General features: G+C 40.0%; 1 protein-coding gene across 1 annotated transcript; it reads right to left on the bottom strand.

The window, feature by feature from the left end:
* Positions 1 to 30,644: 30,644 nt before the first annotated feature.
* LOC134529174 (clavesin-2) lies at positions 30,645 to 129,959 on the bottom strand. The gene is made up of 7 exons (XM_063363000.1): positions 129,814 to 129,959; positions 102,498 to 102,654; positions 65,255 to 65,414; positions 50,078 to 50,333; positions 41,931 to 42,041; positions 35,970 to 36,075; positions 30,645 to 31,449 (listed from the first exon to the last, which is right to left on the bottom strand). Exons 2-7 carry the CDS (start codon positions 102,634 to 102,636, stop codon positions 31,298 to 31,300), a joined length of 924 nt encoding a protein of 307 aa, XP_063219070.1. The 5' UTR covers positions 102,637 to 102,654; positions 129,814 to 129,959; the 3' UTR covers positions 30,645 to 31,297.
* Positions 129,960 to 144,179: the final 14,220 nt, after the last annotated feature.

Raw genomic sequence — 144,179 nt, 5'->3', positions numbered from 1 at the left:
AAACACTATAGTTTTTCAAAAACAAAAGAGAAACTTAATAACCCCCACAAATGATGACAGCACAAAAATATTGAACCCAAAAAAATTCAGTACAACAGTCAAAACGAGACGACAAAACGAAAAGACGAAACAAAACACAACAGTTTTCTAGAACAGAAACAAGCGACGTTTCGGGAACTGCTATCTGCTCCCGTCCTCAGGCAGAGACGCACATGGTGCGAAAACACAGGTGTGACTCTTTCAAAGATAATACCTTGAACTTAGAGTGTCGTTGTAAGTCTCTGGGTTGAGACATCACCCTTGTGCCTAACGTTTCGGCGTGACTTGTTGCAGCCATTTTCAAGGGCGAACAAGAGTGAAAAGTCAATAGTCAAGAATTTAGCAGGTTTTAGTTTGCTGAATCAACTTATATTTTCAAAGTTTTTGAGGTAAAACATGTAGCTATTCAGTTGTTAGTTGACCTTGAAGATATCTGCAACAAGCCACGCCGAAACGTCAGGCCAACCATCATTTCCACAAACGTGACCTCAACATAGAATCCAGGAAGTAGCTATAATTACTCCACATAACAGTGAACAAGAAGTAGGAATTTTTTAATTTACATACCACAATAATTTTTGTCATATACGCATTACTAGAGACCTGTAAAATTCACTATTTTAAATCCCTAAAGGTAGAGACCGGAAAAATTCGCGAATTCATTTCGCGATAGGCTAAAATACAAACAGTTATACCACAGTGCTGCCTCTGTTATTGGCTCACAACTCACCTGGATGACTCAACTGAAGGTTTATCGAATCACAGACTGCTACGTTGGAACGTTTCACATGACAGCAGCCAATGAGTGGGTGGCATTTGACCGAGTGTACGTAGAACTATGGAGTTCATCCTGGAGGTCATTGAACCCGCGAATTTTTCCTGTCCCTACCTAAAGGATAGACTCCATGATCCTCTATGCACTCGTGCAAATTACATCTGCTGATTGGTTACAGACTCGTAACACCTGTTGACTGGAATGATCGTGATTCGCTAATTCTTCTGTTAAAGATTTTTCATTGGCCCAGAGTCCTTCAGATAAACTGTGGCCCAATCACTAAAGCAAAATAATGTCAAAAGTATTTGGACACCATCCTATCGCGAAATGAATCCGCGAATTTTACAGGTCTCTACACATTACATCACAGTAAACAAAAAGAAATCATGATTTCCAAACATACAACTATTACTCAATACATACTACTAAATATTTATAAAGATAAAATAACTTTTATCAAAGCGATTAATAACTTGTGTCATAGAATATAATTGCAGTAAAAATATTTTTGTCTCCCCTGATGGTATGTTAAATTTATTCTTTCATTCAAATCAAAATTTTGAACTAATTAATTTACATATAATTTTGTCGAATAACACACCCTAAAATCTATATTTTAAATACAAAATAAAACACGACCCGATTTTCATGTGAAAAATAATTAATGACCAACTTCGGAATGACTAAAGCTTTGGATTTTAAATTCATTGAATCAAGTATTCATGCCTAAACAATGTTGGTAATATGAATTATTGGCAGTGGAAAATTTTAACCTAAACTTTGCTGTGGGTAGATTTTTTTGCATTAAAAGAATTTAATCTGGATTGAATATTTGAAATCTCATTAAATTTAATACGAAAGATTTATAAACCAAACCTTTATTTAAATAACATACTTAATTATACAATACATTAAAAATAAAATAAATTGTTTGCGTAATATGTATTGAAATGTTAACCAATTTTATGACCCGTGGTTTATCAAATAGATCAATAAACATTTTATCTAAAAATGAAATATATTTTTATAATTTATAAATCTTTATAGGATTATAAAATAGCGAACACCCAAAGCTTCATATTAACAAATAAATTTTAGCCCTAAGTAATTAAGAACCTACAAACTATATCTGATTGGATAGAAATGTAGGTCAGGCGCCAAATTGCAGAGTGCAGTGCCTGGTACCGAAAGCCATCTTGGATTATTACGTCACGGGGCCATAGTGTATGACTTTAAAAATTGACTTTGATCGCAGCCACCATTTGGGATCATGTCGTATTGTTTTCTGACATCACAATCGCCATCTTGGTTTCGTCTGCTGGAGGCCACCATATTGTTTAATTGAGCTGGAGGCCACCATTTGGATGACATAATGTCCAATTGTTTTCTTCTGCTGGATGCCGACATCTTTGTTTCTACTGTTTATTCCTAGATTGCGCCACCATCGCTTTGTCTCAAGCACATAAGGTTGATGTTCCATTATCTACCAGTGTTGTTATGACTCTTATAGACATATTAACTTAATTTTTTATTCAAAATTCGAACCATGAAAGGTTGGCTCTCTGGTATAGAAAACTTACGCCTTTCATCACATGGCCATCGAGACATATACCAGAATAAGAATGAAATAAGGTAAATATGAAATAACACATATTTCGACTTGTAATTTTTTTTCTACAAAGCAATAATAGCAGCACCAGTTGGAAGCCAAGCTGCAATCATTGATCATGACTTGACATGACCTCGCTTCCGATGTATTTTGTATCAACACTTAAATTTAATATGTCTATAGTGTCTTAACATCACTGGTAGATAATGGTATCTACATCGAACTCATGAGCATGAGACAGAGCGATGCTGGCGCACTTTAGGCTCAAATAGTAAAAACAAAGATGTCGGCATTCAGCATAAGAAAACAGTACATATGGCGGACATTAATTCATCCAATATGGCGACTGTGACATAGAAACAATTTGGCGGAATTTAAGATGGCGGCAGTAATTAAATAATTCAAAATGTTGGAATCCAATATGTCGGCCGGGGTCAATGTCAAGGTTCAAAGTCAATGTCATCCAAGATGGGTGACATGCATGATGTCACGATTCAAGATGGCGGTTGGCACTAGTCACCACACCCGGCACCCTGGTACCGTAGCTACATTTTTATACTATTCTGTTTTTTTTTGCTTAACAATATTATCACGAACTAATATTTGTTGAGAAAATACATAGTTAATCAAAGCACAGGTTCTATACTATTCAACAAGGATATACAATAAATAATTAAAGTGATAAACAAAGTTACATGTAAAAAAAATATAAATTTCAAAAATTATACATTTCACGTATAAATAAATAATATATTATCGTTTACAAATAACAAATGATAAACTAGAGATAGGTGGTGCATTAACTACACCCTGGACTCCCATTCCGGTCCACAGTTCCTTAGCTCGGTTCCGGTGGTTTCCCTCTAGCACTGCAGGCGATCGAGGGTACGACGGTTTCTCCTCACTCATCACCAATCTGTGTTGTCGAGCCTTACGGCCGCGTTTATAATCTACGCAAGGCGGAATAGCGCAACGAAAGCATTGTTTAACTTATACATGACATGCCCCTTTGCTTGCGTTTTCGACGGCCATATTTGAAGAGAAGTGTTCCGAAAACTTAAAACCGCAGACGTTATGTGCTCAGAAGCACACGAAGATATATTTTTATTACATACATCATGTTAACACATGTTAAACTCAAACACAGTGATAGAAAATATTTTTGAAAATCAATATATTGAAAATTTCTTCAGTTTTCGTCATTAATACATGATAACCCGCGATAAAAATATGTTTCCTAGGAATGGTGACGTCTTGTGTGCTTTATTGCTTTATAAACGACTGTGACGTTCTTGCGTTCGTTGTGTGTTGCACTGTTGCGTCGTTGCGTAGTTTATAAACCCAGCCAAAGGGCCCCACCACATTTGCGCAGTCTCGTCTGTCTTTTGTGTCGAAGCTGAAGGTGCAGATGCGGATATGGCATTTGATTGGTTCACGTGACCTGTGACGTCAAGTGGTGATGGTACATTCGCGCGGAGCGGATATCTGACCAGAGCTGGCTGGCAGATCAGACAGCACCATCTGCATGTGACATCATGAACAATATTCGCTCGTGAAAAGCGTTATGAGTATAAACAATTAGTAAACTCACGTAATTTTTTTTCATAACAAAAGTTCTAATTTTAGATATTTTTTATCAGTTCTCCTTGGGCACTAGTTTCTTGTATTTGTATCGCTTTGAAACGGTAAACTAAGTACCCATCAATGCAAAAAAAAGTGTACTCACGAACAAAGTAAAATTAAAAAAAAATCGGTATGGAAATTTCCCTATCACTACCAGAAGCGAAGCGTCCACGAGAGCTGTGGAAGCGGCGCTTCCCTTCCCTCAATCAGTGAAAAAAAAAAAAAAAAAAAAAAAAAGGTTCATTTTTATATTAACTGGAAGATGTTATCAGCAAATAAAGTGGCTTCGGCAGTGTAGGTGCGTGTTGCACTCTGAGCACTGCGCCCATCCAAAGCCACTGGAAGCCAGGGTGTCCACAAGGAAAAAATATTTCGTACCAACTTAGGCGAGAAAAAAGGTACTAGATTTGAAAAAAAAAAAAAGTGCTAAATAATTTTTTTGTTATGGTTTTAACAATTTTGGAAGTTATTATGACATTGCAATGCTCGAACTTAAATATCATACCACACACACATACATTCCTTAGTTTTTAAAAATAATTACGCTTAATAATAAAACATATTGGAGTTACTGTAATGTTATTATATTAAAGAAAAAAGTACTAGATTTGAGCGTAAATGTACTAGACCACTAAAAAACTTATAAAAGTACTAGATCTAGTCAGGGCCGCAACTAGGGGGGAGCAAGCGGGGCATACGCCCCGGGCGCAAAGCTGTGGGGGCGCCGAAATCGCTTGCATTGTAATTCCTACTACAACTAGTAACTGGTAAAAAGTTTTTTTAACTTGCATGCCAGTAATGTCTAATTTGATTTACAATTAAACGTCACAACATATTTAATGAACAAGTCTAGTGATTATACGGACTACTTTATGGACATAGTGGGTTCATGCATGGAAGGTACAGTAGCACAGAAACTGTTACATGTAGGTATGGAAGATGCTTAAATAGCACCATTTTTCCGTGGGAGGGCCCCCGGACCCCCCGCTTTATTGGTTTGGTATGTGCAAAAAAAGAGGGGGGGGGGGGGGGCGCATGAATCCATTCATGCCCCGGGTGCCAGAGACTCTAGTTGCGGCCCTGGATCTAGTCATAGGCGTGCCTACAAGGGGGGGGGGGGCGGCAGGTGTACCATGGCCCCCCTTAATGTAATCACTCAGATCGGCATTTTCTCTAATGCGTTCGTTAATATTCGTATATTCCTGGCACTGTGACACTCAAACTGTTTTTCAGTGTTACAGCGTGCTAATTAACAATATTTTTAAACATTTTATCGTTCTGGAAATACAGCCGCCTTAGTTTATTTAAAACACGAGGTCCCTTAAAATGGCCAAGCAAAAAAAAAAATTTAAGAGGTTTGTTAAAGTTCTGTTGTCTGAATTACTGTGTTTGCATTCACTAAAAAGAAGTTCATTTCAAGGTAGATCTGGACCAAGCTATTGGAAAATTCGAGGGGAAAAAATGTGTAAGTACCCTTTAAACATTTGTCTATGGAAAAAATACATATTTTCAAGATTGTTAAAATTATACGGATATAAATGTTAACTAGTAAACATATCTTGTTGATACTGCACAAAAATATAAACACGGCAATGAGTGAATGTATTTAGGCTATTTAACATTCTAAATTCAGCTTCTGATTTAAAAATTTAGCAGGCCCCCCCCCCCCCTAATGGAAAAGTCTGGGCACGCCTATCGTACGAAAGTACTAACTATGGACACCCTGCTGGAAGCTGCTGCCTGCTAAGAATCCGCTAGTAACTGCGCGCGCGGCTGGACTGGTGTCTCTATCTAGGTACGAGACAAGGAACTACGAACTAGACTGGTGCGGTGCCGGTGGAACGGCTTCACCTGCAACGTCCAGTTTTGCAAAAAACAGTGTAAGAACCACGTGTGAAATGTTAACGAGAGAACATTAGGCCTACACACATTATTATTTTAAGGTTAACGAATGAATAGCGGATATTTTATAATATTCTTCACGGGTGCCCACAAGGGGGGGAGGGGGGGGGGCTACCGACGCAGACTGCGTCATTAAAATTTCAGGGGGTGGGGGTCGTTAAAAGACGAGAAAAATGTATATATTATTTACATAATTATAGCTTCTAATGTGAAAATACGTTTCTGGTGCTTTGATAATTGAAAAGGATCTTGTAAATCAAATTGGCAACCCCGCACTTTCCTCAACAAAAGCAGTTTGGCATCTGTCGGTTCAGGATGGAAATATTACCTGATATGACTAAAATTATTATTAGAAAATCAGTTTTAATCAATGCAAAATGTGATAAAATATAATACTAAAAAAGTATAAGATTATAAAATAATTGAGTAAATCATTGAGAAAATGGCATACAAATTTCGGGGGGGGGGGGGGGTATCATTAGGTTAGGGGGGGGGGAAGTCATAGTGTTTGGGGAGGGGGTGGGCACCTCTGTATTCTTAAACGTTTTTATTCTTAAATTAAACAGCGGTGTTCTATAAAACTGCTAACCTTTTTATTTTAATTAACGAATAATGTCTGCGTAGTGTGACGGCTATACCGCATGCAGGACGCTGCGGTGGTGAACAATTCCACGCCAGAATAATGGCAAGCATAGGCGTGCCCAGATATTTCCATTAGGGGGGGGGGGCTTCTAAATTTTTAAATCAGAAGCTGAATTTAGATTGTTAAATAGCCGAAATACATTCACTCATTGACTTGTTTATATTTTTGTGCAGTATGCAGTATCAACGAGATATGTTTACTAGTTAATATTTATATCCATATAATTTTAACAATCTTCAAAATATGTTTTTTTTTCCCATAGAAAATGTTTAAGGGTACTTACACATTTTCCCCCCTCGAATTTTCCAATAGCTTGGTCCAGATCTAACTTGAAATGAACTTCTTTTTAGTGAATGCAATAACAGCAATTCAGACAACAGAACTTTAACAAACTTCTTAAAATATTTTCCCCCCCTTTGAAATACATACATTATCGTAAAAAAAATTAAATCAAAATTCTAGATGACACAGACGACACTCAAAAGGTACATGTTTTTAAAATCACAATAGCTTGTCGCGGCCTCGTCTCTGGTGAAGATGTGGAGACGGGGTGGACGTCGCTCGGTCGTTCAGTTGTTGTGTTGTTTGCCCGGCGCCAGCTCTTGGGTAGAGCAGCCTCACACTCTGAGGCGGGAGTGGACCGTTCGGCCCAGTGCAGCTGACCGAGGACGTGCTGACAAGGAGTGGCTAGCAGGAAGATTGGGTGTAGAAGAGAGGATGCCCGCGGTCTCACACAGAGTCGCTAGCGGAAAGGATGGAAGTTGGAGAGAGGGATGCCCGCGGTCTCACTAAGAGTCGCTAGCAGAGGATTGCCCGCGGTCTCACGAAGAGTCGCTAGCGGATGGGTGGGCCGAGAGAGGTATAATGAGAGAGAGAGAGAGAGAAGGAAGCCCGCAGTCTCACTAAGAGTCGCTAGCAGAGGATTGCCCGCGGTCTCACAAGGAGTCGCTAGCGGATAGGTGCGAGAGAATGAGAGAGAGAAGGAAAGAGAGTAGGAAAGCCCGCGGCCTCACGAAGAGTCGCTAGCTGAGGAAAGGAAGATGAGGAATTCAAGCCAATGATACCACTTTTGACTGAGGTAATATTTATTCTCCCAGATTGGCTGGGAGAGAGGAAAGCTCTCAAAGATAATTATTCTCCCAGATTGGCTGGGAGATGAGAGCTGTCTAGGCTTGTTAGCCCGCACAATTTATACAAGTTTCTTCTAGAACCATCTGTGTTAAAGTTTTACATATTTCTATCTTCTTTGCCTGATGATGATCTTTTGCATTTTACAATATTATTTCCACATCTACAAAACATACTTCCAGTATACACTTAATAATCTACCTAAATATTTACAATAATAACATATATAAAATAACTATGATACATTGTCTCTTTTTATTTACACTGCCATCTGGTGACGAGTGGTAGCACTACCAGGGCCATGGCTGGAGTGTTGCGCCGCGGACAGGACTGTGACCCGGGTTTTTTATTTAATAAAGAGGAGGTACGACGTCAAGCTTGAATTTTCAACTGACCTTGTTTTACAATGAATGATTGTTCAATCCATCACATTTTAAAAACTTTAAAAAATATTTTGATTAGGTGGTGATATATTGTACTCAAGTATTTTCAAGTTAACTCAAAGCACTGATTACCAACACAAATTTTAACAAACCTGCAAAATATTCTTATTTACATGGTAATACATTCTACTTAATTATGTTCAAATTAACATAAAGGTCTTATTAAAAACACACATTTTAACAAACCTGCAAAAGATTGTTGTGTCCTATATTTGTCCTCGGCCTCTCTCTGCAACCAACATGGCCGCTGCGCCAAGAAAGCCGTATCCCAACAGGCTTCTCTACACCAGCCGTGGGATATAGGCTACGAGTGGTGCCGCGAACATATCATAGATGGCAGCACGCATCTTTTGAACGGTTATAGCAGTGCATATAGATTTATTAATGACTGTATAATATAAAATGTGTGTCAGTGCTATATATGTTATAAGTAAATAATATCCTAGTGTGTGAATTACTGGGGAGGGCACAGGATGGCCTGTTTTTCTGTATTGGGGAAAGATTGTCGCTTTGTCAGTGACCAATGTCTGAAGGAGCTGTATTTAAGCTAGGTCGAAATGTGCCTAGCGAGAGTAAGATGTACCTTTCTTTCTTTCAGCTCACCTGGCTGGCTGGCAGCCTGGGGGAAACGACGAAGTCGCCCCCTAAAAACCAGTCATGACCAAACACCCAAATGCGGACAAAAATGTCCAAGTGCCCGCCCTTGCTTAGTAGATATTTTCTACTCTTCCAACTCTTCTTCCTGAGCCATCCTTCTATTCCCGTAGCCAACCCGCATGTAATTAATGCATGAAATTTTGCATCCCGCATGTAAGTGCCCAGGGTTTTCCCTGTGTCTATGCAGGTTTTACCTGGGCCCAACTTATCTAGTTTTAGTCTAGAATAGTCAGTGAGGGGAGTTAGTCATGGCGCCAATCGCTGCCATGGCTGGCCAATCCCCCTCCTAGCACACGATGCATGTTCCCTTTTCTGCATGGTACCCCCTGCATGATTAGAGCGTATAGGCTTCGGCCTGAGACGCACTTAGAGTCTCTCCCTAACCCGGACCCCTCCCAAACACACTTAGTTTTAACTTAGGTTAGGAAAAAAAAAAAAAAAAAAATCGCCTAGCGAGAGATCCCTACCCCAGAAAAATCTGGGGGAAATAAAGCAGATAGTTGGAAATTGGGTTATTGCTTTCTGCTCATCTCTCCCCTTCCTTCCTCTGGAGCGGCCCTTGGGTGCTCGTTCTAGATCCCCTCCCCTGGAGCGGCCCTTGGGTGCTCGCTCTAGATCCCGTCCCCTGGAGCGGCCCTTGAGTGCTCGCTCTAGGAGCCCAATTTCCCCGCCCCTTGGAGCGGCCTTCGCGTGCTCGCTCTAAGGCACCAACTACCGCCCCTTGCTCGCACTGTACCTGACCACACCCCTTCTCTACCCCTGGCCCAGCAAAAGGGCAGGATAGTGACAATATCTGTGAGTCAAGGAGCAGCTGCCAGCCTACCAGAGGGCCTTTCGCCCCACCTCAAGTCACTCCATCACCCGACGCTGTTGCCGGGACACGTCAAGATTTTCATTTACATGGTAATAAATTCTACGAAATTACGCTAACGCAAACGTTGTCTCAAAGTTCTGATTACAATCACAAACACAAATACTAAAAACCTGCAAAGTATCCTATTTTTTTTCAAACAATTTCTAAATTAAATAGACTCAACAAATTGAGAACAGTTTTGATTACAAAAATAAATTTTTAGAAACATTATACTGTATTTAATTACGTTCAAGTTAACCCAAAGTTATGGTAACGAACACGCAAAAAAGTCAAGATAACTTTCTCTCAATAGCTTGGAACTATCTATCATAATTTTAAGTTGTTTTCCAATGAACAGAAATATAATGATATCCAGGCAATTGTAAGTTAAACAAACTGGCAAGCATTTTTATTTATCTAGCAATACTTGCACAGTTTGAGTGTCACAGTGCCAGGAATATACGAATATTAACGAACGCATTAGAGAAAATGCCGATCTGAGTGATTACATTTGGGGGGGGGGGGGGGCATGGCCCACTTGCCCCCCCCCCTTTGTATGCACGCCTATAAGGCATAGCGGTACTGTATTTAATTCGTTGGTCAGGTTTATTGTCTTGAGTTGTTTTTCGTAGAGTGAATGTTTAATAAATACCACGAAAGGTAATGGAAAATAAAATATTAAATATATTTAATATTTAGTTACACCTGTCACTGTTCAAGCAGTGCGTTCATTACTTCTGGAACTATTAAGCAAAGTATAATGTTATTTATATAAATTTTCTCTTTATTATGTATTTCAGAGTATATTATACTCTATGTAACTTGGATGTCCAGGTCCGATCTCAAGACACAATGCTAGCATGCTTAGGGCTTGGATGGTTGATCACCGTGTTGGAATGTTGGAGGTCACCAGCAAGGCGGGGGACAACAACGGAAGCAACGGTACATGTGACTGGACTGGAGGGTGGTCCTAGCGGAATAAATTGAGGTCAACACCCTAGACACAGCAGTCAACACATAGTCGTGTGGGTATAGAGCTGCTGCTACAAATTCAAGCAAATGCTGTTCGTTCCAACTGCAAAGTACGCGGAAGTAACGCCCGGATTCCGCCGTGTGCACTACGTCACCGAGGATGGTTACTTCCAACTAGAGGTCTGCAACTTCGGTCATCACTGCACCAGTGATTGTGACGAGGAGGCTCCGGACATCATCGAGACATCCTGCAACAAGGTAGATTGTGTCATCTATTATCTAAGACCTGACAGTACATTACCGGCTTAGTCTCGTCTCGACCACCATGACGAAATGTGTAAACCTCCAAGGCTTCTCTAGTCAGTATGGATTTATTATCAAGGAACTTAGCATTGCAGATGAAGAAGGAAATGTAATAACACATTATGTGTGGTAATTATTTTTAGCCGAAGTGATAATTTAATAAAACACGTAAAAATTAACTTTAAGGTATTTTTTTCTAATGTGTCAACAAATCAATGATAGGATGGATTTGTATGTAGAACTAGAAGTATACCACATCTCTTGAAGAACACTGCATGGTATATAATGAAAGACTCTTGGGCTCAAGAAACTATACTATAGGTGGAAAGGATGATGCGGTTCCTAAGATTAAACGAAAGGAACTTTGTTGATTTTTTTTTCTGTATACTACGATGATTTAATTGTGTTTGGGATGAAGGATTAAATAATAAAACTGGACACACAGGCTTTTAAAGAAAACGAGAATGGAACTAACCATGTCTACAAAACAATAGAGAATAATGTGAAGCTCACAAGATCATAGATTGTGGTAAATCTCTGACAACTGAAATGCGGAAACGATATCATAAAATGAGTGATATTGACGTCGTCTGGCCGACGACCACCCCAGAGCCCGACCTGCACCCGCCAGTATACGCTCCCGCTAACGGAACACACCCCTGGCCATGGCCCACCCGAGTCAGGCGACCCGAACAGCAATTAAAGACAAAGCCGCGGAAACCTGAGTAGACAAGAGAAGAACCGTACCCATTCCTCCTGAAACATTAAATGAGGATTTTAGCGACAATAAAATCTCTTCCAGACACACCCGTTTGGAGTCTAGCGTAATGAGGTCACGCCTGGCGCGAGAGAGGCCGAGCCTCCCTCGGACGCCATGCCAGTTCGGCAGTTCAGCGCAGCTCATGGACCGGGGCGGACCTACGTCCCACGGAGAGGCAACATCCTTTGTCTACATTGAAAGTAACGTCCGGTAAATATAGTCACTAATTAACAAAACCCCTTTTATTACTTAACCTCTCCGTGAGTACCCGGTCCCTTTTTTCGGTCCAGGACCTAATCCGGCCGCATCAACTTAAGGACACCCCGCACCACACTTGGTCAACGGGGCTGCTCTTCAGCATACGGCACGGGCCGTCTCCCGCAACGTACAGAACTTTATTTAAGGTCACGCGCACGGCGCTGACCACAAACCCGCAAGGGAACTTGGAAAAACTTAATTGCGGTGCGTGTTTCACCACAGTGGGCACAACACCCGCGCCGAGACATTTGCATACGGGATTGGCCGTCTCCAATCGCCCGCCCCCTTAATTCAGTGTATTTTTGTATCCCGTATTTTGTACTGCTAACTTACGTTACCCGAGTAACGAGTGCCACGTAACTTGTGCGCGCCCCCTTAATCCAGTGTATTTTTGTATCCCGTATTTTGTATTGCTAACTTACGTTATCCGAGTAACGAGTGCCACGTAACCTGTACGCGCCCCCTTAATTCAGTGTATTTTGTGTCCCGCCTTTGTGTTACGAAATTACGTTACCTGCGTACCCAGTGAGACGTCTGAGACATAACAGCATCCGAGGCCACGTAACGCGGAACACAAACAATACGGCGCCACGGAATAACAAGTAAAACCCCCCGGGGACCTCTGTAGAGTGTTGTATTGTGTACGACTCGCTCCTCTGAATAAAAGGTACGACACCGCCACCTCAACTCCACGTCTCTTATTTAAAATCATCTCACGCAACACCGCCGCCGGCCCTAGTGGGCCACGCAGGGGCACATACATCCACGACCCCAAATTCACGACTAGAAACGAGCTAGTCTGGCGCCCACCCGGACAACACAGATCAAGAACCGCCTTTTCCCACTAGGAGCCACACCGGGACTCGAGCCCGAGACCCCGGACGACGGCAATATTGATGCAGCTCATGATAATATTGATGACAGCTACGATGATGATGATGATAACTTTGCGTCTGTGATAGTGACACGGATGCGTGGATTTTATGACTAATAATAACAAATATGTAAAGAAGATGGAAGCCGTAGGACATGAGACCAATTGTTCATCGATAGACAATCCAAATGATTGAAGAATAGACTAAAACTTCTACTTGGTTCGCGAAATGCTGAAAATTTATACGTCCTCAAAGAAACATGAACTAAGAAATTCGAGGTTTATATAATAAAACCTACTTTTTTAGTGTACATAAAGTATATAAAATATTTACGTACCTGGTTCTTCGTTTACCATGTATATTTTGCATTTTAAAATATGAATTTATTAAAGAAAAATGACTGAAATGTTGTGTGTTAGAAACCATAAGTCCGTCTATAACTGGTGTGATTTATAATACTGTGAAATTTTGAGGATAGTATGACCAATAGGATGTTAATATGATGATGTGACATTGGCTTGCTACTTCGCTTGAATGAAATTTAAATGTTAACTTTGTGATGAAATCTGCAAGTGCGTGCATTGCGTGTCCATTTCATATGTCGAATTTGCTTCCAAATGTGCTGCCTTTTTCGTTGAGTGGGCTTATATTTTTAATGTAGTTTTGACTCGAGTATTATTGTTGATGGTTCTTGATTTGACTAGCGTATTATTCCATCCTGTGCATGTATATAAGCGAGTCCTAGACAGCAGGATGCTCAGTTTGTTACTGACGTTATCGGTGTAAGGATCGCCTAGTTTGTTTCTTCTGGTGCATAAGTCGCATAATTACCTGTTCTTGTGAACTCGATGGCATCTTTACCGACTTTAACATCGAACTTGATGGAGGATGTACCATCGTCTACAGGAACCCTAACGTCAACGGCGACGAGGAAGGAGCAGATCTCGACGGCAACGCCACTGACAACACTGGAGGAGACTTCAACAGTCGTGGTACCACCAGCAGAAGAGAATTTAATGCCGGTGGTGCTGGCTACACAGGAAAACACGACGAACTTCGTTTCAGCCTATATGGAGACTTCAATGGCTGGTGATTCAACAACTAACGGACATCGGTGTTGTTACTGTGACAAGATTTTCACAAACAACAGCAATGCTCGACGACACGAAAAGAGAGAATGTGTCAAGAACCTTTATCGTAAAATGATTGTTTGTGAGAAATGCCATAAGCAGTTTGCCAGAAAAGATAATATGAAAACGCACATGAAGACATGCAAAGGTCCTGCTGTTCGGCAGAAAGTAAAGGTTTCTATTCAACAACGATGCATTGATGTTCATAAGAGTATGCCTGGAGATGTCGCAACTGCGGCAACATCAGTATCTGGATCGGGTCTGAAAGGCTCGTCTTCATCAGCAAGGTATCCTTGCAGCTACTGCGATATGTCGTTCACTTTTTCTCATGTAGCACGAAGACATGAGAGGAGTAAATGCAAGAAGAATCCATCTCGCATGAAGTTCCGCTGTGATGAGTGTCATGAATGGTTTACACGTATTGATAGTTTGCGACGGCATGTGAAAAAAATGCAACGGTAAAGTCAGTGTGTCTACTGAAGAAGTACCTGTAGAAATTTCGACTCCTCGCTTTAGATTGGAGACTCGTAAGCGTACAAGCAAGAAAACCAATGTGCAGCAAACCGATTGATATAACGTCTGGACATGAAAATAAACCTAATACTGTGTTCGGTGCATTACAAGTGAATGATAATGGGTTCTACTTGGCGCAGTCTGCATTTCGTGGAAAATTGAAAGATTACTATTATCTAAATACGTTAGGTGAGTCAAAAGACATTTGTATTTTTCTTGATGATATCAGAGAGGACATAATCAATCAGCTTACTGATGATGTAGCAACAAACGGTCCATCAAAAATATAACTTGTGGTTGGACTGTATATATGGAAAGCCGTATCCATTCGAAGACGAAGTGAGGAAGTGTGCATTCAAGACATCGGCTGCAGTAATTTACAGTTCTGACGATGTGAAGCAAACTGTTAAAAACGGTATCCAGAAACTCTGTCAAGAAGAGGAGGACTATGTCTGTAAAGGTTCTGGTTGGTCTCTGTCTAGTATAAACCGATTGGAGCTAAGAATTAGTCATTTCACGCCTATGCAGGGCTTTCGCAAGTGATCCTGTAGTAAAATATAGATTTTGTAATAAAACTTATTTTGTGAAAGAATTTGCGATGTTTTATTTACGAACCTGTCACTATTGTGTTAAATTGTTGTTATATTTATTTTTTCTTCACCATCCAGAATCGTACCAAGGACCTAAGTCGATCTAATTAATCATTTTATTGGTTGCAAAATTTATTTAATGAGTTTTGAACTTTTTCCTGAATTTCTAGCATTGAAATTACGAATTTCCAAGATGGCGGACATGATGGCTTATAAGATGATGGTAGTAGAGGATTTTAAGCCTCTTTAAGAATTTTGAAAATGGTTTATTGAAATTATTATTTTTTTACATAAAATTAAACATTATTGCATGGATCGAGTATCGAACCAAGGACAGGAACTGATCGAATCAATATGTAAATTAATGAGTGATTTATTTAATGAATTATGGATTTTTTTCTAGCTAAATAATTACATTATTCCAAGATGGCGGCCAAATTTCAAGATGGCTGGTGTCACAGTAATAAATGATTACTGCACTCTAGCGGATAAGAACTAAACTAACATGGCGTCAGCGTACTCTCGCCGACGATACAATGATGATGGCTTCCAGCATCGAAGACAAGATGGCGGACATGACATCATACTACCTGACGATAAATATACTATGAACAAAGTGGTGGGAGTCAGTCTGCCAGCAGCCACCAAGAGGGAAGGATCGGACGCCATTTTTATTTTTGCACTCGTCTGGTTCGAACCAAGGACTCATATTTTTATTAAAATTTTATTAATTGAGTGGCTAGCTCAAAGGATTATTAAACCGCTTTTAGGATTTTGGGTTTTTTCTAAGGCAAAACGACTTTTGAGGTTTTTCGAAATCCTAATTTTCCCTCGAAACGGGAATTTTTCCCTCGAAAACGGGAAATTTTTCCTCAAAACGGGAAATTTTGAGTTATTTTGAGTCATTTTTAAGGAATTTTAGGGAATTTTTGAGTCCAAGATGGCCGCCGATGACGTCATCCAAGATGGCCGCCGGATCCTGGATCCTGCGCCTGTCCCAGAATCGGCTATATCCATCTACTGCACAAAGCTTGCGCAGGGAAGGACAGCCGTAGTCGGTCTGTAAGTCTACAATTACAACTGACGCATCACACAACTTGCTCAGCCATTTCTTCTGTTCAGGTCCGGCAACGTAGATTATTTCGTTTTGAACTAGTAAATCTTCAATAGTGTTTTTCACTTGGTGGTACGGAATTTTTCCTTCGTCCCACTCTAGTCCGTGATAATATTTACATAGCCATTCATTCGACCGTTTACTTTTTTCATCTAGTAGTTTCCACGGATATGGAGGTCGTAAAGTGCGTGTTCGAGTCTTGTCTCCGGAGGTGACGCTAATTTCCTTGAGCACGAATCCATTTTGACTCTGGAAACCTTGCAGGTTGCAGTACATCTTGTCGCTAGCAATGCTCGGTCGTAACTAACTTATTATCGAAAACGAAACAGTATTTATGTCAGAATTTTCACAAGTTTGTCTCGACAATTGTACGATGCAAGCCGCTCATGAAATACAGTTACCTGTTGGCTCTTACGAAATTGACGACATTGCAAATTACATCAGGGATATGTTACCACAGGATGTAGACTATCAACTGCGTGGAAATCCAAACACTCAAAAAAGCATTCTAACCTGCAGTGAAAATGTCGACTTTACGAAACCTGGCACCATAGGTACGATGCTCGGATTCGAATCAAAGGTGTATGATACAGGAAGAACGTACGAATCTACGCGCGCAGTAAACATTTTGCCTGTGAATGTCATAAGAATAAACTGTAATTTGGCAAGTGGAACGTATCTCAACGGAAGACTAAGCAACATACTGCACGAGTTTTCGCCGATGGTCCCGCCAGGATATAAACTGGTAGAAGTACCGCAAAGTATAATTTACGTTCCAGTCGTCGTGAAGTGCGCACACGAAGTCGTCGTCAGAATCGTTGACCAGCGAGGACGATTGGTGAATTTTCAAGACGAAGAAATTTCATTACGTCTGCACTTGAAGCATTGGGCATAAAGTTCGTAACACCGAACAGTTATAAAAGAAATCGTATTGGCGTGAATAAGAACAGTTCTCTACCAGACATCGGTGCCTTAACACCTGACAACATAAAGTATCTTCTTAGTATTGGAAAAGTGCCGAATAAATATGGAAGACGAAATCCTCAATGTGGAAGATCCGGTCATTTTTGATGACAGCATTACGAAAATGGATTTGCACGATTACCAGCCTTTCCTGCTCGGACTGTACGCACTACCATCGGAAGTACGCATTGCTGTACAGCACCAAGATATTTGTACTTTGCCTTCGCAGTCATTTCTACGTATAAGAGGCACGCTGACAAAAGCGGATGGTACGCACCCGACAACGACATCAATATCCTGCAATGGTATTCTTCACCTAATCGAGCGCATTACTTATGTACTCAATGGCGTCGAGGTAGACCAGACGAGAGATGTAGGCATAACATCTACTATGAAAAATTACCTTTCGCTCACGCCAAATGAACTGTCTGCTGCAAAGATGGCTGGTTGGGCTCTCGAGGATGAATTTAAGCTTCCGGTTTATGCCGAAGGGAAGTTCGAAGTTTGTGTTCCTCTGTCCATGCTTCTTGGATTCGCTGAGGACTACAAGCATATAATCATTAATTTGAAACAAGAGCTCGTACTGCTTCTAGCCAACACGCACATTAATGCAATTGTCGCCGCTGCAGAAAACCCTCAAGATGTCTCGCTAACACTACAGTCTATCGAGTGGATGCTGCCCCACATCCAAGTGAGCACCGTTGAACGAGTCAAGATGTTGAAGAACATAGAAAATGGCAAGAACTTCGATGTGCCATTCCGATCCTGGAGCCTGGAAACTTATCCTGGCTTGCCTCATAGTCAGCGTATTAATTGGATAGTAAAGTCCAGCTTCGCTACGGAAAAACCAAGATACATCATCGTCGGTCTTCAGACCGGAAGACAGCTCAATGCAGGAGTGAGTCGCTCTGTATTCGATAACTGTCAAATACGCAATGTAAAAATATTTTTAAACAGCGAAAGTTATCCGTACTTAGACATGAACAAGGACTTTGAAAGTGGAAGATTTCTTCTCGCATATCAAATGTATGCCAAGTTTCAGCAAGCTTACTATTGGCGGAGACAGTCACCGATAGTGATTCCCGACAGTTTCAAGAACAAGGCTCCGTTAATGGTGTTTGACGTTTCCAAACAGGATGATCGAATAAATTCAAACATAATCGACTGTAGGATCGAGATAACGACTAGCGGAAATATTCCGCCAAACACCTATGCTTTTTGTCTGATACTTCACGATCGGCTTGCATCGTACAATAGTCGAGACAAACTTGTGAAAATTCTGACATAAATACTGTTTCGTTTTCGATAATAAGTTAGTTACGACCGAGCATTGCTAGCGACAAGATGTACTGCAACCTGCAAGGTTTCCATAGTCAAAATGGATTCGTGCTCAAGGAAATTAGCGTCACCTCCGGAGACAAGACTCAAACACGCACTTTCCGACCTCCGTATCCGTGGAAACTACTAGATGAAAAAAGTAAACGGTCGAATGAATGGCTATGTAAATATTATCACGGAATAGAGTGGGACGAAGGAAAAATTCCGTACCACCAAGTGAAAAACACTATTGAAGATTTACTAGTTCAAAACGAAATAATCTACGTTGCCGGACCTGAACAGAAGAAATGGCTGAGCAAGTTGTGTGATGCGTCAGTTGTAATTGTAGACTTACAGACCGACTACGGCTGTCCTTCCCTGCGCAAGCTTTGTGCAATATACGACGTGTAGCCACGTGACAAGTTTGAACGTGTCTGTGCCTGTACAAACTCGCAGTTAATGCAGAAATGGCACGCACAGTGTTAGTAGGAGCTTGCATATATATATAAATGACGTACCTACGTACGTGCCTTCAGTTGTCGTTCGACCTACAAGAAGATGTTTACGTTTCATCCTGCTAACGTGTACGTGAGCGCAAGACCTAGCTTCAGCAGTGTCGAGTACAGCTACTGGGATTCCGGGTATCTACGTACATATACAGAAACCTGTGATGGAGGCGCTCAGCATTGGCGGTTTGTGCACTTTCCTGTGTCCTACGAACCGACTCAGCAGCTGGTAGATTGTTGCGAACCTGGAAACTGTGCCGTCTATCACATTAGACCACACACAATCCTTCCTGCTAGCATCGCTGAGGTAGTCGCCTCGTCTGCACGTGCAACACCAAACATGGACGTGTTGCAACCTGTTGCGACCTGTGATGCTTCTACGCAGACTTCCAAACGGTGTGCGTCTCGTCGTCGCAGTTCAGGCAGTGAATCTGTCCCAACTAGCACTGAGCCTAAGCCCAGGCGTAGACGTGGTCACAGACGTCACCGACCATGTCTTGTCGGAGTTGTCGACGTCGCAGAAGATGACCAGCTGGAAACCTGTGTTCCTGATCCCGTGACCGGCGAACCAGTTGGAACTGGAGTCAAAGAAACAGTTGGAACCGGAGTCAACGAACCAGTTGGAACCGGAGTCGACGAGTCAGTTCGTGCGGCATTAAAGACTTTGCTTGTGAAAATGCTTGATTCCTTAACCTAATATGTATTTTTGTACTTTTTATAAATAAATGTGTAAAACTTGAACTCGTGTGTTTTATATTTATACATTTTTTTTAGATACCTAATAGGAAAGAAATAATTTTAAATACAGACAATGTTTTGACTAATGTAGTATACCAGTAGACCACAGGTATATAAGCGAGGTTCAGACGACTGGACCCGCAGTTCACCTCTGGCCGCGGTGCAGTACGGACGTGCTCTCTCCAGTAAGTTTCGTGTGATTTAGTTATGTCGACCGGAATAGACTGTTTACCGTCAGCAGCGGGGACCTCGTTGGCAGCAACGTTGATGGAGTCGGAGATCCTGATACCGACTGCAGAGGAGACCACGACAGCGGTGGAGATCCCGATACCTGCTGCAGAGGAGACAACGATACGTGCTGTTCCATCATCAGCTGAAGTTTCACCATCTGCATTCCAGACTTCAATTAATGAAGAGCGTACAGCGCATCAATGCGAATATTGTGACGCATCTTTTACAAAACCTACGAATGCGCGCAGACATGAAAGAAGCAGTTGTCCGAATAATTTACTGAAAAGAATACAATTTCAGTGCAATAAGTGCTGTAAACTAATTTCACATCTCGACAGCTTACATCGTCATTATAAAAATTGCTCCGAGAAAGCTAATTGCGAGTATAATGAACATGAATATTGTTTTGACTCATGTGTTGAACAAGCTAATGAGCATATATAAGTGAGACCCTGGTGATATGAACTTCAGTCTGTCTCTGGCTGCGGTGATGAACGGCTCGGATAGTTAGACTTGTATAACATAATGGACCAGTATCTAGCTATTCTTGAGAACTCGATGGCATCATTACCAGTATCAACACCAACCTGGATCGAAGGTCTACCATCATCAGTGCAGAGCACGATGACAACGTCGTCTACAGCTACACCTGCTCTCTCAGCACAGCTGGAGATTTCGACGTGTGCAACATCTTCCGCAGAGCAGACCTCAAAGGCTTCAGAAGTTAACATGTCAGCAGTGTTACAATGGTTGTCAACAATTCCAGTGCCATTGATAAAGGAAGGTGCATCCAACGGTGTTCCATCGCCCGACTGTACGTACTGCGAGAAGATCAAAAACCTGAAATTACATGATTATGTAATACACGATTGTAATAATAACTCTGAGCGCATTAAATATCAGTGCAACAGGTGTTCCGGCAAGTTTATACACTATGGGAGATTAAAAAGACACCTCAGGAATTGTCATAGACTGGGTGTACATTCATCAGATTCAAGCTGTATATTTTGTAACAAAACATTAGCAACTATTCGAGGTGCAAAACAACACGAAATATATCACTGTCCTTTTAATGAAGTCGATAATTCGGCTTTGTGTGAAAATTGCGGTGTACCAATATGTAGACCTGATAGACTGAATAGACATTTCAAGTCATGTAAAGGACTTAGTCCGTTCATTAAGAAGACTGTTTGAATCTAGGAATCCACAAAACTTTAGTAATTTGTATTTTTTTGTACTTGTAGTAGTGTAGTATGTATGTAATAAAAGTTTTTTTAATAGAACTTGCGGTGTTTTTATTTTCTCAAACCTGTCACTTTAGTGGTACTTTTTTAAAATTAAAGTTGCTTTTTATAACCAGGAATCGAACCAAGGACCTAATTCGATCTAATCAATCAGTATATAGATTACAAATTTATTTAATGAATTTTGAACTTTTTCCCGAATCTCTAGCATTAAAATTACGCATTTCCAAGATGGTGGTGGTCTTGATGTCTGATAGGATGATGGTCGTAGAGGATTTAAAGTCTATTTACGAATGTTGAACATGGTTTATTGAAATTATTATTTTTTTACATAAAATTAAACATTATTGCATCGATCAGGTATCGAACCGAGGACAGGAATCGATCTAATCAATATGTAAATTAATGAGTGATTTATTTAATGAATTTTGGAACTTTTCCCGAATTTCTAGCTAAATAATTATGGATTTTCAAGATGGCGGCCAAATGACAAGATGGCGGGTGTCACAGTAATAATAAATGATTACTGCACTCTAGCGGGTAAGAATTAAACTAACATGGCGTCAGCGCACTCTAGCCGACGATACAATGATGATGGCTTCCAGCAGACGAAGACAAGATGGCGGACATGACATCATGTTACCTGACGATATATAAGAAAGGCAAAAAGTGGTGGGGGGAGCAGTCTGCCAGCACCCACCACGGGGGAAGTATCGGTCGCCATTTTTATTTTTTTGCCCTCACCGGGTTCGAACCGAGGACTCCGAGTTCCGTGTCGTTAATGTATGATTTTTAAATATTTTTTATTACATTTTTATTAATTGATTTTTTTTATAAATTTTAATTTTTTTTCATTAAAATCGGATAATAAATAAAAAAGTTAAATATGGCGACCGTAATGGAAATTGCAACGGTGACGTCATAATTCAAAATGGCGGTCATGGTATCCTTATATTCCTAAAAATGGCTTACCGGAGGCTGTAGACATGGATGCTTAAGCCGTTTTTAGGAATTTGGGTTCTTTCTAGGGCAAAACGGCTTTTGAGGATTTTAGAAATCCTGATTTTTGAATTGTGGAATTTTTTGAGATTTTTTGGCGGAATTTTTTTCCAAAAAAATGTAAATTTTGGCGATTTTTGAGGAATTTTGGGCAATTTTCGCCCAATTTTGGCGAATTTTGAGGGTCAAAGGTCAATGTTCTACTTGTCCCGTTACGCGGTGTCCCGTTACACTCATACAAGATGGTCGCCGTGACGTCAGAGATGAACGTGACCTCAGAGATGTGGCTCGGCACCGGCACAACGCTCCGGACCCTGGCGCAGGACATACATTCCTATACTACTATATATATATGATGCAATATTTTACTTACTTAACCGTCGGTTGTCAGGGATTTGTGATTTTCGGTCACAAGATTGCATTTCATTTCAACTAGTGACCTGGAGTTAAAACATAAAACATTTGTATGTTGCTTATTTATTTAATTTATTTTTAAGATAATAAACATAATTTACTCATGTCGTTCGAGTATTAGGACTGTCTGGAGGTGTTTAACTTATGGTAGTTTTCCGTCGCCCCCAGAAGGAATTCTTCGATTATGGTAGTCTTCCAGTATGGCAGTATTCCAGTATGGTAGTCTTCCAGTATGGCAGTCTTCCAGTATTGTAGTCTTCCAGTATGGCAGTCTTCCAGTATGGCAGTCTTCCATCGCCCCATCTCCCCCGTCAAAACAGGAGGAAAAGTACCATATTTTTATTTTTCCAGATCGCGGCTATAAGTATACAGTGCTTCTTCCTATAACCCATTTTTGGAAACATTTGTTTCTATTAGTGCGCGTTCTGTTGAGTTGATTTATGACTGGAACTACAGAAAGTAACAATCAGAAGCGCTATCTGTAGCCTTTTAAGTTAACCTAAGAAACAGCTAGGGGGTTAACAGCGCTACCTAGCGACGTATTCTATACACTATGTCGAGAGCAAAGCAGCTATACTCATTCCATGGAGTGTATAAGGAAATATGGTAGTATTCCGCCTGGTCCTTTGAACATATGGCAGATTTCTGTTATGGTACTTATCCGCCTTTTTCGAAGAGGTCAGGCGGAATACTTTCATTATGGTAGACTTCCGATATGGCAGTCTTCCGCGCCCCCGTCACCCTCCACACTATCGACCTCCCCCCTCCCTCAGCCAACCGCCTATAAAAGTTCGCAGAACCTCCCGCTCCCTCTGCCACCCGCCTGGTCCAGTTCGCAGAACCTCCCCCCTCCCTCTGCCACCCGCCTGGTCCAGTTCGCAGAACCTCCCCCCTCCCTCTGCCACCCGCCTGGTCCAGTTCGCAGAACCTCCCTCCTCCCTCTGCCACCCATCTGGTCCACTTCGCAGAACCTCCCTCCTCCCATTGCCCCCCAACTGGTCCACTTCGCAGAACCTCCCCCCTCCCTCTGCCGCCCGCCTGGTCCACTTCGCAGAACCTCCCCCCTCCCTCTGCCGCCCGCCTGGTCCAGTTCGCAGAACCTCCCCCCTCCCTCTGCCGCCCGCCTGGTCCACTTCGCAGAACCTCCCCCCTCCCTCTGCCGCCCGCCTGGTCCACTTCGCAGAACCTCCCCCCTCCCTCTGCCGCCCGCCTGGTCCACTTCGCAGAACCTCCCCCCTCCCTCTGCCGCCCGCCTGGTCCACTTCGCAGAACCTCCCCCCTCCCTCTGCCACCCACCTGGTCCACTTCGCAGAACCTCCCTTCTCCCTCTGCCACCTGCCTGGTCCAGTTCGCAGACGACACCTGCCTCCTAGCCTCCTCCGTCTCAGAGCAGTTGCTCGGGGATCGGTTCAATCGTGGCCTTATTATTACCATATTGCAGTACTCGTATTTTAAATGGTAGTTGTGCAAAATTTCATCAAGAAGTAACCAAAACTTTTTTTTTGGGCGGGGGGGGGGGGGGGGGGGAAAGGGTATATATATATTTTTTTTAGTAATATTATGTAGGCTGGGATTTTTCACCAAGCTCGCAATGAAACTTTAAATTCGTACAAAATACATACAAACAAAAATAAACTTTCTTTATATTTATGTATGTATACATATTCACTTATATCCAATTAAATATTTCGAATATGTTTATAAGATTTAATTTTTTTGTAAGTAAAAAAAAATGTTATATTCCTACTTAGTGTAAAATAACCAAACCAACGGACTGGGCTGTGTATTTACAGTTGTTATTATTATAACATCAACTTAAACAATCACAAGTAATATTATGATTTTCTTTAACTATGGTGTTAAAATGTAATAATGAGTCATATACGAAAATTTAAAAATTACAGTTGTATCGTACGGAGTTTTTTCCGGGTGGTTCCGGTCTTCAACCACGCATACCTACTTCTGCACTGTTAACCACAGCTCGCTCATTGATACCCAAATACCATGTTACTAAATATGTAATACTAAAATTGTAATGTAGTTTTTAAGTTGCGATCATTTCTTTGTGTAACTATTAAAATTTATAAAATCTTTTTCAGAACAATTTTGCTATCATAGAGATTTATTTAGCACACCAATAAGCTAGATATATGTCCCCCGGTGTTCATATAAGCAAATATATATGTATGTGTGTGTGTGCGTGTGCGTTTGTTAATGCCGCCACACGCCGAATGACGCCACATGACGACTTCGGCATCAACAGGCCTGAAGAATTTCAACTTTTAACTACAAAAATTACTTCGAGCTTTAAATAACATTGTAATTGTTACAACCAAACATCCCAGGAACTTTCCAGCCATAATGAATAACTACAACTGAAGAAAACCTCGAAAAGAAGTACATTTAAAATAGTTAAATAATCTGATCTCAAATGCGCAAACGCTGTAGGATCAGGCCTCGCCGCCAGAATGCGCTGCACAACGTGTCTCCCGTCTTTTTGACGACTTTCCTATTTGTCCTACAACAATATTTGCTGATATTTATCTGGGAAGCCTAAGATGTACATCAAGTTCTGTCCCTGCCCGAACACGCCCGAATATTCACCTTCGGCCAACCTCGGGGTTATTTATATATATTTCTCTGTTTATTTTAATGTAGCTATACTAACCTTACTAACCGTCCATAGTGTTTTAAAGCGTTTTAATGTAACTAACCTAACCGACCACTTTTAATATTTGAATTCATTTTTCCCGCGCAAAAATAAAACAAATCCCGAGGTTGGCCGAAGGTGAATATTCGGGCGTGTTCAAGCAGGGACAGAACTTGATGTACATCTTAGGCTTCCCATATTTATCTAGTGCCTCCGTTTGCGCTTAGAAAAAAAACAGTTTTTTAATACTTTTTAACGTCATGCACTTTCTATCCCGTTAAGGCGGAATTACAAAAGTCCGTCCGTCAACTGCTATCAACAGTCAGTGTTTATATCTAAGAGGCTTGTTTCGATGTGTTTTTACTATTTATATCGTGTTTTGTACGTATTGTATTAGCATATCCTCGGAAAAATTCAGAGTCGTGATTGAATTGTTTGTATATTAGTTTTAAGAACAGCAAATTTACTATACACAACATCTGAACGACCTAATACAAAACACCACATGCCTGTATTCTTGTAAAAATTGACTGCCGCAGCTAAAACCACAGATACTTATAATCCATTCACCTGTCCGTAAAAAGTATGAGTTTGCCAATATTTTGACGGGTCAATTCAATAGGTTTTTATTGGTATTTTTTTTGCATTTGGTACATTCACAGTTTTAGTAGACATGCCAGCACTCAGTGCTCTTTTGTCTAGTTTTTCAATAATACATTTTTTGGGTACATTACTTACAATCAATATTGTTTGCAGTTTTACATTGAAGAAAAAAAAAAAAAACATTGTTACTGTTCGATGTATGGAATGTTTCGGGCCCTCCAATTGGCTGCAGGTATCGTGACCGACGGACGGTGGCGACGCGCTGTTGTAATTCCGCCTTTACTGAATTGTTGGCTCCATAGATGGCAGTGTAGTCGGTAACTGTACGCGGCCTTGGCGGTTGCTAGCGGGCTCGGGGAAACCCGACTCGAAAAGAAAAAAAATAAGGAGGAGGTGATGGATTCGGGAGAACAGGTATGCATCCCTCGTTATATTGTGGTTTCTTCGGCGAATGTCCGCCGTCTCTGCACACGGCACGGCGCGAAGATCCGGCGCGTCTCCGCACAGCGCGACCAAAAAAAAAGAGAAGACTGTTAACTCTCACGGCAAACAAACGAGCGACTCGCGGCGCTCCTCCGCGGATGACGTCACGGCTGGCTGAGGTATCGAGGGGTGTGACATCCGCGTGGCTCCACCTCCAACTTCTTACCGCTGATGTGTGGGCAACGGGAGACCTAAGATTTACATAAAGTTTGGACCCTGCCCGAACTTACCCGAACAATTCACCTTCGGCCAACCTAGGGTTTATTTTCATTTTAATGTAGCTATGCTAACCTAACTAACCGTCCATAGTGTTTTAAAGTGTTTTAATGTAGCTTACCTAACCGACCACTCTTAATATTTGAATTCATTTTTTCCCGCGCAAAAATAAAACAAATCCCGAAGTTGGCCGAAGGTGAATTATTCGGGCGTGTTCGGGCAGGGTCCAAACTTTATGTGCATCTTAGGTCTCCCTTGGGCAACGACCACCTCAGAGGAAGCCAGCGAATAAAAGGTGGGCTCGTGCTGTTGGCTGGTAAAACGCATAAGACGTTTCTCACGGTACAAAGAAATACCTACCGCCTTAATTGAGGCATGGTTATTTGGCTCAAGTCGTGAAAAACCATATTTGTTCCTAGAAAATAATCTAAAACATTCTTCCATAAAGTAGTTTAAAAAATATATAATATTTTAGAAACCGATATGCACTACATGTACAGAATTGGAGGTATGATAGGGTAAAAACCGGTATTGAGAAATGTTTGGCTATTAAATATGAAAATACCAAATAACATTTAATCATACATCACTAGTATAAAAAAATCTTTTTTATGGCTTCACATAAAGAATCTTAAAGAGGTTTTCCTGAAAATCACAATATTTCGGGATGAAATGAAGAAGGATTGGGGTATAGTTTCTTATAGAAACTGAGGCAACATGTAGTCCTACATATATAAGCCACCTAAAGCCCAAATTAATTTTAAGGGTGATATTCGCGCTTAGAAACCTTTGTTAGAAATTGTTTTTCGGCAACTCTTTACGTACAATAAAATTACTATTCCAGGAGATTTTCACCCTATTACCAAGCTTTTAATTATACCTCCTTCCATTTATCACACAGACAAAATTAGTGCCATTCGATGTTGTATATATATATTTGATGCCCTTTTAATTGAGAACTATTACCTAACGAAAAAAAAAATTCATGTTGTAGCAACTGCCTAGGAAGTATCGTTTCTGCTTACAGAGAAAGCTAAGTTTCAGTTGCAATCATACACTTGGGACGTAACCAATACTTCCTAGGTGCAAGTTTAGCGTTTATCGCACAACGCCGTATAAGAGCAGCATTATAAAATGGTATCGCGATAAACGAAGAGCTGTGTATTTGCTGAAAGCAACAATTTGTACAGTAAATGACTATCGATAGTCTTACTTCGCAGTGTACCAATCTTTTAATCACAACTTTCTTCAATCATATATTATTTTTTTGGCACGCTTTCATGATTTCATATAATTTATAACTTTTTTTTTCGCCTAGGACAATATAAATAAGTGATGCACGGTATAGAGTTAACTACTAGACCCGTTAAATTTATTTCAACTAAAATATTTGCTTTTATAATTATGAAAATCTGACTGTATGCATATAATCACACTTAATTACTTCTGTTAGAAGTAAAAAAATTTGTTCAAACAAATTTTAATAAATTATAAAATTGCTTTAAGTGTTTTTAGGAAAAATAAAACGCAGATATTTTAGATGAAATAAATTTAAATAATAACATATAATTTTAAGGATGGAATTAAGTTAAGTATTATAGGTATTCCGCATAGTTTGTAAATACAGATAAAGGCTTAAGAAGAACGTAATTGCTACCAATGTTTTTGTAGGTTCATGACTAGATGGCAATCACTTCGATTATCATGAATTTTAAGTCACTCTGGAGGTCACGTGGAAGCCATGTATACTGCTAGAGGAAGCCCGTGTAACGTTTAGATAAATAAATCTGCTTCTGAAGTAATTTTTTTAAATAAACTTACTTTTAAAATAAAATATTTTTTTATTTAATCAAAAAAGCTGTTAAATGGTTTCCGATATGTATTTGTTTGGTTAGAAAAACCCTTTGAAGGCTGTCTGTGAAATGTGATTTGCACGTCACAACGATTCTTAAGCTTATGAATTTCTTACGCGTCTATAAGTCTTGATGCTTGGTGCTCACTTCTCCTGAACCTTCGGCAATTTTCGGGTGGGTCCACAGAATGATCTGATCCAACCGAGGAGATGCCTCGGCAGGGCGTACACATCGTGTAACATGTACTAATACCATGCCTAGTTGGAGGTTTCATTGTTTTTCTTCTTTCCTTAAAGCCCTGTCACACGATGTAAGCTTACTTGCGAGGTCTTCCATGGCAGATGCTATGGATAGTTCTATGAAAGAATTAGCAGAGAGCTGGCTGTTTTCATGGAAGTTTTTGTAATCTGCCATGTTCTAATTTCTGTGGAAGGTTTCGTACAAAATGAAAATTTTATCCAATTAGAATTAAGTTGTAGTGTGCCCTTAGTGTTAAAAAGTGTTATTTATTTTATATTGTTATTTATTATATATTGTTTTGAAAAGCGGCGAACATGTGTCTATTCATATTGTAGCAGTTACAGCATTATGCAAAAATTTCAGCAATCAGATGCAATCATATGATTGGCTCTCGTCATGTGGTTGAAACTTGCAAATGCTCGCCCAATTCCGATCTTTTTTGGATGTAAATTAGGGTATCCAAAGTGAATTTTAAAATAATCAATTGGTTGGACCGTTTGTATGTGCATTTAGTGAAATAATGAGCCTAGGCCTATATTTATATTAAAAATACGCGATAAAAACGTAGTTTAGGCCTTTATAGTTTTAATATGTGATGGATTAGTAACAAACGTATTTAACTGCATTTAAATAAAATTGCAACGTGAGTGTCATTCCAACTCATGATATTCGCGTGTTCGTGAGAATTGGTAATTTTTCGTTCGTCTCGTAACTTTACATTTTACATAAAAAAGTGCGATGGCTGACCAGTCCGCGAGATAAGCAAGCAATGCATGCGAACCTTCCATGCATGGCTAATCCCAGCATGCCGTGACTAACTCCCCGATATTAACTCTGTAGTAAAGCTATGCAGGTAAAACCTGCACGGACACGGGGAAAACCGTGGGCACATTCATGCAGGCTGCAATTCGCATGCATTAGTATCGCAGGAGAATACAGGAGAGAGATGGTGGTCAGGATTAAGTGTTGGGGGGGGGGGGGGGCAGAAAAAAGTCTGTAAGGTGGTTGTGGGGGTAATATGACGCTATGTCCGCCCTCGTTCTGTATTATTAGAGACCTTTAAAATTCGCGATTTCAAATCCTTAAAGGATAGACTCCATGATCCTCTATGCACTCGTGCAAATTACATCTGCTGATTGGTTACCGACTCGTAACACCTGTTGACTGGAATGATCGTGATTCGCTAATTCACAGTTAAAGATTTTTCATTGGCCCAGAGTCCTTCAGATAAACTGTGGCCCAATCACTGAACCAAAATAATGTCAAAAGTATTTGCACTCTATCATATCGCGAAATGAATCCGCGAATTTTACAGGTCTCTATGTATTATACTTGCGTGGTTCTGTAACCAGGGACGCAAGCGCCCCTGGCGGTGCGCAGCTACGCTCACCACCTGCCCGGTCTCCAGCTGCAGCTGAACACTAAAGCCCGTGTCACACGACGGAAGGTTTCGTACAGGCTCCGCTAGGCGTACAGGCTTCGGCCTGAGACGCAAACAGGTCCCTTCCTAACCTGGACCCCTCCAAAACACATTTAGTTTTAATTAGGTTAGGGATAAAAATCTAATCGACGCCCTTCGACAACCTACGGACTTGGTCGACATCTCACAGGTGTTTGACTCCAGCTGCCATCTAGCCTTTTATTTCACTGATTATGAACCGATTGCGCGATTACAATATACCAAAATGTATTTTTTTTTTGCTGGCATTGAGAAGATTTTTAATTTTTAATTTTTTAGGTTCGCCCAACTAAGTATTACGTTATTTAAACTGTCTCCTTGCTTGGGTTTTACACGTTTGCCCAGCACACTCACGTTGCTGTCCTGTTCAGTCGCTGGGGAAAACTTCATCTCTGTCAGTCCAAGTCGTAAAGTTCTACAGCAGATATCTACGATCTTACATGCTTCTTATTCCATTGTGCCCATTGTGTATACATCTGTTACGGCTTACGTTTATGATTTCATAAATCTACGTCAGGAATTAGTCAAAGAAAACACAGAATAAAACATAGCGTACTGTTTATTGCAAGTTTTTGTGATTCGTTTATAGAAGCGTACAAGTGGTTTGGAGTACATACATGCACTGGTATGACTTACTGGTTTTAAGTTTTTCATTAAATACTTAGTAATAAGCAAAATTTATGCAAAATCTTACCAATAAAAATGGCGCATCGTTCAAAAAGAAAATACATTCAAACATATGACCACGTTAAAAATGACTTTTCTACGCGTACACGTCTTTCAACGTATTGGTTATTTTATCTTTACAAATATTTAAAATAAAATATTTTTAATGTAATATACTGGCTTTCTGAAACATATATGCATGTTTTACTCCATTTTCATTTTCTTTTTTTGTTGAAACCAAGTTATACTTCAAAGTGCAAATACTATAATATCTCAACCTAGTGTAATAAAAAGATTATAAAAACAAAGTGAATCACTTCTTAAATCAATATTGGCCTTAGGCCACACGAACATTCAGAACCTTCGTTCTCAACGAAAGAGTCTATAAAGAGAGCAAAAAAATAAAAATAAAAAACGAACTGAGCGCTTATCCATCGAGGAAGTAGGATAGCCCATTATCAATGTCATTACAATAACAGAGGGATTCCAAATAAAATGTAACGTAAGCGCTCCTTCATTTTCAACTCTTTAGTCGATAACCAGTTGTTTAAAAGAACCCTCGAGCCCAAACAGATCGTCGTAATTCTTTGGTTTTCCCGGTCGCCTCGATTCGTCAGTTTTAATATCTTCTTGCTCCTTGAACCAATCGGTGTATTCCTCCATCTTCTTAACCCACTTCTCTGTGAACACACACAAAATACAAATAACCAAACAATGTTATGACATGTACCTAATAAATGTCATCGATTAGTTATTTAAATATTTTGATAGCTTAGTAGTAACACCATTTAGAGCCATGCATACAAATTATACATAATTGTATTGTATTTATTTTCGAGTTAAGGTCACATTAAAAAAAATACTAAACATGTCTGTACATTTTACACTTGTTAATTGCATTCTAAATAAATGTACCGACATGTAGTATGTATGAAATACAAGTTATAAGTTATATGTAGAGACCTGCAAAATTCGCGGATTTTTTTCGGTGATAGGCTAGAATTCAAACACATATACCTCTTAGATAATTTTGCTATTGGCTTACTGTTCATCTGGACGAATCTTAACCAGTTATAAACCCTCAACCAAAGAAGGATCGAATCACAGACAAACCAGCTGAGACGACTTACAAGTCGGCAGCCAATGAACTTGCGTTATGTGCCCGAGTGTACAGGGGTATGTGCAGTCCATCCTGAAGGCCATCGAAACCGCGAATTTTGCAGGTCTCTAGTTACAAGGAAGCTGGGCGTTACAGACGGTGCGTTATGTGAGCCAGCTTAACAACGCAATCGTCGCCCGAGTGGGAGTCACCGCGCCCCTGACAGAGCAAGGCACTATAGGAGAAGGTATGTAGCCGGCGGAGTGTTTGCGCGTGACGTCATCATCGTTTAACGGCCGCCACTTCTCCAAATAAACTAATTAATGAACTAAAAGTAAATACTCTCGCTCTTTCAGCTAAACGCAAGTCAGTAACACAGGCTTTCAAGAAATGTGTTGCGCCGTAAAGTTAAATTTTATTGACGTGACAACGTCTAATAAATCGATGAACGCCAGCTGCACGCACGAAAAAGTGTGCCGTTACGCACATTGTCCCGTTACGCTGTGTCCCGTTACGCTCATTGTACGCTTGCGCCGCATCTATTTCTCTTCCACTCGATTAGAACAACCATCGATTTGACTTTTTCGAGGCACATTAAACTTGAAACACTCCCATTCGTTTCCTACTTTTCCTATCATCGTCCTATCCTTAACAGAATAACACAGAATGGAAGAAGTTAAATAGCAAACATGTATAAAAGTTATAGTTAAAATAATCTGTTCGTTACAGTAATAAACATATTTGAATGAATGAGTGCAAATAAAAGTAAATTTGTCAATTAAATTGTAGATTTAATTTCACTCCTTCTTTGTATCCATACAAAATAGTGATAATTCAATAAAAATGATTCAATTTTATTCATAAAAGTATGCAATAATTTCATCAATGTTTTGTTATGACGTCACGTTAAACTATCGTCCGTAAACCGACTTTACAGACAACCAATTTTTTTGACGTGACAACGTCTAATAAACCGATGAACGCCGGCTGCACGCACGAAAAAGTGTCCCGTAACGCACATTTCCCCACTACGATGTGTCCCATTACGCTCATTGTACGCTTGCACCGCATCTATCTCTCTTCTACTCGATTGGAACAACCATCGATTTGACTTTTCAATCATGTTTTCGTCGTTTGAATTATTAATATTATTTAATTTAACGATCGTCCACCGATTTTCAGCACAATCGGTACGGTTATTTAAAAGTAATGTTGAATTTGAAATAAATTTTTGTACAAACAATGGTGTTTTACAGTTACAGATAATAATTCAAATTACACCCGGGATCTTTTGCACAATGTTTTTTAAAAATATTGTAACACATTATAAATAGGTTTGGTGTATTTGGGATGCGTATTTATTATAAAATCGTATTATAGAAACGAAATAATATTATTCCCCTACTGTGCTGTCGTCTACAGTGACGAACGCGAACCGAACGAATCGTGCTATCTATCCGCGACTATTTCGTCGACTGTTCATAAAGTGAAGTGACAAGTTAATGTGGTTTTCATTGCTTATTACAACAACAATTTCGGCAATAAAGGTTAATTATTCTTGCATTTTAAAAATTTGATTAATAATATAATTTCAAGTATTTTTTCTTTTATGATTAAAATAAATATGATTCAATTTTATTTATAAAAGTATGTTTTGTTATGATGTCACGTTAAACTATCGTCCGTAAACCAACTTTACAGACAACCAATTTTATTTATATATTACTTTTTTAAAATTACGGTCATGAGTGTTAATAATTATACTCAACGGTATAGCAATAACTCGAACTTGATTTTAACTTTTTTTTAATCGGTTTAATTAATAAGCAGATGTAAAATATAAAAAAATTAAGCTATTTTATTGTTTTCTATAGTTTCCACAATGTAGTGAGCTTTTTTTTTGCTTTAAATTTTCAACAAAATTTTTAATTAAACACTGAATGTCAAATGACACTGGTATGAATGATAAGTAATCTTACATTAACATGTTGTTCACTGTTCGTATTATCGCTCTATTTAAGTGACGTTAGCGCCAGTTGTAGAGAGCATAAACTTCATGACGGCCTTCTTCTGTCCAACGTCATCAGCTAACATGCATCATACAAATTTAAATTTGACTGAAATTTACTGAAATATTTTGGTACAGATATTTTTAAATAATCCTCCGTTCACTTTATTGGTATATATATTGAACTATTTTCAATTATGGCCGCTATCACGTGATTGCGAAATTATTGGTTTGGCGTCATGGCTATGATTCGGATACCCCAATTCGTGGGTTTATATAATGTGCTGGAATATAAGACGGGAAGCTCAATCAGACAGTTCACAGGCGGTGGTTCAAGTGCCGTCATCCTCCTGAGTTGGCCTGACAGCAATGCAGCCAGCTCATCTTCAGTGTCTTGCGGGACGTATACCAGCCAGGCGTTTGGCATCGCAGTCTCGACAATTGAGTGCCGAAGAGAAGACTGGCAGAAATTCTCTCCAACAAAACTGTTCTGAATCGGTTGATATAATTTTATTTATTTTCATTATTCGCAAAGAAAGATCCATGGAAATATATTGCACATTTCATTAAAATTGTCCACTCATAATATGCATCAAATGTGATATGAAAGCTCTCTCGTTCTCTGATGTGTCCAGTTTTTTATTTTTCAAGTTTTTTTTTTTGCGAACTGAAATTTGTACAAGTATCAAATTTTTTTTATGACCTGTAAATATTTACTTTAAGCCTCAGTGCTGTTTATGATATTTTGATATTAATGACATCAATTTGAACATGATAAGCGTTTACAAAGAAAAATGAACACTCAGAAAAAAGTGCCTTTTTAGTTAAAATTCATATGCATAAATATAAGCATAAACGCACAAAGGTTCGTCACATTTACAGCAGTGTTATTATTAAAACAAAATTTTCTCATAACGTGTATAATCACAGATATCGATTGACATACATAACATTTATAGTTAAATACCTTGAGTTTTAAATTTTTTAAGAGTACTATCACTACTTTTTAATAATAGTGTAAAAAAATTAATTTGATATGCTATAAATACATATTTTTAAAGATGTTTAATTTAAAATGTACTTTAAGTCTAAAAATAAATAATCATGCAGCAATTTTTTATTTTTGTATTGTAACTATAAATCCTCAAAATTTATTTTAAATTTAGTAGGTAATATTTTACCTCATGGACATAGGTTTAAGTATTTTATAATATAAAGTATTATACTCTCAATGATAAATGTCGTATCCATCCTGTTATCATTTTAATCGTGAAGTAATCACGTCTTCACTCAGCGTTATTACTAGAGAATATGTAATATATATTTAAAAGTAGTGTTATGTACACTGTGAAACTATATACAATATGTTGAAAATAAATACATTATTTTTAAACACAATCAATATCTTATTTTTATGATAGTATCGAAAGTTGCTACAGTATTATTTAAATATATTTTGTTAAATAATATATGCTAGTGCTCAAAATATGTTAATGTTAGTCAATAAACATTATAATAACAACAAATAAATCAAAGAAAACAAAATACACGCTCCTATGATACACTTTTACACCTGTCAGCCAGAGAACCAGAGTAAACGATATAATTACTAACGTCAAACTTAAAGTGTGTTTACGACGGTTGAATTTTCACTAAAGTAAAGCCATGTACTTCTCGTTACAGAACCACTTAAGTTATATATATGTAATGATTTTTTAAAACTGAGTAATAATTTTACATATTATTTGTTCGTAGGCTTTCACGGCCATTGTCTGAAGTAGCTTGGCTTCTGGGTTGTAGATGTGACCTTGGCCAATAATTCACCGACGTTTCGGTCGAAATTGCAGTCGCCATCATCAGGGAGCAGTTACCTACCTCAACCGAAACGTCGGTGAATTATTCGCCAAGGACACGGCTACAACCCAGAAGCCAAGCTACTTCTTTACATATAATTTACCTGAAAAAAAGTGGGGGAAAAGTAAGCAAAAAAAGTTGATTTCAGGATATGTTGAGAAATTTTAAATAAAACTATAAAAAATAAAATTAAAAAATATTTAAAATTATTAAAAAATTAATTAAACATTAATTTATACCATGGATCGCATCCAGCGGGCCGGCGTAGCCCCCGTATTCTTCAGGAAGTATATCCTTGGGCACGTACTGGTATAGCGACTCGTAGCCGTCGGGATGAACAAATATCTGCAACAAATATTTCACAAAATTTAAACTACAACATAAACAAAGAAAAATTAACTTTCGAACGATGTTCACTGATCGGTTTATCATGAACTTTCACCTGCGAAGTGATGTGCTAGAAAACTCCACAAAAGATCAGAATTCGAAACTACAATTTTGTAAATTTACATTTAGGCCATCTACAGTGCATTTTTTTAACTGGTCATAATTGCTACGAAGTTGAATGGTCTTACAACTTAAAAAAAAAAAATAAAAAAAAATAAACATTTTAACCTTTGCTTATAAAAGCAGTTAGTAAAAAACATACTAAAAGATATATAAAAATTATTAATCATGTACCTATTAAATTTATATTTAGTCCCTGTATCTTATTACCGTACCAGTTTCGAACAATTGTTCTTACTAAGTAGCATTAAAAAAGTGAATATATACTTTAGCACAATTATTTTCAATAACGCTCCTTAACGGTGCATACTGTAGATTATAAAACTAACACATAACACTGTACTGTATTTAAAATGTAAGTGATAACTGACATGAAACGTTATATAGTTTATTTTAAGTTCTGGGTTGAATTAATAAACCTCGTGCATCCAATTAACTTTATACAGCGTGCTCACATTTATGTATTGTGGCGATTAAATTCTCTTCCTGGGGTTTATTTAGTGCAGTAAGTTTAATATTACGTTTCACGACAAGATCCAACCTAATACTACCTTACATAAACATGAATTATGTTAATAAATCCTGTCTCACTACATAATGATTGCAGACCATCGCTAAGATATTTAAAAAATGTGCGATTAAAATCCACAATATTAGTAAATAATAGTATGTCCGACACAAGGTCTAGGGTTAGATTGAGAATGGGATCAGCTATATTATATTGTGACGTCATGACGGCCATCTTGATTGGTGATGTCATCGTTGTACTTTTCGTTACGGTCACCATATTTTATTCTGAATTGTCTCCGTGTGTCCCTGATTATTCCTGCCAATATTTTGTTGATTTCTCCAAGTGCTCCTAGTCATTCATAGCGAGACTTCTGTTGGTTTTGTCCATGTGATCCTGATTATTCCTGGCAAGACATCTGCTGATATTATCCGAGTGTTTCTGGTTATTCCTAAGACAACAACTATCCCTGCCTGTAATTTTTTTCTGTAACGAGACAAGCAATTTTATTCAGAGTTTCGCTTACTTAGTAAATTCCTGTTACAAAATCAGCACTTACAGTATATTTTTTATCAGGTAAACTTCAGACAAATATATTGAAAATTCAGATAATTACTTTGCCATAAAACAACTGAAGAACGCTATCATGCAATTTGAATTTCCTTCTCCTTGATGTCTAGTGAAGCCCTCCTTCTCTTGCGATCGTTAGTGAGCATCCTGCATCCTACACAAAAAATAAATAATATTTACCTTTAAGTTACGTGTGGCAAAATCTGTTGGCAAGATTCGGAACTACTTGCGACACGTTTCTTGTATGAGATAAATTAACTCTCGCTGACGAAATATTAAAAATTCTATTTAAGTAATTGTTCCAATTTAAAATTCTCAGTTGGCATCTAGTATTCGTTTCGGAAGGAAAGATGGATCATGGTCCATTTCCTGAAACTGTAACGAAATAACACAGGTGTAAGTTCTGCAGAAAAGAATTTATCTTGAGAAAGAATGCTAGACAACACGAGAAGAAGACGGTGTTTAAAACAAGCTACGACAATTATAAGTTGTGTTCGGTGTATTAAGTTGTTTATACGAAGAGAGATCTTAATAAAACATGGCAGAACATGTAAAGTCAAGCCCTCTTACAAGATAAGAGGACAATGATGGAGATACTATTCTAAAAAAGAGTGTGCTGCATGACGACTATAATTTTCCTTCTCTTAAAAACCGTGATTATGAGCATAGCTTTCCTGTTCTCGACAAAGAACTTAAATTGAAGGATGTTGATGATTTAAGGAAGACTGCAGACAATGGATGTATCATTACAATGAAAAGTGAGAATACATTCAAGTCGAATTCAGGTAGATCCTCTTTACTTTGGACAAATTATGGACACTTAAAAATGAGCTTTTAGACGATTAAGAAGCTAACGATTTCGAATTCTTACAGTAATCCAGGTGAAGACAATGACTTCTACGATGATGGCGACAGAGACTCTGAAACTGGCGACAAGACCAAAGATTGTGATGAAGCACCTAAAGCTGGCAAGAGGGAAGACTGTGATGAAACCCTGAGACCGAAATGATGGATACGATGTGATAAAATAAATTATTCTGATCAAGCTTACGATGATGACTCGGATGATAGTGATCTTAAAAATATTAACAACAAATATTCAGGAAGATGACGATAGCAGAAGAAATTGATTATACATAATTAGAAGATCCTAACATGTTGGTCCATCGCCTGAGACTACTGATGGCAACGATTAATGGAGGAAACTACTCGCTCAACAAAGAAGTAGGCTTCATACTCACAGAACTTAATGAAGCTGGCTACAGACAATAAAGACTTGTTTCACTTGCATTCTATAAAATTGAAAAATAAATTATGTTTTTAATTTAAAAAGGGGTTGTTTTATTTCTCGAAATCTGTTTTCTATCTAAGACTGAGTTCTTGTAATATAACTTCCTTATTTGATTGAACTTCCAAATGTGCTTCCTTTTTTGATTGTGCTTCCAAATATGCTTCTTTTTTTAAATTTTGTTTCAGTTTCTGCTTCCTTTTCGTTTATTGTCCTTACGATTTTGCTTCCTTTTTTCTTGTGATTCCTTTTTTATTGTGCTTTCTTATTTATTGTTCTTCCTTATCGTTGATTGTGCTTCCAATTGTGCTTACTTTTCATTGATTGTGGCTTGTTGAGTTTGTACTCAGGACATGATTGGTATAGTGGTTCGGAGATGCCTGGTCTAAACACCTGACATTGAACATGGCCTGTTTAAAATGTTCGTCGAGTATCGTCGGTAATTACCTCTTGGTTCGGAGACGCTTGGTGCATGACTTTGTACATGACCTGTTTAAAATGTTCGCCAAGTATCGAAAAAAGAGGGTATCGCAGTTCCGATTCACTTGGACTTTATGAAGATTTCTGTTTCTTATTATTCGTGGTGATGTCTTTTTTTGTGGCATATTGTCTGGGTTCGACTCTGGTATATGCACTATAAAATTTTTCGGGGCGAAAATGTTACTTTGGCAGGCTAGTGTTCTACTCTCTTTCCGTTTTTCGTTCTTTGAAACCATTACAACATGTACTTTTCATGTACTGGATTATGATTTGACCCATGTTTTTGCGTATTGTCGCGATGGTCGGTGCGTTGCGTGCCTCGAGCGAGCAGTTGGACTTCCAAACGCAGCTTCTGCTAGCTTGCAACTCTCGCACGTAGGGTCAATGTTATTTGCAGTTGCCAGTAGATGTGCTTCGTCCGGGCAGACTCTGTCCATGGCCTTTAGAAGTTTAAATAACTTTATGGTTAACGAGCTTCACATGTATTGAAAGTTATTTTGTACGCAAGGCAGAAATAAAATACAATGTTGTTATTTGGGTACTGAACACGTAGTCCTTACCACATAGGTGACTGGCACTTGCGTGTGTTTGTGTGCTAACTACTTTCTCCCCTGACTTGTTTTTTCACGTGATATTGATAGTTTTTTTTTATATTTTGTATCCCAGAATTTAGAATGTTAAGTATATAATTTATCAAATTAACTAACTCTTTACTGCCCAGTATCAAAATACGGACAGGAATCTTTCGAATTATTCAGTAAATTAGTTGCTGATTTTTTGATAAATTTTGGAGTTTTTTTCTAAATTTCTAGGTCAGTAAATACGAATTTACAAGATGGCAGCGATTATGTCATAATCAGCTTACTGGAGACTGTTAGATGAGTAACTTTAGCAGTTTTTAGGATTTTAAACATGATTTATTAAATAAGTGGTTTTTACCTAGAATAAACATTTGTGCATCGGTCAAGGATCGAAGCAAGCACTGTAATCGATTGAATCAATCATTATATTACTGGGTGATTTTTTGATGATTTTAAGAGTTTTTTCCCCAAATTTATAGCTAAAAAATTATAGAATTTCAAGACGGCAACCAAGATGGTCGACAAGACATGGCATCTGGCAATAAATAATTACTGCACTCTAGCAGGTAAAAATTAAACTAATATGGCAGCAGCACCTTCTAACAGACGAAAAAATACGTCGGATTCACGATGGCAGCCTCCAGAAGAAGAAAACAAGATGGCCGCAATGACGCCATACTGGCTGATGTAATATGTATCTGCCTTGAAATTAGTGGTGGGCGGTCAGTCTGCCGGAGGCTTCTGTGGAGGAAGGATACGTCACCATTTTTAATCGAATGACCTCGTCGGGTCATATCCTAGTAATATTTATCAAATTTATGATCAGAATTAATTAAGTATCTTTTTTATAAATTTAAAATTTTTTCCCAATTTTCTAGCTTAAAATTGCGAAATTTCAAGATGGTGGCCATACCGAAAAGTGTAACATTATAGAATCCAAGATGGTGGAAAGTTCTAGAATTCAAATTGGCGGCTGAGGTCAAGTAATTCAAAATGTCCTGCGTGAAATAATAATTCAATATGGCGACCGTAACGAATAGTGCAACGATGACATAATCATTAAAGATTTCTGCTGTGACGTCACAACCCAATATGACGGACCTCATCCTCAATCCTGACCGTGTACCCTGTTTTTGGACATATTATTATATAAGTTACGTATCACTCACAATTATTAAAGTATTCAATTGTATTCCATACTGTTTACCATTTCATAAAGTTTCTTAAAAGAGATTTTAAATTCAATGAAAAATTTTTTAAAATAAACTCAATTTCATTTTCAAATGTGTACTTTTTTAAGACAACAAAAATTAAATATTAATAACAAATATGAAGAAATTTGTTTAAAAAAGGCAGATACAAATGAATAAAATATCTACAAAAATATGTTCAAAAACCAAAATAGAAAAGGTAGGACATAAAACACAATAGTGTTAAAAAGGTTATTTCAAATAGTATTAAATAATTTTGTCAATTTTGTTTAAGTATTGATGTAAAAACTTTCTTATGATTGGTTTTTAAAGAAAAATAAATGTCTGCCAACCAATCTGAATGTTTTTATAGGCTTACCAGGATTTGCCAAAAGTGTCACTCTACAACTAAGTGAATTATTTTTCTAGTTAATAATGTGCAAACCTCGTTGACAGGGAGATCAATAAAGGTAAATTAACGCACATGAATTCACAAATCAAGAACAATGTCGGTAACAACATGCCACTGGTTTTGACACGGAGTATCCCAGCGCTTGGCTGGAGCTATTTCGGCAAGGTAGGATCCTGTCGAATATGGGTCCAGCGTTTTACCAGCGTTATTCGAATACGAATATATCGATAAACACCCACAAGTCTGGTAAACATCGGTTTAAACCTTTTAAGAAACGCGTGTGTGTAAAAATAACAGCACTATGAAAAGAGTCATTACAAAGGCAGTTCTCTTGCGTCTGGCAGCGAGACAAACATTCTTGTACAATGCCCATTAATAGAGACCGGAAAAATTCGTGTATTCGTTTAACGATATGCTAGAATCCAAACAACTGTACCTTTATATTGCTTCTGCGATTGGCTTACAGTTTATCTGAAGGATTTTGAGCCAATGGAAAACTTTCAACCAAAAAAGTATCGAATCACAAGCGTCCCAGTTGACACGTGTCACGAGTCAGTAGCCAATGAGCAGGTGGCATTTGTCTGAGTGTGTTGGAGATTGTAGAGTCTATCCTAGAAGTCATCGAAAGCGCGAATTTTTCCGGTCTCTACCCATTAATATTTACCCGTTTGCGAATTTTTTCCTTGAGGAAGGGTTTCGCAAAGTTGATGATGGTGTCCACGAGGGGCGACACGTTCACAACGTGAACTTCCTTCAGTTTGACTGGATACGCTTCCTGCAACAACAGTAGTGACACTTGTCACACAGTACACATTTGTTTATCGTCATGCATAGTTAAAAAAATCAAATATTTCTAATCCATCGCCTAGTTAACTTTAGAATTAAAGCAAATTGTATTCATATCAAAAAAAAAAATTCCGTTTACACTTGTTCTCATCTTTCAATAGAATAAATAGAATATTTTATGTAGTAAATTTGTTTCATTTTTCAGGAACACTAAAAAATCGATTATTTTGGTTTACGCTAGGAGCATAGTTTTTTGAAAATACTATATAAAATATTAAAAAGTATAATGTGAGAATAATTAATACAATAAAATATAATTATTAGCTTGTTTTATTGTTTGATTCTGAGCGTGTAGACCTGGGATAACACCAGTGAAAGCCGCGACGCACCTAAAATTCTCACGGCAGAGTGATTCCACGATGATTTAACAATGCCTTCCGCTCTATGTAGGCGAACGTTCCAGCCAAGGCCCAGTATTGTACCGGGGAAGGAAAAATTTTCCACAGTCAGAAATTTCCTTACCCTGCCAGCAATGGACCCAGAACGTTTGGCCTATTACCCAGGAATCCTAGTGAATAGACCGAATAACTGGACATTACAATTACATTACTTGAGGGACAGCTTCGAACCAGACGCCCTGTGGCGCCCTGTGCGACTTGAGTGGTGTCAAGTTAGAGCTCTTTGGAGGGCGGAGTGGAGATCTGATGTGTTCACAGATGAGAGCCGTTTCTGTCTCGGTGCCAGCGATGGGCGTAGGTTGGCAAGAAGGAGGCCAGGCGAGCGCTCGAAACCAAGCTGTCTGCGGCGTCACAACACTGGACCTGCACCAGGAGTTATGGTCTGGGGGGCGATTTCCTTCGACAGCAGGAGCGCGCTCGTCATTGTCCCAAGAACCACGACAGCGGCTTCTTATGTCAGACTGGTGATTGAACCTGTTGTGCAGCCATTCATTCACAGTATTCGTGAGGGTATTTTCCAACATGACAACGCTCGTCTTCATACCGCTGCTGTCAGCCAACATGCCCAACAGAGTGTCGACCAGTTGCCTTGGCTTGGGAGATCACCAGACCATTCCCCCCTTTGAGCACGTGTGGGACATTATGGGAAGACACATCCAGTGTTATCCGATACCAGCATTAACTGCTGCAGTCACCGAGCGTGCCCAACAGAGTGCTGACCAGCTGCTTTGGCTGGGAGATCACCAGACCATTCCCCCCTTTGAGCACGTGTGGGACATTATGGGAAGACACATCCAGTGTTATCCGATACCAGCATTAACTGCTGCAGTCACCGAGCGTGCCCAACAGAGTGCTGACCAGCTGCTTTGGCTGGGAGATCACCAGACCATTCCCCCCTTTGAGCACGTGTGGGACATTATGGGAAGACACATCCAGTGTTATCCGATACCAGCATTAACTGCTGCAGTCACCGAGCGTGCCCAACAGAGTGCTGACCAGCTGCTTTGGCTGGGAGATCACCAGACCATTCCCCCCTTTGAGCACGTGTGGGACATTATGGGAAGACACATCCAGTGTTATCCGATACCAGCATTAACTGCTGCAGTCACCGAGCGTGCCCAACAGAGTGCTGACCAGCTGCTTTGGCTGGGAGATCACCAGACCATTCCCCCCTTTGAGCACGTGTGGGACATTATGGGAAGACACATCCAGTGTTATCCGATACCAGCATTAACTGCTGCAGTCACCGAGCGTGCCCAACAGAGTGCTGACCAGCTGCCTTGGCCTGGGAGATCACCAGACCATTCCCCCCTTTGAGCACGTGTGGGACATTATGGAAAGACACATCCAGTGTCGTCCAATACCAGCATTAACCGCTGCTAACTTGACTGACCAAGTGCAACAGACATGGAACTCCATCCCACATAATGACATACGGTACCTGTACGACACAATGCATGCACGTTTGCAAGCTTGCATTGAATATCGTTGTGACTTCTGCGGTTATTAATGTTCCACCATGTCACATGAATTTTCGCGCATTCTTAAACCTGTGACTTGGAATTTTAATGAAATAATATGTTGCCTCGAAAATTGCTTTGCCTAAATAGCATTCCTCTAAACTAATGTCTTGTTGGGATTTTATTTTCCGGCAATATATTTAGTGAACAAATGAAAATATGAAATTAAAAACGACTTCATTAAAAAATATGTACCATAAAAGTTTTTTAATAAACTTTATACAAGTTTTTGTGTTTTAGATACACTTTTTAGTAAATTTCAATGTGTTTTTCAGAAATTATATATTTTCAAATACAACTTGAACTTTTAGGTAATAAGTCTGATATTCCAAGTTACAATTATCAGAAACAACACGGACTATAACATTACACACACTTATAAATCGGCAAACCTTTGAACCAACAAATTTATTAACAGAAATGTTTTGTTTTTAATTATTAATCTATTCAAACACGAAAAATTAATCTATGAATCAGAATCGAAGCAATGAATTCTGAAGAAAAAATACAATGTTAAAATTCCAGTTAACATTACAATTTACATAATAAATGTTTTCCCGTAAATTATTCAGCTTTGGGTGTTACCCACCAAGGCGTAAGAAGTGGAAGCTTTAAATTAACAAGTGGATTCATAACCCAAGGCATTTGTAACATAATAACATTATTTGAAGCTTGCAGAGAACAAGAAAACAAGGCAAGTAGCAGTACCACTTTATGCTACCTTCTTACCATACATACATTATTTACTCTTATTCAGGACACTATAAAAAATGTGCCAATTAATAGTAATGAAATAACTCAACGAAACAGTTACGATTCAAGTAGAATAACAAGTGCGCATCAGAACCTTTCGCGATAAATTGATGTCAATTTCAGTAGCATTTCTAGAAATGTAGTTTAGTAAAAAAAATAACAGTCAAAAGCGATTACACAATAAACTCGAAGCTGAACGCCATTCACATTTATATGTACAAAATTCTTAATTTAAAGCTAAAGCTAATTTAAAGTAAAAATTGTCAACAAAAGAAAAAAACTCAAATTATTCCTGCCAATATTATTTATTATTCTATCATAACTCGCTTACGTGAGTGTACACATATACACTAATTTATCCAGGAAGATTGGTAGCAATAAATTACTTACGTCTACAAGAAATAAAAAAAAAATAAGCTAACGTCAGTCCGTCGAAAAAAGAAATATCCTCACGTCGAGAACTCTTTCCAAGCAGACGTATGTCGAATTGGGGGAGTCAATATTTACCAGTGAAATTAGACCTACATCAGCACACGTTTCTAGTGGCGACAGCTGGGGAAACTAACGTGCTTTAGATTAAGCTGCAGTCATTGCCAAGTTCGTCTAAAGAAATGCGCTCTACAAAAATGAGTGCAAAACTTGTGAGAAGAAAATCACAAAAGTATTGCTGAAGCAGCAAGTAATGGCGAACTTCATGTTACTTCCCCCAGGGCTTCCAAAATATAATAGAATAAATTACATTATAGCTTTTAGCTGTGTCAGAAGGGCTGTTTATAATGCCTAACCAAATAAAATTACGCAAAGCTAATATTTTTTCGTTAATGACTCCTTTGATACGTTGTTTTCAACATTACTACTGTATTAGTTACGATTACAAGTGACTAAAATACTATTGCAGAAAATCATGCAACACATATGTCCATTATTCAAGTAAGCATATGAATTTTTTCTCAAAAAAAAACGTGTTTATGTAGTTAAGTACGTATACCCTATAACATTCAACAGTCGTGATGGTAGGAGTATTAAAGGGAAAGCATTGTGCTTTTCGTAAGGTGGGCATGAATTTACAATTCTAAGTGTAAATAAGGTCGATAAGTGGAGACAGTAGGTAATTATTTTGATTTGGTATTAGGAAAATAGTCTCATCATAGTGTGTGTTCAAACGGGACGATTAGTTCATGTGAAAAAAAGGTTTGTATATTTGGTCCACAAAATTAGCCTACGTTAACTCTAAGAATACTCAATTTTAATTTTTATTTTACCCTTTATTACTTTCTTAATTTTGAGAGGTTACATTTTTTTCATGCAACTTCTCTCTTCGGGATCCGTTTTATACAAATATATTTTAAATAAATTTCCAAAGAATCAATGGTAATTTTCGAAGTCCACCATTACTTGCTGCTTCAGCAATACTTTTGTGATTTTCTTCTAACAAGTTTTGCACTAATTTTTGTAGAGCGCATTTCTTTAGACGAACTTGGCAATGACTACAACTTAATCTAAAGCACACAGTAAAATATTTATTAAAATTTGAATTTTTAAAGCATTGCTTTAACTGGAAAACCTCATTTTTGAACTTTCACTTTGAACTGTGACTGTACCAATTGTAACAACGCATTGAAAGTCGGGTATTGAAACCTATGATCAGATCAAGAAGAAAGGTCTGTGTTTGTTCGCAAATATGGACGTATGTGGCGGAAGATCTTGCTGCAAAGAAGGGCACCCTGACCTATAACTAAGAAGGGGAGCAATATGCCACCGCTCATGTCTCTAATTTAACCAGTTAATTTATCTGACACATACCTAGTATTATAAGCTTCATATGTAATCTCAGCCACCCCCTTACCTTTTCCCACCTCATCTGATCATTTTCACACAGCACTTGACATTTTACTTAATTTTGGAGAAAATAATCTCTCTTCAAGTGTATTATAATTGCTATAAAACGAAGGATATTTGGGGCATTATTCACATGGTTCCTATTTCAGTTCCACTTCTTATATTAAAGGACATTGCACTTCAGAGTATGTATGGACAAACGTCTCTCAGTTTTCAACACATCATCGCACTGAAAGAAAGAAATAGTTGACCTTGATAACTTTTCTTTTAATTCAACGAAATATTTTTTTTTTCGTGTTCCTAAATATGTAATGGAAATTTACCTTGCAGCGTGGGGGTATCCAGTTAAGCATACCACCAGGGTGCATCCATGCGCCACCAAACACTCCTACTGATTATCCTACTCATGCAAGCGAAGTGTATGGGGGCACAAGAAAATCGTGTGTGGGGTCTTTGCTAGAAAAGACAGTTAAGCAGAAAGTGATAAATCATAAATACAAATAAAGAACATGAGTCGCACTCAACAACGTTATAATTTCGCAAACTTAACACATATACATACACTGTCAACGGATTCGATGCCAGCTAGAGGCATGTGCGTAGCAAATACAAATTAGCATACATTTAATGAAGTTTATTCCCTTCACAATGATTTTCACTCCTTATGTCTTTACTGAGTCCTTACTTATGGAAAAAACTAGGGTGAACCTTGTGCCCAATGTACTCTGATTCAACAAACAAACTACTACTGCGTATCTCTTACAATCGTACGAAACAACAAGCAACAAGCAACAAGTTAATATTCTTTCTCTCTCTCCGTTACAAGTTGAATTTCCTAGGCATGCCCTGGATCATGCAGTATAAAACAGTCGCCTCTGACAATGGGGATAGACATTTTCTCAATTTCTGTGCGAAATTATTACTCAGTTACCACACACTATAAGAGAGGAGAGAAACCAATATTCAAGTATACGTGCGTACGCATTACGTTACGGCCCGGAGGCGAGCGAAGACCAAAATCATAGTGAACATTATGTCATTACACACGTGATTCACAAGACGTACGTTGCTGTTAACAACTTTAGGAACTGACTCAATATACATACAGACTATACGAGCGGTCCAAACACGTGTAGGGGCAAGGAATTATGTACTACAAAATAAACCAACACCTAATATAACGTTAATTGTGCACTCCTCGAAAAAAACATATTAAATATCTATTACTCATAGAGAGCGTAGTCCCGCGGACAGAAATGCAAGCCCAAGAGAGAAGCGAGGGATCGGTTACATGGTTTGTTACAGCTACAATTTTCAGTGGGTCTCGTCATGGTGACATTCACTGCCAAGGCCAGGTAAGCGTAATACAGAGAAGTGCTCAAACAAAATATGCTAGATCACGGGGGGTATGCCTTAACCAAATGGCTCCGGTCGGGGGTACAGCTGGGAGGAAAAGAAAGAGGGCAAAATCGAGGCAAAACGATGCGTAAAATTACGTCATACGGAGCTGAAAGCTCTTATGAAAAAAAAAATACAAAGGCGGCATCGGGCACTTAACGTGCTTACTTCTAAACCAAAAGCAATCAAAGCGTGGTCTGGATGCCGTTGAAATAAGTTAAGAGTCCACTGCCGACAATGCAAGTCGCGCAGCAACTAAAATCAAAACCACATGCAGGAGGGAGTAAGCAAATGCTTCCAGCAGAAAGAAGAAACAAAAGAAAATATTACACAGAAAATAAATTAAGTGAAGGTCAAAGTCAAAAGGGATGGCTACATGAAAATCAAGGCTGGCAAGCATATTTAATATTTACGTTACTCGCACGGCCATCGTGTGCACACACTAACTCCGTCTCCTGAAGAATTTTACCTAGACGAGCTGCCCCTCGACCGGGCCAGAGACGACCTGCTTCCACCAAGAGAGACCCACGAAATAGACAATTAAAAGTTATACGCGCTCATTTATACTATTCGCTAGATGGCGTTGCAGTCGCTACAATTGAGGAGAGGCTAGGGGGAAAGAAAGGGAAGGGGAAATTGGCACCTTGAGGCGGAGAGGGGTTAAGAGGGGAGAAGGAAAGGAAGGCTGCGGCACGGAGATGACGTCACAGAAGCGCGGCGGGCGCTTCAACCTCTATTGATAAATTATAAAAATAAGAAATGATGGTGTGCCTGACGTTTCGACATGCCTTGTTGCAGTAATCTTCAATGTCAATTAACAACTGAATGCCCAGTGTCTTGGCACAGATATGATTAGTCCCTGTGGGCTGCCATGATGGGAAGAGGACGCGGCCAATCAAGATGAGTCTGCTCGTGTGTGAATAATCATATACATGTGAATAATGTACCAGAAAACCAAACCTTCTGTTGTTAATCGTCCTTGAAGATAACTGCAACAAGTCATGCCAAAACATCGGGCACACCATATTTTCCGTGAACGTGGCCTCAACTCAGAAAACACGAAGCAGTCAGTGACTGTGGCCACAAAATCCTACTATCTACAAACAAATATGGTACATTTCCTAGCATTGCTGTGTGTAAACAAATTTAAGATATATAGCAAGGTTTCATTGGTATTTTTATGTACAAACGTATACGTTAGTAACTTCCATGATATGTTTAGGAAATTGACTGAAATTTGTTTAAGGCCGGGTTTATGAACTACGCAAGGAATGTAACTACGCAACAACGCAACACGCAACAAACGCAATTAAATCACAGTCGTTTATGAAGCACGGAAGTCGCAAGACGTCAAGAAACCTATAAATTAAAATTCGAAAACTGTATAAAATAAATTACTACCACAGGCTTATTTTTAGACTTCAAATTTGCAATGAAACAAAAATATTCTCAATAATTGGATTTAAAATGGTCTTTTTTGAGTTCACTGTGTTAAAGTTTAACAAGTGTAAAAATGATGTATATATAATTTTAAAAAATGTGGTTTCCAATGAACGCATCTACCTGCACCTTAAAAATATTTCTGAACACTTCTCTTCAAATATGGCCGTCAGAAGTGCAAGACAAATCTCAAGAAAGCATAGAGTTAAACATTACTTGCATTTTGTTATTGCTAAAGACGTGGATTTTTCGCATATTCGTTTAACTTCAGGCTAAAATACAAAGCCTTTATATTCTATACCAACATAAATATTTTCCTCTTGTCAATCGACAGTTACAGATTTGCTTACTTCTCTCCTAGCTGGGCATCGTTGGCTCATATTTGTAGAGGCGCGTATCCAAATAACTGCGGTCCTAACAAGAACACAGTGCATGAAAGGAAAGATTTTCTTTCTAACTTGCCACCAAATGAACTAGCGAAATTCCCCTACCTCTATATATTGTGTCTTACGTAGTTTATGACCCTGACCTTAAAGTTAAGTGCCGACGATTTCGACGGTTGGCTACGGTTTTGTTTCACTCACGGATTGGAAAAAGTGAAAAGCTATTGAGCGCACCTGCACACAGACCAGGAACTTTTTGACGATGGTAGGCGTGAACTTGGCGAAGTGCGCAGGCGTGGCCACCGAGGCGTCCAGGATGTACACGTCACCCGCCACTCCGGTCACCTCCTCCCGCAGCCGTATGTCGCCAATCATGAGCACCAGCTTCATGCCGTCCGCCACGTTTGGGTGCAGCACGTCTTTGTTGGCGGCTTGCATCACGATCACCCTCCGGCCTTCGAGCGTCAGCCCCGGCAGCGGCGGGATCCTCCTGTTACATCAGCAGTTGTTAGACCACATACACATCAGCTTCACGATCACCCTCCGGCCTTCGAGCGTCAGTCCCGGCAGCGGCGGGATCCTCCTGTTACATCAGCAGTTGTTAGACCACATACACATCTGCTTCACATTCACCCTCCGGCCTTCGAGCGTCAGCCCCGGCAGCGGCGGGATCCTCCTGTTACATCAGCAGTTGTTAGACCACATACACATCTGCTTCACGATCACCCTCCGGCCTTCGAGCGTCAGCCCCGGCAGCGGCGGGATCCTCCTGTTACATCAGCAGTTGTTAGACCACATACACATCTGCTTCACGATCACCCTCCGGCCTTCGAGCGTCAGCTCCGGCAGCGGCGGGATCCTCCTGTTACATCAGCAGTTGTTAGACCACATACACATCTGCTTCACGATCACACTCCGGCCTTCGAGCGTCAGCCCCGGCAGCGGCGGGATCCTCCTGTTACATCAGCAGTTGTTAGACCACATACACATCTGCTTCACGATCACACACCGGCCTTCGAGCGTCAGCCCCGGCAGCGGCGGGATCCTCCTGTTACATCAGCAGTTGTTAGACCACATACACATCTGCTTCACGATCACCCTCCGGCCTTCGAGCGTCAGCCCCGGCAGCGGCGGGATCCTCCTGTTACATCAGCAGTTGTTAGACCACATACACATCTGCTTCACGATCACACACCGGCCTTCGAGCCTCAGCCCCGGCAGCGGCGGGATCCTCCTGTTACATCAGCAGTTGTTAGACCACATACACATCTGCTTCACGATCACCCTCCGGCCTTCGAGCGTCAGCCCCGGCAGCGGCGGGATCCTCCTGTTACATCAGCAGTTGTTAGACCACATACACATCTGCTTCACGATCACACTCCGGCCTTCGAGCGTCAGCCCCGGCAGCGGCGGGATCCTCCTGTTACATCAGCAGTTGTTAGACCACATACACATCAGCTTCACGATCACCCTCCGGCCTTCGAGCGTCAGTCCCGGCAGCGGCGGGATCCTCCTGTTACATCAGCAGTTGTTAGACCACATACACATCTGCTTCACGATCACCCTCCGGCCTTCGAGCGTCAGCCCCGGCAGCGGCGGGATCCTCCTGTTACATCAGCAGTTGTTAGACCACATACACATCTGCTTCACGATCACCCTCCGGCCTTCGAGCGTCAGCCCCGGCAGCGGCGGGATCCTCCTGTTACATCAGCAGTTGTTAGACCACATACACATCTGCTTCACGATCACCCTCCGGCCTTCGAGCGTCAGCTCCGGCAGCGGCGGGATCCTCCTGTTACATCAGCAGTTGTTAGACCACATACACATCTGCTTCACGATCACACTCCGGCCTTCGAGCGTCAGCCCCGGCAGCGGCGGGATCCTCCTGTTACATCAGCAGTTGTTAGACCACATACACATCTGCTTCACGATCACCCTCCGGCCTTCGAGCGTCAGCCCCGGCAGCGGCGGGATCCTCCTGTTACATCAGCAGTTGTTAGACCACATACACATCTGCTTCACGATCACACACCGGCCTTCGAGCCTCAGCCCCGGCAGCGGCGGGATCCTCCTGTTACATCAGCAGTTGTTAGACCACATACACATCTGCTTCACGATCACCCTCCGGCCTTCGAGCGTCAGCCCCGGCAGCGGCGGGATCCTCCTGTTACATCAGCAGTTGTTAGACCACATACACATCTGCTTCACGATCACACTCCGGCCTTCGAGCGTCAGCCCCGGCAGCGGCGGGATCCTCCTGTTACATCAGCAGTTGTTAGACACACGTACACATCTGCTTCACGATCACCCTCCGACCTTTGAGCATCAGCTCCGGCAGCGGCGGGATCCTCCTGTTACATCAGCAGTTGTTAGATACACGTACACATCTGCTTCACGATCACCCTCCGGCCTTCGAGCGTCAGCCCCGGCAGCGGCGGGATCCTCCTGTTACATAAGCAGTTGTTAGAGGCACATACACATCTGCTTCACGATCACCCTCCGGCCTTCAAGCGTCAGCCCCGGCAGCGGCGGGATCCTCCTGTTACATCAGCAGTTGTTAGACACACGTACACATCTGCTTCACGATCACCCTCCGGCCTTTGAGCATCAGCTCCGGCAGCGGCGGGATCCTCCTGTTACATCAGCAGTTGTTAGACACACGTACACATCTGCTTCACGATCACCCTCCGGCCTTCGAGCGTCAGCCCCGGCAGCGGCGGGATCCTCCTGTTACATAAGCAGTTGTTAGAGGCACATACACATCTGCTTCACGATCACCCTCCGGCCTTCAAGCGTCAGCCCCGGCAGCGGCGGGATCCTCCTGTTACATCAGCAGTTGTTAGACACACGTACACATCTGCTTCACGATCACCCTCCGGCCTTTGAGCATCAGCTTCGGCAGCGGCGGGATCCTCCTGTTACATCAGCAGTTGTTAGACACACGTACACATCTGCTTCACGATCACCCTCCGGCCTTCGAGCGTCAGCCCCGGCAGCGGCGGGATCCTCCTGTTACATCAGCAGTTCTTAGAGCTTCACGTCGATGATTTGTCTACTATGCTTTTAACACACCCTCCATAACATTGTGTCAGTTATAAAGGATAAGATGTGGTTACACAATAACAAATAACTGTCTAAAGAATGTAACTTTGTCATCGACCCATGAGCACTCTAAAATGACTAGATCATGTATGGTGTTGACTGTGAAAACTCTGGTAATTTTCGTGATGTGCTAAAATACTACTTCTTTTACCTTTTGACTGCTTCTGCAAAGTTCCCAAATTACAAGTAAATGACTCTGAGCCAATAGGAATCTTCAATCAAGAAATATCGAACTACAAGCAATTCAGTCGAAACTTCGCTTACATTACTATAATTAATAATTTAAATTTTTCTGACATTCAGAGGAATATTAAGTTAATTAAACCAGCGACTGTTTTCCAGTTTTTATTTATGAGCAAGTTGGATATAGCATGTAATGAAAATAATCAGCTAAATAATCGTCACACTACCAATGATTATCTCGAATGTTCAACTATACTTGCTGGCTACACCTTTCTGTGGATTTCCCTGTTCTAGATTATTATTTTTTTAAGGATGTTTCAAAATACTTACTAAACACGTCAAAATGGGACATAATGCAACTGGACAAGCACAAGTCACGTTTATATACATGTACTTCACAGCGACCGTCGTATTTGTGCTATAGATCTCCGACGATATGGATGCGTAAGTGAATCAAGATCACACCCGTGTCTTTGCGAATGGCAAAGTGAGGGAAGCACAAAGATTGTACCGAAGACTTTTCCCAAGACGCGTACCAGATGCGAGAACCTACGAGATACATCCCCGCCCCCAAAATTCTTAAATATTTATAAAAGTATATCAATCCACCAATAAACCAAAAGAAACTGAAAGCAAAACAGTGTGCAAAATGGTTTCAACCGCCGCCTCTTTCCCGCCTCCCGAAATTAAATTCTGCGTACGCTTTTAATTCCAACGATCACACCAATATCTCTGTGAAAGTTTGTGGTTTACCATTTGCATGTGGAAATGCGGAGCGTGCATAGAATTTGACCTGCCATTTCGTCTCTTTCTGTCTTGTTTATCATATTTTTATAACACAACTAGTATCGCCTTCAGTAGTTCATGGGTTGAGTTCCGAGCATACATTGAGTGGTGACTTTGCTTGTCAAGTTGTTTTTTATCACCCCTGACGTATGCACCTCGAATTTAAAAACATGTATTTACACTAAACACAGTCTAACTTGTGGACCTATAGTTTAACTTTCACAAAAAAAACACACACACACACGTATGCATATGCATATATACACCATCCTTTTCTGTAGTGTGCTATTGAAGTTACATATTAAAGGATATTGTGAGTAGTATACGAATGTATGTCCGAGATCTGGCTTCTGGCTGAGGTGCCGAGGTGCCGGTGTCCGCCATATTGGATTGTGACGTCACGGCGGCCATCTTGGATGGTTGTGACCTTGACCTTTGACCTTGACCTTGAATTTGATCCTCAAAATGTGTCAAAATCCGCCAAAATTGGGCAAAATTTGCCCAAAATTCCTCAAAATTCGCCAAAATTTCCATTTCTGTGAAAAAAAATTCCGCCAAAAAATTTCAAAAAATTCCACAAATTAAAAATTTCTCTTTTCGAGGGAAAAATTTCCCGTTTCGAGGGAAAAATTCCCGTTTTTAGTCCTTAAAAATCCCAGCGGCTGAAAATTCCTAAAACTGGCTTAAGCATCCTTAACTCAAGCCTCAGTTAAGCCATTTCTAGGAATAAGGATGTAATGGCAGCCATTTTGAAATATGACGTCACCGTTGCAATTTCCGTTACGCCCGCCATCTTTAAAATCTTCATTTATTATCCGATTTTAATGAAAAAAAATTTAAAATTTATATAAAAAAATCAATTAATAAAATTTTAATATATTTTTTTTAAAAACAAACATTAACGACACGGAGCTCAGAGTCCTCGGTTCGAACCCGACGAGGTCAAAAAAAAATAAAAATGGCGACAGATCCTTCCACCACGGAAGTCACCTACAGACTAACCTACCACCACTTTTTATCATCTAGTATGACGTCATGGCCGCCATCTTGTCTTCGATGCTGGAGACCACCATCTTGTTTTCGGCTGCTAGAGTACGCTGACGCCATGTTAGTTTAACTCTTACCCGCTAGAGTGCAGTAATCATTTATTATTGCTGTGACACCCACCATCTTGTCATCTGGCCGCCATCTTGAAAATCCGTAATTATTTAGCTAGAAATTCGGGAAAAATTCCAAAATTCATCAAAAAAATCACTCATTAATTTACAGATTGATTCGATCAGTTTCAGTCCTTGGTTCGATACCCGATCGATGCAATAATGTTTAATTTTATGAAAAAATAATAACTTCAATAAGCCACGTTCAACATTCTTAAAGAGACATTAAAACCTTTACTGTCATCATCATCCTATAAGCCACCAACACCAACATATTGGTAATTCATAATTTTAATGCTAGAGATTCGGGAAAAAGTTCAGATATCATTAAATAAATTTCCAATCAATGTACTGATTAATTAGATCGACTAAGGTCCTTGGCACGATCCTGGACGATGAAAAAAATATCAATTTAACATAATAGTAACAGGTTCGAGAAATAAAACACCACAAAGTCTTTTACAAACATAATATTTATTACACAATTTCTATTCTACTACACGAACACTTACGAAAGCCAGCAAATTTACAATCATTTAGTTCCGCAGCGGTGTGAAATGACTAATTCTTAGCTCCAATCGGTTTATACTAGAAAGAGTCCAGCCAGAACCTTTACAGACATAGTCCACCTCTTCTTGACAGAGTTTCTGGATACCGTTTTTAACAGTTTGCTTCACATCGTTAGAACTGTAAATTACTGCAGCCGATGTCTTGAATGCACACTTCTTCACTTTGTCATCGAACGGATATGGCTTTCCATATATACAGTCCAACCACAAGTTATATTTCAAAGGTCCGTTTGTTGCTACATCATCAGTAAGCTGATTGATTATCTTCTGTCTGATATCGTCAAGAAAATTACAAATGTCCTTCGACTCACCGAACGTATTTAGATAATAGTAGTCTTTCAACGTTCCACGAAATGCAGACTGCGCCAAGTAGAAGCCATTATCGTTCACTTGTAATGCTCCGAACACAGTCTTAGGTTTAGTTCCATGTTCAGACGTCATAACAATCGGTTGCTGGGCATCTGTTCTTTTGGTTGTACGCTTTCGTGTCTCCAATCTAAAGCGAGGAGTCGAAATGTCGGCAGGTAGTTCAACAGTAGGAGCACAGACTCCACCTTTACATTTTTTCGCATGATGTCGCAAACTGTCAATTCGAGTAAACCATTTAAGGCACTCATCACATCGAAACTTCATGCGAGAAGGATTCTTCGTACATTTGCTCCGCTCATGTCTTCGTGCATCATGGGAAAATGCGAACGACGTATCACAGTAGCTGCAAGGATACCGTGGTGATGAAGACGATCCTTTCAGACCCGATCCAGATACAGACGTTGCAACAGTAGTACCATTTCCAGGCATCCTCTTATGCACATCGATGCATCGTTGTTGCGACGAAACCTTTACTTTCTGCCGCACAGCAGGACCTTTGCATGCCTTCATGTGCGTTTTCATATTATCTTTTCTGGCAAACTGCTTATGACATTTCTCACAAACAAACATTTTACGATATAGGTTCTTGGCACATTCGCTCCTCTCGTGTCGTCGAGCATTGCTGCTGTTTGAGAAAATCTTGTCACAGTAACAACACCGATGTTCGTTAGTTGTTGTCGATTCGGCATCCATTGAAGCCTCCATCGAGGGCGAAACGAAGTTCGTCGAGTTTTCCTGCACAGCCAGCACTACCGGCATTAAAGTCTCTTCTGCTGGTGGTATCGCGTCTGATGAAGTCTCCTCCAGTGTTGTCGCCGTGGTTGTCAACGGAATCTGCTCCTTCTCCGTCGTAGATGTCGTCAAGGTTCCCGTAGTCGACGGTACAACCTCCATCGAGTTCGACGTTAAAGACGGTAAAGATGCCATCGAGGTCTCAAGAACAGATAATTGACACGACTTATGCACCAGAAGAAACAAACTAGACGATCCTTACACCGCCGACGTCAGTAACAAACTGAGCGATCTACTGTCTAGGACTCGCTTATATACATGCACCGTATGGAATAATACGCTAGTCAAATCAAGAACCATGTACAATAATACTAGAGTCAAATCTACAAAATTAAAAAAGAGGATCATTTGATCGAAAAAAAATTCGATCTCTCCAATATACGCCAGGCTCCAAGAGCTACAATTCACGTCATCAGATCCATCTACATTTTGCTCCTATGCTTCAATTGACCATTAGCTGCAAGTTCTCCAACAGCTCCATCAGCTCCAACACGTAATGTACGTAATGTACGCGCAATACATGCAATTTACGTACAATAAATGTAATGATCACACAGTACACACAGGAAACGGAACGTACACACAGTACACACAGAAAACGGAACGTACACACAGTACACACAGGAAACTGAACGTACACACAGTACACACAGGAAACGGAACGTACACACAGTACACACAGAAAACGGAACGTACACACAGTACACACAGGAAACTGAACGTACACACAGTACACACAGGAAACAGAACGTACACACAGTACACACAGGAAACGGAATGTACACACAGTACACACAGGAAACGGAACGTACACGCAATTTACGCAAAGTACACGCAATGTACGCAATGTACACAATATATATGCAATGTACACACAATGACTACGCTTCGTTCGCGCAGGACAAGCATTTAATGAAAACGAAGCACGTTTGGACGGAAATTCTATAAAACGAAAGCTCATTTAACGAAAAGGAGGCACATTCTCTCGTTCATTCAACTCGGTAGGATACGATCGTCAATGATAAATTAGGATATAATCTCTCCAACAGTCTATGAATCCAACAGTTTATATTTCCATTAGCCATCGACTCCAACAGTCATTGGCTCCAACAGTCATTGGCTCCAACAGTCATTGCCTCCAACAGTCATTGGCTCCAACGGCCTTTTGGTTCATCAGCTCCAATGATATTTGGTTAGAATGCTACGACTCTAAGAGACTATGAGACTACAATTCTACGAGTGTTAAAGACTCCTCCAACTACCTTCAAGTGTACAAAGCTCCAACTACTTCAGCAGCATTATGTTATAAGATTACATGACTGCTTGTCTACATAGCTACAAGTCAACGAGGCTACTTGGCTACGTAGCTACAAGTATACGAGGCTCCAAGCCATCATGACTACGCGACTACGAGCCATGAGGTAACGAGACTACGTGACTACGGGTATTCAAGCTTACGAGACTGCGAGGCTACAGAGCTACGAAGCTTCTAGAACATAAGTTTACGAGACTGCGAGAATACAGGACTACAAGTGTACACGAGTACTTGACTACTTCTTAGCTTCATCAGCTCCAAATGGCTCCAACAGGTCCAACAGCCTCCAAATGCTTAACACAGCTCCAAATGGCTCCAAATGCTCCAAACGGCCTCCAAATGCTTGACAGCTCCAAATGTCTCCAGCAGCTCCAAATGCTCCAACAGCTCCAAAAAAAAAGGCTCCAAATGCTCCAACAGCCTCCAAATGCTTAACACAGCTCCAAATGGCACCAAATGCTTGGCAGCTCCAAATGCTTCAAAAGGCTCCAAATGCTCCAAATGGCTCCGAATGCTCCAAACGGCCTCCAAATGCTTGACAGCTCCGAAAGGCTCCAAATGCTTAACACAGCTCCAAATGCTTCAAAAGGCTCCAATTATCGCATCTGTCTTCGTCGGCATTTTCTCTTTTGCTCCCACTGCTCCAACAGCATTATGTTATATGATTCCATGGATACTTTGTTACGTAGCTACAGGTCTACGATGTTCCAATGCATAATGTTTACGAAGCTTCCAGAACACAAGGTTACGAGACTGTGAGGCTACAGGACTACGAAGCTTCCAGGACACGAGGCTACATGGCTACGAGACTACATGACTCTAACTGATTACAATAGCACCACTCAGTGGTGAGAATTAATTTATCTCATTCAAAGGTACTTGTTGCAAGTAGTTCTGCTTTTCAACAACAGATGTCGCCACATGTTACTTGCAGGTAAATAATATTTAGTTCTTTTATGCGGGATGCGGGATGCTCACTAACGATCGCAAAAGAAGGATGGCTTCGCTAGACTCCAAGGAGAAGGAAGTTCGTCCATCCTGTTAGTGCTTCTTAGATTTCTCAGAGATTATTTGACTGAGTAATGATATATTTTTTTTTTTAAATTTCCACCTGATAAAAATATTACAAGTGCTGATTTATTGGCAGAATTTCAATAATTAAATGCAACCTTGAATAAAAAATGACATGACTCATTAAGTAAAAAATTCTCCATGCAGAGATCAATTCCACATCAGTAACCAGAAGCACTCGGAGAAAACCATCAGATGTCTAGTCAGGAATAATCAGAAGCACCCAGAGAAAACCATCAAAATATTGTCAAGAATAATCAGGAGCACACGGAGAAAACTACCATAATATTGTCAAGAATAAACAGGAGCACACGGAGAAATCCACCATAATATTGACAAGAATAATCAGGAGCACACGGAGAAAACCACCGCAAGTTTTCTTTGATATCATAAAATTTCAGGAAAAAAATAATACTAAAAATAAAAATAAATTAATAAAAAATTAAAAAAATAAAAAATAAAAAAAATACATAAAATTCTGGCTTGTACTAGAACTCTATCTTTGTTCAACAATGAGAAGTTCACAAGCTAGCAGAATATATTCATGTATTTTTTTTATTAACATAATGCTGTTGGAGCAGTGGGAGCAAAAGAGAAAATGCCGACGAAGACAGATGCGATAATTGGAGCCTTTTGAAGCATTTGGAGCTGTGTTAAGCATTTGGAGCCTTTTGGAGCTGTCAAGCATTTGGAGGCCGTTTGGAGCATTCGGAGCCATTTGGAGCATTTGGAGCCTTTTGAAGCATTTGGAGCTGCCAAGCATTTGGTGCCATTTGGAGCTGTGTTAAGCATTTGGAGGCTGTTGGAGCATTTGGAGCCTTTTTTTTTGGAGCTGTTGGAGCATTTGGAGCTGCTGGAGACATTTGGAGCTGTCAAGCATTTGGAGGCCGTTTGGAGCATTTGGAGCCATTTGGAGCTGTGTTAAGCATTTGGAGGCTGTTGGACCTGTTGGAGCCATTTGGAGCTGATGAAGCTAAGAAGTAGTCAAGTACTCGTGTACACTTGTAGTCCTGTATTCTCGCAGTCTCGTAAACTTATGTTCTAGAAGCTTCGTAGCTCTGTAGCCTCGCAGTCTCGTAAGCTTGAATACCCGTAGTCACGTAGTCTCGTTACCTCATGGCTCGTAGTCGCGTAGTCATGATGGCTTGGAGCCTCGTATACTTGTAGCTACGTAGCCAAGTAGCCTCGTTGACTTGTAGCTATGTAGACAAGCAGTCATGTAATCTTATAACATAATGCTGCTGAAGTAGTTGGAGCTTTGTACACTTGAAGGTAGTTGGAGGAGTCTTTAACACTCGTAGAATTGTAGTCTCATAGTCTCTTAGAGTCGTAGCATTCTAACCAAATATCATTGGAGCTGATGAACCAAAAGGCCGTTGGAGCCAATGACTGTTGGAGGCAATGACTGTTGGAGCCAATGACTGTTGGAGCCAATGACTGTTGGAGTCGATGGCTAATGGAAATATAAACTGTTGGATTCATAGACTGTTGGAGAGATTATATCCTAATTTATCATTGACGATCGTATCCTACCGAGTTGAATGAACGAGAGAATGTGCCTCCTTTTCGTTAAATGAGCTTTCGTTTTATAGAATTTCCGTCCAAACGTGCTTCGTTTTCATTAAATGCTTGTCCTGCGCGAACGAAGCGTAGTCATTGTGTGTACATTGCATATATATTGTGTACATTGCGTACATTGCGTGTACTTTGCGTAAATTGCGTGTACGTTCCGTTTCCTGTGTGTACTGTGTGTACATTCCGTTTCCTGTGTGTACTGTGTGTACGTTCTGTTTCCTGTGTGTACTGTGTGTACGTTCAGTTTCCTGTGTGTACTGTGTGTACGTTCCGTTTTCTGTGTGTACTGTGTGTACGTTCCGTTTCCTGTGTGTACTGTGTGTACGTTCAGTTTCCTGTGTGTACTGTGTGTACGTTCCGTTTTCTGTGTGTACTGTGTGTACGTTCCGTTTCCTGTGTGTACTGTGTGATCATTACATTTATTGTACGTAAATTGCATGTATTGCGCGTACATTACGTACATTACGTGTTGGAGCTGATGGAGCTGTTGGAGAACTTGCAGCTAATGGTCAATTGAAGCATAGGAGCAAAATGTAGATGGATCTGATGACGTGAATTGTAGCTCTTGGAGCCTGGCGTATATTGGAGAGATCGAATTTTTTTTCGATCAAATGATCCTCTTTTTTAATTTTGTAGATTTGACTCTAGTATTATTGTACATGGTTCTTGATTTGACTAGCGTATTATTCCATACGGTGCATGTATATAAGCGAGTCCTAGACAGTAGATCGCTCAGTTTGTTACTGACGTCGGCGGTGTAAGGATCGTCTAGTTTGTTTCTTCTGGTGCATAAGTCGTGTCAATTATCTGTTCTTGAGACCTCGATGGCATCTTTACCGTCTTTAACGTCGAACTCGATGGAGGTTGTACCGTCGACTACGGGAACCTTGACGACATCTACGACGGAGAAGGAGCAGATTCCGTTGACAACCACGGCGACAACACTGGAGGAGACTTCATCAGACGCGATACCACCAGCAGAAGAGACTTTAATGCCGGTAGTGCTGGCTGTGCAGGAAAACTCGACGAACTTCGTTTCGCCCTCGATGGAGGCTTCAATGGATGCCGAATCGACAACAACTAACGAACATCGGTGTTGTTACTGTGACAAGATTTTCTCAAACAGCAGCAATGCTCGACGACACGAGAGGAGCGAATGTGCCAAGAACCTATATCGTAAAATGTTTGTTTGTGAGAAATGTCATAAGCAGTTTGCCAGAAAAGATAATATGAAAACGCACATGAAGGCATGCAAAGGTCCTGCTGTGCGGCAGAAAGTAAAGGTTTCGTCGCAACAACGATGCATCGATGTGCATAAGAGGATGCCTGGAAATGGTACTACTGTTGCAACGTCTGTATCTGGATCGGGTCTGAAAGGATCGTCTTCATCACCACGGTATCCTTGCAGCTACTGTGATACGTCGTTCGCATTTTCCCATGATGCACGAAGACATGAGCGGAGCAAATGTACGAAGAATCCTTCTCGCATGAAGTTTCGATGTGATGAGTGCCTTAAATGGTTTACTCGAATTGACAGTTTGCGACATCATGCGAAAAAATGTAAAGGTGGAGTCTGTGCTCCTACTGTTGAACTACCTGCCGACATTTCGACTCCTCGCTTTAGATTGGAGACACGAAAGCGTACAACCAAAAGAACAGATGCCCAGCAACCGATTGTTATGACGTCTGAACATGGAACTAAACCTAAGACTGTGTTCGGAGCATTACAAGTGAACGATAATGGCTTCTACTTGGCGCAGTCTGCATTTCGTGGAACGTTGAAAGACTACTATTATCTAAATACGTTCGGTGAGTCGAAGGACATTTGTAATTTTCTTGACGATATCAGACAGAAGATAATCAATCAGCTTACTGATGATGTAGCAACAAACGGACCTTTGAAATATAACTTGTGGTTGGACTGTATATATGGAAAGCCATATCCGTTCGATGACAAAGTGAAGAAGTGTGCATTCAAGACATCGGCTGCAGTAATTTACAGTTCTAACGATGTGAAGCAAACTGTTAAAAACGGTATCCAGAAACTCTGTCAAGAAGAGGTGGACTATGTCTGTAAAGGTTCTGGCTGGACTCTTTCTAGTATAAACCGATTGGAGCTAAGAATTAGTCATTTCACACCGCTGCGGAACTAAATGATTGTAAATTTGCTGGCTTTCGTAAGTGTTCGTGTAGTAGAATAGAAATTGTGTAATAAATATTATGTTTGTAAAAGACTTTGTGGTGTTTTATTTCTCGAACCTGTTACTATTATGTTAAATTGATATTTTTTTCATCGTCCAGGATCGTGCCAAGGACCTTAGTCGATCTAATTAATCAGTACATTGATTGTAAATTTATTTAATGATATCTGAACTTTTTCCCGAATCTCTAGCATTAAAATTATGAATTACTAATATGTTGGTGTTGGTGGCTTATAGGATGATGATGACAGTAAAGGTTTTAATGTCTCTTTAAGAATGTTGAACGTGGCTTATTGAAGTTATTATTTTTTCATAAAATTAAACATTATTGCATCGATCGGGTATCGAACCAAGGACTGAAACTGATCGAATCAATCTGTAAATTAATGAGTGATTTTTTTGATGAATTTTGGAATTTTTCCCGAATTTCTAGCTAAATAATTACGGATTTTCAAGATGGCGGCCAGATGACAAGATGGTGGGTGTCACAGCAATAATAAATGATTACTGCACTCTAGCGGGTAAGAGTTAAACTAACATGGCGTCAGCGTACTCTAGCAGCCGAAAACAAGATGGTGGTCTCCAGCATCGAAGACAAGATGGCGGCCATGACGTCATACTAGATGATAAAAAGTGGTGGTAGGTTAGTCTGTAGGTGACTTCCGTGGTGGAAGGATCTGTCGCCATTTTTATTTTTTTTTGACCTCGTCGGGTTCGAACCGAGGACTCTGAGCTCCGTGTCGTTAATGTTTGTTTTTAAAAAAAATATATTAAAATTTTATTAATTGATTTTTTTATATAAATTTTAAATTTTTTTTCATTAAAATCGGATAATAAATGAAGATTTTAAAGATGGCGGGCGTAACGGAAATTGCAACGGTGACGTCATATTTCAAAATGGCTGCCATGACATCCTTATTCCTAGAAATGGCTTAACTGAGGCTTGAGTTAAGGATGCTTAAGCCAGTTTTAGGAATTTTCAGCCGCTGGGATTTTTAAGGACTAAAAACGGGAATTTTTCCCTCGAAACGGGAAATTTTTCCCTCGAAAAGAGAAATTTTTAATTTGTGGAATTTTTTGAAATTTTTTGGCGGAATTTTTTTTCACAGAAATGGAAATTTTGGCGAATTTTGAGGAATTTTGGGCAAATTTTGCCCAATTTTGGCGGATTTTGACACATTTTGAGGATCAAATTCAAGGTCAAGGTCAAAGGTCAAGGTCACAACCATCCAAGATGGCCGCCGTGACGTCACAATCCAATATGGCGGACACCGGCACCTCGGCACCTCAGCCAGAAGCCAGATCTCGGACATACATTCGTATACTACTATTGTGCTGTACCGAAGGAGAAATAAGCGGGTTATACAACTAAACATTTTTAGGTTTAAAATAAATAAAATTGTTTGCTATTTAACACATAGTTTTAATTTCTTCCAAAAAATTATATTTTCCTACGATAAATATTGGTGAAATAAAGAACTATTTTTTTTTTGGCAAATGCAAAGTCCGTTTACGAATAAGAGGTCCACGATTTATGGAAACGGGTTCGTGCTTTGTATATGGGTGTCAATGCCGATTCACAGATAACCCCACAGCAAAAGAACATACTGAAAAATAAAAGGATAGCAGTTTAGTTTCCTTTTTGAATAACGGAAGTAAACAAAATGTTATCTGACAATTGGTCTATCTTTTAAAAGTAACCAAACGATAGCTAGACCTACGATTATTTCACGGCTTTCACTTCAGACTAGATTCAACTTTATACATAGTCAAGATATTTTAGAGTGCCCAATGGTCGATAATAAGGTCACATCCTTTAGTCTTTAGCGGGTTTCACATGATTGGTTAACCACTTATTCTCCTTGTTAATAACTCGTTCACGGTCATTACAGTCAAGATCACTGTAGTCCTATCACCAACGCGAAGCAAGTGTTTATGTTTTTCAAGTTTACTTTGCTACCCAATGATTTGGCGAAATATTAGTGGCTTTACAATAGCAGAAACGACTAATACTCTTTCATTTTACGTTCCATTTACTTCAATAAATGATATCAAAAGGATAATAAAAATTACCGCATATGCGTATGAATATTATTTGTTTGGCTTGTTTGTAGTTACGTTGAGGCTTCTAGCAGTTTGTAGAAATTTTACATGCAGAAAGGTATATTTAGTATCGTATTTAAGTAACTTTAAATGCCTCAACATATAAAATAACAATTAAAATAAAAAAGAAAATAGCAGAGACCTTATAATTACAGTATAATTATCTAAAGTATAGTAGGTCTACTTACACAATCTTCAAAATTTCCTGCAGCTCAGGCCGATTAACGTCACGGTTGGTAAAAAATTCAGGGATCGCTGCTCGCATTGTGAAGTACATGTCCAGCTTTCTCTTCGTCTTCTCCAAAGAGAACTTGCAGCCTCTGAGGAAAGTCATTATACGACCATCATCTGTAACATTACAAAAATATTTAGAAATATAGATCACTTATATCTGAAAATTTTTAAAACAGTTACTTAAACAATAATAATATATTCATAAATTTCTATAAAAAATTAAGTTATTACATATAATTTTCATAGACCATTATTTTATTTAACTATACAAAATACTTAAATTTTTATGAATGTCTCTTCCAAAGTTATTATTGGATTATTTCAAAATTTTTAAAGATTTATGTTGTTTAAGAAAACACATATCAATTTTTCATTAAAACATTTTTTAAAAATAAATTTGTTTTGAAAATTAATTTGGTTGTATTGAGTTTGACATTAAGAATATGGCCGATATCCCTTGAGCCTTATTTATTAATTTAGTCACGAGCGACAGATAAATATGCTTGTATACAGTTAATAAGTCATTACCGAATGATACGAAATGCATTCCTATCCACTATTTTTCCCTCGTTTAGACCAAACGCGTACAAAACTATAAGTTTGTAACAAACATGTAAAATTTCACAAGTTTGCGAAAATATCTCATTACGTGTTCTACAAAAAATCACGTTTGTAAACTTATAATTTGAAGTGAATTTCACCATCATGTTAACAAGTGATCTAATTGTAGGCTATTAAAAAATTTGGTAAGTGACAATTTTGCTTACAACTAATTTTCTACATATCTCTCATCTTAGGTACATAAGTAGACCATTTACAGGTTCACTTCAAACCCTAAACTGAGTAAAAATGTTTAAAATACATAACTACAACATTAACAAAATGTATGCTGCAACTAAGCGATAATAATTGTTAGCGGTACATTAATTAAATAAAACAATGTTCCAAGTTTTGAAATGGTTATGTTGCCCAATCTGTTTTAATTAAAAGTGTACCAACTACATTGTCACACAAAGCTGAGACTTTTCCTTGTTAGTGACAACTTATGGAAATCTATGTGAAATGCCTTGTGATTACAAGAAATAAATTTTTACAACTGCTAATAGCATGTATTTTACCTTTATGAAACAGGCTACTCGTGGCTTTGGACGAAATCGACTCCAAGAATTCAATGCATAGCCTTTGAAAGTAACTACACTCTTTCGATACCATTGTTATAAGGAATATATTTACAACACAACAACTTAGTTAACTGACTGATTTTCTTGATAACGCGTTGGATTAAGTATTGAAATAAATCCTGTACTATTTTGCACATAACGTTTGATAATCAGCATAAGTTCCTACAACACAAGAACTAGTTACAAAAAAATAAAGGATTTAAATATGTTGAGTGGCTTGAATTTTAAGCGTTTCTGGACTAGCGTTGTAAGTGGCTAACTGTGATAGATTTTCGCATGAGAAAAAATTTAAGCATGGCATAGCTTTCTCCCGAATTATTTTAAGGGAAAAGATTTCAGGAAATACCTACTGAGAAAGCGGCAAGCCATGCAAATAAATCAGGCAGCAAAGAAAAAAACAAACAAATGAAATGTGAGCATAAATTTTGGTTAAAATACCATTTGTAAAGAAAATATTATTTTATTTCAGGCTGGACTCAACCTGCCTGTTCTTTATCAATATTTTTATTGTGCTCATTGGTCATTAAAAAGGTCGTCATCCTGGATAAAAACTTGTTATCCTTTTTTACAACTGAACTATCCAGGGGCGTCAAATGCGGGTTAGGAGCACTTTGGTACAAACATCAACGTGAAGTAGATATGCGTATGTGCTTCAAGTCTACTTTGCTAGGCAATGAATCCGCGAATTAGTCGTGGCACCACACATACCTAATGTAAGGAAGTCGTTTACTTCAGTGATATTTAGCAGCAACTTTCTCATCCCGGAAGAATAAAACCAAAAGACAGAGCAGTTAGGTAATACCTAAAGGTTGAGTTTCAGAGTATTACACAACTGTGCCATACTTAGAATGCATCCGGCATGAATTTAAAGATACACGAGGTGTAATAAAAATTAAGGTGAATAATTTGATTACGAACAAAGAATAAGCTTACATGAAATTTGAACAATCTCCTTCAAAATACTCTTCTTGGCTAGCGATGCGCACTCATCACAATGCTATTTACATGACTGGAGGCATTTCTGGAAGGTTTCTCGGAGGGACCTTCAGCTGCTCCATCATGGCCCTCACAATGTCGGGAATGTGTCAAAACATTTTCCTTTTAGCACGACACATTTTTCTGGTCTCCGTTTCGCAAACAAAACCTAATGTTAACGAGTTGTTCTAAATCTATGATTAGAAATACGGAAATTTCATGCCTTAATTTAGTTGCAAGCTAGAATGCAACCTTCACATTCTTGCACGGAGTTCATGATTGGACAGCAGTTATTTGGACACCACCCTCTACGACCAAGAGCCAACGATGCCCAGCTAGGAGAGAAGTAAGCGAATCAGGTAGTGACAATTAACAAGGCTAAAAAATTTCTTGCTGAGAAATAAACCAATGGGGAAGCAAACATAGGTTGAGCACACATGCGACTTTGAATTCTACCGTATATTTCCAGGTGTCTATTCATGATGCGCGACAGACACGGTAAACACGACCTCACTCTTCCGGCTCTGAAAGCCAATTGACAAGTCACAACTTGTTCAAACTTGCCACTGACTACCTCAACAGATCAGGCTATCAGGATTATTAGTTAAAATAGTTGTTGCGTGTGCATTTGCTGCTATTAAAATTCATTCACAGTATTTTTTGATCACACCTCGTTAAAGTGTAAAGTTTAACGTAACAAGGGTTCGCACGTGGGGTTCAAGATCCGAAACACTTGGATAACTACTTGAATGTGATGCCAGGGTGTTGGGAACGAACGCGAAATCGATACGTCAGCTATGTCATCCCTTCAAGCATCTAGCTGGTGAAGTGACAAAGAAGCATTTAAACAGGCGTGTCTGTGTTCCCCAATTTCATCCACGGAGATCTGGTGCGTAAAGAACTACATAAAGTAAAAACAACTTAAAAAGTTTTTTATGGGTTCGAGTTCTTTGGTTTCAGTACAAAACGTTCAAAATAACACCATAGCCTATTTGGATGGAGTCTCATGCAAAACTTACAAATAGTTTTTTTTGTAAACTGTGACCCTACATTTTTGACTTTGTTTTGTACAGAAAACTATGACTTAATTCACTATGATTTTGTTTTATAATAGCTGTCATACAATTTACTTTTAAAAATGCACAAGATGAGTATTTGTCACTTTTTAAAAATATATATTTAGCATTACTGTAATACACATATTAATCGATAGTCCAAAGATAAGTATTTCCTTTTACTTGTGTGAAAAAATATCACCTTATTTTCAGTAGAATTCAAGCGATTGCATGTTTGTAACATACCATAATGTTTTCTTACTCTAAATGCGACTATAAAACTATTTTTAACAATCAAAACTTTAATATCCATTTTTTTCGCACTATTACGCACACAAATGCATATTTGATCGACGTTTTCATTGGGCCATGTAAAGTTTGACACGTACTTAACAACAAATAAAAAAACGGATTAGAACATTACAAGATTTACACTACCCAATCTTACGTAAGCTTGATAGAAGTCAATGACCAGAAAATACACAGAATAATTTATGCACGATTGTGTGTATGGAGCATAGCCTGATACCAGAAACACGTTAATTTTGAAATTCTCAACCAATTTTATACAGATTTATTTGTACACATATTTATTTTCCTACAAGAACCTGTAGAGCAGTGATCACCGAGAAAAAAAACTAAAGCTGGACTCAAAACGATCCGTCGCGTCAGTCCGTTTCCCATCCGTCCGTCAATCACGTGACCTCAAGCCAATCAGAAGATCCGAAAAAATTCCATCCATCCATCCGTCAAAAGCTTCCCAACTTCAACTTTCGCCGGAGAGACGGATGACATAATAACTAGAGACCCGGAAATTTCTCAAATTCGTCTGGCTACAGAGTAGAATTTAAGGTAGTAGGTGTGTTCAACCCATGTTTGCTTTCCCATTGGTTGATTTCTTAGCGAGAGCATGTTTATCTTCGTTAATTGGCACTACCCGATTCGCTTACTTCTCTCCTAGCTGGGCATCATTGGCTCACGGTCATAGAGGGGCGTGTCCAGATAACTGCGGGCCAATCATGAACACAGTGCGAGAACACAGTGTGAAGGTTTGCATTCTAACTTGCGACTAAATTAATGCGCGAAATTTCCGTGTGTCTAATTATAACCTCCAAAATGTTTGCAAGGTATTTCCGGCAATCTTTAATATCTTAAAAAAAAAAGTTTTGAAGGGTATTAATTTGTTTGATACAATTACATAAAAAAATTACGTACGATAAATAGAGTCCCGGAAATTTCGCGGAGTCCTCTGGCCTCAGGATAGAATTCAAAGTTATAGGTGTGCTCGACCGATGTTTACTTTCCCATTGGTTGATTTCTTAGCGAGAACATTTTTATCTTCGTTAATTGGCACTACCCGATTCGCTTACTTCTCTCCTAGCTGGGCATCATTGGCTCACGGTCATAGAGGGGCGTGTCCAGATAACTGCGGGCCAATCATGAACACAGTGCGAGAACACAGTGTGAAGGTTTGCATTCTAACTTGCGACTAAATTAAGGCGCGAAATTTCCGTGTGTCTAATTATAACCTCCAAAATGTTTGCAATGTATTTCCGGCAATCTTTAATATTTAAAAAAAAAAGTTTTGAAGGGTATTCATTTGTTTGATACAATTACAAAAAAAAATTACGTACGATAAATAGAGTCCCGGAAATTTCGCGGAGTCCTCTGGCCTCAGGATAGAATTCAAAGTTATAGGTGTGCTCGACCGATGTTTACTTTCCCATTGGTTGATTTCTTAGCGAGAACATTTTTATCCTTGTTATTTGGCACTACCTGATTCGCCTACTTCTCTCCTAGCTGGACATCGTTGGCTCACGGTCGTAGAGGGGCGTGTCCAGATAACTACGGTCCAATCATGAACACAGTGCGACAGTGTGAAGGTTTGCATTCTGGCTTGCGACTAAATGAATCCGCGAAATTTCCGTGGCTCTAACGATAGATAATGGAATAAATATCACACCGAAAAAAAAAGAGTTTAATGATTCATGAACTTCAAACTAATTTATCAAAACAATATGAATTTTCACCACAATTTAAGCCTTCTAGTTTTTTTGGCGGCATCGAAATGGAAAAGTACAGTGGCCGACGTGCGAAGTGTTGTGGATCGCTCGGTTTGTGAACGGACGGAAAGGTTACGGACGGACATGTAACGGACGGAAAGGTTACGGACGGACATGTAACGGACGGACACGACGGATCTTTGAGAGCCCAACTTAACTCACTGGGTGTCGACCCCTTGCGAGACCAAGTCTATGATTAGAGACCAGAAAAATTCGCGGGTTCAATGACCTCCAGCATAGACTCCACGATCCTGTGCATACGCGGGCAAACGTCAGCTGTTCGTTGGCTACTGACTTGTGAGGAGTCTCAATTGGGAGTCCCGTGATTCGATACCGCTTTCACTGAGGGTCTGTAACTGACCCCACAGTCCTCCAGGTTGACAGTGAACCAATAGCAGAAGTTTCAGAAAGGTACAAATATTTGCATTTTAGCATGTCGCGAAATGAATCCGCGAATTTTTACGGTCTCTACAAATTGGGTGCAGGCAGTTCGGACGCCACTATAGTCTCCTCGGAGCCCCCCAGCCGCCGTCTGGAGCCTCTATGCACAACCTTGCAACCCCGCATTTACCCGTACCTCCGGCTATCTCATTACCCTGCCTTCACACGAGCTGAAAAAAACAAAAAGATTCCCGCCTGAGGCTTCCAAAAAAACCCAGCGCCAGTAGTTGCAAAGCTGTGGTTTTTCCAAACTGGCACATGTCACTCCTGCTCTTCGTGTACTCCCACCTCATACGTCAGAACACTTTTTTTTTTTTTTTTTTTTTTTTTTTAACGAAGAAGGGAATTCCGAGAGATTATGACATCAATCACGTATGTACATAGGTCATGCTAGATGAATGAGTGACTCGGCAACTCCGGGTGAAGAACGTGAGGGATATTGACATCCGTAGGTACCTGCTACCTCCACTTTATTTTCTGGCACCATGGAAAGCCCCATGGAAAGCCCCGCAGTTTCGTACATGACTAAGTCCTGGGTGGGTCGCTCACTTGGCTGCCCCCACATCCGCCTTCTGTCCGTGTCCATCACACATGGCTAGGGGCACGTACTTTTCGCGAAAAAATCTGAACACCTATTAGACTGCAACAAGGTATATCCGCATCAGAAATTTCTTCATTGTGATTGGCGGCCGTCTGCGAGAGAAGTCGTTGCCTTGTTTGACCGAGCCACTCAGGACGCGTTTGCTTCCGCGCCGAATTACTGTGATTGGTGTTGTGACAGTAGACGTGTGCCCGACCCAATCACGGAACACAGACGATACTAAAGTGTTTGAACTCTCAGCTGGTCTCAGAATCTTTTCGCGAAATATGCATGGCCCTACACATGGCTCGGGCAAGTGAGTGTCGTCGGTTCATTGGTTTATTCCCTCCGGGGAGTTTCAAATTACTGGCGAGCAAGTGAAGACGGCGTCATTATCTGGCGATGGTTTAGATTGCAAACGTATGTGAACTAGAATGCACTGGCTACAAATAGAGACCCGGAATTTTCGCGAATTCGTATGGCGTCACGGGTGAATATCAAAAACTTACAGACCTGAAAAATTCGCGGATTCATTCCGCGTTATGCTAGAATCCAAAAACGTCTACATTCATTTTGCTTCTGTGATTTGCTCAACATTATATCTGAAGGACTTTGAGAGCCAATGAAAAACCTTCAACCAAAGAAGTAGCCAATGAGAATGTGTCATTTGCCCGAGTATGTAGGGGATCGTGGAGTGTATCCTAGAGGTCATCGAAACCACGAAATTCGCCAGTGCCTATCAAAACCTTATGCTTGCTCTACCAACGTTTGCTTCTACATTAACTGATTTCTTAGAGAAAAACCTTGCTTGTATACACACAAATTTAGTCTATTCTGTATTGAAATGAATCAACGAAATAATTGTGGCTATGCTAATATGTAGGGTTACGGAAATTTCGCGTTCATTCAGTCTCAAGTTAGAATGCAAACCATTACACACTAGCAATGTGTTCATAATTGGACAGCAGTTATTTGGACACGCCCCCTCTGCAACCGTGAGCCAACGATGCCCAGCTAGGAGAGAAGTAAGCGAATCAGGTAGTGCCAATTAAAAAATAAAAAATTATTTCATGTAATAGATCATCACCCAATAGGAAAATAAATATGGGTTGAGCACACATATGACTTTGAATTCTACCCTGAGGCTAGACGAATCCGCGATATTTCCTGGTCTCTACAGTAGGTAAGTATAGTTCATATGGGGACAGGGGTGGGGGGTGGGGGATCCAGGGATCCGGTGGCCATCTTGGATTACTTTTCTTCCGGCGGCCATCTTGGATTACGTCACTTCCGACGGCCATCTTGGATTACGAAACTTCCGGCCGCCATTTTTATTACGTCACTTCCGGCGGCCATCTTGGATTACGAAACTTCCGGCCGCCATTTTTATTACGTCACTTCCGGCGGCCATCTTGTATTACGGCACTTCCGGCGGATATTTGGTTTTTCTATAATATTCCGCCATCTTGTAAATCATTATTTATTATACGATTTTAATGGAAATTTTTAAATTTATAAAAAATTAAATAATCAAAATTTTAAAAATGAAATTTAAAAAATATATTATTTAATAAAATTTTAATTAAAAAACCTGCGCGTCGAACACCCCACTCACCCCTGTTACAATTTTCCGTTACACCGCATTCTTTAAAATAAATTTATTATCAAAATAAAAAATATATATACCATCGTTGTCTGCCGGAGGCAGCCATCTTATTTAGTGGAGACAACCATCTTGATTTCATCTGATGGTATCATCAAGTGTAGGTTTTTAAAGTACGCCTGTGTATGTAAGGTCGAGTTTCAATTCTCTACCAACATTATTATGACCCTTATAGACAAAAAAAATTCGCAAATTTTGTTAAAATAAATCACATAATCCACAAAATCCACAGTCATTTTGCTGTTGTAACCACCATTTTTTCTTAAAGACTTATCATTTATAGGTTTTGACTTAAATATATGTTATCAATACTATCGTTGCGGATGCGATAGTTAAAGTAATGATAATTTCAAAAAAAACTTTATTACCCCATTTTAGTGGGCCATACATTTTTCAGAGTCCTAACTCACAAGTAATATTCTCTTCTCATGTTTGCGTACTCGTGTTTTAAAAGCTGCATGGAAGCAGATATTTTAATGACTGCGTATAATTACATTCCTAAACAAGCCCGTGTTTGCGTACTCGTGTTTAAAAGCTGCATGGAAGCAGATATTTTAATGTTTGTCTATAATTACATTTCACCATTCTGTAAGACATTTATAAGTATCAGTACCTCGTGGGATATAGGTTCTATATTAAAAATAATAAACAATATGTAGGTAAAATTGTATTTATTAAATTAAGAAAATATTTTACACAACAAAAATGGAGCAAAAACAGAAACTATACATCAAAAAACTAAAACTTTACAACAAAAATGGAAACTATACATCAAAAACATAAACTGTACAACAAAAATGGAAAACTGTACAACAAAATGAAAACTATAAAACAAAAAACAGAAAAACTATACAACAAATGGAAACAACTACCAAACTGCCAAACTATTTAAATCAAAAACTATTTACAGTAAAATAAAATTATTCGTCGCGTCCAACATATCCGTGGGGGACTGTGTGGATACCATCTTCGCAGATCAGCCGTTTGTCGTCCTCCCACGTTATGGCCAGCTTATTGCTGTACTCAGTATAGAGTATGTGCTGACGGGAGCGAATTGCTCTAACGCCTGCCCTCATTGTGCGGTGGTCTTGCAGGGCATCCAGGTGGTCATCGAATGTTATGTGTTTTTTGACCACACATCGCTGGATGCCTTTGGCCTTTTTCTCGCTCTTACCACCACACCTGTAGGCGTAGAGTTTGGCCCGTAGGCTTACAAACTCCTCCATCACTTCTCCCCCACATTCATCTTTGAATTTACCGACAACTTTCTTGTTGATGGGGGAGAAGCAAGGGTGGTCGGAAGGGTAGCAGCTGGTGTCGAATTTAGCCATCAGTGTAGGGTCGGCTTTGAGGTCTGAGTAAAAGTCTGTTGTCTGGATCTCATACACGAAACTGTCTGTATCCATATACATCAGGTGAATATTGTCATGGTAACGGGGTTTCATGGTATTGTAGTGGAAGTCGTACATGAGAGTCTTTGAAAGATCTAGTACGGCCAGTCCGGCATAGATCGGCTTGTCGAAAATGATGGTTTCGTGATTAAGGTGGACTAGAGACAAATTCGGTTCGTACATTGTACGGTCCTTGAAGGACGGACGACACACTAACTTCTTGAACCTCTTCTCAGAGCACACCAACTCCATTTTGAGCCTCCGCCTTTTATTTTCCATCAGTTTACCAAATGTCGAGTTCACAGCGAGCTTAAAGAACTCCTTCTCGAACTCGTTGGCTGCTGCTTTCCGCTTGTTGGTATTCAGTCGAATATAGGGCTCCAACCATGCCGACTGCTCAAACTGTAGGACTCGGTGAATCTTAGTCACTCTCAGCCCATGAGATACTGCTTGCTGTAGATTTTTGTAGTGTACAATGTAATGTTCCTTATTTTCAAGAGTTGTCATTAGTTTTGATTGATTTGAGCCGGGCGGGCACTGATTTACGGGGAGAAATGGCAGGTCTTTATGACTTTTGTGGAGCTCGGGAGGGTACTCCACATCACACTCAATAATGTAGCCTGTAGGAGAATCATCTGGGACAGACACGACATCAATTGATGTGTCTGCCCATTGGAAATGCCGAATTGGAAGCGGCAGAGACATCGCCCACCCGTACAAATTATTTGCATCAATGTACTCCAGGAATGTGGATGGCTTGGATGCATCATATGTCTCAGGTATGTAGGAGTTATTGGCTACGCAATGACGTTTAATGCTTTGCGCTACTCCTCCCCTAATACCTGCTTCCACAAACATATACATGTCATAATCTGTGAGAAGCTCTAGCTGTACACCTGTGAATCGAAGCATCGCATCGAAAGCGAACCCTGGACAAGAAATATAGTGAGACGGATCTAGGCTGTATGTCTCCAAACATATGGAACGGAAATTCTCGAATACATCCGCCAAAATCAGAACATCTGTCTTCAGGTACAAGTCAGCGTACTCCCCCAAAGTAGCACACTGAAACTTAACCCAGACTTTCACTGCATGAGCGTACTCCATCTCTGAAATCATGGAATCAGTCAGACTATTGTAGAAATCGCCGATAGGTGGAAGACTAGTGTCATCTAATCGAGCAAAAGAATCGACAAAATCATACGGGAAGACACCCTTGCGGGTAACCAACTCCAACTCATCAGGCGCGAAAAACTCAGCAGTACTGACAAACTTATCTGCCGGCAAGTACTCAGCGAGCGAAGCAAGACCCCGACTCATGAAACGGAATGTATCGACAAACTGAATGCTGAACTTATCATGCAACTTCTTGGAAAAAGTTATCAGCTTCTCCTCTGAATTCGGGATTATGAAGATGTCTTTACTGTCGTACCCCAACTTCCTGATAATGAAGTTCTGGTCGTACGCCAGGTTGTGGAAGAACACAATCAACTTTTTTGGTCTGCGCCTGAGAAGGTTGCAGTCATTACATGCAGGCCCCAGATATTCACCGGTAAAGTGATTGTGATCACGAATTTTCTTTGCAGTTCCTCCGAACTTTCCTCCACAGTAGCAGCACACACTTGCTTGCAGAAAAGCAGTGTTCTGTGCATGTGTGAGTGGAGTCATAGAAACAGATGTAGAAAATATTTTTTGTACATCATGACCAATCTCCACAATGCGAGAAATGAACTTATCCTCTGCGTCACAACCGCGATACAATTCAGGCTCTGATGGAAGTGCTGAAGTGAGGTGTGCTGGAATGACTGTATTATCTGCTTTCACATAAATGCAGTAGCTGTATGCTTTATGCTTTTGGTACTGCAGCGTGTATGCTTCATCAGGATTCGGGTGGCACGTATGGATTTTCTCCAGAATAGCTTCAAAGTCGCAATATACCACGATGGGCATCTTATCAGCATGGTGGAAATTTTTGAACTGCAGAAAAGGTGGCTGCCCATTTTGATCGGGGGATGGCATTTTCATCCGAACAGCAGCATGCTGTTTGCAGAGCTCACGGTGTTTTGCCAAACACTGAAGACCAGTGAGCCCGCTAACCCTATCCTGATTATCGTAATGCTTGAAGCATCTTTTGCAAACTTGAATAGCATCGTGATGTGTAGTGATTTGGGACCGAACCAGGGCAGAAAAATTTTTAATGTGGGTGAAATGGGACGAATTGTCATTGACCAAGAGCAGAAGGTCGAAATGATGTTCTTTTTCTTCAGGTGCGACTCGTGCAGGTACAACATTCAGATTCTCGTCGATGCTGTAGATGTTGATGGAGACTCCAGGGTTCTGTTTTTCGAACAGCGGTATTTGCCTGATTGGAGTAGGAAACTCGATGTTCGTGAAGTTGAATTTCTCTTCCAAGTCATGGTATCGCTGGTTGACACGCTCTGGATGCTCACCTTCCACGTACTTCACAAGAATAGACCACTTAAAACACATGTGGTCTTCGAGGTTTTGTGGATTTATCACCGCATATTTGTCTTTGATGGAAGTAGGCAGTTCGATGTAGGAGCTGGCACGGAGTGGATCGAGCTTGTTTATTCGGAGTTGAAGTCGCTTAACAGCCGACAAAGTCCATCCAGACCCTTTTCCCATGTAGTCTTCCTCCTCCTTGCAGATCTTAGAGATGGACTCAGTAACTGCTTCCTCCACCTCATAAACTGCGTAGAGGGGCACATTAATGGTTTTGAACGCTCTCTTGTCTTCGCTGACATCCACAGGTTTTTCGTAATCACACTCAAGCACGATGTTGAATTTTAGTGGACCGTTCTCCTCTATCTCCTCTACAAGTTGGCTCATTATTTTTGCCTTGATGGAGTTCAGGTACGAGCAGATATCCTTGGCAGTACTTGACGTGTTTTCTGCCACGTACGTTTTCAAGTTGCCCTTGAAACCTACTTCCGCGATGATGAAACCGTGGACATTGGCCAAACCAGTCCCAGTCACCACCTTTATTCGGCTGGTCGAAGGCTTGGGCGTAACTGCAGGCTTAACTGCTACCATCCTCTGCTTCTTTGTAGGAGGTGGAGCAGGCCCCTTGCATACCTTGATGTGGGCTTTTAACTTATCAGCCCTAGCGAACTCCTTAGTGCAGTTCTCGCAGGAATGCACTATGCGGTTTGGGTTAAGACCGCAAGCCGACTTCTCATGTAGTCTGGCGACATCAGCACGGGCGAAGGCCTTATAGCAGAAGCTACACCGCATGCCTGATGTCGTGGCGACAGCTCCAGTACATGATGCAAGGTGCTGCTGCATCTTGTCACTGCGAGCGACCATCTTTCCACATAGGTGGCACTGCTGGTGGTCACGATGCTGGTTCTCAGCACACTGACGCTCGTGCCGGTAGCAGTTGTTGCCTGCCGTGAATGTAGCAGAGCAGAAACGGCATTTCTGAACGGTAGACGCCATCACAACAATCGGTAGACTGGTCTCAACGTACGGAACACACAACGGTAGCTCGACGCACGGAGAACTATAACAAAATAATTAAGAATACAATGTAGCTAGATGTTAACACGAAAAAGTTGCAAACATAACCTCAAAACTCTAGCCCTCAAGCTTACTAACCTAAACTGATAGCAATGTTACTAAATAAAAAAGTTGCAAACATAACCTCAAAACTCTAGCCCTCAAGCTTACTAACCTAAACTGATAGCAATGTTACTAAATAAAAAAAGTTGCAAACATAACCTCAAAACTCTAGCCCTCAAGCTTACTAACCTAAACTACTAGCAATGTTATTAAATAAAAAAAGTTGCAAACATAACCTCAAAGCTACTCTTTCATGTACAATCCTAAAAATGGTAGAATATTTAAAGTACTGATAAAAGTTAAAGCTGAAAAATATTCAATGTAAACTAAAAATGATTGATTACATAACCCCAAAACTACTCTAATGCACACCCCAAAAATGCTAGAATATTTTTAAAAGTACTCATAAAAGTTTAAACTGAAAAATTTATGGTTACCTACATATAAGTGTACCGAGAAAAAACTAGCTAGCTGATAATCTACAAAAAATCTGAGAAACATTCAATGTTAACGAAGCATGTAACATACCTCAGAAAATGATGAAGTGGAGCTGTAGAACACGAAGTAGCGTTGGCGGTAGAAATCGTGGTAGCAGCGAAACTCACACACGAACTAGCTCACTCAAACTCTAAGAACACACTAAAGCTCCGACAGCTAATCCCGGCCTTTTATAGCCTCGGACCTGCTTTTTCTTGGAAAAACATTAGGAACAGAGTATTTTTACCGAACCTACCAATAGGAATGTAGTATGTGGAGGGGAAGTACCATTGTCTTCGGAAAAACCCAGATGACTCATGCGCAGGTCGTAGCAGGCCTGTGAAGGGTGGGAGGTAGAAATGTAGGTAATAACTAAACATGACAAACCACTCTCGGACCCAGTCCTAAGTGCACCCACTAATGACATAGGTGATTAGGGATAAGGTTGCAAGGCACCGCCTACATCATGATTTATCGCTCAGGAATGTCGTCTCGCAGTGCCGAGGGAACCCGAACAATAGACTTGACCGAGCCTGCTACGACAAGCTCGTTAACTCGCGACTTTGTGGCACCATGAGGCGCTCAGGTAGCAGTCATGGTCTGTGATAAGACTCGTTAATCGTCAGCAGTCCAAGCACTAGGGTAGGCAAGTTATGAAATAAAAGAAATCCGTATTCGTTTAATACATTTATTTAGTCAGAACACATACATATATCACAACTCCATTTTAGTTAACAAGTAAGCTGTACACAAAAATTATTCCACATTAGTTATGAACAACATTCGTTTAAAATTTTTTAGCATTTCATTGAGAACAATCAGTTGAATATCTACAGTATGAAACATTTTGCTGATGTTCCAGGAACCAGCCCTTTTCACAACCATTTAAGCTCTCTTTTCATTGGTCAAATAAAACATCTCCCCCCCCCCCCCTCTCCCCTCCTTCAAAGATGCAGCTTCACCATCATGCTAAAATTCTGTAAGACCAAAAAAAAAATTACTTTCCTTAAACCTTACACTATAAATTTCATAAATCCTAGGATGCTGTTACTGCATCTAGAAATTAAAAAAAAATATTATCTCATAAAAGTTTTATTTTCATGTTAGTCTTAACCATCCTACCACACACACGCACACACATGCATACATACATACATACATACATACAATACACATGGCTTCAGAAGGAAGTACGATATTTTGAAAACCACTCGACTTACATCTGTTTATGAAAAGGAGCTAAAATTAATATTTTTTCAAAGTTAATTTTAGAGATGAAACATCATGTGCAAGTCCTTGCATGCGAGAACATTTAATTACGCAATTATCTTCATTTTTCCCAAACCATAGGTCTGATGTGTGGATACCACACAAATTTCATACTTAACATATGCACTACGAGTTGACTGTACGCCAGTCTAAGTCCCTGCGCTTAGAGACGAAACTGCACTTGAAACGTTAGCAAGCATTGCAATTATCTCGCTTCACTAACGCAGATTCACCATGACTGGGTGGACCTCCTGAAACAGTTAACATAGGACAGTGAAAACACATTAAAATAATGCTTTTCAAAATAATTGTATAATAAAAAAACACTGCATATTTCTCGAAAATCACCACGCAACCGACAGCCCTTTCAATCACAATTCTTCGAATGCTATCACAGAATGCTAGATTTAGAAAGAAAGGATCATTTCTTCCTTCATTATGGAGTACAGTAATACATCACATGAAGATAAATAAAAAAGGCACACACTTCGTTCTTAGACTCGTGCCACCTCCTTGACAGAGAGAAATGATTTTACACATAAAATAGTATATAATTCTTTTCCAGCGATGAAGCTGTACTAATATCACCTTGACAAGCTTAGATGATCTAGGGAGAGACAAAGTAAATATATTAACAAAAAAAAGTCGGCTTAAAATCATTTACAAAAAAAATACTTAATATTCCTTCGATTAAATATTTTTCTCAATTTAATAAATGAGAGAACACAAACATATGTTTAAATCACTATTTATCAATTTTAACTCTCGTGTACATCAGGAAAATATATATATTATCATTCATTATTAGTTGTAATGTAAAAAATGCAATCAGTTCCTTTGTGGGATATGGAATGCTCACTCACGATCGAAAAAAGGAGGGGCTTCACTGTAACTAAAGGGGAGGGGAAAACCATCTTGAAAGTTAGCGTTTCTCATATATTTGGATATATAGTAATCAAGCAAGTAATAACATTTGGTGGTAGGTATAATCTCCGCCTGATTAAAGTTTATTTACTAACATGAATTCATAAATTAAACGAATCTCTGAGTACATTTGCATATATTTTATAAAAAAATGCACAGATTTATTGTTTTATCATAAATAACCAAGAGCACACTAAAAAAAACCAACGAAATTCTCGCCAATAATAACCAACAAAAGCACACGGACAATAGAAAAAAAAGATTTGTCAGTAATAACATGCAGCATGCGGAGAAAATCAGCATTTCATGGAGTAGTAATAACCATTACACACAAAAAATAACAATAAAAAATATATTGACAGTAATAACCAGCAGCTTTCTGAGAAAATCAATAAAAATATAGACACGAATACTCAACTGCAAAAAAAAAAAATATTAGTAATAAGATGCAGCACACGAAAAAAAAAAAAACCAACGAAATTCTTGTCGAGGAATAACCAGAAGCACACATAGAAAACCGTCAAAATATTCACAGAAAAAAGGAAGGGCACTGAGAAAACCATCGAAATTTTTGCTAAATCACGATCAGTGAATGTTTCTACTGTTGACAGTTGAAACCAAAAGAAATGATATTAAAAAATAAAACTTACAAATATTCCGGCTTGTGCTGGAACTCTATCCTTGCTGAAGCAAAGATAGATTTCACAAGCCAGAATATTTGTAAGTTTAATTTTTTAATATCATTTCTCGTGATTCACTGATCTTGATTTAGCAAAAATTTCGATGGTTTTCTCAGTGCCCTTCCTTTTTTCTGTGAATATTTTGACGGTTTTCTATGTGTGCTTCTGGTTATTCCTCGACAAGAATTTCGTTGGTTTTTTTTTTTTTTTCGTGTGCTGCATCTTATTACTAATATTTTTTTTTTTGCAGTTGAGTATTCGTGTCTATATTTTTATTGATTTTCTCAGAAAGCTGCTGGTTATTACTGTCAATATATTTTTTTTTTTTGTTATTTTTTGTGTGTAATGGTTATTACTACTCCATGAAATGCTGATTTTCTCCGCATGCTGCATGTTATTACTGACAAATCTTTTTTTTTCTATTGTCCGTGTGCTGTTGTTGGTTATTATTGGCGAGAATTTCGTTGGTTTTTTTTAGTGTGCTCTTGGTTATTTATGATAAAACAATAAATCTGTGCATTTTTTTATAAAATATATGCAAATGTACTCAGAGATTCGTTTAATTTATGAATTCATGTTAGTAAATAAACTTTAATCAGGCGGAGATTATACCTACCACCAAATGTTATTACTTGCTTGATTACTATATATCCAAATATATGAGAAACGCTAACTTTCAAGATGGTTTTCCCCTCCCCTTTAGTTACAGTGAAGCCCCTCCTTTTTTCGATCGTGAGTGAGCATTCCATATCCCACAAAGGAACTGATTGCATTTTTTACATTACAACTAATAATGAATGATAATATATATATTTTCCTGATGTACACGAGAGTTAAAATTGATAAATAGTGATTTAAACATATGTTTGTGTTCTCTCATTTATTAAATTGAGAAAAATATTTAATCGAAGGAATTTTAAGTATTTTTTTTTGTAAATGATTTTGAGCCGACTTTTTTTTGTTAATATATTTACTTTGTCTCTCCCTAGATCATCTAAGCTTGTCAAGGTGATATTAGTACAGCTTCATCGCTGGAAAAGAATTATATACTATTTTATGTGTAAAATCATTTCTCTCTGTCAAGGAGGCGGCACGAGTCTAAGAACGAAGTGTGTGCCTTTTTTATTTATCTTCATGTGATGTATTACTGTACTCCATAATGAAGGAAGAAATGATCCTTTCTTTCTAAATCTAGCATTCTGTGATAGCATTCGAAGAATTGTGATTGAAAGGGCTGTCGGTTGCGTGGTGATTTTCGAGAAATATGCAGTGTTTTTTTATTATACAATTATTTTGAAAAGCATTATTTTAATGTGTTTTCACTGTCCTATGTTAACTGTTTCAGGAGGTCCACCCAGTCATGGTGAATCTGCGTTAGTGAAGCGAGATAATTGCAATGCTTGCTAACGTTTCAAGTGCAGTTTCGTCTCTAAGCGCAGGGACTTAGACTGGCGTACAGTCAACTCGTAGTGCATATGTTAAGTATGAAATTTGTGTGGTATCCACACATCAGACCTATGGTTTGGGAAAAATGAAGATAATTGCGTAATTAAATGTTCTCGCATGCAAGGACTTGCACATGATGTTTCATCTCTAAAATTAACTTTGAAAAAATATTAATTTTAGCTCCTTTTCATAAACAGATGTAAGTCGAGTGGTTTTCAAAATATCGTACTTCCTTCTGAAGCCATGTGTATTGTATGTATGTATGTATGTATGTATGCATGTGTGTGCGTGTGTGTGGTAGGATGGTTAAGACTAACATGAAAATAAAACTTTTATGAGATAATATTTTTTTTTAATTTCTAGATGCAGTAACAGCATCCTAGGATTTATGAAATTTATAGTGTAAGGTTTAAGGAAAGTAATTTTTTTTTTGGTCTTACAGAATTTTAGCATGATGGTGAAGCTGCATCTTTGAAGGAGGGGAAGAGGGGGGGGGGGATATGTTTTATTTGACCAATGAAAAGAGAGCTTAAATGGTTGTGAAAAGGGCTGGTTCCTGGAACATCAGCAAAATGTTTCATACTGTAGATATTCAACTGATTGTTCTCAATGAAATGCTAAAAAATTTTAAACGAATGTTGTTCATAACTAATGTGGAATAATTTTTGTGTACAGCTTACTTGTTAACTAAAATGGAGTTGTGATATATGTATGTGTTCTGACTAAATAAATGTATTAAACGAATACGGATTTCTTTTATTTCATAACTTGCCTACCCTAGTGCTTGGACTGCTGACGATTAACGAGTCTTATCACAGACCATGACTGCTACCTGAGCGCCTCATGGTGCCACAAAGTCGCGAGTTAACGAGCTTGTCGTAGCAGGCTCGGTCAAGTCTATTGTTCGGGTTCCCTCGGCACTGCGAGACGACATTCCTGAGCGATAAATCATGATGCAGGCGGTGCCTTGCAACCTTATCCCTAATCACCTATGTCATTAGTGGGTGCACTTAGGACTGGGTCCGAGAGTGGTTTGTCATGTTTAGTTATTACCTACATTTCTACCTCCCACCCTTCACAGGCCTGCTACGACCTGCGCATGAGTCATCTGGGTTTTTCCGAAGACAATGGTACTTCCCCTCCACATACTACATTCCTATTGGTAGGTTCGGTAAAAATACTCTGTTCCTAATGTTTTTCCAAGAAAAAGCAGGTCCGAGGCTATAAAAGGCCGGGATTAGCTGTCGGAGCTTTAGTGTGTTCTTAGAGTTTGAGTGAGCTAGTTCGTGTGTGAGTTTCGCTGCTACCACGATTTCTACCGCCAACGCTACTTCGTGTTCTACAGCTCCACTTCATCATTTTCTGAGGTATGTTACATGCTTCGTTAACATTGAATGTTTCTCAGATTTTTTGTAGATTATCAGCTAGCTAGTTTTTTCTCGGTACACTTATATGTAGGTAACCATAAATTTTTCAGTTTAAACTTTTATGAGTACTTTTAAAAATATTCTAGCATTTTTGGGGTGTGCATTAGAGTAGTTTTGGGGTTATGTAATCAATCATTTTTAGTTTACATTGAATATTTTTCAGCTTTAACTTTTATCAGTACTTTAAATATTCTACCATTTTTAGGATTGTACATGAAAGAGTAGCTTTGAGGTTATGTTTGCAACTTTTTTTATTTAATAACATTGCTAGTAGTTTAGGTTAGTAAGCTTGAGGGCTAGAGTTTTGAGGTTATGTTTGCAACTTTTTTTATTTAGTAACATTGCTATCAGTTTAGGTTAGTAAGCTTGAGGGCTAGAGTTTTGAGGTTATGTTTGCAACTTTTTTATTTAGTAACATTGCTATCAGTTTAGGTTAGTAAGCTTGAGGGCTAGAGTTTTGAGGTTATGTTTGCAACTTTTTCGTGTTAACATCTAGCTACATTGTATTCTTAATTATTTTGTTATAGTTCTCCGTGCGTCGAGCTACCGTTGTGTGTTCCGTACGTTGAGACCAGTCTACCGATTGTTGTGATGGCGTCTACCGTTCAGAAATGCCGTTTCTGCTCTGCTACATTCACGGCAGGCAACAACTGCTACCGGCACGAGCGTCAGTGTGCTGAGAACCAGCATCGTGACCACCAGCAGTGCCACCTATGTGGAAAGATGGTCGCTCGCAGTGACAAGATGCAGCAGCACCTTGCATCATGTACTGGAGCTGTCGCCACGACATCAGGCATGCGGTGTAGCTTCTGCTATAAGGCCTTCGCCCGTGCTGATGTCGCCAGACTACATGAGAAGTCGGCTTGCGGTCTTAACCCAAACCGCATAGTGCATTCCTGCGAGAACTGCACTAAGGAGTTCGCTAGGGCTGATAAGTTAAAAGCCCACATCAAGGTATGCAAGGGGCCTGCTCCACCTCCTACAAAGAAGCAGAGGATGGTAGCAGTTAAGCCTGCAGTTACGCCCAAGCCTTCGACCAGCCGAATAAAGGTGGTGACTGGGACTGGTTTGGCCAATGTCCACGGTTTCATCATCGCGGAAGTAGGTTTCAAGGGCAACTTGAAAACATACGTGGCAGAAAACACGTCAAGTACTGCCAAGGATATCTGCTCGTACCTGAACTCCATCAAGGCAAAAATAATGAGCCAACTTGTAGAGGAGATAGAGGAGAACGGTCCACTAAAATTCAACATCGTGCTTGAGTGTGATTACGAAAAACCTGTGGATGTCAGCGAAGACAAGAGAGCGTTCAAAACCATTAATGTGCCCCTCTACGCAGTTTATGAGGTGGAGGAAGCAGTTACTGAGTCCATCTCTAAGATCTGCAAGGAGGAGGAAGACTACATGGGAAAAGGGTCTGGATGGACTTTGTCGGCTGTTAAGCGACTTCAACTCCGAATAAACAAGCTCGATCCACTCCGTGCCAGCTCCTACATCGAACTGCCTACTTCCATCAAAGACAAATATGCGGTGATAAATCCACAAAACCTCGAAGACCACATGTGTTTTAAGTGGTCTATTCTTGTGAAGTACGTGGAAGGTGAGCATCCAGAGCGTGTCAACCAGCGATACCATGACTTGGAAGAGAAATTCAACTTCACGAACATCGAGTTTCCTACTCCAATCAGGCAAATACCGCTGTTCGAAAAACAGAACCCTGGAGTCTCCATCAACATCTACAGCATCGACGAGAATCTGAATGTTGTACCTGCACGAGTCGCTCCTGAAGAAAAAGAACATCATTTCGACCTTCTGCTCTTGGTCAATGACAATTCGTCCCATTTCACCCACATTAAAAATTTTTCTGCCCTGGTTCGGTCCCAAATCACTACACATCACGATGCTATTCAAGTTTGCAAAAGATGCTTCAAGCATTACGATAATCAGGATAGGGTTAGCGGGCTCACTGGTCTTCAGTGTTTGGCAAAACACCGTGAGCTCTGCAAACAGCATGCTGCTGTTCGGATGAAAATGCCATCCCCCGATCAAAATGGGCAGCCACCTTTTCTGCAGTTCAAAAATTTCCACCATGCTGATAAGATGCCCATCGTGGTATATTGCGACTTTGAAGCTATTCTGGAGAAAATCCATACGTGCCACCCGAATCCTGATGAAGCATACACGCTGCAGTACCAAAAGCATAAAGCATACAGCTACTGCATTTATGTGAAAGCAGATAATACAGTCATTCCAGCACACCTCACTTCAGCACTTCCATCAGAGCCTGAATTGTATCGCGGTTGTGACGCAGAGGATAAGTTCATTTCTCGCATTGTGGAGATTGGTCATGATGTACAAAAAATATTTTCTACATCTGTTTCTATGACTCCACTCACACATGCACAGAACACTGCTTTTCTGCAAGCAAGTGTGTGCTGCTACTGTGGAGGAAAGTTCGGAGGAACTGCAAAGAAAATTCGTGATCACAATCACTTTACCGGTGAATATCTGGGGCCTGCATGTAATGACTGCAACCTTCTCAGGCGCAGACCAAAAAAGTTGATTGTGTTCTTCCACAACCTGGCGTACGACCAGAACTTCATTATCAGGAAGTTGGGGTACGACAGTAAAGACATCTTCATAATCCCGAATTCAGAGGAGAAGCTGATAACTTTTTCCAAGAAGTTGCATGATAAGTTCAGCATTCAGTTTGTCGATACATTCCGTTTCATGAGTCGGGGTCTTGCTTCGCTCGCTGAGTACTTGCCGGCAGATAAGTTTGTCAGTACTGCTGAGTTTTTCGCGCCTGATGAGTTGGAGTTGGTTACCCGCAAGGGTGTCTTCCCGTATGATTTTGTCGATTCTTTTGCTCGATTAGATGACACTAGTCTTCCACCTATCGGCGATTTCTACAATAGTCTGACTGATTCCATGATTTCAGAGATGGAGTACGCTCATGCAGTGAAAGTCTGGGTTAAGTTTCAGTGTGCTACTTTGGGGGAGTACGCTGACTTGTACCTGAAGACAGATGTTCTGATTTTGGCGGATGTATTCGAGAATTTCCGTTCCATATGTTTGGAGACATACAGCCTAGATCCGTCTCACTATATTTCTTGTCCAGGGTTCGCTTTCGATGCGATGCTTCGATTCACAGGTGTACAGCTAGAGCTTCTCACAGATTATGACATGTATATGTTTGTGGAAGCAGGTATTAGGGGAGGAGTAGCGCAAAGCATTAAACGTCATTGCGTAGCCAATAACTCCTACATACCTGAGACATATGATGCATCCAAGCCATCCACATTCCTGGAGTACATTGATGCAAATAATTTGTACGGGTGGGCGATGTCTCTGCCGCTTCCAATTCGGCATTTCCAATGGGCAGACACATCAATTGATGTCGTGTCTGTCCCAGATGATTCTCCTACAGGCTACATTATTGAGTGTGATGTGGAGTACCCTCCCGAGCTCCACAAAAGTCATAAAGACCTGCCATTTCTCCCCGTAAATCAGTGCCCGCCCGGCTCAAATCAATCAAAACTAATGACAACTCTTGAAAATAAGGAACATTACATTGTACACTACAAAAATCTACAGCAAGCAGTATCTCATGGGCTGAGAGTGACTAAGATTCACCGAGTCCTACAGTTTGAGCAGTCGGCATGGTTGGAGCCCTATATTCGACTGAATACCAACAAGCGGAAAGCAGCAGCCAACGAGTTCGAGAAGGAGTTCTTTAAGCTCGCTGTGAACTCGACATTTGGTAAACTGATGGAAAATAAAAGGCGGAGGCTCAAAATGGAGTTGGTGTGCTCTGAGAAGAGGTTCAAGAAGTTAGTGTGTCGTCCGTCCTTCAAGGACCGTACAATGTACGAACCGAATTTGTCTCTAGTCCACCTTAATCACGAAACCATCATTTTCGACAAGCCGATCTATGCCGGACTGGCCGTACTAGATCTTTCAAAGACTCTCATGTACGACTTCCACTACAATACCATGAAACCCCGTTACCATGACAATATTCACCTGATGTATATGGATACAGACAGTTTCGTGTATGAGATCCAGACAACAGACTTTTACTCAGACCTCAAAGCCGACCCTACACTGATGGCTAAATTCGACACCAGCTGCTACCCTTCCGACCACCCTTGCTTCTCCCCCATCAACAAGAAAGTTGTCGGTAAATTCAAAGATGAATGTGGGGGAGAAGTGATGGAGGAGTTTGTAAGCCTACGGGCCAAACTCTACGCCTACAGGTGTGGTGGTAAGAGCGAGAAAAAGGCCAAAGGCATCCAGCGATGTGTGGTCAAAAAACACATAACATTCGATGACTACCTGGATGCCCTGCAAGACCACCGCACAATGAGGGCAGGCGTTAGAGCAATTCGCTCCCGTCAGCACATACTCTATACTGAGTACAGCAATAAGCTGGCCATAACGTGGGAGGACGACAAACGGCTGATCTGCGAAGATGGTATCCACACAGTCCCCCACGGATATGTTGGACGCGACGAATAATTTTATTTTACTGTAAATAGTTTTTGATTTAAATAGTTTGGCAGTTTGGTAGTTGTTTCCATTTGTTGTATAGTTTTTCTGTTTTTTGTTTTATAGTTTTCATTTTGTTGTACAGTTTTCCATTTTTGTTGTACAGTTTATGTTTTTGATGTATAGTTTCCATTTTTGTTGTAAAGTTTTAGTTTTTTGATGTATAGTTTCTGTTTTTGCTCCATTTTTGTTGTGTAAAATATTTTCTTAATTTAATAAATACAATTTTACCTACATATTGTTTATTATTTTTAATATAGAACCTATATCCCACGAGGTACTGATACTTATAAATGTCTTACAGAATGGTGAAATGTAATTATAGACAAACATTAAAATATCTGCTTCCATGCAGCTTTTAAACACGAGTACGCAAACACGGGCTTGTTTAGGAATGTAATTATACGCAGTCATTAAAATATCTGCTTCCATGCAGCTTTTAAAACACGAGTACGCAAACATGAGAAGAGAATATTACTTGTGAGTTAGGACTCTGAAAAATGTATGGCCCACTAAAATGGGGTAATAAAGTTTTTTTTGAAATTATCATTACTTTAACTATCGCATCCGCAACGATAGTATTGATAACATATATTTAAGTCAAAACCTATAAATGATAAGTCTTTAAGAAAAAATGGTGGTTACAACAGCAAAATGACTGTGGATTTTGTGGATTATGTGATTTATTTTAACAAAATTTGCGAATTTTTTTTGTCTATAAGGGTCATAATAATGTTGGTAGAGAATTGAAACTCGACCTTACATACACAGGCGTACTTTAAAAACCTACACTTGATGATACCATCAGATGAAATCAAGATGGTTGTCTCCACTAAATAAGATGGCTGCCTCCGGCAGACAACGATGGTATATATATTTTTTATTTTGATAATAAATTTATTTTAAAGAATGCGGTGTAACGGAAAATTGTAACAGGGGTGAGTGGGGTGTTCGACGCGCAGGTTTTTTAATTAAAATTTTATTAAATAATATATTTTTTAAATTTCATTTTTAAAATTTTGATTATTTAATTTTTTATAAATTTAAAAATTTCCATTAAAATCGTATAATAAATAATGATTTACAAGATGGCGGAATATTATAGAAAAACCAAATATCCGCCGGAAGTGCCGTAATACAAGATGGCCGCCGGAAGTGACGTAATAAAAATGGCGGCCGGAAGTTTCGTAATCCAAGATGGCCGCCGGAAGTGACGTAATAAAAATGGCGGCCGGAAGTTTCGTAATCCAAGATGGCCGTCGGAAGTGACGTAATCCAAGATGGCCGCCGGAAGAAAAGTAATCCAAGATGGCCACCGGATCCCTGGATCCCCCACCCCCCACCCCTGTCCCCATATGAACTATACTTACCTACTCTCTACTAATATGTAATTAAATTGTTATTTTATAATTATACGTTAAAACTAAAAAAAACGCGTATTTAGAGGCGTTGACGTAGGTGCCACATAATAATTAAATATTTAGTTTAAGATGGCCTGCGCATTTCAGAACTGCAAACCAATACAAACAAAGGAATTCTACAATTCGCCTCATTTCGCGCCTCCAAGAAATAAAAACCTCGGACAAAGTTCTCCACCTTGCATCCGTCCTGATCGACCTCAAGATGACTTCAAGAAGACTTCAAGACCACTTCAAGGAGACCGCAACGCGCTTGACCTAGCTTTTCCCGTACAAATTACTCTTAAGCGTCGCTGTCAAGGCTAAAAGTGCCTCATTAACCCCATTTTGCGGCTATTTGTAGCCAGTATAACTGCCTCTTCTTGCATATTTTCACAACGTAAACAAAAGTCAAGTTTACTTGCATTATAATAGGTACATGGTTTCGTATGCATTTCACGTTTTTATAATAAATAAAGACCTGCAAAATTGCGTTATTTTTTTAGACAGTATAGGCGTTACTGGTTTGTACAAGTGAAATACATTTTTCATGAATTACGAGTTATCCGTAGGGGCAGGCATTATTCGCAAAAAAAACCTGAACGTCTACTAGACTGCAACAAGGTATACCCGCACGAGCGGTTTCTTCCTTGTGATTGGCGGCCGTTTGCAAAATAAGTCGTCGCCTTGTTTTACCGAGCCACTCAGGACGCGTTTACTTTCGCACTGAATCACTGTGATTGGTGTTGTAACAATCGACATGTACCTGAAAGAAACTCACCCAATCACGAAACTCAGACGGTGCTACAATGTTTTGACTTTCAGCTAGTCTCGGAATCTTTTCGCGAAATATGCACGCCCCTGGTTATCCGACACGTTTCAAGCTCTAGAAGAAAATGAAAAGTAGCTAAAAAAAACAGCTGACCAAACCACGTGTGACCCGATGGAAGGCGAACTATGTCTGCAGCGATTGAACACGTGAACACGTGACGTCGACTTGATAATGCACACGTTTGTGTGCCATAAAACAACGTTAATTTTACAGGTTTTTTAAAAGTAAAGCCATGGTTATTTTGCTGGATCATTTCTCTCCAACTTGCCTATGCATAAATATAGCTTTATTAGTGTGCTCATTGGTCGATAACAAGGTATCATATTTTGGCGGCAAACACGTGATTGGAAGAGCCATGTATTTCCGCGAAAATATTTCCAGACAAACTGTGTGTTAAAAATCTTTTAGCTTTGTGTTTCGTGGTTGGCTGGGTTTATTCCAGGTACATGTATCAAGCCAGCACACCAATCACAGCCATCCAGTGCGGAAGCAAACGCGTCCTGAATGGCCCGACCGAATAGGGCATTGGCTTCTCTTGCAGACGGCCTCCAATTGCAAGGGAACAATCGCTAGCACAAGCATACCTTACGGTATGTAATCCAATAAGTAGAGACCTGTAAAATTCGCGATTGCAAATCCCTAAAGGATAGAATCCATGATCCTCTATGCACTCGTGCAAATTACATCTGCTGATTGGTTACCGACTCGTAAAACCTGTTGTCTGGAATGATCGTGATTCGCTAATTCTTCTGTTAAAGATTTTTCATTGGCCCAGAGTCTCTCAGATTAACTGTGGCCCAAACACTGAAGCAAAATAATGTCAAAAGTATTTGGACTCTATCCTATCGCGAAATGAATACGCGAATTTTACAGGTCTCTACGAATAAGCGATCAGATTATTTCGCAATAAACTAGGGTACAAACCTATTCTCTTTGTTGAAGTTAAACTTCATTAGGTGCAATGAGTGGAAAATTTTAGTGTGCGACGGATTTACAACGAAATGCGCGGGCGTCACGCAACCAAAGGTTAGAAGGACAGTGCGCATGCGCGTGTCTGCTGTAGTGTGTTTTTTTGTGAAATGTTACAACCCCCAATTATTTCAATGAAATACATTTGCAACAGCGACAAATTTTGCGGTGGTTGTAGAACGTCATTCAATTAAACACTGTTCATCTCACTCACTACCTTCTCTATTATTTACAATAACAATTTTGTCCCACCCAAACTTAAAAGAAATATATAGGGGCATGCGGATTTCGTGAAAATATTTCGAGACTAGATGAAAGTTAAAACACTTTCGCACCATCAGTGTTTCGTGATTGGGTGAGTTTCCCCCAGGTACATATCGATTGTAACAACACCAATCACAGTGATTCAGTGCGGAAGTAAACGCGTCCTGAGTGACTCGGTGAAATAAGGAAACGACATCTCTAGCAGATGGCCGCCAATCACAAGGAAGAAACAACAAGTGCGGGGTACCTATACCTTGTTGGAGTCTAATAAGTGTTCAGATCTTTTCGCGAAAAATGCCTGCCCCTAGACGTACATATACCATCCTTTGGAAGCACTAAAGACGATAAGTCGTGTAAATTTTTTAGACTTATTTGTCGTGATGCAGCTGCAAGTTTGTGGGTCGAACTCAGGCTCATCCTGAATATTCACTTTCGTGAACGTCAGCGTATTGGTGTTCTAAATTAGCCTTTACGATAAAGAAACTATCCTGGAATACACTTCGTAAACTTGAAAAGTAACAAGACATAATCACAATTATAAAATACGTACAATTTACTAGCCAAGAAAATTGTTTTGGAACAAACATGGCGTCAGAGATATTCAACATTTTGTTGGTATTCTAAAGCTTTAAAAACCCGGCGCTTTCTTTTATAAATTTTTTAAACCATAAGTTTCAGTCCAATAGATACATTAAAATAAAATATTAAATGACTTCTAACGCATGTGCATTATCATTCATACACATTTTTACAACTGGCTCTGAGCCGTCGAGAGTGTGTCAAGAGCACTGTCGTCCAATCACGAGCCTGGAGCAGATGAGTGCGCTGTTGCGCAGCCCGGCCCCGGGTTACAAACGGACCAATCGGGCATCAGCCCAGAGCGCCGGTTTTCAAGGGGCGGGAGAGTTCAAGATGCGAAAAAATATAGACGGACAAAAACATTTAAGGGACGAGAAACAATAAGTTTCTAATCGTACAGTAACGACTTTATTTTCAAAGACACATGTCAAATTCTACGATCCTGCACTTGCCGTAAGAGAAAAATCATATAACCTGTTGCAGGTTGCTTGCCAGCTTATGTATTTGAAAACCCTGGTATTTAACTGCTTAATATGCTGTTTTGAAACTGATATAAAAATGGGTGCATGTACTTATGTACGCACGTTAAAAATTATACGTACTTGGCGTGATAAAAAACTAACTTTAATTTTTCATGCAAATAATTAACAAAAATAAAGTAATGAAAGCATTTGAGTGATATGAATACGGGTGTACAAGTATAAATTCAATAAAATAAAATTGAAATAAAACTTAGTATTCAATATCAATTATAACTCATGTATAAAAATATTTTTTTAATTTAGTAAAATCATCGAAAAAATTTTTAATTGATAATGAAAACCAATAATCATCCTGAATATTTATTGTAATTTTTTTAATTTTGATTATTATTGTGGCTATGAAATAACGAGACTGACGCTGTAAAAACTTAATTATGATTTCATACATATGTATTTATTATTTCCTTCCATAAACACCCCTCTTCTATCCCTACAACGCTCCATGCGAATCTTTCATTGTCGGAAACAGAGCTGGAAGTCTACTTCTGTCAGCAACGTCGGGACACGTGCCACTTTTTCTTTCACAGCTTGAACGGACTGAAACCTTGTTCCTTTTAAAGCAGATCTCACCTTGGGTAACAGATAGAAGTCTCACGGTGCAAGATCCGGCGAATAAGGCGGATGGTCTAACACTGGGTGGCTGTACTTGGCTATAAACCTCTTGACAGACAATGCAGAATGAGCGGGCGCATTATCTTGGTGGAGAACCCATGACTTGTCCTTAAACAATTCGGGTCTTTTTTCCTTATTCTTTCATGGAGTTCAGCAAGAACGTGTAGGTAGTAATGTTGATTAATAGTTTGACTTTCAGGAACCCAGTGGAGGTACACAATCCCATGAATATCGAAAAAAGCAATCATCATTGCTTTGAATTTTGATTTGCTCGTTCGAACTTTTTTGGCTCTCGGTGAACTTGGGCTCTTCCAGTACATGGAATGACGCTTCGTTTCAAGGTCATGACCGTAGAGACCCGTAAAATTCGCGGGTTCATTTCGTGTTATGCTAAAATTCAAATAATTATACCTTAGTGCTGCGTCTGTCATTGGTTCACTGTTAATCTGGAGGACTGAGGGCCAATTAGAGACCCTCACTCATAGAAGTGTCGAATCACAGGCCACCCAGTCGAGACGACTCACAAGTCAGCAGCCAATGAACAGTTGGCATTTGCCCGAGTGTGTAGAGTATATTGGAGTCCATCCTGGAGGTCATTGAACCCGCGAATTTTACGGGTCTCTATGACAATTCCTACAGTTTCAGCAATCGCACGAATACCTAACCGACGGTCAGATCGAACCGGTTTACAGATTATTTTCGATATTGTTATCCGTTTTAGACGTGGAAGGGCGACCTGGGCGTGAATCATCTTCAAAATCTTCTAGGCCATCTTGAAAACACTTAAACTACTCAAACACACGTGCACACGATAAAAATTCATTGCCATATACTTCCTTCAATAGATTAAAAGTTTCAGTAGCGGTCTTTCCGAGTTTCGTGTGAAATTTCACAATTCATTACTCTAACGTTACACTTAACATTTTCCCGGCGAAACACAAAAACAACCTCCGATGCGAACGAAGGCTACGGCATTACTGATTTTATTTTTTTTACAGAAGCGAAAGGCACTGCATTCCAAAGAGAAAGCTTCACGCTACAAGCTGTAGGTCGCTGGCGTCTGGAGCTTGCGTCCTTCTTCTGTGGCAGCGAAAGTCTCGTTATTCAATAGCCACACCTCGCGTATACTTTTACGTGACGTCTAATAAATCGATGAACGCCGGCTGCACGCACGAAAAAGTGTCCCGTTACACATAGTTACGCGGTGTCCCGTTACGCTCATTGTACGCTTGCGCCGTATCTATCTCTCTTCCACTCGATTGGAACAACCATCGATTTGACTTTTTCGAGGTACATTAAACTTGAAACACTCCCATTCGTATCCTACTTTTCCTATCATCGTCCTATCCTTAACAGAATAACACAGATTGGAAGAAGTTAAATAGCAATCATGTATAAAAGTTATAGTTAAAATAATCTGTTCATTAAAGTAATAAACTTATTTGAATTAATGAGTGCAAATAAAAATAAATTTATCAATTAAATTGTAGATTTCATTCCACTCCTTTGTTTCCATACAAATTAGTGATAATTCAATAAAAATGATTCAATTTTATTCATAAAAGTATGCAATCATTTCATCAATGTTTTGTTATGACGTTGTCACGTTAAACTATCGTCCGTAAACCGACTTTACAGACAAACAATTTTTTTCTGTATGTAGTCTTTTTTTCTTTCCTGTGAAAATTTCGTTGCACGGTGCGCGCATCGTAAAAATCCACTCTCATCATTTCTCCATGCCGCGCGTAAAGAATTTGTAGGATGTAGTAGAGACCCGGAAATTTCGCGGATTCATTTAGTCGCAAGCTAGAATGCAAACCTTCACACTCTCGCACTGTGTTCATGATTGGCACGCAGTTGTTTGAACACGCCCGACTACGACCGTGAGCCAATGATGCCCGGCTAGGGGAGAAGTAAGCGAATCAGGTAGTGCCAAATAACAAGGATAAAAATGTTCTCGCTAAGAAATCAACCAATGGGAAAGTAAACATGGGTCGAGCACACCTATATCTTTGAATTCTATCCTGAGGCCAGAAGAATCCGCGAAATTTCCGGGTCTCTAGATGTAGTGGTGTGTGGCGGGATTTGGCACAAGGGGGGGGGGGGGGGCGAGCTGCCTGCAGACGGGGCCTGGCTTCGGCGAGGCGCGCGGTGGTTGGCTGAGGAGGAGAAGAGGTCGCCGCGGCGGTGGAGAGAGCTGACACCGTGATCGCCGGGGGAAGCAGCGAAAGTCGGTTACGGTTCGCGAGCGCACGCAGGTCCGCAGATCCCCGGCCGAAACGAACACGTCGACGTAACGAACAGCTACGTGTATACAGTGGACGGTTTTCAGTCCCTCACGATATTGGGACCAACGGTCATGCCGGATTGTAGCTGGTTTGCTGGATTGTCGAATGTCAGCAAAACGAGACACACAAACGGTGCGCAGGGCTTCAGAAGAAAAAAAAAATTGGTTGTCTGTAAAGTCGGTTTACGGACGATAGTTTAACGTGACAACGTCATAACAAAACATTGATGAAATGATTGCATACTTTTATGACCAAAATTGAATCATTTTTATTTTAATAATAAAAGTATAAATACTTGAAATTATACTAGTAATCAGATTTTTAAAATGCAAGAATAATTAACCTCTATTGCCGAAATTGTTGTTGTAATAAGCAATGAAAAACCACATTAACTTTTCACTTCACTTTATAAACAGTCGACGAAACAGTTCACGTGAAGATGTAAGTTGTGTGCTGCCGCTGTCTTTCTTCTCCTCGGACGCATAGGCCAATCGAGTGGAAGAGAGATAGATGCAGCGCAAGCGTACAGTGAGCGTAACGGGACACAGCGCATCGGAACAATGTGCGTAACGGGACACTTTTACGTGCGTGCAGCCGGCGTTCATCGATTTATTAGACGTTGTCAAGTCAAAAAAAAAAAAGCGATCGAAAACTGCTCAAGACATCCGAGTGGTGTCTGTTTACGAACAGAATTTAAGAATACGTTGAGGAATGGGTAGTTCTTTTTCCGTGTTTCGATTTTGAACTGTGGTTTTTGGCTAAAACGCGTGTTTTTAGAATGATGTTAGACGTGAACTATCCAGTACAGATTCTGGCAAGCACTTAAGGGACTTGCATTACACTTTTATCTTCGTTTCTCCGCCGCCTAAGGTCATGATTAGAGACCTGCAGAATTCGCGGTTTCGATGGCCTTAAGGATAGACTGCACATACCCCTGTACACTCGGGAAAATAACGCAAGTTCATTGGCTGCCGACTTGTAAGTCGTCTCAGCTGGTTTGTCTGTGATTCGATCCTTCTTTGGTTGAGGGTTTATAACTGGTTGAGATTCGTCCAGATGAACAGTAAGCCAATAGCAAAATTATCTTAGAGGTACATGTATGTGTTTGAATTCTAGCCTATCACCGAATGAATCCGCGAATTTTGCAGGTTTCTAGCATGATCAGCGCTAAAATGCCATAGTCGTGTGCCGGACGGGGAGACCGCGATGCCGCTCTGGAAGCAACAGCGAGCGTCGCACGCCCTTGACCACGCACTCTGAGCCAACTGAAACCCTCGCAGCGCTGCAATGCGACCTGGCGGACAAGGTCGAGGTCCGATTGGTGATTGGTGATTGGATCACAGAGCGTGCCGAGCCATCGAATGCTGGGCAGCGGACAGCGCCGAGACGTTTGTGCGTAACCTGGCTTTGCTGTTATGCAATTCTAATGGGCGGCAGGAAATATGGCCATTACGGTCTGCGCCGTGTAGATTGCCTAAAAATTTGACAGGTTTTAAAAGTGGTACCAATGGTCCGTGTATCTATCCGCCATTGTTCTCCTGTCTGAGGTGTTTGTAAACAACTTCCTGTGGTCGTCATTGTTTGTAAAAAGAAGATTCAATGGACGCTTTGTAAGTGACCGTTGGAAAATGTGTGAGCCCAGCACTGGTACCACTAATTTGATAACTGTCACACTTGAGACAAGCTGCAAGACAGAATTTAAATCAATTTCTTGGACATACGCCGTTGCAGTTTTTCGCTGTTTGTTATGGAAAAAAGTCAAGAACGCAAATGAAGACATAAAAATGAAAACATAAACCCACAGAGAACAAGCCTAAAACCGAAAGCTATGTCAAACCAGATACCTAAACCCAACGATGTACCTAAAAAGGTATAAATTCCTTCTACGGAATTATTTTGCTGTCCGATATTTTTGTGTTCAACTGTGCTGTCGTCGTTGTGTTGTCCATGATACCGGCTTAGGTTTATCGTTGGGTTTATCTGTTTGACATCAGCTGATTTAGGCTTGTTTTCTGTGGGTTTATGTTTTCATTTTTATTTCTTATTTTGCATTTACAAATACTCCCATGAAAGAACCATGCAAAAATGCAATGGCGTTATGTTCAAGTAATTGTATTAAAAAAAATGGGTGGTCTGTAAAATCGGTTTACGGACGATAGTTTAACGTGACAACGTCATAACAAAACATTGATGAAATGATTGCATACTTTTATGAATAAAATTGAATCATTTTTATTGAATTATCACTATTTTGTATGGATACAAAGAAGATGTTAAATGAAATCTACAATTTAATTGATAAATTTACTTTTATTTGCACTCATTAATTCATATATGTTTATTACTTTAACGAAGAGATTATGATAACTATAACTTTTATACATGTTTGCTATTTAACTTCTTTCAATCTGTGTTATTCTGTTAAGAATAGGACGATGATAGGATTAGTAGGAAACGAATAGGAGTGGTTCAAGTTTAATGTACCTCGAAAAAGTCAAATCGATGGTTGTTCCAATCGATTGGAAGTGAGGTAGATGCGGCGCAAGCCTACAATGAGCGTAACGGGACACAGCGTAACGGAACAATGTGCGTAACTAGACACTTTTTCGTGCGTGCAGCCGGCGTTCATCGATTTATTAGACGTTGTCACGTCAAAATATAAAAACGATTCCAACTTACGTGTACAAACTCTTTTCTCTCAACAAACGTTTTGACCTGGGAATCTTTCCGCGAAAAGTATATGGCCCTTCCAATCACGTGTAACCCGCCAAAAGATGAGACCTTGTTATCTACCAATGAGCACTCTAATAAGCCTTGTTAATGAATATGCAAGTTGGGTCTAGCCAGGAGTGAAATGATTAAGAAAACTAATCCTGGCTTCATCAATAAAAAACTACAAAAATTGCGTTAGTTCCAGGACCCAGGTTAGGCTGCACAAATCTGTGCAGAATGAAGTCGATGTCACGTGTTCAATGGTTGGAGACACATGTCGCACGTGGTAAGCTGTTTTTAGCCGTTTGTCATTCTTGCACATATTTATAGTGAAAAAAAACCTTTACTACTTAATACCTAGATACCTGCAAAATTCGCGGATTCACTCGGTGATAGGCTAGAATTCAAACACATATACCTCTTAGATAATTTTGCTATTGGCTTACTTTTCATCTGGAAGAATATCAACCAGTTATAAACCCTCAACCAAAGAAGGATCGAATCAAAGACAAACCAGCTGAGACGACTTACAAGTCGGCAGCCAATGAACTTGTGTAATTTGCCCGAGTGTACAGGGGTATGTGCAGTCTATCCTGAAGGCCATCGAAACCGCGAATTTTGCAGGTCTATTAATACCTAATAGAAGTGAAAAAAATTAATGAGATAACAAGATGTATAAATATAACCATGCATTGAGAAATACGTTGTTTTAGTGGCATACCTTGCCGTTAAAATGTTTTAAGCACTCTCGCCTGTTTTGCACACGTGAACGAACTGCATTGTAGCCTATTAAAAAGTTTTATTTCCCCGCCATTGATCATGATTCATGATATATAATTGTAGCCAGTACAATAAAAAAATTGTTTCAAATACGATTATAGATGAACGTTGACGAATTTCTTAACCTGTGTGATTGTAGAGATGGGAAAAATTCGCTGATTCATTTCGCGATAGGCTAAAGTTCAAACACACATACCTTTAAGCTGATTTTTCTATTGGCTAACTGTCCACCTTGACGACTCTGAGCCAATGAGAAACTCTCAACCAAAAACGTATCGAAGCACAGTAACCCACTTGAGACGACTCACAAGTCAGCAGCCAATGAAATGACATTATTTGCCCCAGTATACAGAGGACTGTGTAGTATATCTTGAAGGTAAACGAAACAGCAAATTTTTCCAGTCTCTAGTGATTTACTATTTGTTTATAAACACAACTGGTTACTCTGATAAAAAAAATTATCGTATATGTCGCACCACCAGAGAAAAGAATATCGTACCTCAAAATAGTTAGGTATCTATTTAAATTTATGTAATTATTTAATCTAGGTACTAAAACTACTGAAATTTATGTAGAAAATAAAGAAATTAATTTACGAGCTCTAAATTCTTCTTCTAAAATTATGGTACGTCAAATAAAATGTACTAAAAATCTTTTATTAAATTAATATATTATATTAAAAGTCAATGGTATTTTAGGTGTGGTATTGGTGCCATATGGAGGCCTATAAGAACATGTACTTTTTTTCGAAATAATCTGATGGCTAGCATTGCAGCTTTGTCTTTGTTTAGTGATTGGTTTGAGTTTCTTTCAGGTGCATGCCCCCTGTCGGCACACCAATCACAACAATTCTGTACGGAAGAAAACGCGGTCTGAATGTCCTGGACAAAATAAGGCAATGGCTTCTATTGGAAACGGCCTCCAGTCACAAAGCAGAGATTTCTGACGCAGACATACCGTACTGCAGTCCAGTAAGTGAACACATTGTTTCCCGCAAAATCACTGTTTCTACTGATCACGAAAGACCTGCAAAAAACGCGGTTTCGATGGCCTTCAGGATAGACTGCACATACCCCTGTACACTCGGGAAAATAACGCAAGTTCATTGGCTGCCGACTTGTAAGTCGTCTCAGCTGGTTTGTCTGTGATTCGATTCTTCTTTGGTTGAGGGTTTATAACTGGTTGAGATTCGTCCAGATGAACAGTAAGCCAATAGCAAAATTATCTAAGAGGTATGTGTGTTTGAATTCTAGCCTATCACCGAATGAATCCGCGAATTTTGCAGGTCTCTACTGATCAGTGATCACTAGAGACCCGGAAAATTCGCGGGTTCATTTCGTGTTATGCTAAAATTCAAATAATTATACCTAAGTGCTGCTTTTGTCATTGGTTCACTGTTAACCTGGAGGACTGAGGGCCAATTAGAGACCCTCACTCATAGAAGTGTCGAATCACAGGCCACCCAGTCGAGACGACTCACAAGTCAGTAGCCAATGAACAGTTGGCATTTGCCCAAGTGTGTAGAGGATATTGGAGTCTATTCTGGATGTCATTAAACCCGCGAATTTTCCGGGTCTCTACTGATCACTCATGGTGATGAGAAGGGACGGGAAAAATTCACGGTTTCAGTGACCTCTAGGATAGACTACACAATCCCCTACATACTCGGGCAAATGCCATGTGCTCATTGGCTACAGACTTGTGAGACGTCACCTGGAATGCTTCCTATTCGACAATACTAGATAAACTGTGAGCCAATCACTGGAGCAATGTGAAGGTACATATTTTTGTATTCTAGCATGATGCAAATTGAAACACACACAATGCTGCAATACAGACTAAGCTGGAATAGTTTTCGCTAAAAATACATGTATTAGGTTTGCCTTAATGCTAGATAAGTTAGTACAAATATTTTTCAATTTTTTTACAGTTACAAATGTCGGCTTTTGTTTGAGGCACTTGTGTAGCGTCCCAGTGAGTAGGCACTGGAAAAATTCTAAAATTCATTGGCCTCTAGGATAGACTCCAAAATCTCTTATAAACTCGGGAAAAATTCACATTCTAATTGGCTACTGACTTGTGATACTTCTTTGGTTGAAGGTTTTTCCATTGGTTCGAAGTCCTTTATATAAACTATGAGTAGAGACCTGTAAAATTCGCGGATTCATTTCGCGATCGGATAGAGTCCAAATACTTTTGACATTATTTTGCTTCAGTGATTGGGCCACAGTTAATCTGAAGGACTCTGGGCCAATGAAAAATCTTTAACAGATTAATTAGCGAATCACGATCATTCAGGTCAACAGGTGTTACGAGTCGGTAACCAATCAGCAGATGTAATTTGCACGAGTGCATAGAGGATCATGGAGTCTATCCTTTAGGGATTTGAAATCGCGAATTCTACAGGTCTCTAACTATGAGCCAATCTCAGAAGCAATATGGAGGTACGTAGCGTAACGCGAAATGAGTCCGGGGGTTTGGGCTGTTGCCAGGCTGCAGTGAGGGGGGCGGACTCACCGTCGAAGTGCGGCAGATGCGGCTGCTTGGACAGCCAGTCCTTGATGTGCTCGAGGTCGCTGTCCCGGGTGTCCTCGTCCTCGTTCAGCTCGCCTCGGATGTGCAGCTGCATCTCCGGGCTGGGCTGGATCAGCGTCATGTCGCTCCTGGGGGGCAGCTGCGCACACGAGACAGGCACCGTACCACCCGCCGGCCACTCTCCGGCACGACCCCGCACCCCCGCTGTGCGTGACCGCGGCCATCTCAACCCTGTCCAACAACACTGCTTGCGGCCATTGGCTGCTCCTGGGTGACTGGGTAACTGCTACCTTGATGATGGTGACGGTGACATCTTCGCCTTCGACGCGGCTGCAACTCCGAAGACAAGCAACTCCGACACCGTCAAAAGTGTTCACCTTCAGTTTAAACTGTTGGAAATTACAGTCAACTGACGGTGTCTCTGCGCGAGAGGGGAGAGGGTGTCCCCGTGGCGTGTCTGGCGAGAGGGGAGAGGATTTCCCCGTGGCGAGTCTGCGCAAGAGGGGAGAGGGTGTACCCGTGGCGTGTCTGGCGAGAGGGGAGAGGATTTCCCCGTGGCGAGTCTGCGCGAGAGGGGAGAGGGTGTCCCCGTGGCGTGTCTGGCGAGAGGGGAGAGGATTTCCCCGTGGCGAGTCTGCGCGAGAGGGGAGAGGGTGTCCCCGTGGCGTGTCTGGCGAGAGGGGAGAGGGTGTCCCCGTGGCATGTCTGCTCGAGAGGGGAGAGGGTGTCCCCGTGACGTGTCTGGCGAGAGGGGAGAGGATTTCCCCGTGGCGAGTCTGCGCGAGAGGGGAGAGGGTGTACCCGTGGCGTGTCTGCGCGAGAGGGGAGAGGGTGTCCCCGTGGCGTGTCTGGCGAGAGGGGAGAGGATTTCTCCGTGGCGAGTCTGCGCGAGAGGGGAGAGGGTGTCCCCGTGGCGTGTCTGGCGAGAGGGGAGAGGATATCCCCGTGGCGAGTCTGCACAAGAGGGGAGAGGGTGTACCCGTGGCATGTCTGCGCGAGAGGGGAGAGGGTGTCCCCGTGGCGTGTCTGCTCTAGAGGGGAGAGGGTGTCCCCGTGGCGTGTCTGGCGAGAGGGGAGAGGATATCCCCGTGGCGAGTCTGCACAAGAGGGGAGAGGGTGTACCCGTGGCATGTCTGCGCGAGAGGGGAGAGGGTGTCCCCGTGGCGTGTCTGCTCTAGAGGGGAGAGGGTGTCCCCGTGGCGTGTCTGGCGAGAGGGGAGAGGATTTCCCCGTGGCGAGTCTGCGCAAGAGGGGAGAGGGTGTCCCCGTGGCGTGTCTGCTCGAGAGGGGAGAGGGTGTCCCCGTGGCGTGTCTGGCCATGAGGGGAGAGGATTTCCCCGTGGCGAGTCTGCGCGAGAGGGGAGAGGGTGTCCCCGTGGCGTGTCTGGCGAGAGGGGAGAGGATTTCCCCGTGGCGAGTCTGCACAAGAGGGGAGAGGGTGTACCCGTGGCGTGTCTGGCGAGAGGGGAGAGGATTTACCCGTGGCGTGTCTGCGCGAGAGGGGAGAGGGTGTACCCGTGGCGTGTCTGCGTGAGAAGGGAGAGAGTGTCCCCGTGGCGTGTATGCGCGAGAGGGGAGAGGGTGTCCCCGTGGCGTGTCTGCGCAAGAGGGGAGAGGGTGTCCCCGTGGCGTGTCTGCGCAAGAGGGGAGAGGGTGTACCCGTGGCGTATCTGCGCAAGAGGGGAGAGTGTGTACCCGTGGCGTGTCTGCGCGAGAGGGGAGAGGGTATCCCCGTGGCGTGTCTGCGCGAGAGGGGAGAGGCCAGTCAGCACGCAGAGGAAGCGGAGCGAGTCGGCTTTCTCCCTTGCGCGAGCCGCGTCACGTGTCTGCGACCCGGACTTCCGCGAGGCAGCATTCCCTTTCCCCGGGCAGCGCCGAGGCTGCTAGGCGACCATCCGGTGCGCGGGGGATAAAATGCATTTACGTTTATAGAACATTCCTTTGGAAACCAGTTACCAAGAAATGAGCACTGTAACTTTGTTTAACACATGACTATGGTTATTTTTGCGTATGTGAAAACACGGTTTTAAAGATAGTACTGAGTATTTCCTACGGAAAATTAAGCACAATTTTATATTATAATTGATGTTTAATTAAGCATATTTTTTTCCAATAGATAATCGAATATTCAGTAGTTAAGAGTTTATATTGTTTTATTATGCCTAATAATGTGCGCGGTTAATACTGAAAATAGCTTTAACTATTGGAGTTCTGGGACAACACACAGCATATACGCCCGGTTAAGAATCTAAACCCAGTATTACTGCGAACACGATTCGGTAGCGATACAGTTGTTTTCTTGAGATGTATTAATATTAGAGACCTGAAAAATTCGCGGGTTCATTTCGTGTTATGCTAAAATTCAAATAATTATACCTTAGTGCTGCTTCTGCTATTGGTTCACTGTTAATCTGGAGGACTGGGGGCCAATTAGAGACCTTCACTCCTAGAAATGTCGAATCACAGGCCACCCAGTCGAGACGACTCACAAGTCAGCAGCCAATGAACAGTTGGCATTTTCCCGAGTGTGTAGAGGATATTGGAGTCTATCCTGAAGGTCATTGAACCCGCGAATTTTTCCGGTCTCTAATTAACATATTTTGTGTTCGTCAAGTCCTACACTTTGGTGCAGCCTATGCTGTCGACCCATAGGCTGCATATACAAAAATTACTAAATTAATAAATCGGGAATGCGTTCCACTCAAAATTACGTCCTGCAGTCCTGTGGTCACTAAGGAAAAATTAGATGAGAAATTATCAGAATAGTTTATTAGGGACTTGGATTTTATAGCATTAGCTGATTTTTATAAAGTAAAATATATTTGCAGTATTCAATAATTTTATGAAAAAAATTACAGTTGACTTAAATTGCCAAGGAATCAAACCAAGGACCGTAAACGATAAAATAATTTTATACATAAAATATATTTTTTTATCATATTTATTTATTTATGATTATTTGGTTAATGATTTGATTAAGGATTTTCAAGATGGCAACCAAATTGGCTAACAATATGGCGGATGCTTTGATGGCTGGTGATTAGGTTATTTACTCTAGTGTATACTAGAGTTTAACCAATAAGTAGAGACCCGTGAATTTCGCGGATTCAATGACCTCCAGGATAGACTCCAATATCCTCTACACACTCGGGAAAATGCCAACTGTTCATTGGCTGTTGAATTGTGAGTCGTCTCGACTGGGTGGCCTGTGATTCGACATTTCTATGAGTGAGGGTCTCTAATTGGCCCTCAGTCCTCCAGATTAACAGAGAACCAATGACAGAAACAGCACTAAGGTATAATTATTTGAATTTTAGCATAACACGAAATGAATCCGCGAAATTCGCGGGTCTCTACCAATAAGGCAAGATGGTGACAGACACAAGTATACTTTAGCGGACGTCAAGAGAATACAAAATGGTTAGAAACCCGTGAATTTCGCGGATTCATTTCGTGTAATGCTAAAATTCAAATAATTATACCTTAGTGCGGCTTCTGTCATTGGTTCTCTGTTAATCTGGAGGACTGAGGGCGAATTAGAGACCCTCACTCATAGAAATGTCGAATCACAGGCCACCCAGTCGAGACGACTCACAAGTCAACAGCCAATGAACAGTTGGCATTTGCCCGAGTGTGTAGAGGATATTGGAGTCTGTCCTGGAGGTCATTGAATCAGCGAAATTCACGGGTCTCTAAATATGGTTAATCCAAGATGGATGTTGTCACGTGACATTGGCGAAGTAATATATGATTTGTTAGTAGTTGTGTGGGTTGTTTTATTAGTGTTATGGTTTGTCGAAGGAGGGCTGCTATATTACGTTTTATTTTAATGTGCATCCAACTGGCATCGAACCAAGTACTGTGTTTACTGTCCTTATATAATTTCATATATTCATAATATATTAGAATTTTTGTAAGAAAATAACATTTTTACTCTAGCCAAGATCGAGGTGGACAATCGTTTTACTTTTAAGTTATTTTTCTTTAATATTATTTTATTAAGATAATAGTAATTTTTATGATACCAAATTCTTCATTTTTTAGAATTTTAAATTTTAATGGTTTGACTCGTTGATATCTGAATTATGTATCGCTGCTTTGATATTGAAATTTTTTTGTAAAAATGTTTTTAAAAATTCAAAAATCTAAACAACTACTTTTTTATCTTTTGTCGAAATGTTAATTGGGGTATCAAATTTCACTAATAGTATCAAATGCTAGTGGAGATACGGTATTAAAAGTTTTATGGTGAAGTTTACCAAAATATAAGATGGCGGCCGGTCATTGACACCCATCCTCCATCACCAACCAGAAGACTGCGCCAAAGTCTTAATTTTATACTTACTATACAGTTAAATGGGTAGTGGTAGTTACCAAAAACCCTATGCCGCGGGACTGGAAAATTTCGCAGATTCAGTGACCTTCAGGATGGATTGTACGACCCTTCGCATACCTGGGCCAACGTCACGTGTTCCTTGGCTGCTGAGTTGTGAGTCGCCTCAACTGTGTAACTTGAGATTCGATACTTCTTTGATTGATGATATGCTAGAGACCTGTAAAATTCGCGGATTCATTTCGCGATAGGATAGAGTCCAAATACTTTTGACATTATTTTGCTTCAGTGATTGGGCCACAGTTAATCTGAAGGACTCTGGGCCATTGAAAAATCTTTAACAGAAGAATTAGCGAATCACGATCATTCCAGTCAGGGACGCAACAACAGGGGGGTGGGGGGGTGGCAAGGGTATTTTGCCCCCCCCCCCCTGAAACCTTGAAGTGGGGGCAAACAGGGGCAAAGAAAGTGCTGTGTAATCAATTTTTAGATAATAAAACTGCTTAAATAGCACCATTTTCCACCTTGAAATACAAATTTTCCCGGGGGAGGACCCCCGGACCCCCCGCTTCAATAGGGGGGATCGATGATTCTTTATAAAAATGTATATTGCCCCCCCCCCCCTTTTGGAAATTTAGTTGTGGCGCCCCTGATTCCAGTCAACAGGTGTTACGAGTCGGTAACCGATCAGCAGATGTAATTTGCACGAGTGCGTAGAGGATCATGAAGTCTATCCTTTAGGGATTTGAAATCACGAATTTTACAGGTCTCTAATGATTAGAGACCTGCAAAATTCGCGGTTTCGATGGCCTTCAGGATAGACTGTACATACCCCTGTACACTCGGGCAAATAACGCAAGTTCATCGGCTGCCGACGTCTCAGCTGGTTTGTCTGTGATTCGATCCTTCTTTGGTTGAGGGTTTATAACTGGTTGAGATTCGTCCAGATGAACAGTAAGCCAATAGCAAAATTATCTAAGAGGTATATGTGTTTGAATTCTAGCCTATCACCGAATGAATCCGCGAATTTTGCAGGTCTCTACTAATGATATATAATTGTCCCAGAGTCCTCCTGATCAACAGTGAACCAATAGCAGAAGTAGCGCAAACGTATATTTGTTTGAATTTTAGCATATCACGAAATGACTTCGCAAAATTTTCCCGTGTCTGCCTATGGAGGCTCTAAGTAGAGCTACGTACATCCTGAGGATTAATACGGTGGCAAAGTAGACTGGAAGCACGACCCTCAGCCAGTTGTAAACAAGGAGTAGATGTGACCTTGCTATTGACCAACGAGCACTCGAGGCCGGCCTGCACGTGTAAAGGCGTGTAGAGTCCAGCCTGGAGTGAAAGGGAACCTACAAACAGCTGGAGGCGGCCGCTGCAAGCCTGCGCAGTGAAACCTCGCGCCGCCGAGGTGGCCTAGAATGGCTCAGGCGTCTTCTGGGTCAAGGAAAGTGCTCACGGTGGCGCAGACAGTTCCTCTTGCCGGCAACTGCCGAGACCAGAGTACCCTTTGACCTGGCTGGTACCTGCGGTGCTCACCTCGGCAGACACAATACTGCTAGAGACAATCGGTTCGCTTATTACAATACAATACGCAGAGACCCCGGAAAAATATTCAAGCCTCCTTAGAATGCTCATTGGTAGAGACCTGCAAAATTCGCGGTTTCGATGGTCTTCAGGATAGACTGCACATACCCCTTTACACTCGGGCAAATAACGCAAGTTCATTGGCTGCCTACTTGTAAGTCGTCTCAGCTGGTTTGTCTGTGATTCGATCCTTCTTTGGTTGAGGGTTTATAACTGGTTGAGATTCGTCCAGATGAACAGCAAACCATTATCAAAATTATCTAAGAGGTATATGTGTTTGAATTCTAGCCTATCACCGAATGAATCCGCGAATTTTGCAGGTCTATACTTTTTTTTCGATAACAAGGTCACATAATTCACGTGAATGTGTAACAACTTCTTCTTGTTCACAACTGACTCAGGGTCGTCAAGGACACTGTAGTCCAATCATTAACGTGCTGCAGCTGTATATGTGCTTCAAGTCTACTTTGCCTCTTGTTAAAACGCGGGATACTCATGGCTAGGGGCATCCATATTTCGCGAAAAGATTTCGGGACTAGATGAAAGCTAAAACACTGTAGCATCGACTGTGTTACGTGATTGGGTGAGTTTCTCCCAGGTCCATATCGATTGTAACTTCAACAATCACAGTGATTCAGTGCTGAAGTAAACGCGTCCTGACTGGCTAGGTAAAATAAGGCAACGACTTCCCTCGCAGACGGCCGCCAATCACAAGGAAGAAACCACAGGTGCGGGTATATCTTGTTGCAGTCTAATAAGTGTTCAGATCTTTTCGAGGAAAATGTCTACCCCTACTCATGGCTCTATCTAAAGCCCACATATAGGTAAACACAGGATAAATTCGTGGATTCATTTCGTGATATGATAAAATTTAAACAATTACACGTGTGTGCTGCTTCTGATTTTGGTTCACTGTTGATCAGGAGGTCTCTGGGTCATTTAAATACCCTCATTCGCGAATTTATTTTGTGTCTCGCTAAAATTCAGAACCCTATGTTTGCTCTGCCATGGTTTGAGTTTCCATTGGCTGATTTCTTAGTGAGAAACGTTTTGCTCTTGTCAATAGGGACTATCTGATTCGCTTTCTTCCCTCCTAGCTGTGCATTGTTAGCTCATGGTCGTAAAGGGGCGTGTCCAAATAATTGCGGTGCATTCATCAGTGCAGTGCAAAAGAATGAAGATTTTCAGTCTAGCTTGTGTCCAGATGAATCTGCGAAATTTCCGTACCTCTATAGCAATAACGGTAGTGTATGGGCCGGCAAGAGAAGCCATTGCTTTGTTCGACCAGGCTAATCAGAACGCGTTTGCTTCAGAACAGAATTGCTGTCATTCGAGTGCCAAAAGTGCGCGTGTACCTTAAAGAAACGCAGCCAAACACAAAACACAGGCGATACTGCAGTGCTTAAATACACAGCTGATCTGTAGGGGCAAGCATTTTTCGCAAAAAGATCTGAACACTTATTAGACTGCAACAAGATATACCCGTACCTGTGGTTTCTTCCTTGTGATTGGCGGCCGTCTGCGAGAGAAGTCGTTGCCTTATCTGACCGAGCCACTCAGGACGCGTTTACTTCCGCACTGAATCACTGTGATTGTTGAAGTTACAATCGATATGTACCTGGGAGAAACTCACCCAATCACGTAACACAGACGATGCTACAGTGTATTAGCTTTCATATAATCCCGAAATCTTTTCGCGAAATATGCATGCCCCTAACAATGGCTGCTAAGACCTTGCTAATAACAAGTATTGTACCTCTGTGAAACACGCCTACCCAGGCAGCAACGTAAGAGCTCTGTGCGTCCCCTGTCGGATGCGGCAACATTTCCGATATTTATCACAATAAAGTTGCGCATGAAACGTAATTTAAAAAGTACATTAAAAAGATCAAATGTTTACGGGAACCACTTTAACCGGGAATATCTGCCTTCATTGAACGTTCTTAATTTCATAATAACAGGGAATGCTGTATTTTATCAACGGTTACACTCTAATTTTTTTTTTTTACTTTTACAAGGATGGTCCTTGGAAACCCTGTTGCCAACGATATCACTTCAAAAATTGCAAGGCAAGGCTTTTTGTACTATATGCAATTTTACAAAGCTCTGCCTTGTAGTTTTACAAGTGATATCGTTGGCAACTAAGTTTCCAAGGATTTTCCTTGTAAATGTACAATTTTTTAAAGTGTAATTTACATACATAAGCGCAGTTCATTAGTATAATATTTCAATATGAATGCAAGAATTTTTTTTACCCTGTTAAGCAATTATAATAATAATATGATGTGTATCAGCTATTTTTATTAGCAGTTTCTCTACGTACTTATCCGCAGTCCAGGAGAAGAATTTTATAACGCGAAGTCAACAAATTAATTTTTTTACCCTGACAAACAATTATTTGTAATAACTATATGGGATTTATCAGCTATTTTTATTAGCAGTTTCTCTACGTACTTATCCGCAGTACAGGAGAAGAATTTTATAACGCGAAGTCAACAAATTCATTTTTTTTCCCCTGACAAACAATTATTTTTAATAACTATATGGGATGTATCAGCTACTTGATTATGCATTAAAAAGCAAACAAAAAATAAGCTAAGAAAATTTATTTAGTCATCACTCCGTCATTCTAAAAAATCAATTTTGAAAACTTTACGAAACTTTTCGCCAGATTATCTGTCTACAGAATGACGGCCAAAGCGACAAAAAAAAATATTTTTGTCATCAAAAATAAACATGTACCTCCGTTCGTAACGACCGTATGGTTTCTGGCAGGACGTATGCTTTTGGCGTACACCATTAGCTTCTTGTGTGACTGTTTATGAACAAACACATTTAGTGCCTAAAAATAAGGAATAAGAAGGTTATAGGAATTCTTAAATTTTTTACAACTTTGTTATATTGCATTTTTCCATCTAAATGGTAAAAAAAATGTAATGAAAGGTTATTTAAGATGCTGAAGTAATAAAAACGTCAGTAGCTTTGTGATCTCTTTCAATATTTTTTTTCGAATCTGTTAAAAATATCATCGGCATAACCTCAGCTTTCGACTGTGAAATGTGTATTTTGGTAGTGAGGCGGAATGATAAGTGCGACTCTCGCTGGTGTTTCTAGGGCGGTGTCGCCTCTAAGCACAAGGCTGTGAACTGGCGCGCAGTCTTATCGCCGTGCATAGGACAACTGTGAGATTTTAACGGTAACCATAACTTTATATGGCAGAGAAATGAAGGCAAAATGCAATGCAATTCCTTGAGTGCTTATAAGAAACTGTACTGGATGTTTCGAACCTAACAAAAAGTTAATTCTTTTTCACTCTTCTAAAATAGAGTTTTAAAAAGAAATACGAAACAAAAAAAAACACTATCAATCTACCCTCAGCGAAATCTAGAAAACATTTCGTAAATAGACCCCACTCGGGTATCGTGAACCATGAATAGAGCTCAGAGGATGTGCTTATAGCTAGAGACCTGAAAAACTCGCGGGTTCATTTCGTGTTATGCTAAAATTCAAATAATTATACCTTAGTGCTGCTTCTGTCTTTGGTTCTCTGTTAATCTGGAGGACTGAGGGCCAATTACAGACCCTCACTCATAGAAGTGTCGAATCACAGGCCACCCAGTCGAGACGACTCACAAGTCAGCAGCTAATGAACAGTTGGCATTTGCCCGAGTGTGTATAGGATATTGGAGTCTATCCCTGCGGTCATTGAACCCGCGAATTTTTCCGGTCTCTACTTATAGCATTCTCCACCAATTGTGTGCGTTTATTTCGTACCTTTATAAATACATGTAAATGTCTGCTCGCTGAACGTTAAAAAAATGTTGTTGCGATGCTAAATACTAGAGACCCCGGAATTATTTTTGGATTATTTTGGTCACAACGTAGACTGCAAATACGTATACCTTTGCATTGCGTTGACGATTGGATCACAATGGTTTGGATACTCCCTCCAAGACTTTGGCCTAACTTACCAGCGAGCAGTAGAGTGAACGAATCACATAGACCTACTCAAAAGAAAGGGAGTTCCTACAGTAAGAAACCAGCAAATAGTAAAGCATATGTGGGCAGAGAATATACTTAGATACGTTAATATTAGCCTGACGCCAAATGAATCCACGAAATTTCCAGGTTTATACTAAATTCAAATTTATCGCGTTCTTTCATTTGCTCTAAAACGGCATGTCAGACATGAATTATGTTGCCTTGTTACGAGCATCTTCGTTAAACCGGTTATACGCTATTTAATAACTAGGTTAACAACCTATTTAGAACCGCTAACTTACCGTCGACTGTGTGCATAATCCTTACGTAAATCACAAATAATAGGGACCGGAAAAATTCGCGGATTCAATGACCTGTAGGATGAACTCCATAGTTCTACGTACACTCGGTCAAATGTCACCTACTCATTGGCTGCTGTCTTGTGAGACGTTCCAGCGTAGCAGCCTGTGATTCGATAAAGCTTTGGTTGGGTGTTTCTCATTGGCCCAGAGTCATCCAGGTGAGTTGTGAACCAATAGCAGAGGCAGCACTGAGGTATAACGATTTGTATTTTAGCCTATCGCGAAATGAATTCGCGAATTTTTCCGGTCTCTAACAAGTAATTATTTTGGAATTTTTGGAATTTTTTTTGGAAATTATTTGGTGAAAGATTTTCTGCATCACTGTAAATAAAATGTTTTGCATTTTACTGCGCGTAGCGGCTAACTTCCGCAGTGTAGCTTGCTGAAATGATTTAAATTGCTGAAATATTTGGTGAGACTTTTTTTTATGGGTCCCAATCCCGATTGAGGCGGGGAAATGTGTGGTTATTTTAAATATAAGGTTATTTGTAGTTTAGCATGCATCCCTAGAGACAGGAAAAATTCGCGGATTCATTTCGCGTTATGCTAGAATCCAAAACTATGTACCTTTACATTGCTTCTGTGATTGGCTTTTTTTTTTTTTTTTGCAGTTTACCTGAAGGATTTTGAGCCACTGAAAAACCTTCAACAAAAGAACTATCGAATCGGTAGCATCTCAGTTGACATGTCTCACAAGTCAGTAGCCAATGAGCATGTGGCATTTGCCCGAGTGTGTAGGGGATCGTGGAGCATATCCTAGAGGTCACTGAAACAGCAAATGTTTTCCATTCCATATGCATTCCCCTTTCAGTTCCTTCTCCCAATCAGCCTACTGGCTTATAACAGTAATCGGTAGAGGCAATGATTTTTCACGAAAAACATTTTCACTTACTAGACTGAAAAATGATATTTCTGCGTCAGAAATTTATGCCTTGTGACTGGAGACCGTTTCCAAGAGAAGCCATTGCCTTATTTGGCCAGGCAATTCAGAAGGTGTTTGCTTCCGCACAGAATTGCTGTGATTCGTGTGCCGACATGCACATGAAAGAAACTCAACCAACCAAGAAACAGAAACGATACCGCAGTGTTTTAACACACAGTGTGTCTCGAAATCTTTTCGCGGAAAATTATTTATTTGGAGATAGGCTAGAATCCACGAACGTGTGCGTAATCAAGTAGACCACGTGTTTATTGGCTTCTGCCAAATTCCCGCTTTTCCTCGGGTTTCAGGTGATTTGTTTGGATATTTCCTAATTGTTTTCATTGGCTTATAGTCATTCAGCGCCTCTCTTATGACTAGAGATCGGAAACATTCACGGATTCGCTTCGTGATACACTAAGATTCAAATACAGTAGACTTCCTATAATACGGCTTATTCGGGACTTTGCTGGTGCCAGGTTGCTGAAAATACTTGGATCCGTAAGGTTGGTGTTTGGTGGCAAATATTGTTTAGCAAGAACTGAAAGACAGACAATACAAAATAAATTAAAACTAAAACTAAATTTTCTGCCAATGACTGTCGAGTTCTGCTGAAGGAAAAGGGGGGGGGGGGGGGACAGAATTTGGAACGACTACTGCTATGTTTTTTTCCCCGTAAATTCGATTCAATTTCCAAATAGGATGCTCAGGATGCTTTGAAGGAATGGTTAGAAATAATGTTGATCGGGTGCGATGCTACGAATTTTTGATTCCTCTTGGCTGTCCACGTCCACTGATTCTATATTCGATGCCTAGAGACCTGCAATATTCGCGGATACATTCGGTGATAGGCTAGAATTCAAACACACATACCTCTTAGATAACGTTGCTATTGGCTTACTGTACATCTGGACGAAACTCAACCAGTTATAAACCCTCAACCAAAGAAGGATCGAATCACAGACAAACCAGCTGAGACGACTTATAAGACGGCAGCCAATGAACTTGCGTTATTTGCCCGAGTGTACAGGGGTATGTGCAGTCTATCCTGTAGGCCATCGAAACCGCGAATTTTGCAGGTATCTAACGATGGTGTGGTTGTTAATAGCCTCGAGTGTGTAGTTCGGCCGCAGTGGGCTTTTCAGAGTATAATATTTTCGTGTCGCCAAGATTCTGTCATGACACCCCGTACGGAATATAAGACATTCGTAAAATTCACGTCAAAAACGACTTTTTTTTACCGAACTAAAACTAAGTGTACTTGTAGGAGGGTCCGGATTAGGGAGGGACCTAGGTGCGTCTCGAAGCCTCTATATTCATAGTCACGCCGGTGCGTCAATATCTGCCAAAAGGTCCCGAACCGCACCGAACGCTACTAACTTATCCCGTAACGCACAGGGCGCTTCTAACGACCATTTATGTTCGTACTGTAACTAGGTTTCTAACTTATGTTGGCTTGACACCGTACTTTCCTAGCTGGTGCCGGACCGTCGGCCAACCCGGACCGTTGGATGCCGTATTATAGAAAGGTCAATGAACTTATATATTTGTGCTGCTTCTGCTACTGGCTCACAGTTAATCTGGTGGACTCTTGGCCGATGAGATGCCTTCACAAAGGAGTAAACGAATCACAAGTCATCCAGTTGAGACGTCTCAACATGTCAGGCGCCAATGAACAAGTGATACTTGCCCAAATGTGTAGGTCTTTGTACACGCGAATTTTTCCGGACCCTACAAAATGACCCGGCATACAATGACCAGCTACTCTCAAGCGTATACGGATAGATGAAGTCTATTTGAATACAACGTCTCTAATTATTACTAGAGACCGGAAAAATTGGTGGATTCATCTCACGTTATGCTAGAATTCAAAAATATGTACCTTCATATTGCTTCTGCGATTGGCTCACAGTTTAGCTGTAGAACTTTGAGCCAATGAAAAACCTAGAACCAGAGAAGTACTTATCGAATCGGAAGCTTCCAAGGTGCCAGATCTCACAAGTCAGTAGCCAATGATCATGTGTAGAGCCACGGAAATTTCGCGGATTCATTTAGTCGCAAGCTAGAATGCAAACCTCCACACTGTCGCACTGTGTTCATGATTGGCCCGCAGTTACTTGGAACGCCCCTCTACGACCGTGAGCCAACGATGTCCAGCTAGGAGAGAAGTAAGCGGATCAGGTAGTGCCAAATAACAAGAATAAAAATGTTCTCGCTAAGAAATCAACCAATGGGAAAGTAAACATGGGTCAAGCACACCTATAACTTTGAATTCTATCCTGAAGCCAGAGGAATCCGCAAAATTTCCGGGACTCTAATCATGTGGCATTTGCTTTAGTATGTACACGATCGTGGAGTCTAGCCTAGAGGTTATTGAAACCGTGAATTTGTCATTCTCTAATTATTACCAATGTTTTTATTGATATTTATTTGGATTGCAGTTTGAATTGCTTTATGATTAGAGATTGGTAGGGGCAGGCATTTTTCGCGAAAAGATTCCAAGACTAGCTGAAAGTCAAAACAATGTAGCACCGTCTGTGTTCCGTTATTGGGTGAGTTTCTTTCAGGCGCATGTCGATTGTAACAACACCAATCACAGTGATTCAGTGCGGAAGTAAACGCGTCCTGAGTGGCTCGGTGAAACAAGGCGACGACTTCTCTCGCAGACGGCCGCTAATCACAAGGAAGAAACAGCTGGTGCGGGTATACCTTGTTGCAGTCTAGTAGAAGTTCAGGTATTTTTCACGAAAAATGCCTGCCCCTAGAGATTGGAAAATGTTATGGTTTCAATGACCGTCAGGCTAGCTTCCACAATTCTCTGCTTACCTGGGAAAATGCCACTTGTTCATTAGCTGCTCACTTGTGAGCAACCCGGTAGCTTTTGATTCGAAGCTTCTTTGTTTTTGATGGTCTCTCATTGTTTAAGAGTAGGTAATCCGAATAAACTGTGAGCCAATAGCAGAACATTTTCAAAGGTACAATTATTTGAATTTTAGCCTATCGTGACATTATTCCGCGAAATTTTCCGATCTCTATTTTAGGGACCGGAAAAATTTGCAATTTCGATGGCCTTCATGATAGACTACACAGTCCTCTGTACACTTGAGAAAATTACGCCAGTTCATTGGCTTCTGACTTGTGAGTCGTCTCAACTGGTTTACCTGTGATTTGATTGATACTTCTTTGGTTGAGAGTTTATGATTGGTTCAGAGTCGTCTGGATGAACAGTGAGACAATAGCAAATACAGCTTTAAGGTATAATGTATTTGAATTTTAGCATATCGCCAAATGAATCTGCAAATTTTTCCGGTCTATATATTTTTTATGATTGTTGAAATAAATGATAGCATTCTATTGTATGTATAAACATTATATTCTAGACAGTCGCCAAATATTTACGCGATCTTTGCAAGTCTCTACTAACTGCATATTGGCGCAGAGCATTCTTACATAAACTAAAATGATTTTGTTACTTTTGTTGTTTGACGTACAAGCATTAGACCACTGGACGCTACGACACTGTTCTGCACACATTGGGATGGTCGTTTCCGTTCGAAGCCTCCACAAAGAATTTATTGCGTAACCACGAGGAAAACTTTTTAAACACGCGTCTCACCTTTATTGGGTGGCGAGGTTTGCTTTCCAACACGAGATGGCGGCGCCTACGTCTGCGCTGACTCAGAGAGAGAGAGAGAGAGAGAGAGAGAGAGAGAGAGAAAGGGAAGTGACAGCGGAAGTACAGCACAGTGTTGCCAAGTCGGTGGTTCGTCACAGCACGCTGACTTTCTCGTCGTGGAGGCAACGTAGCAGGTCAAGCAGTCACGAGCAGTTTCACTACATATCCGGGCTGCGCAGAGTGGTAAGAACACAGGACTCGCTTTCCAGAGGACCGGGGCTCGAATAAAGTACCAGGAAAATGTTGGGGTGGCACCTTACAATTGACAATAAATAACCGATTCCACCCCCAATATCCTTTTCTTTACTTTTGTGTGTTACCGTCTCGAATGACTTCGCTGTCGTAGAGAAAATTAAGCCAAAGTTAAAAATAAATAAATAAAAATATCTGTGTTGTAAATCGCTCATGCTTAGGGACTGGAAAAATCCCCGATTTCAATGACTTCTAGGATAGCCTCCGTTATCCTCTGCCTTTCTCGAGCAAACACGCGTGTTCATTGGGTGCTAACTTGTGAGGCAGCTCCACTGGGTAGCTTGTGATTCGACACTTCTTTGGTCAATAGTCTGTCATTGGCCCAGAGAGCCCCAGTTAAAGTGCGAGCCAATAGCAGAACCAGCAGAATTGTTCACATGTTTGAATTTCAGCCTATCGCGAAATGAATCCGCGAATTTTTCTGGCCTCTACTAATTGGTCCAGAATCCTCCTGATCAGCAGTGAAACAATAGCAGACGCAGCACACACGAGCAATTGTTTGGGTTTTAGCATATCACGAAATGAATTCGCTAATTTTTCCGGTCTCAAACTTAGAGCGACACAAAGACTGTCGAGTTGGAAGCGGCTGCGCGGAAAGCAGTGTTAAGACAGAGGAAGAAAGAGAGAGAAGCGAACCAGACGGAACTTCCCCCAACCACCGCACGAGGTGGGGAAGAGACGCGTTTGGTCGGGAACGAAACACAAGACGAGTCAGTGAGTGCTTCAGGACAATGTTGTGTATAGAATACAGCACTGTGGACATTCTACTGCTATTTAGAGCTGAACAAACCTGCTCTCATTAGAGGCAGTGATTCTTCGCGAAACTTACTGGACTGCCATACAGTATTTATGGGTCAATAATATCTGTTTTGTGACTGGCGGCCGTTTTCAAAAGAAACCTCCATTTGTGCTTCATTGTTTTTATTGTACTTCCGATTGTGCTTTCTTTTTTGATTGTTCTTCATGCTATTCTTTTTTGATTGTGTTTTAGAATGTGGTTCCTTTTCGTTGATTGTGCTTCCTTTTTTAAATTTGCTTCCAAAAGTGCTTCCATTTTGTTGATTGTGAATATTTAAGTCCTGTAATCAGGACATGATTGGTAGGGCCATGCACTTTTCGTGAAAAGATCTGAACACTTATTAGACTGCAACAAGGTATACCCGCACCTGTGGTTTCTTACTTGTGATTGGCGGCCGTCTGCGAGAGAAGTCGTTGCCTTATCTGATCGAGCCACTCAGGACGCCACTCACTTCCGCACTGAATCACTGTGATTGGTGTTGTTACAATCGATATGTACCTGAGAGAAACCCACCTAATCACGAAACACAGACGATGCTATAGTGTTTTAACTTTCATCGATTCTCGAAATCTTTTCGCGAAATCTGCATGCCCCTAATGATTGGTCTCGTGGTTCGGAGATGCCTGGTCTAAACGCCTGACACTGGACATTGCCTGTTTAAAATGTTCGCCAAATATCGAGAGAGATTCGGTGCTTCGGAGAAATTTGGTTTGTAAGAATATTTGTTGTTTATTATTATTCGTGGCGATGTCTTGTTTGTTGTATATGCTCTATGTTTGACTCTGGTATATTCACTACAAAATTTTTCGGGGTAAAACGTTTACTTTGGTAGGCTCGTTTTCTACTGTCGTTCAGTTTTTCGTACTTCGAAGTCATTCCAACAAGTACTTTTCGGACTGGGTGATAATTTCAACGATGTTTTAATGTATTGGCGTGATGGTCGATAAGCAACGCCCTGCGAGCCTCGAGCTAGTAGCTGGATGGCCACCCGATGCTTCTGCTGGCTTGCAACTCTCGCGCATGATGGGTCAGTGTTCACTTGCAGGTGCTCGCAAGCGGGGCCTTCGCTCGGCTTCATCCAGCCTCGTGAATATTTTTAAAATTATAGAATTTAGGTACTTTGACTAGTCGTGTGTGAATACTTTTAACTTCAAGTGTATTGGAAGTTATTTTTTGTGCAAGGCAAAAAAGTGATATTGATGGTTTTTAGTTATTGTATCCCAGACCATAGACTGTTTAATATATAATTAATCCATTTAATTAACTCTGTACTGTCTGGTGTAGAACCGTGGAATAAAATCTATCAAATAATTAATGACAGTAATAAATGATTTTTTTGACGAATTTTGGAATTTTTCCCAATTTGTAGCTAAATAATCACGAATTTCCAAGATGGTGGCCAAGATAGCCGACAGTGTGGCGGATGCCACGGTAATAAATAATAACTGCATTCTAGTGAGCAAAAATTATTTTAATATGGCGGCAGCACTAACAGACGAAAACAGTAAGTAGAATCCAATAATGGTGGCATCGGCAGTTGAAAACAAGATGGCCACAATGACGTCGTACTTTCCGATGTTATATCTGCCATGGAATTAGTGGTGGGAGGTCAGTCTGCTGGTGGCTTCCGTGGAGGAAGGATCCGTCGCCATTTTTAATCGAAAGACCTCGCCGGGTCCGAACCCCATAACTTTTTATTAATTTAATTATTATAATTTAATTTAATTTTTTTACGAATTTCATAATATTTTTCCAATAAAATCGGATAACAAGTACAGATTTTCAAGATGGCGACAGTAACGAAAAGTGAAACGGTGCGTCATCATTAGAGACCCGTAAGATTCGCAGGTTCATTTCGTGTTATGCTAAAATTCAAATAATTATACCTAAGTTTTGCTTCTGTCATTGGTTCACTGTTAATCTGGAGGACTGAGGGCCAATTAGAGACCCTCACTCATAGAAGTGTCGAATCACAGGCCAACCAGTCGAGACGACTCACAAGTCAGCAGCCAATTAACAGTTTGCATTTGGCCGAGTGTGTAGATGATATTGGAGTCTATCCTGGAGGTCAATGAACCCGCGAATTTTACGGGTCTCTAGTCATCATCCAAGTTGGACGCTATGACATCAGAGGTCGGTCTGCTCCACCGGCTCCGGACCCTGGACCCTGGTGCCTGAGCCCCATTCATATACAACTCTAGTAAACAGTGTGCTCTATGACTGTTTAATTCAAGATTGCACCGGGGTCTACCATGGTTCTCGTATTCACTTCAAGGCGAATGCTAGGACCGTTTTTTTACCAATCATTTCCTCTTTTTACTTCAACTGTGTTGGTATGTGTGTCTGTCTGTAATGGCCTTGCTTTTGACGAGACTCTAGTACATAGTATAAATACACGCGATGAAAAAACTCTTGAGAAAGATCCGCTTCTTCTTGGCATGAGTTTACAAAACTGCCCACTGTACACCCTCAAAGGATGTTGTTTGTTTCCAAGAGCCGGGTTGCCTATGTTTATTGAGTTGACGAGCAAATTTTATGTGCAAGTAGTTAAGTATGTATTGTTCGTGTAGCGCGTTGTACATGGGGTGGGCAAACAACCAGCCAGACTGAAAAAAATAACTCACGTTAAGTCTGCTAATGGTTGAACATATCAAAAAAAATATTTCGTCTGAGATTTTTAACAGTGACAAACATTTAAAAATGAGTAATGTATGGTACTTATATAGCGTTCGGCGTCCAACAAGGCCGAGGTTGTTTGTGTGTCACCTTGACATCATGTTGCTTCAGGTTCAGATTCTTGAAAATTCCTGCACATTTAAAGTTTATTTTCATAAGCCAGAGTTGGCTTCAGATGTTTTCATTGATGGCTGCAGTGAGCCAAATTAATACGTGATCAAAATCATCTCAAAGTTCGCCATTGCATTTCTTTAATAAATGAATTTGAATAAATGAGTTTGAAAGTTGACAGGAAATTATAAAATTTATGATCCAAACACTATGATTGTATATACATAAATAATTCGTCAAATATATTTTTTTCTTCAAAATTAGCCACAAAAAAGCTTTATTAATAAATAATTTCTAGAGCCATGGAATTTTCGCGGATTAATTTAGACGCAAGCTAGAATGCAAACCTCCACACTCTAGCACTGTGTTCATGATTGGACCGCAGTTATCTGGACACGCCCCTCTACAACCGTGAGCCAATGATGTCCAGCTAGGAGAGAAGTAAGCGAATCAGGTAGTGCCAAATAACAAGGATAAAAATGTTCTCGCTAAGAAATCAACCAATGGGAAAGTAAACATGGGTCGAGCACACCTATAACTTTGAATTCTATCCTGAGGCCAGAGGAATCCGCGAAATTTCCGGAACTCTAGTCATAAGAAAACATTGATGAAAAATTGCATACTTTTTAATTTTCAAATATTATTTACAATAATTGCAAATTTTATTTAAATAATTTGTTTCAATATAATCAGGAACAATTGGTTAAAAAGCCCGCCTTAACCTGTTTGATATTATAGAAGATATTCTCGCACGGTGGTTGGCCGGTTCTTGCACGCTCGGCTCAGGCGTAACGTGACGATTTTTCGTGCGTGCAGCCGGCGTTCATCGATTTATAAGACGTTATCGTTATCACGTCAAAAACTTGTATATTTAGTAGCTTGGACCGCGGAAAGAAAAGATTTAGAGACAAGCTGAATGTTAAATAAAACACTGTAGTGTCGTCTGTGTTTCGTGATTGGTTAATTTTTTTCAGGCGCATGTCCACCGTCGGCACACCAATCACAGAAATTCTGTGCGGAATCAAACGCATTCCGACTGGCCTGGCCAAATAAGGCAATGGCTTCTGGCCAAATAAGGCAATGGCTTCTCTTGAAAACGGCCTGTCGTCACAAAGCAGAAATTACTGATGCAGGAACACCAACTTGCAGACTAGTAAGTTAGCAGATTGTTTGCGAAAAATCACTGTCTCTACTTGTTAAAGGATAGCTTAAACTCTTAAAATAAGCTACTTAAAACTTTTCTGACGGAAAATATAGCACGGAAAATATTTGAGGTATCATAAGAGAAAGGTGCTAATATTTTATATTTAGCTAAATTTTTATATTTTGGATATTAAGCAATGAAAATTCGTAAAGACAATATAAAACAAATAACCGAAGTAAATGTTTGAAAACAAACAATGCAAAAAACTAGATTATAAACCAAACAGTACGCATACCAGAATAGTCCAGGAAACGACTTAATATAATTAATAAATTGTATTGTAACTAACTGTTTAAATTTTTATTTTATGCATGTTTTTAACGTAATGGAGAATTCAGTACTGTTCTACTGTTTTTTTCTTGTACAATAAAACCGTGTATGTGCATTCACGAGTGAGTTTGCTTAGTTGACGTATTCAGTTGGTGGGAAAAATTCTGGACTGTATTCGCTTCTTTATTATGTTTCAAAAAAATTGAGTACGCTTTGAGTGTTCAAAATGATGTGTTAGTGAAACTATTTTATACTTGTATCAATAAAAAATCAATCAATTAGAGGAAATCCGAGAGATTTTTCTTCTCGGATGGTTTTCAAAGTGCCGTACTACGTAGCTATTTATACGGCAACATTTGAAAATGTAAATAATTAATTACTAAATGAAATTTTTTTATTTCGTTAGTCATATTTTTATAAATTTATTGCTTAAAATTTCAAAAATAATAACTAAGGAATGTTCATAAAATAATGTATGTTTAGGTTTTTGAATCAGAAAATTTAATTAAATCAACATATTTATAACTGATAGTGTTTTAAAAAATACAACTTTTTTTGTCTATTGCAACATATAGAATATAAAATCCACCTAAAAACTTTCCAAAACTTTCCCACCTAACAAATGGAGACCAAGTAGTTGTGTTTGCCTAAAAATTTAAGAAAATTGTATTACAGTTGACATTTCATTTTTATTTCGTGAATATACCGGAGCTGGAAGTATTTGTTGTAAAATTATTTATTGCATGTTGTATAAAGTTAACAGTTTTGTCACCCAACCGTTATGAACTATGCTGTTTAATCCTGAATTATAGAATTTCTTATTGTTAGAGCAGTGATTTTTTGCGAACAGCCTGTTCACTTACTAGAATGCAATACGGTATTTCTGTGTCAGTTATATCTGCTTTGTGACTGGAGGCCATTTCAAGAGAATCCATTGCCTTATTTGGCCAGGCCATTCAGAAGGTATTTGCTTCCGTACAGAATTGCTGTGATTTGTGCGCCGACAGTGGGCGTGCACCTGAAAGAAACTCAACCAATCACGAAACACTGACGATGCTACAGTGTTTTAACACACAGCTTGTTCCAAATATTTTCGTGAATAATCACTGGCCCTACTTATTATGCTGGCATTTTTCATGTTCTCTTAAAAAATGAATTGGTTATATAACCATAAACAAAAAAAATATTTTTTATTGTTTTAAATAGTTTGTGTATTGTAAATCTGCACATGCCGTTAAAAAAAGGAAGAAAAAATATTCGTGGATACATTTTGGGATAGGCTAACATTAAAATACATACATATTTGTGGTGGTTTGCAATTAGTCCACAGTTTGTCTGGAGGACTCTGAGCCAAAGAGAAAACTTTAACCGGAGACAGTATCGAATCACAGGAACCCAGGGGGAACGTCACGCACATAAGCAGCCAATGAGCAGGTGGCATTTCTCGCATATACAAAGGACTGTGTAATCTTTAGTGTAGGTTGTTTACTCGAGAAATTTTTCGCTCCTCACATATGGTTTCAAATTATTGTTGCTAAATATACGATTAAAATTACCCTTGAATGAAACGTGGACTAGCCTATATCATTCATTAATCACAACCATGGTACCTTAAGAAGATAATATTCTAAATTATTAGCCTGCAAATATTCTTGTTTTTGCTCATGATTTAAAATTAATTCATAATACCACAATGGGATATTGTTTAGAATTTGTTTAAATATTTAAAGTAGTATTTATTTAATGGTTTTCATAAACTTAAAAACAAATTTATGTTAAAAATCTGGCATGAACAAAGAGTATGTAATTGTGGGGCATACATTTTTGAAATAAATATTTGTATGTGGCCTTCATCATAAAAATATTTCATCTAAAGATATCATTAAAATAATTAGATATATATTTTTCCAATAAAAATACAAGAAACCTAATTATTTAAAAGTTTTGGGATAACCGAATTTTAATTTATTTATGAATGAAATCCTAAGAATAAAAAGTTTTACAACTATACGAACGTTTGGTTATAAATTATATAAAACACGTTTTGATGCTTTCGATTCATACCGGGAATGAAAGATAAATTACCGTCTAAGATTCCCAAAACAATTAAATAACCTTGATTAAAGTAAATAAACTTATACTATCAACTATAGTTATACTGTTGATTTACTTCAAATCACAAGGAAACATTCAAAATTATAAGGTGTAAAGTAATTTAAGAAACTATACTCTTAAATTTAGTGCATTGTAGTGACTACACCACACCGATTGCTAGTTCAATGACGGAAATTTTTTTTTATTGAGACGTTAAATTCGTGTCTGAGGTCGTGTTTAGGATTTAGGTTGTAGGATTATGCTGATGAACAGTTGCGTTGTGTTGCTTATTCCCGTGAAATTATTAGATAGATACGAAGTTCGCAGTTGTTATTTTGGGACACTCTAGACTGCGAAGGTTTGACCACTCTAATGAACCTTGACATTGAGTCGCGAGTTATAAATAGTGCTTGGAAAAATCCACGGTTTCAATGACCTTTAGGCTAGACTCCACGATCCCCTACATACTCGGGCAAATGCCACATGGCCATTGGCTACTGACTTGTGAGACCTGTCAACTTGGATGCTTTTGATTCGATACTTCTTTGGTTGAAGTTTTCTTATTGCCTGAAAGATAGGTACTGGAAAAATCCGCGGTTTCAATGACCTCTAGGCTAGACTCCACGATCCCCTACATACTCGGGCAAATGCCACATGGCCATTGGCTACTAACTTGTGAGACCTGTCAATTGGGATCCTTCCGAGTCGATACTTCTTTGGTCGTAGGTTTTTAATTGGCTGAAAGTCCTTCAGATAAACTGTGAGTCAATCAAAGATGAAATATGAAGATACATGTGTTTGGAGTCCAGCATAACGCGAAATGAATCCGAGAATATTTCCGGTCTCTAGTTATGAACCTCTACGATGTACCCTGAATGACTAGAAGCCAACGACCAACAATTGAATAAGCAACATACCCAATCACTAGAGACCTGCAAATTTCGCGGTTTCGATGGCCTTCAGGATAGACTGCACATACCCCTGTACACTCGGGAAAATAACGCAAGTTCATTGGCTGCCGACTTGTAAGTCGTCTCTGCTGGTTTGTCTGTGATTCGATCCTTCTTTGGTTGAGGGTTTATAACTGGTTGAGATTCGTCCAGATGAACAGTAGTAAGCCAATAACAAAATTATCTAAGAGGTATATGTGTTTGAATTCTAGCCTATTACCGAATGAATCCGCGAATTTTGCAGGTCTCTACCAATCACGTGCGACCAGAAAGAAGGTGAGATGTGGCTGCAGCCAATGAACACGTGACATCAACTTGCCTCTGCTCACGTTTGTGAAGCCTATCCTAAGACCACAAATTAACGCAAAATTTGCAGGACTCTGTCAATTATTGGTTACGTGGCTGCTGATTCTCTAATTAAGAGAGAGCTTTGGGTGTGGATAATTGCGACTAATAACTCCGCAACCAACGTGTGACTAATATCGATTTAACAGAACTCTATGTGAGAAGTATGGCTTTAAGTCTATGAGGGCCGATGAAATGAGAATGTATATTAAATGCATGGATTTTGAGAGAAACGGGAATACCCCGAGAAAACCCTCCTAACTAAGGCAACGACCTTCAAGTTTCCCTCTTGTGAAACGTACTCCACAGCAGATGGCTAGAGACAGGCATTTTTCGCGAAAAGAGCTTAACACTTATTAGACTGCAACTAGGTATACTCGCACCTGTGGTTCTTCCTTGTGATTGGCGGCCGTCTGCGAGAGAAGTCGTTGCCTTATTTGACCGAGCCACTCAGGACGCTTTTGCTTCCGCACTGAATCACTGTGATTGGTGTTGTTACAATCGATATGTACCTGGGAGAAACTCTCCCAATCACGAAACACAGACGATGCTACAGTGTTTAAACTTTCATCTAGTCTCGAAATCTTTGGCGAAATCCGCATGCCCCTAAATATAAGCATTTATATTTGAATTAATGGTATATATGTACTCCGACGTGACTTTTTTATTTAGTGTTGAAGGGCAGGGTGATAAAAAAACACGACTTTTGTAAAAAGCATATTAGATCCAAACTTTACGGAAATGAACTTACTGTAAGAAACCTGCAATATTCCCGTTTTTCTAGTATCAGGCTGAACTCCATACAATTGTATGTAATAAAAGTCGGGTCTTTTGTGCATTGGCTGCTGGCTTCTGTCCGGCTGGCGTATGATTAGGTTTTATGAATCTTGCAATGCTAAGATTGGTGTCTTGTCCTTTATGGTCGAACTACCGATGATACAGTGTGAACGTTAAAATGTGTGAATTGGTATGCGTTAAAGAGTGACTTCAAAAAATAACGGCGCCCAGTAGCCATATCTTACTTGGTACTCCGATAATTAACCTTATCTTGCTAAAATGATTATAGTTTTTTACAATCGCAAAGCAAAGCAAACTTTCATTGTTAATCAATCAACCTGACTTTTCCTTTAGCTCTCATTGTCAGTACTATTAAATTTTCAGTGACACATATTTTCATGAGATGTTGGATATTTGGACTCAGTACGTCGAAATAATACAGTGAAATACGTATAACTAGAGACCCGAAAAATTCGCGGGCTCATTTCGTGTTATGCTAAAATTCAAATAATCATACCTTAGCGCTGCTTCTGTCATTGGTTCACTGTTAATCTGGAGGACTGAGGGCCAATTAGAGACCCTCACTCATAGAAGTGTCGAATCACAGACATTCAGTCGAGACGACTCACAAGTCAGCAGCTAATGAACAGGTGGCATTTGCCCGAGTGTGTGGAGTGTAGTAGAGTCTATCCTGGAGGTCACTGAATCCGCGAATTTCGCAGGTCTCTATTCATTGTTAATCAATCAACCTGACTTTTCCTTTAGCTCTCATTGTCAGTACTATTAGATTTTCAGTGACACACATATTTTCATGAGATTTTGGATATTTGGACTCAGTACATCGAAATAATGCAGTGAAATACGTATAACGTAAAAAAAAAAAAAATACAAAATATCGCTACTTCTATTTAAGTTTCGTTCAAAACTATAAGATTTCTTTTCAAAAGCACGCAGTTACTTGTTAGACCTTGCGATACCCTGAGTGCATTAGTAGACGATCACAGGTCTTAAATATTTCCGAGACGTAAAAATAAAATCACCAAAGTTATTATTTTTATGCCATATATACGGTACCTATTTCTTTATTGACAGAGGAACTTAGGTGTAAGGTACAACTATCCTTACTATCTTTGATAACTGTGAAATATTTCGTAAATTTCTTTACAAGTATAACATTACAGTTCATAGCTAGAGACCTGAAAAATTCGCGGATTCATTTCGCGATAGGCTAGATTCCAAGAATGTTTGCCTGTTTGCTGCTTCAGTGACAGGACCACAGTTTATCTATGGGACTCTGGGCCAATGAAAATCCTTCAACATAAGAAGTATCGTTTCACGAGTGTCCAAGTTAATAGTAGAGACCGTAAATATTCGAGATTCATTTCGCGTTAAGCTAGAATCCAAACTCATGTTCCTCCATATTAATTCTAGCACTGATCCACAGTTTATCTGAAGGACTTTGAGCCAGTGAAAAACCTTCAATCAAAGAAGTATCGAATCGGATGCATCTCAGTTGACAGGTCTCACAAGTCAGTAACCAATGAGCCCGAGTATGTAAGGACGTGGAATCTGTCCTAGAGGTCGTTGAAACCGCAAATTATTCCAGTCCATAGTCAACAGGTGTCACAAATCAGTAGCCAAGAGCAGATGTAATTTTCCTGCGTGCATAGAAGATCATGGAGTGTTTCCTATAAGTACTGAGATTGCACATTTTCCCGGTCTCTATTCATAGCTAATCTTGAAATAGATCATTCTTTCGCAGGTTAGTTTGTTTTCGGTTCAGTTTGTGTAAAATATATTATATTTTGCCTAAGATAAAAAGAATAATTTCAATCACGGTTACATATGTGACGAAAGCTATTAACGGGTAAATATTGCGAATTTCAAATGAAAAGATGTAATATTATGTGTACCTTTGGGGGTCTAGGTTTAAACACTTGACTCTACAATAATGTTAAAATCTCAGTTTGAGTTGACCGTTTAGCTTTAACACTTAGTTGCCAACTTTTTTAAAGTGATACAAGTTAAATATTGTACTTCATTAATATTTGCAATGGGCCAGTGGAGATATAAAAATAAAGTAGGAATGAACTCCATGTTTATCATATTAGACCAAAATAATTGCTTATTATCTTATTAATATAAAACATTAAATTTATAGGCTATGTTCCACAGGAATGTCTTTTATCCATAACTTAAGATATAATATTTGTAAATTTATAAGAAAATATTTTGGCAACCACATAGTTATCACAGAATATCTTAGTATAGTTACACTGTAAAAATGTTTTGTGTAAATGGAACTGAAATAGTCATATGTAATTAGAATTACTTTGTCTCAGTCCCAGTCGACTTGTTGAATATTCGGTCATCTTATTCGTGGTTTAAAAACATTTATGCTTGTATAAGACATCAATCGAAATTTAAAAAATAATGCGCCAATTTTCGTTAGCGCGACGAGTTTTAAAAAAATGGCCATCAAACTGTAAATTCGTAAATAAATCCCATGCATAGAGACAGGAAAAATTCGCGGGTTCATTTCGCGATAGGTTAGAATCCAAGTGTGTGTAACTTATTGCCGCTTCAGTGATTGGAACACAGTTTGCCTGAAGGACTGTGAGCCAATGAATGGCCCTCAACGTAAGAAGTATCGAATCATAAGCATCCCAGTTAGCAGGTGTCACGAGTCAGTAGCCAATGAGCTGGTGTAATATTCCCGCGTACATAGAGGATCGTGCAGTCCATCCTAGAGGTCATTCAAACCGCAAATTTTTCCAGTCCCTACCCATGCAGTAATTTGAGTCGTTCAGTTTTTAAAGTTGGTTAAAAATGTTTAAAGTTTTTTTTAATATTTCCAAAAAAAGTTATTCGTAAAGGCGAAAATAACCAGAGGAATGTGTTGCACTGTAAACTGGCGTGTGGAAGAATAAAAGCGCAGCGGGCGGCTAGCACTCACCTGGCGTCGCAAGAGAAGGAGCAGAGTCAGCGTCGAGACGCCCAGCTGAAGACGCCGTCTGGCAAGCACTGACAACAGCGCGGGCGGTCGCCTGGCTTCTTACATCCTGCTCCTCGATCCCTCCCATTGGCCGGAGTGGCCGCTGCTTTCTCCCGAGCTTTCTTCCGTGAAGAGCCGCGCCGGAAACAACAAGAAGAGAGAAGAGGGGAAAAAAAAACCGGTTGTAAAACACGCGTCCACGGATCACTCGAAGCACGTACCGGCCGCGAACAAACACAAAAGAAACTACAAAGACGTGCCGGTCGGCTAAACAAGCCGGAGCTTCAAATTAATGTTTCACGTGGTTGGCAGGAATTCTAGAGTAACGGTAATCTCGATAATTAAAAACAATGCTTTTTTATTTTATTTTATTTTACAAAAAGCTGCTTCATATTTGGCACGATCTTTATTTTCGCTGATTCGTCTCACTCCAGGCTAGACTGAACTTCAAGCCTTTCTAGCGTACATATTGGTAGGGACCTGCGAAATTCGCGGATTCAGTGACCTCCAGGATAGACCCTACTACACTCTACACACTCGGACAAATGCCACCTGTTCATTGGCTGCTGACTTGTGAGTCGTCTCGACTGAGTGTCTGTGATTCGACACTTCTTTGAGCAAAGTCTCTAATTGGCCCTCATTAATCCAGATTAACAGTGAACCAGTGGTAGAAGCAGCGCTAAGGTATAATTATTTGAATTGTAGCATATCACGAAATGAATCCGCGAATTTTGCAGGTCTCTACTTGGTAGGGACCGGAAAAATTCGCGTGTTCCATGTGGATGTAGCAAGTATCTCTTGTTCATTGGCTGCTGACTTTTGAAACGTCTCAACTGGATAACTTGAGATTCGTTTACTCCTTTGTTGGAGGTATCCTATTGCCAAGATTCTTCCCGTTTTTCCGTGAGCCAATACCAGGAGCAGCACAAATATACAAGTATTTAAGTATTCGAATTTTAGAGTATCACGAAGCGAATCCACGTATTTTTCCTGGTCTCTTCTTATTAGTCGATATTCTTTGACGGATTACACGTGATTGGTAGGGGCATGCACATTTCGCGAAAAGATTTCGAGTCTAGATGAAAGTTAAAACACTGTAGCACCGTCTGTGTTTCGTGATTGAGTTAGTTTCTCTCAGGTATATATCGATTGTAACAACACCAATCACAGTGATTCAGTGCGGAAGTAAACGCGTCCTGAGTGGCTCAGTCAAATAAGGCAATGACTTCTTCGCAGACGGCCGCCAATCACAAGGAAGAAACCACAGGTGCGGGTATACCTTGTTGCAGTCTAATAAGTGTTCAGATATTTTCGCGAAAAAATGCCTGCCCATAGTGATTGGGTAACCACTACTTCTACTTTTTTTATCATGTACTTTTCATGAAAATATTTCCAGACCAGCTGTGTGTTAAACTTTGTTGTATTTTCTTTGTTTCGTGGTTGGTTGGGTCTTATTTCAGGTACGTGTCTACAGCCAGCATACTAATCACAGCCATTCAGTGCGTAAGCAAACGCATCCTGAATGGCCTTGGTGAATATGGCAATGGTTTTTCTTGCAAACGGCCACCAATTTCAAGGGAACATGCGTCTACATGGGCATACCTTATTGCAATCTAATGAGCAATCAGACTATTTATTGAAAAATACATGCACCTATTAATGGCTCAGGGTCGTTACAGAAGTGTCAAGAGCAACATCGACGTGAAGCATATGTATATGTGTTTCCAGCCTACATTGTTACCCAATGAATCTGCGAAATAATCGTGGCGTTTCGCATAAGTAGAGACCGAAAAAACTCGCGGTTTCGTTTACCTTCAAGATAGACTACACAGTCCTCTGTATACACGGGCAAATAATTCCAGTTCATTGGCTGCTGACTTGTGAGTCGTCTCAACTGGGTTGCTGTGATTGGTTGAGGGTTTCTCATTGGCTCATAGTCATCTAGATGTACCGGTAGCTAATAGAAAATTCAGCTTAAAGGTATATGTGTTTGAATTTTAGCCTATCACGAAATAAATCCGCGAACTTTTTCGGTCTCTACACGTGAGTGTTTTTTTTATGTCAGTTATTCCAGTAGCGTAGATCGACATAAATATATTTTTTTACTAAAACAATTTATAATGGTGTGCGCGTACCTGGATACTGCTTCCTCGAAACTATCCCAGATACTCTACGAAGAAATAGTGATAAACAACGCATCTTTAACTCCAGGATAGTTTACAATGTACTGAAAGTTCTCCCTTACAATTACAGACGGAAGGAATATTTTCACACGCCGTAGAAAAACTACAAGCGAATCACGTTCGTTCTATAACTATAGTGGCATGCATTTTTCGCAAAAAAAAATCGAGAGTAGCTGTGTGTTAAAACATTTTAGCATCGTCTGTGTTTCACTGAGGTACATGTCTACTGACAGCACACGAATCGTAACAATTATTTCAAGGAGAAAACTCGTCCTGATTGGCCTGTTCAGAGGTGGCAGTGTATTCTCTTGCATACGGCCGCCAATCACAACGAAGAGACCTATGGCGCGGGTGAATCATGTGGCAGTCCAACGAGCGCTCATTTTTTTTTTCGCGAAAATTACATGTCCGTATCCTTAACTAGGGATCGGTTAAACTAGCGGGTTCAATGACCTCTAGCATAGACTCCACAGTCGTCACAGCATCGCGAAAATTCCTGTTAACTGGGATGCCTATGATTCGACAGTTTCTTCGCTAAGCGTTTTTTTTTTATTGGCTTAAAATACTTCAGCGGAACTGTCGCCTAACCGCAGAAGCAGCCAATCGCGAAATGAAACTGCAAATTTTCCCGATGCTTATCTACTACAACTATATTTTCAATTATTTCAAGGATTAATTGAGTAGCAGAGTAGACTGGAAGCACACACACACAAATCAGCTTCAAGTTGATGATTGGACTACAGTGTTCTTGACTCGCCCTTGGTGACCTTCAGCCAGTTATAAACAGAGGGAATTAGTAGGGGCAGGCATTTTCACGAAAAGATCTGAACACTTATTAGACTGCAACAAGGTATACCCGCACCTGTGGTTTCTTCCTTGTGATAGGCAGCCGTCTGAGAGAGAAGTCGTTGCCTTGTTTGACCGAGCCACTCAGGACGTGTTTACTTCCGCACTGAATCACTGTGATTGGTGTTGTTACAATCGCTATATACCTGGGAGAAACTAACTCAATCATGAAACACAGACGGTGCTACAGTGTTTTAACTTTTATCTAGACTCGAAATCTTTTCGCGAAATATGCACGCGGATTCATTTCGCGTTATGCTAGAATGCAAACACATGTACCTTCATATTGCTTCTGTGATTGGCTCACAGTTTATCTGAAGTACGTTGAGCCAATGAAAAACCTTCAGTCAAATAAGTATCGAATCGGAAGCATCCCAGTTGACAAGTCTCACAAGTCAGTATCCAATGAGCACATGGCATTTGCCCGAGTATGTAGGGGATCGTGGAGTCTATCCTAGAGGTCATTCAAACCGCGAATTTTTCCCGTCCCTACTAATAATGGGTGTAAAAAGTCGCGCAGGTATTCGTAATTATTATCACCCTTTTTTTTTACACCAATGAAGTATATTAAGTAGTAAAAATATGTTGAAAATATTGGTAAAAGAAGAGCAAATTATGCTACAGAAATGGCCCTTAGAGCTAAGAAATGCAATAAAATGTACTTACAACTTTCCGTATGATACAAAGCGTTATAAAGGCCACAGCCGATTTCATTCCCAATCCCTCTGACATGTATACACTGAAAAAAAATCTTTAGTTTTAGCAAAGAATAAATTATCGAAAAAAAAAATCCGTTAAATTTACATAAAGACTACTTTTAATAAACGATCATATAATTATTGCTAATATAATTTTCTTTTGTGTATATCTTGAGTTTATTTGGGCATAAATTATTTGTTGAGGTCACAGCAATTTGGCTTGTAACACAAAACGTTTCTTTATAGCAATCGTAGCTAACTGGTCTTTAAGAGATTTGTTGCACTTTTTTAATGACTATGAATAGGTAGGGACTGTAAAAATTCGCGGTTTCAATGACCTCTAGGATAGACTCCACGATCCCCTACATACTCGGGTAAATACCACATGCTTATTGGCTACAGACTTGTGAGACCTGTCAACTAGGATGCTTCCTAATCGATGCTTCTTTGGTTGCAGGTTTTTCAATGGCTCAAAATACTGCAGATAAACTGTGAGCCAATCGCAGACGCAATATAAAGGGACATGTTTGGATTCCAGCATAGCGCGAAATGTATCCGCGAATTATTCCAGTCTCTATGAATAGGTCTGCGAAATTCACGCTGTTATTTGGAGTACAGATGGAATGTATACCATTGTAAACTTCCAGCTGAAATCTCACTGGACCATAGATAGCCGGAAGGAAACTGTGACAGCAGCCAATACACATCAGAAACTGGCTTATTTGTGGGCAGGTTTGTGGAGTCCGTCCTTGTAACAGAAAACAAAGCTAATTTAGTTGGTCTCTGCCTATGAGAGCTTGCTGCTACTATCAATGTCTACCCTAGCAATCAAGTTTGCTAGTCTCCATTCGTCCACATTGCTGCAAGCTTACTGCGACAAGCTTGAATCCAGCTGAAACAAGCTTCACTCAAGCTTACTTCAAGATTGAGCTAAAGTTGACTTGGCAAGACTTATCTCATGCTTGCGAATGAACGTCTGTGGCACTATTATAAAAGTTAATCTTAAGAAAAGTTCGTATGACGCTAGATGTGGTCTAGCTAGCGCAACAAGTCCAATTTAAGTGCATTTACGAGTTTACAGCAAGCCAAAATGATATGTGGGCAATAATTACTGTCTGAGACCAACAAAATGCTTGTTTTTTTTCTGGTCCCAGGTTGGGCACCACACATGTTCGCGGAATAAAGACAATTGCACGTGTTCATTGGCCGAAACCACATTTCACCTTCTCTCAGGGCCACATGTGTAGAGAACCGTAAAATTCGCGGGTTCATTTCGTGTTATGCTAAATTAAAATAATTATACCTTAGTGCTGCTTCTGTCATTGGTTCACTGTTAATCTGGAGGACTGAGGGCCAATTAGAGACCCTCACTCATAGAAGTGTCGAATCACAGGCCACCCAGTCGAGACGACTCACAAGTCAGCAGCCAATGGACAGTTGGCATTTGCCCGAGTGTGTAGAGGATATTGGAGTCTATCCTGGAGGTCATTGAACCCGCGAATTTGTCGGGTCTCTACACATGTGATTTGGAAATCTGTTTTTTTTCTTCAGGTATTTGTCATTGGCGTCCTGTCGTTCAGGGCGTGTCAGTTGACTCGTAATCAAAATACGAGTGTCATTTAAATGTTCAAAACTTTGCAATCTATATTGCAATCAAATATAAACGCTAATTTTAGCAGGTCTGTGCTAACGATAACCGTATACTTATTCTTGTCTTCTGCTCGTGTTCCGGCCATTGGTACTCCAGTAAATTGAAACACTTAAATCAAGTTCTGTGAATCATCCAATTGCACAGACGAAGTTTAGCTTGAACATCGCCCGGTGTATTTGACTTACTATACGCTATTCTTAGAGACCTGCAAAATTCGCGGTTTTGATGGCCTTCAGGCTAGACTGCACATACCCCTGTACACTCTGCAAATAACGCAAATAACGCAAGTTCATTGGCTGCCGACTTGCAAGTCGTCTCAGCTGGTTTGTCTTTGATTCGAGCCTTCTTTGGTTGAGGGTTTATAACTGGTTGAGATTCGTCCAGATGAACAGTAAGCCAATAGCAAAATTATCTAAGAGGTATATGTGTTTGAATTCTAGCCTATCACCGAATGAATCCGCGAATTTTGCAGGTCTCTACAATGAGCATGTGGCATTTGCCCGAGTATGTAGGGAATCGTGGAGTATATCCTAGAAGTCACTGAAACCGTGAATTTTTCCAGTCCCTAGCTATTCTGCGTTAATGAACTTCCGCGATGTTATTTTGGCGATTATTACAGGCTTATATCTAAATAATCTTGTAAGTTTTTTATGTGAAACTTCTTTACTGCTGGTAGTGTATGTCTAGATCACGGCGATAATAACATCTGGAATGTGTGTTCGTACTAAAAAGCTACGGCTTATACTGTCACAACCTCACCAACAGTAGGTGTTTAACGAACAATGCTGTGTTCGTAAACAAGTAGCGCTTTCCTGCTATGATCTCCACGACCTTCGTTGTTGACTGTGTCTTATATCGCAGAATTGTGTTCATAATCAGCAATTTGGCGCGAACTGAATCCGCGACGCTATCGTGGTTGTACAAGGTCCGCTCTGCAATGACACGGAAGCGGAGACGGGATTGTCTAAAATGGCACGCATGCGCATTATCTCGGCAGTGCCCAGTTCTTCCGTTTACGTTACTCCGTGGCTCCGTGCGACCAACAGAAACCCGGTGTTAGCCGTGTTTGTTTACAATTTATTTACGTGATAACGTTTTTCAAGTACATTAATATGAGTGTTCTATCTTTATTTTGTGATTTAGTTGTATTCAAAACGTAAATCAATTCAATATTTTGTTCTCGAATCTCAATTTTTGACGTGACAATGTCTAATAAATCGATGAACGCTGGCTGAACACTAGAAAAAGTGTCCCGTTACGCACATTTTCCCGTTTCGCTGTGTCCTGTTACGCTCATTTTATATTGCTCTTTGCTAAACTGAACCTCCTAGCATTGCGACCGAGTCCGTGGCGTAATTCTGTTTTCATGCATATCAATGTAACATTTTCATTGCTCTTTGCTAACCCGTTCCTCCTAGCATTGCTGCAGAGTCCGTGGCGCAAATATATTATTTTTGACTGCATCTTGGTGTTGCGTAAGCCATTTTCCTTCACATCGTCCTTGAAACACTCCCATTCGTTTCCTACTTTTCCTATCATCGTCCTATTCTTAACAGAATAACACAGATTGGAAGAAGTTAAATAGCAAACATGTATAAAAGTTATATTAAAAATAATCTCTTCGTTAAAGTAATAAACATATTTGAATTAATGAGTGCAAATAAAAGAACATTTATCAATTAAATTGTGGATTTCATTTCACTCCTTCTTTGTATCCATACAAAATAGTGATAATTCAATAAAAATGATTCAATTTTATTCATAAAAGTATGCAATCATTTCATCAATGTTTTGTTATGACGTTGTCACGTTAAACTATCGTCCGTAAACCGACTTTACAGACAACCAATTTTTTAAATTAATTTTTCGTAACCATGAAATTCAATCTAATTGGTTGCCGTTTGTTACTGTTCCGTGCATTGTGGAAGCGACAGACGGATAGTGAACCGTAAATATATTTCGGGTCCGGATCCGTTTCAGTTTTCACGTTTGGGTATCGTTGTGGAACGTGCCTAAGGCTGGATTTATTTACTACGCAAGGAACACAACGACGTAGCACACAACACACAACCAACGCAAGAACGTCACAGTGGTCTATGAAGCACGCAAGGCACTAGAAGTCACCAATCTAACAACGTAAATGTAAAATAGTAGAAAACATATTTTTTACCCCAGGGTTCTTTTAGAAATTCTTGATTATCACAAAAAAAGAAGTCAATAATTTTACTCAAAAAAGTTTATTTTATATCACCGTGTGAAAGTTTTACATGACATTTTACATATTATTAGTCACTGGAAATATTCGCGGTTTCAAATCCCAAAGGATAGACTCCATGATCCTCTATGCACTTGTGCGAATTGCATCTGCTGATTGGTTACCGACTCGTAACACCTGTTGACTGGAATGATCGTGATTCGCTAATTCTTCTGTTAAAGATTTTTCATTGGCCCAGAGTCCTTCAGATAAACTGTGGCTCAATCACTGAAGCAAAATAATGTCAAAATTATTTGGACTCTATCCTATCGCGAAATGAATCCGCGAATTTTACAGGTCGCTACATATCGCACACCGAGAATAACAGGGCCACATCTCAAAAAAACTAAATTTTACAGGAATTTTACAGGAGAGTGAATAATTGAAAGTTCGTTCTTAGCCTCAGCAGTTAGGAAGTGCATAATGTCGGTTCTGTTTCTTTAAATTAATCAACCTTTTTTTTATATCTTATGTCTTTATATCTTATATCTATATATATTTTATATCTTTAAGTAAATTTTTTTTTGAGATGTGGCCCTATTATTTTTGGTGTGCGATATTATGTCTGTAATAAATAGAAAAGTGGTCTTCTATGCACATAACGACTGCGTCTTTATAAGTTTTAAGAACAATACACGCAAGCCCAAGCGCAGGAAAGTTAGACAATTCCAGCGTGGAGTTATGGCGCCTGGCGTGGTTTGTAAACGCAGAAGAGGAACGGTGGTCGAGCGGCCAGAACACCCGCCTCGTACCGAGGCGATCCGGGTTCGACCCCGCCGGGAACCCCCGCCTCCGTCGCTGCCCCATCGGCAGGGACCGGAAAAATTCGCTATTTCAATGACCTGTAGGATATACTCCATGATCCTCTACGCAATCGGGAAAATTACATCTGTTCATTGGCTACTGACTCGTGTCGCCTGTTAACCGGAACGCTAGTGATTCGATACTTCTTTTGTTGACCGAGTATCATTCAGATAAACTGTGGCCCAATCACCGATGCAGTAAACAGGCAAACGTTTTTGGATTCTAGACTATCACGAAATGAATCCGCGAATTTTTCAGGTCTCTACCCATGGGGCCATGTTCCAGCCATGCAGACGCTGAATGAGTGCACGAGTAGCGCTCTCCCAGTTGCAGCAGGCGGGCGCCGGTAATTAGCGACGCCAGCGCCAGCGGCGAGCCCATGCCCGTGCAGGAGGCCTCGCCTCGCCGGCTACAAATTAGTGACGGCAGGCGCGTGCGGGGAAAGCCGCGACGGCGCTACCAACGCACGGCGCAACGGAAAAAAAAATTATTAAGTCGAGGAGCAACGAACCTGGATGGTTCCGGCGATTGGACAAGTGTCACGACGACCAGAGACGGTGACTTGGACAAGTGTCACGACGACCAGAGACGGCGACTTGGACAAGTGTCACGACGACCAGAGACGGCGACTTGGACAAGTGTCACGACGACCAGAGACGGCGACTTGGACAAGTGTCACGACGACCAGAGACGGCGACTTGGACAAGTGTCACGACGACCAGAGACGGCGACTTGGACAAGTGTCACGACGACCAGAGACGGCGACTTGGACAAGTGTCACGACGACCAGAGACGGCGACTTGGACAAGTGTCACGACGACCAGAGACGGCGACTTGGACAAGTGTCACGACGACCAGAGACGGCGACTTGGACAAGTGTCACGACGACCAGAGACGACGACCAGAGACGGGCGCGGGGAACATCATATACCAACCAGCTTGTCCTCAAACATACGCACGTGTTCTTTTATGTATGTACTTATGTACTTTGGTATCCCACATGCAGCCCGCTTGAGTAATCTTTCAACATGTATACTGACGTGTACATTTTGGGTTTGAATATGGAGAATTAGTTGTCATCAGAGTCATAATATTACCACAGTGTGTTGAAAAATATTTCATATATTTTTTGTAAGTTAGGTATTGTTTAATGGTTGGATACCCTCCTTAGTTTTGATTTATTTTTTTGGTTTTTAAATACTGCTTTTAAGTTTTCAGTCAGCATATGCCACAGAATGCATTACTTTGTTAAGCAATAAAATAATACGAGATTAAAAATATTGTTGCAAGACATTTAGTATGAATTCACATGTATCTGGCCCTCGGAATAGTTTACGGAAGGATATCTTGTCCTCGAGTTGGTTTATAAAAATATCTGGTCCTCACGGTTCTAGAATATCTTGAGCCAATCGAGTGTGAATCCCTTGTGGTTGTTATCATAGAGTGGTGGCTTCATACGGTAGTGTCAACCATCCGTTTGTCAGACACCTCACAGGGAACCATATTGTCAGCCCTCTTAGCTACCATGTTAAAATTACTTAATACTATAACTTAATTTCAAACAAGATCCTCAAAACTACTAAAAAATAATCAGTCGGACTTAAAATTACTATACTAGTCTAATGAAACTGCTCATTTATTCTTTGCAAGCATCCATTAGCTTGAAAATCTGTACATTTCAGCAAACAAATTTTGAAAAAAAAATTACAAATGTTTTATTAAAAGTTTACAATAAATTATTAAATTAAGCCATTGGTTCTATTTATGGTCAGTGCATAAGAGTAATTTATTCTCATAAAAACTTATTAAAATGACACAGTTATGTACAGTGTGATTACCTTTATATTCGAACGACAGCATTTGTTTCTGAATGAAGATCCTATGTCCCGCTCTACATTTGTGACTGTGAGGTAGAGTTGCTACTTGCAAGCAGAAGGTATTCCGTATTTAATATCAGTCACTAAAGTAAATTATTTAAAAGCACATATATAATATTTATTTGTATGAGGCATTTTTTTCATCCTGTGATGGTGCGCGCGCATCGTAAAAATTCACGCTCATCATTTTTTCATAACGCGCCTGAACTTCAAACATCTAGCGAGATGGCCTCCATACGGATGTTATGCAATATATTTGGGGTGGGTTTGTCTATTCGCCTTGTAGCTAAGTAAATGTAGCAACCAAAACTTGGTATTTTTGGAAATGACGAGTTGTTTTCAGTCCCTAGTGTGTGAAAAGTCAATCTCATTGCATACATTGTTGATTCAGTAAACCATAAAAAAAAATTGGTTATCTGTAAAGTCGGTTTACGGACGGTAGTTTAACGTGACAACGTCATAACAAAACATTGATGAAATAATTGCATACTTTTATAAATAAAATTGAATCATTTTTATTGAATTATCACTATTTTGTTTTTGATACAAAGAAGGAGTGAAATGAAATATACAATTTAATTGATGAATTTACTTTTATTTGCACTCATTAATTCAAATATGTTTATTACTTTAACGAAGAGATTTTTTAAACTATAACTTTTATACATGTTTGCTATTTAACTTCTTCCAATCTGTGTTATTCTGTTAAGGATATGACGATGTTAGGAAAAGTAGGAAACGAATGGGAGTGTTTCAAGTTTAATGTGCCTCGAAAAAGTCAAATCGATGGTTGTTCCAATCGAGTGGAAGAGAGATAGATACGGCGCAAGCGTACAATGAGCGTAACGGAACACAGCGTAACGGGACAATGTGCGTTACGGGACACTTTTTCGTGGGTGCAGCTGGCGTTCATCGATTTATTAGACGTTTTCACGTCAAAATGTCGTAATAACTTTATCTTATAATTTTCTGCACTATAGAAGAGGTATACAGACTGTTTGGCTAAACAAAATTGGTTGTAAAGAACACTGGGGATAAGTAAGTTTTGTGTTCAGAACGGCCCCTGCAAAGATGAATGCGCTGAAAGAAGTGCACAAGTTTGAATTTCCCGCGCGAGCTGGCAAATGCGATTGGCTTGCGTACAGTTATTTGCAGAAATCCCTCTTTCTGAGGTGATGCGGCAATGAACCACAGCCATGTACAAGGCAGGCCATCTGCTTTGTTCCTCAGTATCGTATTCCCTCTAGCAACTTTCCCGTGCAAGCAAACCAACCAGCTGCAATAATTGTCTCTGTAACAGCTCTTGAAAGCCCACGGCATGTAAAATATTTTCCCCTTTTCAGACTGGACCGGAAATTTCGCAAATTTTTTGGCATCAGGTTAAAATTTACAGCCCTATGTGTATTCTACCTTCATTACCTGCAAAATTCGCGGATTCATTCGGTGATAGGCTAGAATTCAAACACAAATACCTCTTAGATAATTTTGCTATTGGCTTACTGTTCATCTGGACGAATCTCAACCAGTTATAAACCCTCAACCAAAGAAGGATCGAATCACAGACAAACCAGCTGAGACGACTTACAAGTCGGCAGCCAATGAACTTGCGTTATTTTCCCGAGTGTACAGGGGTATGTGAAGTCTATCCTGAAGGCCATCGAAACCGCGAAATTGGCAGGTCTCTATTCATTGCTTTCATATTGGCTGAATTATTACTGTGGAGTGGGGTGGGCAGATGTGATTCGGCCACTCTACTGCTGGCTGGTAGTTGACTGGCCCACGACCATATAAGGGAGTGTCCGAACGAGTGTGATCCAATCATCAGAGCAATAAAAATGTATACATGTTTGTAGTCTACCTTGCGAAGAAAACGCTCCGCGAAATTTCCAGATCTCTAGCTACTGTACAATGGAAGTAAATATTTGTAGTTGATATTTATAAACTTTATATATTACTATCTTAAAACCCACAGATTCACTGGCGCAATTTCAGACCATTTCTAAAATCTTACTATTTGAAGAAAAGAATGTGATTAATTCCAAACATTTTTACCAAATAGACCCAATACATTTGTCAGGTGCATAAAAGATTTATTTCAAAACAAAAACTTTTGAGAATAATATTTTTTTAAAGTGGGTATGCATGGGCCTTTTTGATTATTAGTATAGCTCAAGTATCCGACGTTAAAACTTTTGTTTTAGAGTGTTCGATTATATATTTTACCTTGATGAAATCACACTAAACTACTTTTCATTTCATGAGATAGACAATTTAAAAAATTGTTAAAAACGCACCTATTTCATTTTAACTGTGTTTATGCCATTTGACATATAATATGGTTAGTGTAAACTATGTAGTTGCCACTAAAACTTTCATTTACTATGGTTAAAGCTATGCTTAGAATAATTAAATAATCTCACCTTATTACAAATACTGCCGATTATTTTAGGATATTAGATACATTCGCATCTTTATTTTAAATAAAAAGTACGATATAAAATTTATTATTGGCGTATTATTTTATTCATAGTTTTGCTAGTATTGCTTAAAAAGAATCCCCAAATTTTTTACCCCTCTCCTTTTTATCCACACGAATTCCAATGTAAAAATTAAGAACTAAATAAATAAGGCAATATCCGTTAACAAAAAAAACCAACCAAACTCACCCCATTTTTGTTTCACCGCAGATTAAATTCCAAAATAATTATAAAAACTTATATTTTATTAAGTTTAAATTTAACTTACCAATACTGATTTAAAGGATTTCATAATATTTTTTTATTTTTTAAATTTTAACCCCTGTTAAAAATAAGAGCTGATATTTCGGAGAACATTGAATAAGAAAAATTAGCCGAATGTATGTTTAATTATCATTTCCAATAACTTAAATTAAGTTAGATTTAATGAGAAGATATTTTTTAATGTTAAAACTATATTTACAATATTTCAACTTTTAAAAAGTATAACTTCAGCAAATTGTTAAAAAAAGAGTAGCCTATATGTTTATAAATCACACCACATAACTTACAGCTTGCTTGATTAGCTTCAGAGATACTACTTTTAAAGTAAAAAAAAATATACCATTTCACCCCTTTTGCAGGAATATTGTAAACGTTCAAACATGATATTTAGGGGCAGGAAATAATCGCGAAAAAATCTGAACGCCTACTAGACTGCGACAAGGTATACCCACACCAGCGGTTTCTTCCTTGTGATTGGCGGCCGTCTGCGAGAGAAGTCGTTGCCTTGTTTGCACGAGCCACTAAGGACGAGTTTGCTTCCACACCGAATTAGTGTGATTGGTTGTTGTAACAATCAATATGCACCTCAAAGTAACTCTCCCAATCACGAAACACAGACGATGCTACAGTGTTTTAACTTCCAGCTACTCTCGGGATCTTTTCACGAAATTTCCATGGCCCTAATGATATTAAATCATAATTTTGTACGTTATTCTTGCTCAGTTTCTTACCTTCATCTTTATTTGCTTGGATATATAATTTATTACTAGGGGCAGGCATTTTTCGCGAAAAGATCTGAACACTTATTAGACTGCAGCAAGGTATACCCGCACCTGTAGTTTCTTCCTTGTGATTGACGGCCATCTGCTAGAGAAGTCGTTGCCTTATTTGACCGAGCCACTCAGGACGCGTTTAATTCCGCACTGAATCACTGTGATTGGTGTTGTTACAATCGATATGTACCTGGGAGAAACTCACCCAATCACAAAACATAGAAGGTGCTATAGTGTTTTAACTTTCATCTAGTCTCGAAATCTTTTCGCGAAATCTGCATGCCCCTATTTATTACTATAAAAACGAACGTGCTCCCGTTTCACTGCTTATGGGGTCGAATATCGAAAAATGGCAAAGTACTGTAAGTAATTAATTATTTTCGTTATTTATGCTAAGATTCTTACATCCAGCTTTATTTTCTATGGAGATGTGAATTTTTTTTTTTAAGATAAAACGAAACTTACCCCTTAATCACACCCTTAAAAGAAGAAATCAGGAA

This window comes from Bacillus rossius, chromosome 2, assembly GCF_032445375.1.
Source record: "Bacillus rossius redtenbacheri isolate Brsri chromosome 2, Brsri_v3, whole genome shotgun sequence".
NCBI classification, from domain to species: domain Eukaryota; kingdom Metazoa; phylum Arthropoda; class Insecta; order Phasmatodea; family Bacillidae; genus Bacillus; species Bacillus rossius.
Note: the sequence above shows the minus strand (reverse complement) of the source record. Positions and strands in the feature narration are given on the sequence as shown.

What these genes read in the sequence shown, in the direction of transcription:
- LOC134529174 (XM_063363000.1), bottom strand. Translation starts at nt 102,636, where the DNA reads ATGACGCTGATCCAGCCCAGCCCGGAGATGCAGCTGCACATCCGAGGC. An exon ending in GCATCTGCCGCACTTCGACG is followed by an intron (nt 65,415 to 102,497) that starts GTGAGTCCGCCC and finishes GTAATGTTACAG; the next exon opens with ATGATGGTCGTATAATGACT. An exon ending in AGGAAAAAATTCGCAAACGG is followed by an intron (nt 36,076 to 41,930) that starts GTAAATATTAAT and finishes TATTTGTTGCAG; the next exon opens with ATATTTGTTCATCCCGACGG.